Below are 144,179 nucleotides of genomic sequence, written 5' to 3'. Positions count from 1 at the left end.
AATTGAAACAAACTGTGGTATGGCCAGGACTTGGAATACTATTCATCAGGAAAAAGAAATTATGTTGTGTGTGCTGAGTGAACAAAAGATAGTCTCAAAAGGTCATATGCTCTGATTTCATTTATATAATTTTCTCAAACTTGCAAAATTGTAGAGAGGAAAACGTATTGGGGGTTCCCCTAACTGGAGGGTAGCGGAGTTGGAGCGGTACCAGGGATATTTTCGTGGCGCCGAAATGGTCCTGTATCTTGGCTGTGGTAGGGTTACACAAATGACGCATGTAATAAAATAACACGTAACTGTGTACACATTGCAGTAATGTCAGAGTCCTGGTCTGAATGTACCTTAAGGAATCTGCTAGAAAAAACAATGATAGGTTCACAGGACCTTCCTGTGCTATTTTTCAACTTTATGTGAACCTATACTTACTGCAAAAATGAAAAGTTAAAAACAATTAGGATACATATATATATGAGATGAAAATTCTGAGACATTTAAAATGCAAATTGACAACTTTGGGAGAACAGGGACAGGGTACTATGTCTCATACCATCCGCATAACTGTGAAGTCCTATAATGTTTCCTAGCAGAACTTTCTGGCAAAAGCAACAACAGGTTGCTTTTATCCACAAAAGAGGTTCTGGTGGTTTATTTGCATGTAGAGGTGTTGGGGTTTGTATGCATTTATCATTTCACGTGTACTTCATTTTAATGAATTCAGAAGGCCTACGTTTTTCTACCTGATGTTTGATTTCTAATACATACCCTAAAGTGAGTAGTAGTTAATGGGTGATGTTCAATTACACCACCTTGTTAAATTAAAATTTAACATCACAAGACACATTCTAAGTCATTGAGGACTGTGTAATGGTTACCAGGTAGCATGAAATTGTGGTGAAAAAAAGATAATAGAATAGGACAAATTAAGTTATTACCAGACAAGAAAAAAAATCTAATTAAAATATGGTGTACCAGAAAAATACCTTAATGAATACTAACTTATCAACTATTTTTTTTTTTTTACCTCCAAGTAAATTCCCAATGATATGGAACAAATCTTTTAACACACTGTTTTTCTATTTCAGTAACTTTTCCATCGGCATTCAAATTTATTATATATTTTAACAAGCACTCTCTGGACATTTGAAATTTGCGTTTCCCAGTACTTGATACTCAACAATCACTCAGTCTTCAAACTTATATTCATTTACTCATGTAGGACATTATTAGTTACCTGAAAGGGGATTGAACGAATGCTCCTACTCAGCATTAGGAACACAGTAGTAACTAAGAAACACTTGGCCCCTGTCCTCAAGGGGCTGCCAGTGGACTGGGGAAGAAGAGAGATCAAAAGGCAGTTAGGACGCAGTGTGGAAGAGGTGGAGGACATGTGGATACTGCAGGAGCACACACAAGGTCACTTCACAGAGGCGGGCAGCAGGGGAGGAGAGAGAGTGATAACTAGGGCCATGGAAAGAGTTTTCCATATGGAGACATGTGGAGAAAATGTTTCAAGCTGAGAGAAGAGCACCCATGATGTTCCAGAGCCCAAAGCCTGGCCATCAGTGGGGACCTACTGGAGCATTCTAAAGAGAAGGGTGAGAGCTTGTTAACTCTGAGTTTAAAAAGAGCAGCATCTATGGAGTTCTGCATCTTGGAGAAACCAAGGTCAGCATTATGGAATAGATGGAGTTAGAAGGCTCTTGTCGTAACCCCAGCTAGAAATGGTAGCAATGGGAACGGAAAGAATTACATGGTTTGGGGAGATTGTTAGGAAAGAATCAACAGGTTATGTCTGTGTGGAAACAATCAAAGAGGCTTAATGAGTTTCAAGGTGATGTCCAAGTTTGGGTTATGGCACCTGTTGTACCCACTGGTTCAAGGGTCAAACTAAGATAATTCATGAAAAAAGTAACATTAACCTCAGTTGGAAACCAGTTAACAATTGTGTGAGTTTTAATTACACATAAAAATGGACAGAGGGGGTGGGGGGGAGGTGAAGGGAGGGGAGAGAGAGGGAATGAGAATGAGAATGAATGCATTTTGTTGGCAACCTGATAGCAAATGGGTGAAATGTTTGAAGTGCTGATGAGGGTTGTGGAGAGGCCTGTAGAAGAGCAGTTTGCTCTTAGTGCCATACTCTTTCTGCATGCACCTGTCTCCTCAGTCAAAAAGAGCACTGAGACAGAGTTCCCTTTCTGAGAATGTGCACTCAGGATATTAATGTGCAGAGTCTGGACACAGAGCAGGCTGGAATCGCCAGGAAGGACCCTGCAGCAACGAGGGACAGAGTGGGAGGAAAAATAAAGCAGCTGCCCGCAGGCCTCAGCCTGCCGTTCTAAATTAAGCTGTGCCCGGTCTTCCCGAGGGCGCCCAGTGGAGCTGAGCCCTGTTGCTCACGATAGTGACTGGCTCATTAATATCGAACCCTTTATATTATTGTTTATATCATCCCAGCTTTGCCTCATTTTCCCTCTTTTTTTTGTCATCTGTCCTTGAATCATATCTCAAATAAGTTGCTTGCAACTAAATCCTTGCATTCTGTCTCCTCTTGAACTTATATGTTTGTTGTCTGATATTTTTTCTTAATTTTAAAACAACAGATTTTCTTAGCTTAGAAAAAAAATCAAGTAATGTAGCTTGAAAGGAGAGGCTAGGGTAGATCCCTGGGTTTCTTATTTCATAATGCCCTGACCTGTCAGTACTAGGTAGTGACGTGCAGTGTCTTTCGTAGTTGGTATTTCTTTTGCTAGAGAATACTGAGTATGTTGTGTAATGTTGTGGTTCAGTTTTGTTCTGTAGGAACTGTGGTTTCCCCCATTGTTTTGTCCCCTGTACCTCTAAGCTTCTAAGATGTGTCTGGCTCTTTTTCAGGAGTGCTCTTCAAAACGGTCATTTATTGTGCTGATCAGTTTCAAGTCCCTGAGCGCTGATTTCCCTGTGGTCAGCGCTCTGATCCCCCGGGGTCTCGTGTCTGTGCTTAGGATGTCCTCGCTCAGGTGGGGCTGACTTTCTTTTGCGGGGAGTGCTTTCCCGTTTTCTGCCATGGTGTTTGCACTGGAGCGGGCTGTGCAAAGCCTGGGCCTCATCTTCCTGCTGACAAGCAAGTCGAGGATGCTGCAGGAGGACCCTGTGTGTTTCGCATTGTGTGCGCGGGTTTATGTTTTTCTTTTCGTACGGAATCTCTTCCTATGGAGCCATCTGTATGGTTATTGAAAAACAGATTTTAATATAATTAGCTGCTGTTATCCTATGAACCCTAAGCCCACTTTTAGAATTTGAAGCTGAGCTTAAGGAACCTACAAATCCTACAAAACCTACTCATGGCCAACTTGAGACATCAAAGAATGAAATCATTTCCCTGGGAAAGATAGATCAGATACCTCCTTATATCAGAAATGAGGGTAGTAGTAATAAGCTAATTGTCCCAATGTATTGTTCTTTCCTCATTTGATTATTGGAGGGAAAAGTGGCATGGTAGGAGTGTCTGGGAAAAAAATCTTTGTGAACACATTTGAGTAATAACTATCCCCCTTTGACAGAAACCAGATTTCTCCGTTTACTACTAGCTATGTGACTTGGACCAGTTACTTTACTTTGTAAGTTTCAGTTACATGACAAATTACTTACAAATAAAATAGGTAAGTATAGCAGATTCTTAGAACAGTCTCAGTACGTGGTAAGAGTCCAAAGGATAGTAGTTACTCTTGTACAATATGAAAATCAGAGATAGATTATGAAAGTGTATTTGAGTAAGTTGTTCTCTGCTTTATTGGTGTCTCAGGTTTTTCTCATTCCTTTCATCTTACCGTGATTCAGCACCTTCTCTAAGTTCTCTAGGGAAACTTAGTTCTTTGTTGAAGGTATACTGGAAGAAGACCACTTCGCATGTATCAGCAGAACCAAAGTCGTGTACAGGTGCTGAGATGCATATACAAAATTTCACTTGGCTGGGACACAGAATGGAAAAGGAGAGACAACGTGTGTGTTCTGGTTTTTAAAGTTCAGTATGTTTTGTGGCACTGTGAAAATGACTAGCTAGCCTGCCAAGTGAAACCCAATTAGGCCAGATATTGCTAGAGCTCCTCCTAACGGAGGCACCTGAGGAAGGCGGTACACTTTCGATAGTATATTCTCCTACGTCTGAGTAACTAGAAAAACTCACCACTCTTTCTCCTTGCAGTTAGTGGAATGCTCAGACTAAGACAAACATTTCTTTTGTCTGGGATAACAGTTCCAGTTCTCATGATGACGAACACTATTCAGTTATTCCCCTGTATATAGAAACAGTTGCTTTTGATAGAAAGACAGCTGACATAGTTGTATGCTGTCTTAGAGTAATCACAAATATTTTTCTCAACCAAGTCATCCTCTAGTAAGCAAGTCATGCATAAAATATTCCTTTGCAAAGTAAGAAAAAAAATCTGTATTCAGAAAGCAAACACATTCAGTTTAAACTTTAAAAGACGGTCCTGTTAAATTTGATGGAAGGCTCATAATACAATTTCAGGATTTCCTGTAATACCTCAGGTCAATACACATTTATGTTGCCTCCACAGAGGAGCAAACAGTGTCTTAAGTTGATGAACTATTTCTTTTCCAGACAGACGTTGGGAGTATTATTTACAGTTTGTGAGGTGGTGTATCTAGACTTCCATCTTTGGAGATGATTATTTATCCCCCCGATTCGTTCAGATGCTGCTGTGTTTCCCCTTTAGAAAAGACGAGAGAGTCATCTTGAAATACTTTTCTAAAAAATTGCTTAGAGGAGTAAAAAGGGATTAATCACTGCCCGATGAAATACTCTTAAATGGCTGTTTCTGTTAGATGATTGTGAAAGGAAATCCTCCCCCACAAAAGTGACAATAGGTTACATTATACATGGAGGAAAACATAAACATTTTATGCAAAATACCATACTAACTGCTTCTTTTCTTTTCTGTGTACAAGGAAAAAATGTTGGTCTAAGGAACACTACAACTTAGGAGCAAGGACTTGATCTGGGGAATTCCACGGAGCAGGGCTGTGTGTGCATTTAGCTGAACTCCACCTGGGAAAGGACTTGCCTGACTCGTGCTAACTAAGAGTAAGAGTTTCTTCTTAGGGATAAAGCACCTAGCCATACAAAAGTGGAGACACTCGATCCTTTTCCTCTTTAACCGAGAATTATATCAATAATGGGTAATTGTTCTTGATTCTGGGTGTAAGAAAGGCTTTGGTCTTTCTACTGATACCGAGTCTGTAAATGTCTACTTGGTAACTTGAAGGAGAGGTACCCTTCATGAACGAAATGTCAGTAACGTGTCTGAATATGCTCCTCTTTCCTTTCAGGGGAAAATAAATAATACTTACAAACTGACTGATAGGAACCAGTAAATACCTTGACTATTATTGATTAAATAGATATCAAGGCCAAGTATTAGGTTAAGTGATGACTCGGATTTTAGAATTATAAGGTAACAGAAATACAACCGTTCCTTCAGGGCAGGGGCCATTTCTCATGATTCTGTATGCGGTCAGGGTCTACCATGAACCTGATACGTTGTGACCTGACGTGGTGCACTCACTTCGTGTAGGGGATTTTTAAAAATGCCTCACCAACAGTAGATGATCAGGAAATATTTTATAATAAATTACAAATATGTAAAATAAAGGTTTATGAGGTTATAGATTAGCGTAGATAATAAATTACACTGTCATAATATTATAATGTTATAGTGCTGTAAAGGTGATATAAAATTCAGCCATGTTTAATATTTTTTTGTAAGTAATTCACTTTTTTTCCCATTAAGTGTCAGCCAACTTTTCTGTTGTATTTAATTGTTAAAGGAGCCTTAAAATAAAAAAATCAGTCATAGACATGATATTGTTGAAATCAGCAAATGGTTCGGTCACCTTACAGATGATCCTATTCTATTTGGGCGTACTGGCTTCTTTCTGAAAGGAAAGCCAATTCTCTAAAAGGATCAGCAACAGAGACAAGAAATTTCTTTAGTTTTCCCAGTAGGTAAAACTAATATCTGAGTATCTTCAGTCTAAATACCAGTAACAGGCAAAACAAAACATATTTAAAATTAATGATTAACTTAATATTAAAACTACCAATATTCCAGTTGTGCTCTAGAAAGTCACATCATCAATTTGCTCATTTTAGTTGGCCAGTTGTGGTTTTATAGAACAAAGTATTTTCCTTTGAACATACATCTGTGAGATCCTGTGTGATCATGATTATTTCAGGGTCTGTTCTTACGAGGAAGCTCTGTGAAACAATATAGTGATAGATGATTCTTTGAGCATTATCAATCTCTTCTAAAATGTTTTAGAAGTAGTAACTCCTTTATTCCTAGCAACAACTTCATATGGCAGCTATTTTACAACTGACTTTTTTTTATAGCTGAAGAAACTAGTGCATTAGAAAGCTCAGAAATTTCTCCAGAGTGACACAGTTAACAAGCAGTAAATAAGTAGTAGAGTTGTAGTATAAACATTCACAGCCCGACTTCAGAATTTTCAGAGCTACCCTCCTGCAGTGATGGGACACACAAGTTGAGGTATGGTAGAAACACGTTCTGTGCTGGTAATCTTGGACCAGCCTTTGGACTGAGTTCTCAATTTCAAAATGGAGATGCTGCGTAGTTCCTGTGTAGATGCTGTGCTTGAGAGCATGGACTGTGGAGCTAGACTGGGCTTAAAGACAAGTTCTGCTACTTAGCAGCTATGCCACTTGAGCAAGTTATGTAATATCTGTGTGCCTCAGTTTCCCCACTGTACTATGTGGATAATAATACACATACCTCATAGATATTTTGTGGGTTAAATTAATATATACCTCTCTCCCTCGCTTAGAACAGAGCCTGATAAAAATCGATGCTTTACAAGTACTTGTTAAATAGAAGGATGAAATTAATTTAACCAACTAATGGTTGTAAAGCGCCAAGTAGAAACTAAGTAAGAAGTAGACACTGTTATTTTCAATAATTTAATCTCTCTCTTCTTATGTCCCATCAAGTATATCCTTGGATTCTGCACTTTATACTAAACTACTACCTTTCATTTCTGTAAAATTCCATTTTTTTTGTTCTCTCATTCCTGATATCTGGACAACATTTCCTCTCTGTATCTTTTCCCTCCTTCCGTACAGCTCTGTATTATCATCATAATTGTAGTCATTTTTATTGTCATCATTACTTAGATTTTAACTCAGTCTTCACTTTATCTGCGAGGCCGCCTCTGGCTAGTTCACCATCGTCTGCAGCCCTCATGCTGTATTTCACAGCATCTGTGCTGACCGTTACAGCACTTACCTGCCAGTCTGTATGCAGTTGATTTCCTGGTTGCCTGCGTGTTGTTTCTCCTCCGTGAAGCATAGCTTACGAAACAGCCCAGCCCTCTAGCATCTACCGTCGTTCCCGACACAGAGCGTTTTTTCCTGTATGTGTATCGAGTACATGGAATCGTTCTTTTTCAGTTGACCGATAGCAAGGTTTAGATCAGTGATTCCCAAAAGTGTGGAAATATTTTCTCAGCCAGTAGGGAAAAAAGAACACAGTGCGATCATTTATCATACAAGTGAATTTAAATAATGTTTAAAGTTCTGACATGACACAATTCCTATTTTTAAAGATAAATTTTTTTTCTTTAAACAAAAGCAATAATAAATGAATTTGTTTATATGTATCCTCTTTACTTGGAAAATTAAAAAGCTGGCAATTTGTTAATACTGGGATCTCTATTTTTAAAAGTTTAATTCGTGAGATCCAAAATTCTGGTGTAAAGAAAATGAAGCATAGAGATAGGGACCTAAGTGGATGATGCAGAAAAGTAAGATGGTAAAGAGGCTCTTTAAACAAGATGGAGACATGTGGTATCATCTTTACTTTTCATGATATTGCTTAGAATTAGTGAAGATTTTACTGTTAAGCCATTTATTGAAGTGAACATTCTACTTGTTGTCCTGTCCCCAAGCCTAGGTTTAAAGACTTGACGTCATAGTGCTTTTGCACTTATTTTAGGAAGGCATTGGACTGAGTTCCAAGCACTGTCAGTGGGCCAGGCATGGAAACATGTCATCACTAATGACGGAGAGGGTCAGAGCTGCAGCCTGCGGTTGGAGGTGTGTCCGCACCGCCTCGGCACGTTACTGCATTTTCTTTGGCTCCGGCTCATTCAAAGTCGCATTAATGGGTGGGATCAGAATGCTGACAGTTTGCCAGATTTTGAGGTGACAGGTATTACAAAGAAGCTGAAATGATAATTACAGTATCAGATACAAAAATGTCCTCAAGAGTTTGAAACAGTTGTCCGTTTAAGAAGAAAAAAACTAAGTGACAATACAAATGTATGCGTACTTGCCAAAAGGAGACTCACAGACCAAAAATTTAGTTCCTCATTAAAACAGAGGTAGAACAGATGTAGGAATTTTACTGCAAAATGGGCTAATATTAGAAAGTTCCTAATGATAGTTGTGATCTCCTTTTGGGTTAAGGAGTGAAAGATAGGGTCAGCATATGAGAGAAGACAATTCTTTGCTTTTGAGTAGTGGGTAGATACCGCATTCCAAGATGGTTCGATAAAGACAATGTATCTGTAGATGAGCTAACAACTGTTGAAGGGAATTAACCTGAAAGAAGAGAAGATTTAGAAAAGCTTGGCCTGTATCTTCAAATTTTTATTTTATTTCACTTTGCATTCTGGGGAATGTGTGTGCATGTGTGTTTTGTCCAAATACAGAGATTATGGAAACATATCCATGAAAGAAAATGTTTTTCATTTATTTAAAAAATATTTCAGATTATGTAACGTCAAAGTAAAAGATTGCAGAGAGAGTCTATTAAAAACAGAGGAAAATAATAAGGAAGAAATTTTCCTGCAATTGAAGGTCAGAAAAAAATATACTTTATTTCTTCCCATGAGACTGTTAAGAAATGGAATTACTGTTCAAGCTTATTTAAATATTTTAAGCTATAAAATATATATTTACTGCAATAAACTTGCATTTGATATTTGCAAATAATAAATGTCACAAGTGAAGGCATCAGTCATATTGAGAGATCAGTAAGTCAGATTTTAAACATTTCTACCTCTGAAAAAGGAATTTTATTTATGGTACCTGAAGGGAGCAAGTAACAGGGAGGTGAAAAAAAAATGGCTCTATAAAATATGTTTGCATTTGGTTAGTGTTGACTGCAAGTTCAGTCTGGAGACAGAAGGGGACGGGAAGGAGCCTAAAAATCTGTACGTCACTCCAAATGCTTCCTTTACCCCAAATACTGCTCTTCCATCTCATTCCCATCCATTGTAATAGGTCCATGGGGCGAAATAGATAGACTGGTGAATTTGAAGTTACTGTAGTAGAACAATACTCTTTAAATAGAATGAACGGACTTTTTCCTCTCTTTTCTTTCATTATGAGTGCCACGCCTGATGGGTCTAGCCTACAGGTAATGTGTCACTGTGATGAATGCCACCCGCCCCTCTCAGAGAGTGCGCTCCAGTGACATGAGGGCTCCATTATGAGCGACAGTTCATTTCTGATTTTAACACGGATTGGTTGAGCGACCTTGAGGAAATTGGGTCGTGTCAGCATATTGGAGCTTTTTGGCTGAATCCTTGCCTGCCTTGTATATAATGAATGTACCGCATATGGTAGTGTTTCAAAATGAATAATCGGATTTATTCATAAGACAGTAACAATATTTTACTATTTTATGACTGGCATTGCTGATTTCCCAACTTCCTCTCCATAGCTGGTTTCTTTATCAAGATTCTAGGAATGCTTTTCTGTTTATCTGTTGCATATCTTTTATTTTTCTTTACTGAGGCATAATTGGCAAATAAAATTCTAATATTTTAAAGTACGCGTGATGATTTAATGTGTGTAGTGACAGAATTCCCCCTGTTGAGTTCATGAACACGCCCATCAGTCCATCGTCCATCAGTCCATCATAGCACATACTCACTCTGCGTGTGTGTGTGGGGGGGTGATGGATTTTTATCAGAAAGTGTTTTATGACAATCCTATTAAGCAAATGTAATTCTTTGATCAATATTTTCAATAAGGTAGTTTAAGCATGCTCGATACCAGGAATAGTTATTTTCTGTTACATTTTACAATGAAGATTGCTCAATTTACCAAACTTTTGTTTAAGTATTGCTGACTGTAGCTTCTCTACCCAAACCACGGAAGTCCTTTATATTATATATTCCAGAATAAAACTGATAGGGAAATAGTCTCACAAGGAAACAGTCCAGAGAAAAGTAATTTTTTCCAATATGTAAGTTTTGTTGTCAGTAAGAATTATGCCCTGGATGGCATAACTCAGTTGATCAAGCACGGGCCTCTAAACTGAAGGGTCGCTGGTTCGATTCCCAGTCAGGGCACATGCCTGGGTTGCGGGCCAGGTGTCCGATGGGGGCGGGGGTGCAAGAGGCAACCACACATTGGTATTTCTCTCCATCTCTTTCACTTTCCCTTCCCCTCTCTCTAAAGATAAACAAACAAAATATTTTTTAAAAGATTTTTTTTTTTTTGGTGCACGGGACAATGCTCCTACCAACGGAGCCACCCGGTCAGGGCTAAAAGATTTTTTTTAAAAAAGAGTTAATTCTTGTGCCAATTTTAACGAGCAAGAATTTTACCAAGTTGTTTTAGACACTGTAAGGTTTAGTCCCCATTGATTGTTTCTGCAAAATTAGTTTTGACTGTGTCAATTAACTTAAAAGTGGCATTGATATTTTTTTCATTTATATCAAATTTTACTGCCTGCAGTGCTAGCTACTTTCTAATTTATGTTGATATTCTTATGTAGTTTTACGGCCTAGGAGCTGAATAAAAGATTTATGATTTTATTTTATATTCTAGCAAATTTATAAAAATGTTGAGCCAATTATCTCATGGACTTCAGTACTGAACTATGATTCAAGATGGATGGATATTATCACAGTCGTAGTTTTTCTGTATATTGCCAACCACTTTGAATTCTGTACTTGAAACATCCAGGTTGTTTTCAAAATTAAAAGCAAATGAGTGATGTGATCAAAATTCCATCAAAGTAAACATGTGTGTATGACCCAGTTAGTGCAGGCAGAAAGGCAAAGTCTAAACTTGACTTTATAGGGACAATGCACACCGAAGTGTTCAAAGTGATTCACCTTCGTCTGAGTGGTGCTAATACAGGTGATTCTATTTTCATCTTTTTGATAATCTTTCTATCTCTTCTGTAATAAGCATGTATTACTTTAAAAATAAGATGAGGAAATGAAGCAAGGAAGTGAGCAAACGAGCAGAAACAGATGATACATGGCCTCAGAAAAGCCTTCTCTGTGTTTTGTAGATGGTAGTCAATACATCATAATTGCTCAGGCAGAGTCAGGCTTTGAAAGAATCGGTAGCTAGTGTGCGTGCTGTCCACAGAAATGGACCATTCTGCAGTGTGGGTGCCAGTTAAGGGGGCTATCATGCTATTGTGGGTGAAGAATGATGACTCTTTGAACCGAAGAGTACATAGGGACGGTGGAGAGTTAGCAGACCGACAAACAGCTATGGCAGGAAAAAGACTTAACCCAGCAGAGATAAGAAGCAATGACAGTGTAAATGGAATGAGTTCCTGCCTAAGGCTCTCTGTTGGCTCTCAATGTCAAACATAAACAAATGGAAAAACAAAACAAAGTAAAAAATTGGTGAAGTGTTAATAATCCTACAGAAAAAAAAGTTTTTAGGGTCTTTAGATATTTTCACTGAAGCCCCTGAATTCTCTAGAGAAAAGTTTTCTGATCTGCTCCCTGAGGCGGGCTGGAAGTGGGTGTTGAAAATGCCCTCTATGCCTGCATGTCAGCTTTTTGAGAAGTTAGAATGAGAAGGAGGCTGCGGGTAAGGGTCAATATTTTTACTTCTGTGTTATGTACTACATTGTTGTTAGGTGGATTTCTCTAGACAGAGGGTGAATTTCCTGGCTTCGGTCTTCACCTCTCACCAGTTCCATTAACCTGATTGGTGAGTGTGTCAGAGGTAACTTGGTAGGCTCAGCACCTTGGGTTCTTTGTGCCTTCCATTTTCCCGTGGGCGGGTCTGCAGGGGAAGCCTGGAATTTCACAGTTCTGATTTAGACAGAGTAGGTAAATCAGTGTAATCCTTGGGAGGAGAATGATCTAGCCTTTGTTGTTTAAAATCTAAAGGCAGTCTGACCAAGTTAGTCCATGCCACCTCTCTGAAGGATGCCTGTATCTCACTCGGTTCCAAACTCAGATAAGGAGAGTGGGTTGTTATTCATTAGGACTTCTCAGATCCCAAAGCCTCTGTTGTTAAAATGTTGCCACTCCTATTTCTTGGTACTTTAAGATAGAGCTTTCTAGGTTTACTTTAGCCAGAGAATGAAACTGCTGTCTGCCATCTGGCTGGACAGGTGACTTGTAGCTGCATACGTACGCGTATATATGTGAAGGAGACAGGAAGGATGTGAGCAGTGAGATCTGTGGAGGTCTTAAGTTATGTAAGTAGATTTCCAAGCAGTTTGTATTTTTCATACAAACCCATTCATCAACTCCCAGTCATAAGTGTCTGATATCTCCATTCATGAAACTTTGATGGCCTTGTGCATGCTGGCCGGATTGCTTCTTGCTGAGAAAAACTGTGGGCATACACACTCAGCTTTCTCTGCTTGGTAATGTCAGTTACTCCCTGATGATCTGTTTTCTGTCTGCCAGTGTCTGTGACACCTGTAGTCTGTAGTTGTTTTTTTCCCCATTTTTTTTGGTCATTGTAGCCATGCGCCTATATTATGTGTTTACTGGCACTTTAGTGGGGGTGTGCAGAGGGAGCAGTGTTGATAATCCATGTTGACTCTGCCACATTTTCCCTGCAGTTGCAAAGTGTCATCACCAGGTGATTAGCCAGCTAGAATCGAAGAAACCAGAATTCTTCTACAAACTATCAACAATTAATAATAAATCTTAGCAATTATTCAAAATGGTGCGCATACAAATTATCATTTCTCCCTCAACCACATTCTCAGAAGTGAGTTACAATCTGTTCAAAGAGATATAAAGAGAAATAAGAAGTTGTGTGGAAGGAGAGCTGCCCCTGGAGTAGGGCCCATCCTGGCTCTCTTTACTGACTGCTTGTGTGGCTGTGAAAGGTTGAACCATAATTGTGCTGTGAATTATCAAGTGAAGGCTGACTTAGTTTTAGATTTCTGCATTTCCTCCTCCTCTAACATTTCAGTAAATGTGCATAATTAAAAAATTTGAGTGCAAGTTACATACTCATCAATAACAAAAAACTAAATAATACAAGTAACATTTAGTAACTACTTATTTATTTAGTAACTACTTATTGCTTTCTATGTATCCTGTCCTCTTGGGCTACTGCAACCAAATACCACAGGCAAGATGGTTTAAGCAACAGACATTTAGTTTTCGAAGTTCGGGAGGCTGGCAGGTCTGAGGTTAGGGTGCCAGCCCTATAGGGGTCTGTCTGCAGGCCCAGCTCCTGGCGTGCCGATGCCAGCATTCTCCTGGTATCTTTACACGGGGGAGACAACTCTGGCCCCTTCTTCTCCTTTATGAGAACACTCATCTCAATCATGGGGCCCTGGCCTCATGGCATCATTTAAACCTAATTACCTCCCAAAGGCCCTACCTCTAAGTGCCATCACATTGGGGGTTAGGGTTTCAATATGCAAATTTTGGGAGGGCACAAACATACAATCCATAATACTGTGTGCTTTACCTTTATATGCATTAATTTATTAATTCTCATAGCAAACCTATGGGGCTATGAGTTTGTAATATTTCCCTGTAGAATATGAGGAAATTGAAACAGTGAAGAGTAGTAATTCATCCTAGATCACACAGCTAGGAACGTGTGTACTCAGAAATGCAAACTACAAAACCTACATTCATAGCCATTGTGTTGTACCACTGTGATTGATTCTACCTTACAGCTGCTCAGGAAAATAAGTCAAATATCTTTCCGACTAGGATTGCTTGTAATATACTGTTTTATTCGCATCAACAACTGGCTAGTGGTTTCAGGGGCAGGAATGGTCCCAGATGTTGAGTTCACCCTAGCAACACAATCTAATGCTTATTCTAAACTTTGTGCCTTTCTGAGGCGTTCGGGTAAATTTTTAACAATAAAAATTTTCAAAAGTAACACTCTTATATTGTAACAAAAAGCTCAATAATGATAAATCTCTCCTCTAGTACCACATCACCAGAAAAAAAAGATCACTGTAATTGTATGTGAAAAAAATGCTTTAAGGAATTTCCTAATAGCTGAAAACTATTTAATCTGAATTTGTATTTTAGGAAATACCAACAAACATTTTGTCTTAAAACTACTCAACAAATGTTGGCTCTTACTTCTTTTTTTTAATTTTAATTTTTTATTATTATTCAATTACAGTTGTGTGCCTTTTCTCCCCATCCCTCCACCCCACCCCAGCTGAACCCCCCCTCCCCCACCTCTACCCTCCCCCTTGATTTTGTCCATGTGTCCTTTATAGTAGTTCCTGGCTCTCATTTCTTGCTGCCTGCATTGCTGATTTTTTCATTATGGAGTTAAGTGCTGTACACCTCAGCTTCCCACGAGAGAGCCTGTACTAGGTGGGGGCGTCATGAGTAAAACCTTTTCTTCCTAACTAATATTTTATTAGTCGTATTCTTTTCTTGTCTCTCTCACTTGCTCTCTAGCTCTTTCTCGAAGAACAATTTTCAATTTTGTTCTATTAATTCCCAGATCATTCAGTCTGACAACTCAATTTACCTTTAAGGAAAATGTTGAAATTACATGATTTTGTTCATTGATTTCTGGAAAATGCTTCAGAAATGATTTATGATATAATGATAAAACATTTTTTCAAAACACTACAACCAGTAATGGAATCTGGAGCACTAGAACGAGGATGAAAATTTATGGTAACTTGATAATGCAATGGGTAATTTCAAAATCAACATTTAAAGTTGTATAAAAGAAGTAATTTATCTCCAGATGCTTGAGTTCAGGCTCTCTATTTTAAGATCTGGCTAAAGTATAGAGGAATTCAGCAAAACAAGAAAGTCTACAAAAAATAATAAAGGCAAAATTCTGGGGAAATTCATTGATGTTAAGTGTGATTAAAGAACTAAACATTGCATGTTAGTATTTATAACGTAATTTGAGTAATTTTAGTAGTTACAGGTGATAAAACCACATGGGTTTGTATGTATGTGTTGTAACATGACTCTGTACTTGTGAAATGTACTTGAAACCTGTGCTGAAAGTGAATCTCATTTTTAGAGGTAGTAGGATTATACACAGAAGTGCTGCTGGGGCCAGCAGATAAGATGAGAAAATAAATGAGTTTCCTTTCTTTTTACAGAGATATGGTATAAATAATTATACTTGTTAAGGTAAAACTTTAATATATTAAACCATTCAAATGAGTAATATAAATAAGTACCCGTGACTCAACATAACTCAACATATGCTTTACAAAATTTAACATTATTCAATTTACTTCAAATGTTTTTCAAATAAAACAAATATAAAAGTAAATATTAAGAGAATTGAAATTCCCCGTGTCACCTTCTCAAATCAATCAGGCATCGTTCTAGACTTTACACACATTACATATGTTAACTGCCCTTCAATCAGGCATCGTTCTAGACTTTACACACACTACATATATTAACTGCCCTTCAATCAGGCATCGTTCTAGACTTTACACACACTACATATATTAACTGCCCTAATGCTCACAACATTTTTATGAAGCAGCCTTAATCATTATCCTCATTTTACAAAGAAGAGAACCAAGTGATAAGCTGATGATAGTTGGATGAGAAGGATTTAAACCGGGGGAGTCAAACTCGTTTTCACCGGGGGCCACATCAGCCTCGCCGTCGCCTTCAAAAGGCCGAATGTCACTTTAGGACTGTGTAAAGGTAACTGCTCCTTCACAGTTAAGGGAGGGCTCGGCGCTGCCACCGGGTAGAAACAAGGTGCCGGGCCAGACTGGGCCCGCGGGCCTTGTGTTTGCACCTGTGGTTTAAACCCTGCAGGGAGGTTGTGCACACAGCTCGTGGAGCGAGCACATCCGAAACCTGTGAGGGGTCCCCCACAGCTGATGTACCAGTTAACAACCCACAAGTCGAGTTTGAGTTCATGATTCTCCTCATTCTTCTTCACAGTTGGAGTCCTCAGACATTTTAACATTCGAAAATTTGATTATAGTGTATTACTGTATTTCCCTAAACCCTAGGAAATGCCTGCAAGTGGAATTTACGGGTTGTATGTTAGTTCTCCTTTTACTTTTTTGAGGAATCTCCAAACTCTTTTCCACAACGGACACACCATTTCACATTCCCACCAACAAGGCACTTCTGTGAGGATCCCCATTTCTCATCCTTGCCAACACTTGCTATTTTTTGTCTTTCTGACAATAGCCATTCTCACAGGTGTCAGGTGGCATCTCATTGTGGTTTTGATTTGCACTTCCCTGATAATTAGTGATGCTGGGCATCTTTCCGTGTGGTGTCGGTATTTCTTTTCCAGTGTTCTGAAGGTAGTAGCTTCCTGTCCCCTTGTATTTATTTCTGCTGGCATCTTCCTGTCAGTCATATCTTTTCCTTCAGTTTTAAGATGATTTTGTTGACCTCACTGTTCTGTAGATTGACTGAGAGCAGACAGTAGAAAGGTGGTTAGCAGGGGCTGGCAGGTGGGGAAATGGTGGAGATGCTGGGCAAAGGGTGAAAACCTGCAACAAGAAGATGACCATGTTCTGAAGTGGGCAGCGTAGCAAGTACAGACAGCAACACTGGGTTATATTCTTCAAACCTGCTAAGAGAGTAGATCTTACATGTCTCACTGCAAAAATAAAAGAAAAGATAGTTATGTGCCGTCATAGAGGCGTTAACTATGGTGGTAATCATATCACAATATATATACATATCACAAGATGTACCGTCCAGTCAACCATGGTACATCTTAAACTTACACAATACCATGTCAGTGATGTCTTAAGAATAAGAAAAAAAAGAGCCAGAGAGGAGAGGAGAGGCAAAGAGAGGAAGGTCAGGTTTCCTGGAAGATTGATGGATTATATTCTTTCAAATTTGAAGAGTTTGTTTGAATTATAACACTGTGTGTACAACTGATCTTAGAATCATACTTCCTTAATCAAGAGTAAGCTTCAGTTGTGAAAATAGATCTTTGTCTCCCCCCCTTTGAGGTCATCTTGTTGCAGATGGAACAGCACGATACTGTTTATACTGAAATGGGTTTGAGCTGTGCAGAAGCAGAGGTGGTAATACACGGCGTGATTACATTTAATTTATATTTCAATTCTAACTCTCTTGAGCCCTGGCTCTGCTTTCTCATTTTCCTTTTTTGTGACTTCGTTGTGTAGGGTGAGGACTATAGATTTTCATCCATAATTCCCAAATACCTACTTGTATCCACATGAAAGCAACCTTCTTTCTAGAATATTTCCCTTTTGTTTTGCTTTAGAAAAATCATGGTTTTCTTTGTCCCTTGCCCATCTCTCTCTGTTCCAGAAACATGAAATTATCTGAAATTTGGGATGCCATTATATTAATTTAAGAAGTAAAGTTATTTAATTGATTTAAATCAGGTTATATTAAAACTTAGTAACCTCCATATTTTCTAATTAATTGCTGTCAAATTCCAGAAAAATATTTATTTTTATTTTCTCAGAAATTGGTGAAGAATATTGTTATATTTCTGATAGCTGTGGAAGAGACAGAAGCTGAAGTCTGAGCTTTGCAAAAGCCCCCATCATTAACAAAGCTAAATGTTAGGTTATTTATCATACTTCCCTTACATGTCCACTTACTACGGTTTTCTACCTTCTTGCACGTTAACCAATGCCTGCAAGTTTGGAACACTTTTTTTCCTCTCAGATAAAGATTCTCTTTTCTTTTAAATTATAAAATTTACATAGAGTGTACTGAACAGTTTATAAATGTGCATTATGCCTCTATATTTTATGTGATCTTATTTATTGACATTTTTAAAATTTTTAAATTAAATTTATTAAGGTGACATTGGTTAATAAAGTTATATAGATTTCCAGTGTACAATTCTATGATAAAGGGGTTCAAAATACGGTGACAAAAGATTGACTTTGGGTGGCGTACCCACTACAAGGTACCAATGTATCAAGTTACTCTTTCAAACGAAGTAATTTCATTCTTCCTATGAACAAATGTGTACTTTTTTATAATCAGGCAACAAAACTCTGAAACTGGGGAATTAAAGGTAAATACTATTATTTATGTACAAAACCAGCTTAAGTTGGAAACTTTGAGATGTGATGTGTGGAATGTATACAAATGCTAAAATGTACTGAGAACTTTCTAAGAAGGTTCTGCATCTAAGTCGTGAATGGATATTTAGTGAGCTCTGGCCTAGTTCTTGGAAACGTTTTGGCTGCTATGACGTGTGTGTGTGTGTGTGTGTGTGTGTGTGTGTGTGTGGATAGTATCCCCTTGCTTTTTGCATTCTGTAGGATTAATACGTCTTGAATTAATACTCTTCTCTCTGTCCCTCCCACCATGCCCTTCTCCTGCACTACCTGTCCAGTTGGTACTCCACTGCTCTCAGTTTAACGTTCACATTTCTAATCCTGGTATCGTAGGCATCTCTTGAATTTCCTCTTTATCTCTTACAGCTCCTTTCACCAACACAGCACCCCTGCCGTGCATATTTTTGGGGGTGGGTGGGGAATTACCCCTCCCATTTCATGGTGTTCTGTTAGAGCCATCAACCGTGGTGTGTCCCCAAGGAGTGAGCACATGACACAAGCTAGACCAGTCAAACTTTTCCAGGAATTGACTCCAGAGCAGAGTGACGAACCAGACCTAAGGCTGCTGGAGAGGAGTCATTGCAGTGACTGTGTTCTAGAGGAAATCCCACGGATTCCTGCCGCGGAAAAAGGTCCCCCAAGAACCTTTTAGTTCCCATATATCTTGTCATCTAGCGTAGCTTCTCCATCAGTTACGTGGTTTCGTCAGTTCAGTGAATTCCTTCGTTTTCTAAAATGTTATCTGTAAGCTGGCTTTTACTACTTGTAAGGACTTTATTAATAGACTCCTTCATAGAGCTTCAAACTCTTCCCTTACTGTTCCCCATGTTGCAGCTGAGACTTAATTCTCTGTTTTCATTAGTTCACCAGCCATTTTTTCTCATCGCTCTCGCAGTGTGCCCCAGTTGTTTCTCATCTGGCACTAGACATTTGCACCCCATTCCTCTTGTCTGTACATCTCTAATCCCTAAATGTCCTCTGGAGGGCTTCCTTTATATTCCAGATGCTTCTGCTATATGCTTCTATCACTCTTTTATCACGCCTTTCAGTTGTTGCTTACTTGCTGTGAAAGAGGAAGTTCCATAAGTTTAAGAGTCTGTGTCTACCTTATTCATATTTTATTCATAGTGCCTAGTACACAAACACAAGTGAGCAAATATTTGTTGAATAAGGAGTACATGAATTAACAGAAGAGAAACTCATCTAATTCTATGAGGCATTGTATGATCATGCTCCAAATGGAGTATAACCATGGTCCAGGCAGTGAGTCTTCCGGCTACTTAGAAAAAGAAAAAGTAGGGAAGGAGTCAGGAAGAACATGGAGTTTGATTGGTCCATGAAGACAGATAGGATCCAAGGAGATGGGGCTGTGCTAGGCCCCAGCATTGTAAATTTTGTATTTCAAAATGGTGCCCATGAAATCTGTAGCTTTTTTCTAGGGTGGCATTTCATCACTATGTAGATGTGTTGATAAATAAGTTTTATCTCACACGTCAGTTCTGGTTAGTGGTGAGATGATGAAGCCTCATCCAGTACTGACGTAAATGTTATGGTAATTAAATTCTTACAAGAAGCACTCACTTCCCTTCTCTCTCTCCTAGTGATTTTTACACATAGGGTAAGATCCTCCACCATCTCCATTCAAATCAGTGCTGAACAAAAGCCAGAGCCTTAGGAAGCCCTCCAGCCCCACCTCCTGTCCTGGCTGGACAGGCGTGTCCTCCAGGTGCACTGTTTGGCCAGGTTCCTCTCAACTATTTGTGACGCCTTTGCACCTGCTGCTCCTTGTGCTTGGAAGGCCCTTCCTCAGTCTTGTCAGCTCATGACTTCTATATCTCGGAAACATTACCTGACCTCCAAGGCATGAATCAAGTAAACTCCGCATCCCTTCAGCCCCCGGGACGGTTCATTCCACTGTGGGAGACCCAGGGCTTTTGTACTTGCCTTAGTCACATTATGCACGACTAACTTTGAAGCTGGTATTGAAACTGGTATTGAAACTGTGGACTAACTTTCCATTTTCTTCTATAGATAGTGACGTGAGAATAGGAGCTCAATTTTATTCTGCTTCTGTGCCTAGTGCCCAGCACAGTAAATACAACCTGAAGGATACTGCAAAAAACATCGTATGAATGAATCATGAAAGTTAATAATGATGATATAATTTCTGAATAATTCTATGTGCTAGGTATTATACTTAGTTTTTTCATGTGTTACCTCATTCAGTTTTTCCAATCAATCTGGAATCTAAATAACATTACTTCCTCTTTAAATCAGGAAAATCAGACCTAGAAAGGATATGGGACTTACCCTTGTTTACACACATGGAGAGTTAGTGCCAGAGGAAACTTGAAGCTTGGTCTCTCTAAAGTAGACTCCACACTCATGAGCACTGCCTTCCCTTCATGATGGAAACGATGCAGACTTCAAGACACGTGACTTTAGAACCATGATCTCCCCATGTCGACTTCATCTGTTGCTCTCCCATTAAAAAAGAAGAAAGAATGACTTAAATGGCCCATTTCCCCCTTGTTCTCACACTGCCCCAGTTGTTTCTGAATTGCAACCTTTGTCCTTGGGTCGCCCTCCCCTGGCGATCATTACCTCCTGCCTGCTTATTCAGGCCTTACCTGTCCATTTGGGAATAGCTGAAGTAGTGTTCTTCCCTGATTTCCTGAGCTCAAACTCACGCTGTATCTTGTCCCTTCAATTTGCCCTTTCTCTTGTGTTCTTGGTGAAATTATGTTGAAGTTAAGAGTGCAGTTTTTGGAGTCAGAGCTGCGCTTGTAGTTGACGCAACAGTATCCTCGCTTCTCCTTAAGGTTAACACTGATTGTACATGACGGATGTCTCTGTGGTGAGTTACATGGCCAGTAAGGATCTCAGGGTGCACAGATGGATGTGGGAGTGAACAGGTTAGGGCCTGAGGCTGTAGGTGCAGGTCAAGGCAAATGAGGGCTGGATTGCTGGTGAAGAGAGTAAGAATAAGACAAACTTGCAATTAAATGGGAGGAAATAAGAGTGGGAAATTGATGGAAAACCAAAGTTCTGCCTGAAAGGTTGGAGAAGTCTGCAGCGGTTGAGGTGTGTCCCATAAGGCAAATACTCACAGGGACTTGCCCAGTTGCATGCAGGAGACGGTCCTCTCCAAGGCAGTCGGGAACAGGGGACATTGAAAAGTGCCCAGTCTGTGAGACCTGCAGAAGTCCTTGGCTTTGTGGTTATCTCTACCCTTTCTGCTTCTGACAAACAGGCTTTTTTGCTATCTTATTTTTTCTTAGGTTTGTACTTACGATCTTTATGGCTAGAAAGGAGATATCTGGCCTCTCAAAAGCAGGTCCCCTTTGCTCCTGAAGACATTTGCATTGAATGGTGCAGAGCCAAAAGGAACAGGTGGAAAGGGAATATTCACTTATTTCTCCCGCATCACACCAGGATGCCCAGTCTCCGAGCCACCTGCATCATTTAGCGGTCCTGATGACAGAGCACGGGGCCTGGCAATGTGCGCAAGGCTGCTCCCTGGGGCTGCCTGGACTGCCGAGGGCTGCTAGCTGTGCTATGGTCTTTGGACAATCTGTCATTTCTGCTTTGTCCCAATAACCTTTGGCAACAACAAAAGCAAAGAGGTATCTGAAAGCCAGGGATGCCAATATAGAGAATTTGCCCTTTCTTTATTTTAAAAAATACAGGTGTCATTGGCACCACAAGAAGTCATCAGGTCTTGAGGACATTCATTTAGAATCAAGATTACCTATGGGCATGTTACAATTTTAAATCAAAAAAATATGGCACCATCTTTGTTATGCTTTTTATCCTTTTTTTTTTTTTGCCAGGTTCTGCTAATAGGAGGAACTATTCGGGGACATAATAACTACTTATGTATGAGTATGTGTGTGTGTATCTGTGCGTCTCTTTTACTCTATTTATGTATCAAAAGGAAGAAGGGGAGAGGGGTACAAACAGACTCACACACTACGTAACACACACACACACACACACACAGTTATTTCCCCAAATACAAGAAAGGGAAAGAGTTAAATGCCCACTGCACCCGAAGTCTAACAGCTCAGTTTCATTGAGATGCACACATGCTTTAGACTAGGGGCGTCCGAATGCCCACGGAGTTGGGGAAGAGCATATCGCTTGCTGAAGCAGGCCTGTGGCTGGGTGATGGGGACAGCACCATAGAGGGCGACGCGCTTATGAAGATCTGGAAGGCGCCTGCCCGGTCTGAACGGAGAAGCAGCCACTTACCCTCTTTTCTCGTCGCCTTGCAGAGCGCAAGTCCAGTCAGTGTCTCCAGCCTTCCCTATCTCAACGAAACTGGAAAGTATACACATGCAAACACTTTTAAATAAAAAATAAAACCGTGGACATCTAATTTTTCCATCCCAACCACAGCTTCATTTATTGCCCATTATTCAGTTGTTCCTTTTTCATTTGCTGTTGCCAGTCTTTCTGTACATATGTAGGTTACACCCTGGGCAGTCGCCTCATTTCATAGATGAAGTCCCTAAAGCACAGGGACGTGAATTGCCAGTTCGCAGTTTATGGCGGAGGCGGGGTCTCACATGTGCTCTCAACTCCCCAGCCAGTGCTTCCTGTCTAAACAGTGCACCAATATCAGTGTTACTACAACAACTGAACTTTCTTGTAGATATTAGACTAGGGAGAGGAAGCTAGAGAAGATCCTTTGATTGTATCAACAAATGCATATAATCATACTCCCCAGGTTTGCATGTAGTAGCCCAAATTACATTTACCAGTTGTGGTGATTTGGAATTCATTTTGTTGGCTTAGAAATAATGGGATATATCAATAAGAAGTATTTTCTGGTAGATGGCATTAGGGTACTTCTCATTCCCCACTTCGATCCATTTGAAAGCACATAGAAGGGTTTCCAGTCAAAAGCCAGGTCTCATCTCTTCATGCCTGCCAGGCTCTTCTGGAATACTTATTTGAGCTTACATGTCCTTATCGAGTGGAAAGGGGGTTGTGCATCTCATGTGCATTCTGTGAAAAGTAAGAATTACAATGCCGACTTTCCCCTTAATATGTAAAACTTACTAAATTACACATGTTAGAATATAAATATTACACTAATTAATATAAACCACTGGCCCATTTTTCTCATGAAATATTGATTTACAAGAACAGAATTCAGGGTAGGCAGAAAAAATAATTCTTTTCATGTAGAGAAAGGGGTGGTTTGGGTAAGCATTTGAAACAGGCCTTGCGAATAGTCAAGTCTCATGTGAGAGAATGAGAATGAGATAATATGTGAAAATGATATAGTATAATTTCCGACACTAAGAACATAATACATTATCATATTATTAATTAGTGGTTATTATCACTGTTAGATTATACATTGGTTCATTTCCCTGTGGAAAGATTTATTTAAGATCCATGGAATACACAGATAGGATTGAACACCAAGATTGGACTTTTTCCTAGGGCCTCAGCCAAAATTTTTTGAGAAGGCAAGGGCCACTTTCTGCGGGGCACATATTTCATCTCACTTTTGAATAATATGTAACTCGAGAAACTATTTGTTGAATCAAAAATGTTCTGGGTAATATTTCTTTAACCAGTACCACCAAAGGCTTGAATTTAAAAAGACTTTTCGTATATTATTTCTTCCAATTTTTGCATTGGCCGTGCAGGGAAAGAGCTGAACTTACATGGATGACTGCTTCCAGTATGTGGATTCAGCCCCCGCATGTCAGTTCCCCAGCTCCCAGCAGTGGTCCCAGCAGAAATAGGACTGTGGAGGGTCACCAGTGTTAATAAAAACAGTTTTAAATGTTTGTCCTTTAGCACTTGAATAATTTTGTTAAAAGATAAATGCTCTATAGTAATTTGAAGAGAGCCTGTTGTACCCCTCACTCCGAGACAATTGTGAGTCCAGAAATCCGACTCAATATTCAACAATGTAGCTTCACAACCTTCCTCGTTATGCAGATGTGGGCAGTGTTTCATTATGATATTGCACATTGACCACCCTCTAAGGCTAGATCCTTCTGAGGATAAATTATGCTTCATCTTTCAGGATTGTAAACAATTTATAACATCCAGAGACACTTCCCTGCTCTTGGTCAGTTGAAAACTAGCACTAATGGGCAAAGCAGAGGTAGCTACAAACAGCAGGAGCAAATGTTACTGCTTGACCTACAAATAGCTGCTCTGTAATGCAGAGGGGAAAGTATAGTTTCATGTATAATACCTGAAATTGATTTTCCTCTTAAAGGACAGAGCAATTTAATTTTCAAAAATATTTGAGCTTTATTATGTAAGAAAAACCTCTGTTCTAATGGGTTTATTTCTTCATTTTATATTTACTCTTTCCTTTGTGGGGGAAATTTGTTATAGGTACTGGTCTTTTATTAAATAAGATAAAATCTCCAGATTTATTTCAATAAAATTTTTAATTCCTTGTCATTGTCAGTAAAATGTATATACTTTTCCTAGTAAAATCATACTTCATTGTTTAAATCTTTAGTCTCCTCCCACCTTCCTCACACCCAGATACTGTTATTTTAGTTTCTGAAATAAAACCAACACATCAATAAGTATAAATTGTGGGTAATGTTGATACCACATGCAAAAGATAAAATAGCTTCTCAAATATGCTTTTGAACTCCTCAAAACTCATAACTCATTTCATCATTTGAACCTACCAGTTTTACAGCAGTTCCTCTTCGTCCTCGGGGCCTTCGTCCAGGAGCCCCAGTCAGTGGCGTCCGAGGCCGCAGACAGCTTCAAGCCCTAAGTCTGCTATGTTGCTTCCTGTGCATACAGACCTGTGATAAAGCTCAGTTTATAAATTTGGCACAGCGGGAGAGTAACAATACTTAATAATACAGTAGAACAATTGTAAGAATATACTATAAGAACTTAAGTTATGTGAATGTGGTTTCTCCCAGCAAAGTAGCAGAAATGTCTTTGTTCACAATTGTGTGGATAAAAGATTTGGTTCTTCCCATAGATCTTGGCAACCTCAGCATATGTTCCTTTTTCTTTCCTTATTAAGTTGAGGACTGCTACTTTTTCACTTAAGGTAACACTTGGTGGCTGCTCTTTGGCACCTCTGAATTGCCAGCATCACTGTCCTTGTGCTTTGGGGCCACCCTGAAGTGAAATAAGGGTCACGCGAACGTCAGCACTGGCAGCAGTCCGCCACTCACTCTGATAACGCAGGCGGCCCGCAGTGACTGATGGGTGAGGAGCACACAGTGTGGGAACTCTGGATAAAGGGATGATTCACATCCTGGGTGGGTTGGAGCAGGACAGCGTGCGATTTCTTCATGCTGCTCAGAATGGTGCCTGATTTAAAACTTGGGAATTGTTTATTTCTGGAATTTTTCTTTACTGTTTCTGACTGCAGTTGGCAGCGGGTACCTGGTACCACGGAAGGCAGAACCGTGGATAAGGGGAGGCTAGTGTGCTTTTCTCAAGTCAGCCCACTACCAATGCCTTCTCTTCCTCTTCTTCCTGTTAAATTTCCATTTCTGGCTCTTTGAGGGTTTGTTTTGGTTTTTTTTTTTGCGGGGGGGGTCGCTCTCATCAGGACTGTGACTTCTGGTTACCTTTGGTGTTGGCCTTTCTATTCATTTGCCTGTAAGTTTGCTGCTGTTTCCATCAGTTTCCATGGGTATGGAACTTTTTCCTACTTTGCCCCAAATGAAGTAAGAAGTCCTTGGTGATGAAGGTTTTTGCTTACACAGCTCGCCCTTCACTGGTAGCATTATTGCAGGAATGGGGCAGAAGAGGTCACAAGCACCGCTGCAGGTTAAAACACTACATAAAACATTCTTATAGAAGTTTCAATAGTGCTTTTTGAATAAGCCCCTCTTACTTTGTTCAATGGCTTTGGCTGGTTTCTATAAACCTGAAATTACTTCTCCAGGCCTGTCAAGTTCTATCATTGCTTTTGGGGAGTAGATTTGCTCAGGCCCTTATTCTGTCATTCTAGTCAGTCTGCATTATTATTATTCCTCCTTCCTGCACACATGAGGTTCAAAAGGAGCTGCTCAGTGGCCCAAGTCAATATGTGGAGTGAGATCTCTAATTCCAGTGGTCATGCTCTTTCTGCTGCAGTAGCAGAATATCAGCTGTACCAGAGAATGTCAAAGAACACCAACGTAGCCCTTGGCTGGTGTGGCTCAGTGGATCGAGCGCAGGCTGTGAACCAAAGTGTCACCGGTTCGATTCCCAGTCAGGGCACATGACTGCGTTGTGGGCTAGGTCTCCAGTGGAGGCCACGTGAGAGGCAACCACACAGTGATGTTTCTCTCCTTCTCGTTCTCCCTCCCTTCCCCTCTCTCTAAAAATAAATAAATAAAAATAAAATCTTTTAAAAAAGAATACCAATGTGTCCATGATGGGCTGCCCTCATCATCTCTAACTTACTTAGGGCCAGTTTTCCTAATTAGGATGACTCTTCTTATTGTCATGAAATGTCTGTTCTTTTCATATTATATGTAATATGAGATTATTAATTTTTCAAATAAAACACTTATTCAAAGGAATTCAGTATAATTTTTGTAAGGGGTCAGTTTTGAAAATATCAGCTTTATACTGAAGTACATTTTAAAAAAAAATCTAGCAACATCACTTACTTTCAGTGTTTTGGGAAAATCAACAGACTTTTATGAATTTCTTCTTTTGTAACCACAGTGCGTATAATAAGAATCAGAAATGTAATATGCATAATTATGCTTGGATGGATAACTAATGAAGAAATCCTTTCCGTAGTGATGTGTGCTACATGTTATAGTTAGAGGAAGACAGGTGAATTATCAACCCAAAACAAAAAGAACCATAATATTTTACAACACCATGGAAATTTGACCTCCCTTTAGACTATAAGTGTTTTATTGCTAAACAATGTAACTTACGCAAATGTAGATAATTAGCATGGGTTTAAATTCAGTTTTAAAGTTTGCTGATGAGGACAACTACCTTGGCTTTGTGAAATAGTCCTAACATCAAACAAAATATGGCTGCTCTATTAATGACGATCCAGTGAATGTGTGAATTGGTATAGACATTCTGAAAACAGAGATCACTAATTAGTCGAATTAGCTAAGTTCAGCTGGTTCATGTATTATGCCTGACAAACAGCATAATTTCAAAATGGAAACTATGAATTTCAATATCAAGTGTTTTTCTGTGATGTTAGAATACATAACAATACACAGCTTAGCTTCTGTCTCCCCATGGCACCAGACCGCTGGGGCTGAGACCAAAGAGATGGGGCATGTCCTGTTTCCCACAGTCCCCAGTGCTTCCTTTGGTGTCATACTGGGCCTAGTTCACACATGTATGCTAGTTTCCCAGCAGTAGCCTTTGTGACACCGTGAGTTAAGTTTAAATGTATTATTATCTTTGACTGAGAGGTCTGTCCCTTATCACCAGCAGCCATCCCCAACACTAAAGTGCCTGATAAATGTTGAATCATCCTTGAAAAGGTAGCTTAGCTAACACTTCCATTTGAAGACTCCCATCAAGCCACTTGGCAAGTATAATAAATCCCTATTTATTGATAGTTATATATCTTGTGCAATGTGTTGTAATTTTAGGTTCCCTTGGATTCTCTATGAAATCATGAATTTTCCAAGAGCACACTGTCCTCTTTATCTCTGTAGTCTCAATACCCACCACATTACCTAAAGGATCTGCGGGTCTCAAACGTGAGGGATTAAATGGCTAAAATCTCACTGGGCTGAAACTGTATCCCAAGTCCACTGACTTGTGGTCCAGGGCCACCTCACTTGTATTTTGTTTCACCTTAGACATTAGTGGTTCCTACAGTGTCAATCATATAACTGTATAATGAGTGGCAAAGTAGCAGGTCCCATGGTGTGATGGTCAGCACTCTGGACTTTGAAGAGTGGCAAGGTACCCCTAACGAGGTCCCCCTGGTATGTATATCTTCTCGTTTTCTCACAATATTTATATTATCTTCCTTTCTCATTGGAAATGTGATTTTCTTCATGGAAAAGGCCATGAAATGCTTATCTACATTCCTGTCATCTAGCACAATACTTAACACAGGGTAGAGATTCTGCAATGTTAGCAGAATTTAGTTTAAAGTAAAATAACATTTGGACTTAATTTATTTGACTAAATTATGGCCCTAATGTGATCAAGTCAGGTAATCGTTCTTGTTTACAAAAGCTGGAGAGATTTTGGAAAACTCTGACAGAAGGTCCTAACGAACAGGTATAATGAAATTCAAACAGATGGCCAGCAGCAATGCCAAGCTCGTCCTTATTTTGATTCCTTAGATAATTATTATGGTGAGCCTTGGCATGGATCTCGTGTGATTGCCTAAGTGATCAACATTCACTACATTTTAGGAGAGCCAAGAAATCAGTGAATGTGATGGTTTAGTTAGTTTACAAATGGCAGTTTTATTTGGGTTGAATCAGTCAGGTGAGTTGGAAGATTTTTAAATTATTAATTTTGCTAATCCCGAATAGCTTTTTAGGAAAACACATGTTTTATCTGTAGAAGTACAATTCACTTTGCGTTTGCCTGACTACCATTGCCACACAAAGATTTTACCTCATGTGGTTTTTTGCTGTGGAAACAGGTATGGTTTTATGCCTGTCATTTAAGTGATTTTTTGCTTGTATTTCAAGTAATTATAAGTATTCTGTACTTTAATCTGACTTTGTGATTTTAGAAACATTAAGGAATGTAACAGTGCTGGGGGAGCTTTCAAATGAAACGACAAGCTCAGATTCCTCCTCCAAAACAACTAGACCACTCTCTTCCGAGGCGATCAGAAAGTGGATTTGCTGAATTAACAATAACTATGAATGCACTCTACTTTCATTTAAGCATTCTGATTCCGTTCAGTTTACATCTTATAAATTTTAAGTTGAAGAGCTACCAGTATCATTAGATACCAGGCGTTTAATAATTCTTCCTTTTTAAAGTGGTTTATTTAAAATGATCATCTAGGATCATTTTACTGATCCTGATACATCTTCAGAAATCTTCTGTGCAGCTTAGTTCCTGCTAGCAATTGGCACTTCTGGGTGCTCGCACATGGAGATGTTTTAGAACAGGGAAATGGCAGGGCCTACTGATAATATGAAGAAAGAGTCAAGCATTCTGTCTTGTTATTGAATGATGTTAGCTTTATTGTTATAATCGAATACAGTGTGACATGAAATTAAGAGCTTTTGCTAAACTCTGTAAAGCAACACATGCATCTGCCATAAACGACCCCGATTCATATTAGGTTTTATTGCCACTTCAACTGCACTCATGTGCAATGAACATTCAGTGTCATCTTTTAAAAAATATTCCTGGGAGTAAACAGGAACTGTCCTCTATAAGAGTGTGACTTTATTTTCAAGGAAGACTTAACTAGTATTACATGGTTTAGCAAAGCACTGTAGAAAAGCTACATAGAATAATTTGTCTTTGATAAATTATGCAGTCAATTAATACAATAGAATACTATCCACATGTACCAACATACTCAGAAATGATAGAAATGCAGTCACTGCATAGCAGAAGGCAGACTAATAAGAAATATTCACATCTAATGAGCAAAATACAGACCAAATGGTAGCTCCGATGAGTCTGGAAGATAAAATGCTCTTAATAAATACATTAGATTAACATCGAAAAATAACAAGATAAACAGCAACACAGAAGGTAGAGCCATATTGTACTTTATTTTCTATACATGATATCTACATAAAATACCAGAGGATGAACATCCTTGGTTCAGCCTTTATTGGCCTAGCTCATGAAATTTAGGTAGGACCAAATCAAACAATAAAGCACATTTAGAAAGAAAACCAGAGTTTGTTTAGGAAAACACAGTGTATTTTCCTGCATCATTGGATAGCAGCTTTTGGAAAAAAACATTGCTCCAAACTTCTACATGGACCCCAACTGCCTCGCTCGGCGATTATGCTGACGGGTGGATGTTTTGGTATTCTAAATGTGTGTGTTCTAGACCATGACCTGGGGTTCTGGATGCTAATTTTACATATCTCTGAAACTCTATCAGACAAAAGGGGACTTCAAAAATACCTTCTGCATAAATATTTATCTCTAAAACATCTGGGAAGGAATGAGACAGACTAGAATTTTCATAGGGAGTATTAATGGACCTCTTGTAGTTAAAGCCCTTACATAGTATACCTACAAATATATTGCTACAGTATAAATGAAATGTAATAATATTACTCAATAAAAGCTATTTCCTATACATTCTTTCACATATATTTGGTGCTACATAATGGTACAACACTTATTGGAATAGTTGATATCAGCAAAGATAGCAGTAATATACAGTTGACTTTCAAGCTCTCATTAAAGCTTTCCCATTTTCTTTCTATATGACAGGAGCCAAATTTAGGGAAGTGTGGCAGGATGTGAGCAGATAGCAACTGATTTACTGCTGTGCACCAGACAACAGTGGGAAGTTACAAGCTCTCTCTACATATGGGAGCTTATACCCATATATCTGAAGTTCCATCTGATTCCTACAAGCTGTTCTAATCTTAAATGCAGGCTCTAAAAGTATTTCCGTAGCACTTAACATTCTAACAGCTAACAGCGGTGAGTCTTATACAATATTTTAAGAACACAACTTTAAAAAAAGTAAAAAATGTACAATCTCATGCTGTATATTTACATATATAATTTAAATATTCTATTTTTGTTCACTAGTCATAAATTTCAATCTAAAGCTTTTAATGTACTGTTATATAAAAGAATACATTCAACAATTCTAGAGCTTGCAAAATATTTTTGCCCCTCTAAAACACCTTCGTAATGGGAATGAAGTGATTATTGGACTCGTGCTCTCTGGAAATAGGCATGATAAGGAAGGGAATCTTTTGAAATTATTTAATTAATTTATTTTTTTGGTTTCTATTGTGTGTATATCTTTGTTAAAATGATTCCTCATCAAGTCTAGTGATAAAAGCTCAGGTGATAGTGAAGTAGCATATTTAGAGCATTTCTCTCCATTGAATTAAATGTGCTCTACAGCGAGGAAATGCTCCTTTGCTTATGCAATTTCCATGAAGTTTAAAATAGCACTTAGCAACAAAATAACATGTTAGGCATTTGTAACAGGAGAAAAAATGGGGTCTTTAGCTTTGGAAACAAGAACGTTAAAGTTATACATCAGTTTAAAAAACAAAACAAACTGTAAGCACGCCATAGCTTGTGCAATAAAGACATAGATTCTTTGAAAATTTTCTTCATTAAACATCTATAATTAGCTCTTTTAAACACCTTCACATAAAAATATTTTTGACATATACAGTATCTTCTTTTTTGAGAATATTTGGAAATATATATCTACACATAATCTAGAGTTATAGTTAAGTTTGACTTTTCTTCTCCTTTTCCTCCTGTCTTTGGAACTGCACCCCCCTTCTTCCTCCCCCCCCTCTCTCATTCTGTCTCTTCTGTGGTTCCTTTGGCTCCCTCACTCTCGCTCGCTCCCTTAGCATCCTGTCTCTCCACTGCATGCTCCGCTCCGCTCTGCTCTGCTCTGGACTGCCCAGCAGGGGCCTGTTGCTCTCATGTGAATTGTGGAAATAAGAAAACCTTCAAATTCTTAAGACAGAGGCAATAAAGCAGATGGGAATTACTGCATTGAGGACAGAAAGCAATTTCCAGTGCAGAGGACTGAACAACAGAACGTGAACAAAAGGACCTATTGATGTGGGGTGGGGGCTTTCAGCTGAGGCTCTCTGTTTAAATATGTAGCCCAGTAGACCAAGTTAAAGATTCCAAATAGCAGCGGGAAGGCTATTCTTGACAGCCGGTCAATTTTGCTGACACTGTTAAAGGTTTTCTTGGGTTCTGGTGGTTTTGTTTCTGGCTTGACTTCTTTTGGTTCTATGGTTGCACTCTTAGCAATGGTGGCTAAGCCAGGGTCACCCCTGGCCAAATTAGGGGTGTAGCTGGTTGCCGTTGGAGCATACGTGTTGTTTTTCTTAATAAGAGGGTCCTTCACTTTCTTTGGCTGTAGAAAGAAAGAGTAAAAGCATTTTGTTTAGTAAACTGTGAGAAGCAAGTTTATGATTTGCTGAGTAAAGTGACCTTTACTTTGGAACCAAAGTCTGTGCTGTATTTAAAATTTAAGAACTGTAATTTAGGGCTGTATTATTGGGGTAAGGTAAAAATGCAGACAACAATATCCTGTTATAAGATGAACAGTTTGGGAGATCCAAGTGCAGCACGGAGATTATAGCTAACAATACTGTATCCTATACTTGAATGTTGCTAGAGAACAGAAGTTAAATGTTTTCACCACAAAGAGAAGTGGTAACTAACTGAGTGATGGGAGGGAGGTAGTAGCTAATGCTATGGTGGTAATCAATTCACAATATATAAATGTATCAAATCAAACACATCGTACACTTACGTACACTTAAACTTACACAGTGATGTGTGTCGATTATATCTTGATAAAGCTGGAAAAATGCAGGCACAATATTTTCCCAGTTTTCCCAGCAAGAGGTGGGGTCTGTTTCCCCACACACTGAATGTAGAAAGGGCTTGTGACTTTGAACAGAGTGATGCTGTTCCAGTGGAGGAGCCTCCTACCCACAGGAGGGTTTGCAGACTCAGCCTTTACCATCGGAAACACGCCACTGCCGTGTGAAGATGCCCGGACTAGACCACCGAGTGGCACAGACCATGTGAGACGCCCAGCCAGCCTCAGGCCCCAGGCATGTGAGAGGCCACCGTGGGTCTGCTCGCCCTGGTGGGGTCTTCAGTTAACTGCAACCCCATGAGTGAGCCCCTGTTAGACTAATGGAAGTACCACCAGGCTGTCCCCAGCCCCAGCCGCTTGGTGGTTATTTTAGGTTACTAAGTTTTGGTGTGGTTTTTATTTCAGCAATAAATTGCTGAGCCAATTACTATTTGCTCCTTCTCCCTATGTTTCAGGTGGGCAAATGATGAAGCAGAATTATTCAAGAGTATCCTGAATTCCATTCTCAGTCAGTGTTAGCTGCGCATCAGTGCTACCTATGTATCAATTGACAACTGCAGTATGTCTGAGGATTTCTGTCATATAGACATTTAAAAAAAATGAGTAGATCTTGGCTTGTAGTTGTGTGGCCCAACACTGTTGCCAACAGCCACCTGGTGCCACTGAGCAATGAAGCGTTGCTAGTCTGGCTAGTGATGTGCTGCAAGTCTAAAAGACACAGAGGGCTTTGAAGACTTAGTGTGGGTGAAAAAAAGAACGCAATGTATCCCCTTAGTATTTTGTATGGTCGGCACATTGTAAAGATAATACTTTTGATGTACAGGCTAAAGTACATTATGAAACTTAATTTCACTGGTGTATGCTTTAAAAATGAAGCTACTAGGGAATTTCAAATTATATGTCTGGCTGATATTTGCAGTTCATTTATACTTCTGCTGCAAGGCGATAATCCGTAAGAATGGTTCTCGTTCTTTTGTGTCCAGTAAGTTACCACTTAAAAATTTTTCAAGTACAGTGTCTTGGACACAGTCTCACATTTTGATTAGGATTCCGTGGGATTTGAACCTGGTAATTGACATTACGAAAATCTTCCCCAGATAATATTGATGAACAGCCAAACTTGAATCACCAGATGCAATACTCTCTGGATAATTTGTGTTTTTAAGTTATCAGATCAGAATAAATTATTACTTCCAGAAGACCTGGTTCTTTTCACAAGGCACAATAGTCAGGAATTATAACAGGTTAACTTATTTATTTTCCAGCTCTGTGCTCTGTCTGCTGCTTTTTCTCCTCTCCAAATCCTTATGCATACTTTGGGACTTAAAAAAGAAACCATATTGTTCTTTTTTCGAGTATTAATTCATCAAACGAAGGCCACTTACACCAAGTATGCACTCATTTTGCAGTGAAAGCAGAATTGGTCAAGTTTTATGAGGAGTGGCAGAAATTTCCATAATTAAGTAAAAATGATGCTCTCTGTAGTCCAAATGAACATAATGGATCTGGTTTCTTTCAACACAGTTAAACAGCCAGCCTTACCTTCTACTGAGTTCATTTCTTAAAAAATGACAGTTTGATATTAAAGAATGCATTAAAAAGTGTTTTACATCCTTTGATAAAATGTACAGTGTGTTCTGGTGCTGAAGAGACGCAAAGGGTTCCAGTCTAACCACAACGTGTGAGGGACAGACACTCTGTTAGATAAACGAAAATGAATAATCTTCCAAAGAAGAAGTTCGTGGAGATTTCATCTCTCTCTGTGCCAATTTTTCACAATATTCCAATAGTAAAAATTCTCAAGTGCTTTTTTTTTTTTTTTTTTGCAACATCATGTGGAATAAAACATTTGGAAATACCTGTTTGGCTTATCAGGAAATAATAGGTATTAGTTTTTTCACTTTTGAAAATATTGAGCTCCCCCAGGTTCTTTAAAAAGTTGGTATTTCTTTCAGCAATTAGCTAAATAAGGGTGGCTGTAAGCAGACTCCTGTCTGCTCACTTGATGATGTGACAGGCCTATGGGAAATTTCTTTTTATTTTCGAGTTGTGCCTTGTTAGAGATGGAAAACGTAACTATCCTGAAAACACTCACCTCGTGTCAGAAAAAAAATGTATTATTTTTCTTCTCTGAATGTCAACACGAGACCTGTATTACCCTCTCTGATTCATCTGTGTCTGAGGGGTACATCTCAAAGAGCTTCACCTTGGCCGCATAATTTATTTTCAACTGTGTTGGACCCCTGACCGGTATTTTCAGGGACTATCACAAGAGACTGGCGTTCCGTGGAGCGGAACGTTGGGAGAGCGGCTGCAGAGCGATCCCTGCTAGGTTACTTCTGGATGTCTCTCAGTCTCAGTGTCGCTGACTTTGCCCTCCTCCCGGCCACCCCAAGGCTCACTTGCATTTTGACATATGTGTTTTTCCTTCAGTCCTCAGAGTATCCTCTCCGACCGTGCTTTAAAATCCACTCTAAAATAGGTTCTAGTTGAGGAGCACAGCGATATTCTTGACTTGATAATCTTCTACAATGAAGACCTTTTCTGTGATTTCTCTGTGTTATGTTCCTTAAAGCAAACCTCCGTTTTGGAAAGAGACAATATTTCCTGACCTTTGCTTCACTCGTAATTGGAGGTAATGCATTTTGCAAACACAGTTCAACTGAGGCACTACAGTAATGATATTTATGACCAAAGAGACTAGGTTTAAAAAGTAACCAGAAGCCTATGACTTTCAAGTTATAAAATTATGATGGTGTGTGTATGTTTATTTGCTTTTAATGTCAGGCTTATTAAAACTCTTCTCAAATCAATAGAAATCATATTTGAGTAGAAATAATAACTTTTGTATCTCTCCTTCCTGTTCTTCATCTACTCTGCTTGTCTCTCCACCCAAATAACCTCTCATTAGCAACAACAAAAGTATCATAGCACTTAATCATTCTAACACAACAAAAAGAATCCTGATTACCCTCTCTCTGCATTCTTCATCCATTTCCTCAAGTTCAAACATCTCATCTAATACATTTAAGAAGACATCATGCTATGTCACAGGGGGTATTAAGGCACTTACCTTTTCTGGAACCACACTTTTGCCATCCCAGGCATAGCCTCTCTTGGTGAAATAGTTTACGGTGGCAAACTCAATCAGAGCCGAGAACACAAAGGCATAGCACACCGCAATAAACCAATCCATGGCAGTTGCATACGCCACCTTAGGGAGGGAATTTCTGGCACTGATACTCAAAGTTGTCATGGTGAGCACAGTTGTCACTCCTGTAAAGAAAGAAATTAAGTGGATTTGTACATTCTTCCTACAAGATCTCATCACTGGAGGTTAGCCCACTTGCACACAGGGAAGCCAACAGCACCATGGAGAGAGCCCGTATTTTCTTGTTTATCCCATTTTGCTGTGGATTGGACAAGTTTTAATGTAATCCCAGGGCAGTTTGCTGTTGATGGTATGGCAGTGTTGCAGGGCATCTCTTAGAGGGAAAAACCACTTTGCGACTGTTAATAAAATAGTGAACTTCATTAAAAGACGATCTTGAACATTGAGTCCTGGTTAGAAAAGGAAATTACATTCCTCGCTGTCCCCGCCTCTTTGAAACAGAAAGCATAGATCCGCAGTCTCTCTGATCCACGAGAAACCTCCAGATCCTCGGCTCTGTCTGGTGTTCTTCCTGTGTTCCCCAAATGTATTGCGTAAACCACAAAGTAGGTCCTTGATGATTGATAATCAGCAGATGACTGAGTTATCTTGGCATACTACTTTGTTGCATTACTAACTCCTGCTTTTATATGATTTTTTCCTGATTCTGAGGTAGCTACTGTTTTGAAGAAATTTCTGAAATATTTTGCATGTAACTTGCTTGAGGTTACATAGCTTAGAAGTGACAAAAAATTTGAACACATTTGTAATTGAAATGTCCACACTCTCTCTTTCTGCTAATGCTTCCTCATCCTCCTATTCTGTGAACCCATCCCTCCTGGTCAAAATTACCTATACTCAAAGCAGTTTTTTAAGCCAGTTATTTTTAGTTTATTTATGTAATTATATGAGTTGGTATGTAAATGATGATGTTCATTAATGTTCACTTAACAAAGTAACAGTATCAGCCTACTGAATGTAATGCAGTGTCTAGTTTGACTATTGTAAGGCTCCTTTTAAACCATTTGAACTGTATTTAAAAATTCACAATAACCCGGTGTGGATGGCTCCGGCTGCCCGATGTAGGAAAATGTCCTGACCCCTTCCAATGGCTGCTCCCACCCTCCCGCTTTCCTACCACATTTATGCCCTCCCTGAGTGAAGGAATCGCCTTCCAGGGACCTCCGTCTCTGTGTCTGGAAAAGCATGATTTAGACTTCATTCTCTTGACTAGCAGTTCCCGGAAAGTAAAATTGCTGCACATTCGCAAGATTATTTGAGGATAAAATAATAGTATGGAAAAGCATTTTAAAGATGTAAATAAATTACAGCCATAATCATCCACTGGGTCTACAATTAATGTCAGCGATCTGATGAATTTTGGGAGAATGAGTAGGGTTAGCTGGTAGGTGGCTAACTTTTACACGCCGCTTTAAACCGCTCAATGTTCCAAAGTTCTTAATGAGTTTCAAGGTAGGTTATCTTTGTAACTATATTAGAAAGTGATCGGATAAGAAGGAACATTGAGACATTTATAAAATCATAGTTTTGATAAGTGGTCAAAATATGTAGAGAACAGATTTACTGGGAACTTCAGAGGTGTTACAGACGTTCTGGGGCATTATCTAATATTGCGTAACCAACAAACAGTTTAAAGAATATTGCCTGGAAAATAGCCCCCAAATGCACCTAAAAATATCAACCTGAGCAAAGAGCAAGGCAATTAAATATCCGTATTTGGGAAACAGCAACCCAGTTACAAATCACAGTTCTATGGTTGCTGAGTGACCTTGGGAAAATTGAATCACAATTCTGAGCCTCTGTTTCATTTTCTAAATAATTATTTCCTTATTAATTAACTTCAATAAGTAATTCAGAGGGGTGCTGTGAGTATTAAATACAATACAGTAGTTAAGCATTTAGCACTTATCCTGATATTTACTAAGGGCAAAATACTGAGTATTACTAATGACAACTTTAGTCCTTTTGCATAAATTCCTGCTACAGTAAATTCCAGTTTTTTTCCCCAAATTTTGGTTTATGTAAGCAGCTCTCAAAAATAATTTGGGAATATATTGTCTTACATGAAATGTATGCATAAATTAAAACAGTTAACAATAGCATAAAGAGAGGGGTGTGTGTGTGGTGTGGCCCTATAATCCCTGCTATAGGGAAAGGCAAAGGAAAATTGTACTGAGCATCTATTAAGTTCCAAGTACTGAGCCTGACAATTTACATATTTTACTTTAATCTTTTAAACAGCACGATTTTACTTTCATTGCACTCACATTTTATAGGCAAGTGAAGCTTAGAAAAATGAAGATTGAACCTAAAACTTGGACGTGTCTGGCAGCAAAATACCGTGACCACGTTGCGTCCAAACGTGAGCACAGAAGGTCAAGAATGTGATATTTTAAGACATAAAACAGGCTTCAGCTCTGTTGCAGTCTGGATGCCTTTTCGTAAACTGTTGTAAAGGAACAACAACTTTCTTTTTTGTATTTCTTTAAATACCCTTGACCCTCTCAGGCATCTTACACAGCTCAAGGGAATATGCTGAGTTCAGACAAAAAGAGAATAGAAACATGTGTACTAAATAAATGTTAAAGGGCTAAAGGTCTTTAAAAATTGCACTTTTTATTTTACTGAGCTGAAAACATTGGAAATATGTAACTTGACCGACAGAACTACTTGCCACAGCCGAGTTTACAGTTAAATAGCTATGTTTACGTAAAGGGCATGAGTTGCCTGATTGTTGAAAATGTTAAAAAACCAAGATTTTTGATTTATAAAATAGTCCAAAGGGCTTTAGAAAGTTTCCAAACTGGAAGGGTCAGATCTGTTGGGGTGAGAACAGGGAAACAGAGCATTTAGGAAAATCGTTTTCACTGTAGCGCTGAATTCATTCCACATGAAACACAGCGATCTGTATTCGAACTTTAAAAAATTTTCTGGCGAAAAATGGCTCAAAGTACATATACACACAGAAGGAAGCATCTTGACACGGATGCAATCCTCAGTTCTAAAAGTGGTGTCAACTCTAGTTGATATTGACAAATGGGGATCAAGAAAACAATAATTTGAAGTGACCTACTCTTCTGCTCTGGGGCTGGACTCATTCTGGACCTTGATTTCGCCGTGTTCTCAGGTTATTGCCAGAGCAAAGATGTGGTGGCTTCAGCCTGGATGGAAGCACCTTGCTACATTCAGAAGGAAATAACCTTTTCTGGGCACTTTTTCTTGCTTTTGTCTGAGATAACTAATTTTTCTTACCTTGCATAGTATTGAAGAATGATACCATAGGTATCTTTGAATGTGAATAATAATTTAGATTTTAAGGTTCTTAAGGATTTTATTCTGTAGCAAAAGGTCTTACATATAACATTGTGCCTCGCTGATATTTTTGGAATGAACCTTGGTAATTGCACCTCTCACCAATGAATGAATGGTAGTTATTTACAAATGAATGAGGTTGCCCACAAGGGCCCCATTCCATGCCGCATCGCTGTGGCCCAGTAGAACACTGGTAGTGAGTGGTACAGCGTGTCTGGGGTTTAGGCAGACACGCTGCCTTTGCCTAGCAGCTTCTGACCTCGAGCATCTTAGTTTCTCTCTTGTTGCTTAGCTTTCTTGTCTAGAACACAAAGATAATAAGAGTACAGAGGTTTTCTTAGTGTTAAATAATATAGTGTAGGATTATTTTACAGAATGGAGCCTGATATGGAAGCACTCAATAAATAGTATGTATGATTTTACTATTATTCAAAGTTTAGGCTCCAGACTGTCACCTTCATGAGGGGAGTGGTTCGAGGTCACTGCTGCATTCTGGACCTAGCTCACAGTGGGCTTCAAATGAAAATGCGCTGAGCGAAGGAACGAGTGAATAAGTTTATGGTAATGGAACCTTTTGTTTGCATCAGTCTGAAAAGTACAATTAAGATAGTATACCACAATACAGGCAGGAAATGCCCTTTTTATGAGTACAAATTTCTAAAATAATAAATTAGGGGGTGCCTTTTCCTATTAGTAAAAGGTTATTACCCTTTAAGCAATTTCCCACTGGATTGTTTTAACTTGAAGCATCTAAGGCATTTAAACCATTTTAATAGGAAAATAATACATATTTGTAACTCTTCAGAAGCACATGCGTTACAGAAGGGAAGTATTCCTGTCCTGTTCATCGTGTGACACGGTCATTAATGATCTCTCCGTGTATAAGGAAACCCTGCTTTCATGTATGTAAGGAAGTAGTTGTGCTCATACTAGAGTCTCAAAAAATATGCAGATATATGATTATATATTCTGAAAGTATGATTTAAATATTGTTTGTGTGTGTGTTTTAATCCAGTATGATATATTTTATGCCTGCTTCATTCCATTTATCTCCCAAAATATCAGATCAAATGTTCATTAATCCCATCAATTTATATGCACTGAAGCAGCTTGCTATTTAGGGAAATAATTTTTAAAAATCATACCCTTATGAGAATGGTAATTCCTTGAGTCTTTCTATTGTATTAACTTCATATTTTAATGTATGATTATTTTTTCATCCTATTTGCAGTGTCACCCACGTGACTTGCCCTCCAGACCCTCGCATGCATGTCTTGACTGGCACTTACCGAAGACAGTCCTGGCTGGCACAGACTCTCTGTTGAGCCAGAAGGAGACTTGGGACAGGATGACCGTCATTATGCACGGCAGGTATGTTTGAATAACAAAATAGCCAATCTTTCTTTTCAGGTGGAAGTGAGTCGTCATAACAACATATTCTCCTAGAGGGAGAAACAGCAAGGTTGAGCAATCTGACCTTGAAAAAAAGCTAATCTCTGAGGTTTTTTATTTTTTATCAACAGCAAAAACCTGTAGATTAGATACGTCCTTCCTCCATGTGATATCTGGTTCCTGAGAAGCTTTTATCCAGGAAAGAAAAACAACCACCACCCCCCCCTTTCAAATCACACCAAGGTGGCTCTGAGGATGAGCTGGAGGTTCCAAGGATGTCGTGGATAGTCTTACATCCGAATCCTGGTCCATCGTACACTTAAGACAGTTCTGAGCACATATTTACAGACTGTCTTTACTGACCACAGAGGCAATGTACTAGACCCTGATGACGCACACCAGTGGGTTAGAGCAGACCAGATCCTCCGTGTGGACACTGCAGGAAAGATCAGGCTGCCTGATGAAGGAGCTCTGGAGGCCAGGTCAGGAGAGCAGAACTGCAGCTCAGGCACTTCCTTTCGGGAGTGCTCTGACCTGGGGTAAGTCATTCCGCTCAACCTGCTCTTCAAAATGAAAAGACTGGGACAGAGTCTAGTGTTTCTCAAAATACATTTTGAATTCCCCTGGGAAGGTTTTGAGACATACAATTCTTCAGATCCCACCTAGGTACACTAACTGTTCTTTGAGACGGGGCCAGCTTTTGTCCTTGTCCCAGTTCCTAGCCTGGTCCAGGAAACAGCAGACTAGCTGGGCTCTCTATGGTCTTCATATACTCCAAAGTCTGATTTTATGTGGAGGTCCAAAGCAATAGACACGCAACCCAAAGTGCAGGAGGGATTTTTAGAAATTGATACTATGTTTTCTTTCAATTACAAATCTTAGAAGTTTTTTGCTTTATTCACTCTAAATATATGCTTAGCTATCTGTAAATGGGTAAGAGAAAAATAGGTATTTTCTTGCTAAGAAAACTTCAGTCTCTTTGGTATTCACATTTCTCTACCTTCCCCCTTCCCTTCAAATTCAAAATTTTTCCTGCTCAGGCTGAGATTTCTGTCTCTGACCATGGCCGTACAGATTAGACCCTATAACGAGGCCAGAACTGCTCATGACTCCTTCCTTTCCATAGCTGAAGCCACCAGTCCTGAAGAGGGTCTCAGGCTTCCAGCTGGCTGCTTACCTTCTTTGCAGCAGCAAGAATTAAGCCACGCTGACTGCCCCTACCCTTTTCATAACACGCTCTTGATTCGTATTCTCTTTTTCTCTCTCATTTTTAATTTATTTTGATAACTCATTGACTATCTCAATCTGAGAGTAGTTACTGAGGGTTTTGGTTTTGGTTTTTTTTTTCCCTATCAGATAGTAATCTTCATCTTTCTGCAAAGTAAATGTAGATATTCCTTACATAGTTCTAGCTTCAGCTTTCTTCCTCATTCCTTTGGAATCTAATAAGAAAATTTCCCTTTTCCTTCTTCTCCTAGTGTCATTTTTATCTGGATGGGCACCACGTCTACATTAAGTGACATTGCTCTCAAAATCACAACCAATATTCCCAAGTACTTAGGAGATATTGCATAGATACTGATTTTTTACTAATGCCACTCACTCACTATGTTAACTAGCATTAGTTAACCTTTCTCGTAACAAATAATGCCCAGTACTAGGGGTGCTGCTTCCCCAGTTCGTGTCTCCCTCTTAATTAAGGGCACTGTCATCTGTCTGTTCCTCAGGCCCAAAACCTGCAATGAGCCCTTGCGTGTGAAGTAGGACTTTGCAGAGAGAGCAAGAGACCAGTTGGTCCTCACGGTTTTCATCTCACCTGGCAGTCTCTCTCAGTCTGTCTCTTATCTTGTGGTCACTGCTCTGATCTCCTCTGTAGGTTCTTCAGCACTCTGTTCACTGTCCCATCCTACCTCCATTTTTCCCTCAATTTCATTGTCAGAGGGATCTTTTCAGAGCATATGTAAATATCTTAAAATAGGGTTTCCCAACCTCAGCTCTATTGATATTTCATACCAGTTAACTGTTTTTTTTTTGTTTCTGTTTTTTTGTATGGGCACTGTCCCGTGCATTGTAGGATATTTAGCCACATACCTGGTTGGCCTCCCCAGCAAACACTCCCTGCAGTGTGACAGTCGGCAGTGCTGTATGCTAACAATCAATCACCCTAACCCGTGTTCAAGACTCCGCACCTCCTGCCTCTGCACACTGCAGCACCATGCCTCGTGTCTCAGCGCACATACATCTCAGGATCCTCACCTACACAGCTGTCTACTTGACATCTTCTGTTGGTGGATATTTTGTTCATCGATGGGTTCTTAGTTTATACGGGAATAGGAAGGCATGCACTGCAGAAGAGGGTTTATTAGCTTTACAGGCAAATGAAACTGGTTTCAAAACCCAGATGTACTGTTTTCTTACTGTGTGGCCTTGGGCAACTCCTTTTACTCTCTGACCCTCAGTTTCCTCATCTACAAAACAGCGAGGAACATATTTGGGGAGGAATAAAGAATAAGGGTTTTACTTAAGATCCTGCTACATGAGAGTTCTACATAAGGAAGGGGAAAAATACTTTCAAAATAATTTTAGTTCCTTTGTCCATTTTTTCTCTCTTCTCTCCGATTAGAATTGGTAGAAGTATTGGTAGAAGAAATGCATTTACTCTCTATAGTAAGAAATCATCCATACATCCATGTATGCTTTCATTGTTGTTATTAATGATACACCTGCCAGTTAATGATCAGTATTATGTAACTGCATGTTTATTTATAGCTCCTTTTTATATTTAGAGTAATATTTCACACTTTTAATTTTCCCATTCATGTGCTTATAGCCTCAGTGGATGGAAAGTGAACTGTGAGGAAGGATGTTCTTTGGCTGTGGCATGGCCTTATCCACTCTAAGTATTTACACTGGCCCATGGTGCAGAGGGACCCACTGAGGCTTACAGGTGCTCACTGAAATGGACGTCCCTAAGCATCCCTCTTTTGAAGGGTCAGTCAAATGTTAACTACAGTTGACTCTTGAACAAAACGGGTTTGAACTGAGTAGGTCCACTTATATGTGGATACTTTTCAATAAATACTGTAAATTATTTTCTCCTCCTTATGATTCTTTTCATAACATTTTCTTTCCTCTAGCTTACTTTATTGTAAGAATACAGTATCTAACATAGAAAACATACAAAGTATGTGTTTATGGGCTGTTTATGTTACCAGTAAGGCTTCTGGTCAACAGTATGCTATTAGTAGTTAAGTTTGGGGGAAGTCAAAAGTTACATGGGGATTTTCCACTGAGCACAGTGTCGCTGCCCCTAACCCCTGGGTTGTTCAGAGGTCAATTCTAATTTCTTTTCCTTTACCGAAGATAACCTTGGGTGATGTCTCCAAGGTCATCTGAAAAAAAAATAAGTGATTTAAATTTGAGAAAAAATTAATTTTGTCAGGACTCCGCTAAAATGTAGCCTTGTGTGGACACAGCCATGTTCCACTTCACCCTCCCAGGAGTGTGCGATGTCACTCCTAGTCGTTCTCTCAGACAGGGCCTGCGAAGTGCCATCAGCTCCAGGAAAAATTCCGTCTCTCATACAAGGTCGGCAGGATGAGCGTCTACCTATATTCCGTTATCAGCTGTGTTCCCAGTGTGCCGTTTTGGGAAGATTCTTCAAAGGATATGATTTTGGTGGTTTGAAGAGCAATTATTTGACATCATATTTGTTTTATAAACCACTTCCTTACTAAAAATTGTTAGAGAAAAAGTAAGAGAATTTCAAATATTTTTAAATCATCTTCCTGAACTGAACGAAATCTAACTTTTGGCAAAAAAAAGTTTGAATAAAGAAAGAAAAAGGCAGTAAAATCAAAATCATGTTGTAATTTAAAAATGAAAGGAAAGCACAACAAAAAAATTGCTCTGTTAAATTGAAATAAAAGAATATGCCCAGACATTAACTGCTTATGCAATAAGCATGTCAAATTCTTTTCCTCTAATCCAACAGTCTAGGAGAATTGTAATTCAAATATCCTTGCAAATCATGTAACCCTGAGGGAAGCTTCTAAGTTAGATGTGACAATGTTTCTGATACAATACAATACAAAGTTAAGGGGAGTAGAAGAAAAGAAGCAGGGATTTAATTTTGTGAAGCAGAATCGAGCGTTTGTGTAGACCTGGCTTCACCGTCTTTGTCAGAATCTGACAGCGGACTCCAAGGAAGGGATTGGGCCTCCAATGTGTTTTTGTTGAATTAAAAATCCACGTATTGGATTGAGCTTCATATAGTTTGCTCCTATATCATGGAAGTGGGCGTTGTGACCTGCCAGAGGTCACTGGCAGCGTGTGCACGTGCTCACATGTGTGATGATGGCGGCAAGTGGAGCCACACCTTCTGACCTTCTAAGAGGTGATCTGAATTGATCCTCTCCCCACAGAGATTTTGAAGTGGAAGAAGATGTTCTTTATTTAATCATCCTCAATGTGTTTGCCCTTTCCTGCCATCATTCCTTTTCTTCTGGCAGAAACAGGGAGGCAGCAGCACCAAATGTCATTTATCTTGATGTTTTCAGGGCTCCACAAGGAAATGTAAAAGATGGTATTGAAGACCTTACAAAAAAAATCTGTTTCTTCCTTCCCACAAAATCCATCTAGGTGGACTTCTGATGAGCAAAATCAGATCCAGAGGAAGTAAAGTATTGTTGTATTGTGAAGCTGAATCTGTGCACCAAACTAAGCTCTCACATTTGAGAATTTGGTCATTATTCTCCTCCCCCCACCTCAATATTTATTATGGAAATGAGAAGAAAAGCTTTAATTTTGTACAGATAACCTTGCTGGCTGTAGCACAACATAACGATTTTTCATGGACCAAATTTATGAGGTCCAGCCAGCTTGGGGCCGGTGAGTTGGGTCTGTCTCTCACCCATTGCCCCTATTTGTGACTGTGCATCTTCTCTGAGAAACTAGAATGCAGGTAGGCTGAATCCTTTGGAAGCCAGAGTGAAAGAGGTCTCCAAGTTCATTGGACTAAGCCACTCATTTTGCAGACATGAGAACTGGGACATACAGAAGGGATACAATGACACACCAAGGTCACTAGTGCTAGAATTAGAATGCAGGCACTCTCTCCTCTGAGTAACATTTGTGGCTTGTATACACTTCTATTGCATGCGTACTACTGCACTTGAACTACTGTCTCCCCGAGAGGTCCAACCTCCATTCTCTGATAGATGGGGAATTTCTTGACGAAAAGTTCTATGTCTGTTTTTCTGAATGTCCTGGGTCTAGAACAGTGATTATTTGGCTCCCAACAGATACAGATTAACAAGCGAAAGTCAAACCCTGCAGCAACCCTTCCTTGACTATCCTAGGCTGGATTCATTCACTTATCATTCATTTAGTGCCTCCTCTGTTTCAGCTACCAGAGTAAATGATAGGGCCACAAAAAACAGATATGGTGCCTGCCCTCGCAAAAATGTCAACCACAGCACTTACCACCCATTTTGATAATTACAGTGTATGTGTTTGTCTTCCCTGAGACTTCGTGAGAGCAAGGTCTCTGCCTTGTCTATCAGTGACTCTCTGGTGCCTGCCACACCATCCAGCTCGTAATAGCATTGCATTTTTAAACAGTCGACACTGTTCATTTTAATATCTTTTCCGACTAACTTGTGAGGAGAAAGGTTTTCAGTATTTTCTTTATTCTGTGATATTTTCAGGACTCTGACAAGTACTACATACATTTTGAGCATTTATTATGTAACAGTGTGATCAACGTTTTATGTTATCTCCTATGTAATGCAAAATTATAGAATCTGCGTCCTTAGAAGAGGTCAAAGTTTCTAATTGGATAAGTGGCTTTCACAAAGGCACAAGTGGGCGTTGTGACCTGTCAGAGGTCACTGGCAGGACCAGGTCACTTCTCGGGGACAGGACCAGGAATCGGGTCCACATCTTTCTCACTGCAAAGCCTAAGACCTTGCCCTCTGCTGTGTGCATTTTCTTTACATTTATTTTTTAAATTTGTTAAGTTTTTCAATTACTTCTATGTGGATTTCTAATGTTTGCAAAACTGAGAAACAATCTTCTCCATATTTCAAAACAAGGAACGTAAGGGAAAGTAAGCAAAGGTAGATCCTCTTAAACAGGGATTACCCAATAATTGCACTAAGAGACATCGACCCGTTACTTAAACAGGTTGCAATGATCCAGTAAAGAGACTGAAACCTAAGAAAGAAAGTTTTCTGAGGAAAAAAGCACTTCTGTCCTTATTTATTACTAAATTGCCTCTCTTTAAAAATGATAAATCAAAATGAATGAACTAATTAAAAAATTTAAAAACAGCTATGCAAATAATTGTCAAATCTTGCGAACACAGTTAAAAATATTTGGATTGGAAGGGGGTAAGTTTTCCTAATTGTTAGAACCCAAATTTTATTTACAGTTATCTGGCCCTATGATCATGTTTAAGTTAAGTCACAAATAATATTTTCATAATTAAGCTCTTATCTTATTTCTTGAAACAACTTCAAAAGTGTAAAATTTTGGATCCAGCTGCTTAATATTATTTTATTTAGTTCTGAGTGTTTCACTGGTAAGGTAATTATCACTCTAGGAAGGATGGCACCCCATCTACTTGAAATTCCAAAATGAAGCGATCAGTAACGTGATTATGTTTCTGCGGGATTTAGCTGAGGAGGATCCTTGGCTAGAGATGCAAATGGTTTGTAGAAGGAATTGGCTTTTTGGTGACCTGTGGGTGATGATCACTGCTGAAAATTCACCAAGAGTCATTGAGTCATGCAGTTAAATGGGGTGTAGGTGATATGAATAGCGAACATTTATTAAGAGCTTCTTATGTGCCAGGAACTGTCGTAACTATTTTTTATGGATGCAGTTTTTTTTCTTCCAACAACCTGTGAGGTGCCTACGAACAACTGGCAAGGTGGAGGAGCAGGGATTTCACCAGACGTTCCTCGCCCAGAGCCCACACACCTAAACACTGTGCTACACGGACCACATGGAGCCAGTGATGTGTTTTGCAGACAAAGAAACACAGGACAAAGGACGTTAAATGACAAGCCCAAGGTCACAGGTTTATAGAGCTTACACTAGTTTCCAGCTCAACTGTTCACCAGTTTAGTGCAATTGTTTCCTCTCTTTTTATGCTTTTGAAGGACTTACTGAATTGTCACTTTCTCACAAAAATTCTTTATGCTCCCTCCTCCATATCTGGAGTCACCAGATGGCACTTACCTGTGCTCGACTGAACAATTCCTGAGTCTACCGTTTGTCCAAGAAGATCGTACTGGTTCAGACGTGAGCCGTCTTCTGCTACCACCACAGAGCGGGCTGGCTCCCTGGTCCACTCATAAACAACTTCCGCTCTTGTATAAGCATCTAAAAGAAATGGCAAATGGTCCATGTGTCATGCCTCTTTCCTTCTCCTAAGGAGTCGGTGTGTTCTATCAGCTTCATGTTTTCAAGCTCACGGTTCCAGGGAAAGGCTAGGAAGAGAGAGCCTGTGTTCCTTACATTTTCCCGATTCATTCGTTATCTGTTCCCTCTTATTACAAACAGTTATTAAGCGTCTGCAAACGACAAAGTGCTTTTCTGAGAATATAGTAGTGAACATTAATGAGGTTCCCCGATCTTAGGCAATGTGCATTGCATTGGTGGGGATGATACCAGATAAGCTAATCAATATGTAACTTCAAGTAGTGTGACTGAAGTGCAGTAAAGCTGTAGACAACCAGTAAGGAGGTGGAAAACAGGATGTGGGGCCTGTTTTAGGTATGGGACTGAAAGAGGGTCACTGCAGAAGTGCAATTGATATAAATGCTTGAAAGAAATGAGGGAGTGAGCCAGCTAGGTCTTGAGGAAGTGCTCTCTGGATGGGCAGACTAACTGGTTTCCTCCTCCAGGGCAGGAAAAAGTTTGACATGTTTGAGGATAGACAGGAAGACCAATGTGTCTGGGGTGAAGTGCAGGAGAGAGGAAATGAGGTTAGAGGCTATAGCCTGGGTCCAGACTATGTCGGGCAAGGTGAAGGTCATGATAAATGTGACCAGTAACACTGGAAATTTTATCAAGCATCTATTTTTAAATGAATCTGATTTCACCTTCTTTTAAATTAATTATCCTTTTTATAGATATTTGCTATGATGGTGATATGGTGATTTACACCATGCATGTAGTTCTTTATACTTCTCAGTCATTTTCATGTTTGCTGGCCATCCCCCTACAGGAGAGGTTAGGTCATCCTCCTGATCTGTAATCCAGGCAGGCTGCGGGAGGAGGTGTGTAAAGGGAGACGGAAGGAGAACGAATGCCATAGCTGTTCTGACTTCTCGTCACAGAACACCCACTTCACGTAGGCTGTAGTGGGGGCACACATTCTACTCCGTTTAGATGTGGAGTGACACTAAAATTTAAAGATTATCACATTGGAAAAGCAAAACGTTCCCGGGGTTTTTAAGAGAAGGACGTGATAGCAAAAGCCGGCCTTGCGGTGAGACCGTTACCGGCCCTCCTCTGCATCAGGTCGAGGAGGCGCCCTGCCGGGACGCGCCGTGCTTGTGGGTGGCCACAGGAATGCTTTACCCTCTTTTGAAATCAGAAGAAAATGCATATAAATACAAATGTTTAAAATATAAATACGATTTAAAGTAAAATTTTAATGTATATATTTGCAGGAATGTTCCTATGAAAGTCATAAGTCATCCTTGCTTGATGCGCCCCCCCACCCCAAGGTTACCAGGCTTGGGTGTTTTGTCCATTTGTACTTGTCCGAAGTAAAATTAGGAGACGTAAAACAACAGTTGCATTCTTACACACATACGCGTAGCTTCTTTCTTTAGCTGCCTAAAGAAAGATGTGAGTCATGCCCCTCATTCCGTGAACCAAAGCTCCTTAACGTGACCACTTGGGTCTGTGGCTAGGGGTGCAGAAGAATGTGATCAGTGTGCCCGAGACTGCCTGTGGGTATCCCGGCTGCTCCAGCATCATTTCCAGACCAACTTACAATCAGTTACCTGTTTCAGCAAATCATTCCGGAAGTTTGAGAGAATGTACTTGGCCTTAATTTAGTAGTTATTGCTACTTTTGTGAACATGTAAGAGGGACGGACGGAAAATTTTGGAATTTGTTTTCATTGCCTTTGCTTTTCAAATTGTGGTTGTCCCCGCTGACTTTATTTTTAATGCACTACGTGTGAGGCAGGTTTTTGTAGAAGGCAGGAGCACTGAATAATTTCTAAAGATTTTACTCAGAAGTTAGTTAAATGTCTGCTATTTCTTTCTCCTTGTTTGCAAGGCACTGTGCTCGATGATCAGCCAGGATACAATCATTTAGTCAATCCTTCCTAGGTGTAGCACTTGCCTAGATCTTCTTGTCAGAATATAATCTGAACTTTTTCTTTTAGAATCAAAGCCTTATTTTGTATTTTCCTCAAAAAGCAGTTGAAAGGTGTCAGCAGCAGCACGCATATTGACTTTGGTTATCTGGCCTTACGCAGAGGGCTCTGTCAAGGAGCAGAAAGGGCAATTCAGCATGGCAGCCCGAATCTAATCGAGAGTGGGAAGGAAGACATTTGCTTTTCCAAGTTTCGTTCTTATCGACATATGGACGAAATTACTTTGGTTGCTTCATAAACATTTATTATATAGTGTTCTGCTAAATTATTGCAAAATCCTCTTACTCTCTTCTCTGACATGCTGGCAAGATGTTTGTTTCGAACCATGGGTCAGAGCACTTTGGGCCCGCTGCTGCCTCAGTGCCTTCATCTCTGAGACCCGCTGGCCCACCACTCAGAGGAAGGACTGCACAGGAAGCGCACGCCGTCACAGCGGCAGGCAGTGCTGCTGAGTCACGGTGCTCTGTCCCTCCGAGTGTGCTCCACCCGAGCCTGCCTTTCCACGGCAGTCTTGCCTACTTAATCACCACGGGACTTAAACTCTCTTTTCTGAGGCCATCTTTTCTGAGACTCAAACAGTGAAGGTGTATTTAAAACCTGATTATCGTGATCTTTATCCACTCAGTGACCATTTACTGAGTGTCTGCATTTTATTAGGCTCTGCGCTAGGAAATGCTGAACAAAACAGATCCTACCCCCATGGAGTTTACAGGTCTCCAAACAACAAAAAAAAGTGTTAACCAATAACAACTAAAACTAATAATTATTTCACAGAGACACTGGATACAATAAATATGTGTCGTGATCAAGAAGACTGATGCAGATTTTGGCAAGGTTATCAGGGAAGGCTCCAGGAGGTGATATTTATGCTGAGATGTGGAGAGATTTAAACAAAAGTCAGCCATGCTGGGAACCAAGGGAAGAGTGACCCAAGCAGAGAGAAAAGAGCCCCTCAAAGAACGGCTCTGAGGTAGAAAACGGATTACTTATTTTTCTTTAATTTGAGTTTTCTTACATGAGAGACTTGTTTATTTTCTACTCACTACTCATTTCCTCCTTCCTAAAATACATCCAGTTTTCTTCATGATGACAACGTGCCTGGCTAAAAATATTTCTTCCCGGCCTCCTTGTGGTTACCATTGGCAGTGAGACACGGCTCTGATTAATGAGATGTGAGATGTCCGTTAGGATTTTGGGGAAAGCTTTTATCTTTTTGATGCAGGTACTACTACTTTCTTCTGTGCTCACTGTTCCTCTTTATCTTGAAAGCAAGTGCAATAGCTGGAGTTGTAGCAGCCATTTTGTGATCAAAAAGAACATCCAAGGACATCGTAACATATCATCTTTGTTAAGATGCTGAATTAATCAGCAGTCAACAAGCAAACACCTACCTTTATGTATCTTATATGAAAATAAAACCCTGCTTTTCGTCAGCTATACCCACTGCTTGAAAGCATTCCTCAATAATATACTAAACATGTAATTAATTATCTCAAACAATACATTTTTGGGAAAAAAAGGGGCACTATAAATAGTCATACCAGGATATTAGGCATAAATCAGTACTGCCCCAGGCAAACTGTAATGCACAATTCCCCTACCTATAAGGTTAATCCGTGGATTAGATGGGCTGATGCATATACGAATGCCTACTGTACTGCCAGGGTACACCTAACACAAAATGCATCATCATTGTTAAACATGAGACTGGCAATCAGGAGAAAACCTAATAACTCATGACCCAGGACATTCATCAAAATGGAAAGAGAATGGGGAGGAGGGGTTTACCACCAAAGATCTGTTTAGCTGACCACTTTTGAAGTAGTGTGTGGTTGGGTTTCAGTATAGAATTAGATTTTTAAAGAGAGTTGTCTCTCCATGACTAGTGCTGCTAGGAGCCTGAAGGCCCCCTGCTATTTTCTTTGCTTGCTGTCTTCCTACACTACCACTATTTTTTTTTCTATGAATCATATACTTTCACCAAAATAGTTGATTAAGCTGCCTGTCTAGAGGGAACAGAAAGCTGCTTAGGTAGTCCAGGAGTTGACTCAGTCCTGGTGTATAACTGTCCTGCAGAAAACCAGAAATGCGTGATTCCTGCACACTATGCCTGCACACTAGCGGGAAGCAGAAGGGCGAAGGAAACCGGAGAACCTGACTCTGCCGGTCACTGTTCTCTCGGCTCTGCTGACGTGTGCCCACATATTCAGTAGCCAACAAAAAAGAAAGTTATTGTGAAAGGGATCGATCTAAAATACCTTCAAGGGCATTAATGTATACATGAATTTCATGCAATATGGAAACAGGACTATAACATTCCTAAGATATCTATTAGGGTGAATTCTTTCCTGGCTACATCTATTAAGTATAAGCTTCATTATTATGAAACAGCTAATTATTGCCCTTTGCCAGCTACCAATATTTCTATCTGATAAACAAGTTGAATCATTCCTAAGTTAAACAAGTATCAGTAATGATAGAAAATAAACACAATCAGCTCCATTTATTGGAGAGAAAATGTTGTCTGTGAGGTATAAGCATCCATATTCTGGTTGTTTTTCTCTGGATTCACCTTCAACACAAATAGAATTTTCCCTCTACATAGTTAAATACGGGAGATAGGGAATAACCCCTTCCTCAAATAACATTAAAATGTGAAGTCAAAGATTGTTACTTACAGAAAGCTCTTGCAGCAAAATATTTAAATTTTCTTGACATTCTTTATCTTTCTAATAGACATAAATAACTAATTGGAGATCTCTTGCTTAAAGACTCAAGCCTCATAACATTTTTAAAAAGCTAAATAAGTTTACTCACAGCTTCCAAATTTTAGTGGGCAGGCGTGGGCGTCCATGGGGAAGTCCTCCAAGTGCATTGGACACTCAGCCCTCACCGTCAGCCTTGTCATTTCAGGAAAGCGTAAGACACAAAGAAGAGCCTCTAGATTAGACACTTGCTGATACAAATGACTGGGATATTGTTAACCATAGCAAATGTATGAACAAAGCAGGAGAGACTGGCATAAATTATAGCACTATCTCGAGCTGTCAGTAATCGATTATCTAAAAAGAATTATTTACAACAATGACTGGATTCCATACATTTTTGTTTGTTTTGAGAAAGTGACACTTGATTCTGTATAATGGGCAGGAATTGCTAATGTTTTTCAAAACAGTGTCATCAGCTAATCCACCTAGCTGCAGCAGATCCTTTGAGGGTGAAACTGGATGTGAGCAAATACATACTTGCAAACATATGAATTCATCCTTGGTTGAGAAGAAGATGTGGATAGCAGGAAAAGAAGAGACCTCTCCTTTCTAAGGGCAGCCCTCCCTACCTCCTGCCCTGAAACAGGTGAAGCAGGAACTGTGTCCTCAGGCTTTGTGTGATTGAGGTTGACAAAAGTGTCCTTGAGAGAGTGTGTGTGGTCTCACTGCATCCCAGCCATTTGGTTTTATTTGCAGGTCCACTGCCCAGTTGAAGCCAGGACATCGATGTGCTTCCCTTTAGTTCTTATCTTCTGGGAATGTGAATTCTATTCATGTTTTTAAAAGGGTATTTAAGAAAGGAATTCACTGAAGTATTTGATCTTTGGTAGAATTGTGAGGGAATTTATGCCCCAGTTCCTCACATGATAATTGGAAAATATATTCACCAATATTACTAGGTAGCTTAAGAAATGTGGTAAGATAGATTTACAACCAGTAAGATCATTAAATGATTACTGATAAAAACAAATATGAAATGTGTAAATTAACGGTTAAACTTGCATTCTTAAGTCAAACTGTGAAGGAAGGGGTTAACGCATCAGCAAAAGTGGCACGACAGTTAGGAGATGGGTGACATAGGCTAGTTTTTGATGAAGAATTTTGCGTACATTAGAAACCAGCACTTGGTAACCCTTTCAGTGCCTGCAAACCCCTATCCAGAACATTGGCGGCTGCGAGGGGTGAAGACTGGATTTAGGGTAGTTTACAAGGCAGCATATTTCAGATTTCAAATATCAGTGGATACAGCTTGGATGAGCTGGAAAGGTCTCGACACACCTGTCTCCCGATCCTGTATTTTCTCTCTCTCTTTTGGATTTTTCATCTTTTAGGTCCTATTATGCTTTTACTAGTTGAATCCAACATCGAATGTGGTTCTTAAAGGATGTGTTTCTGTCTTTTTCATTTAAATATTTATGTATAAAAAGCTAGGAATTCTGGCAGCTTTCTCCAAAGACAAAATATCACTCTATTCCCATGCTAAACAGAATCCACCAAGTCTAGGATTTTGCCTTCATTACTCTTCATGCCGAAGGAATAGTTGGGTGGTCTGAATTACCACATGCTGGCCAGATCCATAAAAACAACATTTGAACAGGTCAACTGGGTATGAAATAACTGCTTCCCTTAAGAATGAGTCCTGAACAATTCTTAATTTCTCTTAAATATTTTAACTAGCTATTTAAAAAATATTCAAAATTTTGTTTGAGTGTTGTTTCCTTCATTTAGCCATAAATGAGTGATAGGTGCTAGGCTTTCTGAGAATCTCTAATTGTGGGAAATGTGTATAAATCATAAATATATAATCTTCAATTTAAGCAACATTTTGAAGTATCTATATTCTCAACCTAACTAAAAATGTCAATGTGAATTCATATAGCTCTTCACAGTGTATTCTTCCATGTGAAGCTGTCGTATTTAAGAATTTCAAAATTTCCCTTGTGTTTTTCCCTTCCTTTTAATTAGAAACATTTTCAGATATACACTGTGGGGTAGCTTTTAGAAATTTAATCTAGACCTTACTGGAAGGCGGGAATGCATGAGGTTCTTTGTAGGGAAAGGGAGTTCCTCATATTGCATTAGAGCATGTAGGAGAAATACATTGAGTTTCTGAATATACATTGTAAACACTTCTTACATTTTATCTAATCATTTTACCGAACACTTCACAGCTGTGTAATAATATTTACCTAGCTTATTTTCCTTAGTGGAGCAATTGTCAGTTGAGTAAGAGGGAAAAGGGAAACCCGGATGCCCGACCACGTCCCCCCAGCCTGACGGTCAGGGGCACATGGAAGAGAGGGGGCGGGAGACCCGCACACGGGACAGCCGTCCTCACCTCATGGTGTACAGCAAGGTGCCGTCCTCCGTGATCCGCAGCAGCTTGTTGGGCATGGTCATGTTGTGCGCCACGGACTTCTTCCCGTTGTGAAAAAAGGTGTCCGGGGTCCAGATCTTACTCGCCATCAGATTGTTTAATCGGAGAACCGTCATGGGTCCTTTAAATTTTAACCTTTCATCCTTCCAGCTTTGACGGAAAAACACATCTATTGTATATTCCTAGGTCATTTGAGAAAACGGCAGAGTTTACTGTGCTGTGCTTTGCAAACAGCTTACACAGGCAGCGCACAATCTCTGCAACTTTAGAAGCAAAATACGAGCTAGGTGATATTTCTAGGCGTAAACTTGTGGTAGCCCGTACATGTTGATGTCAGGCGCATCACTGGTTGGCATCATCATCTTTTGAAATATTGTAAATGCCTGAAATATTTCTTTGTCTGAAAAATTCTGTTGATTAGTTCTTTAGATAAGGAAAGAAAAATAACACCATACTCCCACCCCACTTTTACTACACCAGCGCTAGAAGAGGTAGAATATTTACAGAGGTTATGACATATAAGAAAAGTTTTAATGAGACAGTTTCAATTATAAAGATAAATCATAGAGTTTGGGGGGGGGCCCTTCATGGTCTCTGACAACCTCACACCCAATCCCAAATCATCCATGGTTCCAGTGTGGGTGGGACAATCCCATCTCCTTTTTAGCTAAATTAAACATTTTTTAAAAATCACAGATAATGTATGTAGACTTTCAACTCTGCACAATGAAGATGAGTATGAAAATAAGGGATCTGTTCCACTGGTAATTTAGATCTTTTTCAAAAAATCAACGAATGGAGAATATGAGAGTATGTGTGAGTGTGTGTGTGTGTGTGTATGTGTGTATAGAACACACGAGAAATGTGTGAAGCTCATCGTCATTCACAGCCAGGGACTCTTTATTTGAATAAACACAGCATTCTTTATGGCAATACCCAGAGACAAACATCTGCTAATCTGAAAACAAGCAGTGTGACTTACCAGCTCCTAAAACTGAAAGGCTAATATCCGTCTTCCTTGCAGGATTTGCTACACTGACACTAAATTCGGAGCTCAGTGGTTTGAAGTAAGATGACTGCATTCTCCGTTAATCTTAGCACGCTTTAAACTAGAAGGAAGACTAACTCGAAAACATCATGCTACGTTTTCTTAATCCCCTAAACCCTGATGCATCAGAAAGCTATTTAAAAAAAGAAGTAGTATACATGCCAGCTTTTGGACATGCAAAAAAAAAAGTCTGTGTTTACAGCACACTGCATGAGCTCTGTTCTCTCCAACCACATTACTTTGCCTGGTCAACAGCAGAGGGAATGGCTATTTGTAAATCAAAGTTCCAGGGGTGTCTAAACTGACCAATTTCCCGTGAATCTAAAAATTGTATCCCTTTGTTTGCTTGCTCCACAGGGATTTTTGAAAATAAATGTTGATGTAGAATAAATTTCAAATTCAGTTATTATCAGATCTTTGACAAGATGTATACCAAAGTCATTGATTTCAAAAATACGTCAAAGTGTGAAAAAATGCTGACATTTACAAGAACAATCATTTACTTCCAGTTTTATTTATCTGTGCTAATTAATAGCAGGCAATGACATTGCCATGTTCATTTAAAATACTCTCTTGAAATATTATACTAGTCACCCAAACACTTGGGGGCTCATACACATGGGGAGCAACAGTAACTGGGTAAGTTTTCACTTCCATTTTCCCCTCTCAGAGGTGGAAATGAAAACTGAAATAAAAGGAGTTGATGATGATCGGCTCTTGCCTGCTCAAGAGTGTAAACATTTGGTCTCCCATGTTCTGGCAGCCGGCCCTGTGGTACTGCCATGGTGGCAGCAGCTGGCTCCCAGCAGCTCCTTGTAGAGCATGACATTGCCCCCATGGTAGCAGTGCACTGGACCAAGGTGGGCCAGAGCCCCTTGTTCAGGGAACCGGGACAAGGTGGGGGCAGGAGAGGGCAGAGCCAGAACCTAATGGTTGTGGATGCAAATTCTAAACTTGCTAACTAGAGCCGAGCTGGCTGTGCCAGCTGAACGGCCTTAGGTCGTTTTCTCACCTTCTCTAAACCTCGGGTCCTAATCGATAAAGGTGGGTGATGGCAATACTTATTTCATTTGCCTGTTTGGGGAAGTGAGTTCATATAAGTAAATAGCTTGCTAGAATGTCTGGACACAGGAAGCTCTCAGTAAGTGTAAGAAGTTATTATATGTCTCCTACTTTACTATTTTTTTATTGAACACACATTTATAATGGATTTTTATGTAGCTGGGAATGAAGTAGTGCTATTTCTTTGGAACAGTGGTAGGACAGAAAACCTGAGGAAAGGGAAAAGATCGTCATGGCCAGGCAAAGTAAAGACAGAAGGCAAAAGACAAGACTCCACAGGAGACTGAACAAATAGGGAGCCGTGGTGAGGGGTCTGCTCGAGGTTCCGAGTTCTAGGCCCCACCTCTCAAGGGACAAGCCTCTGCAAGTTACCCTGTTCTGCAGACTGTGTCCCTTGAGAAGTCGAGGTCTGTTTTGAAGACTGGGACAAAACGTGTTTCGCATTCCTAAGTAAACATTGTATCAAAGGGTCTGCCCTGGCGCCGTTTGTTGCCATCTGCGTGTGCTCTCACTGGCTGCGTTCTACGGTCTGGGGGAGACAGGCCTCTAGGAGTGTGCTGCGGGATATTTCTGTCAGAACCTAGTGTCCTGGGGATGTGCTGTTTGATGGCTAATTAATGGTTTTTAAAACAAAGTTAAGGAGTTGTCCTAATTTTGTTTTCTATTCCGGTTGAAGTCAGATGCTTAGGGAGCTGCGGAGTCTCCAGGGACAGACAGCCTGAGTTCAAGTTGCTGCCTAGCTGGGTCACTTTACTCTTCTAGAAAATGTGGCTAATAAGAATACTTAGCTAAAATGTTTGGCACGAGGGTTAGATGAAATACAGTCTGTAAAACCCTTAGCATGGTGCCCACCATATTGTAAAACATTCAATAATGTTGAATGTTGTACCACTTTAAAAACCACAAAGCTTTTCCTGTCTTAGAAAAATAGCTTCATCCTTCTGCCTTCTAATTTTGATAGCTTCTAAATCATACTGCTCTATCTTATGCATAATTCTACTATAATGTGGTTTACACGATTAATCTCATAGTGGTCAGGCTCGTTTCCACTAGCCACTTAGCAAACCAGTTGCGGACTATGGCACGTTTGATTATAGAACAACTCAGACGGTGTCTGGTTCAGGAGTTTTAAGCAATAGGGAGTATCAGTGGCATAGATACCCTGCCCCTCCTTCCTGTCTGACATTTGACCAAAGGCTGTGTATGAAGTATAATTCATGACAATCACAGAGTTAGTAATATATCAAAAACCCTAGCATGTACCTCTAGTCTAAGACAGAAAAAAAAAGATATCGTTTCCTTAAGTCACTGTTAATCTGGAGCAATAACTCAGAGGCAGGCCAGATATTTTTCAAAATAGAAGTTTTTGATTGCCTAGGACTTTATTTGGCTACTGTTCCTTTACAACTCCTATTGGGCTCCTGTCCCTTGTGAGCCATCGTGCTGGGAGCTGGACAGAGTAGCCATTCATCATCATCATCATCATCATCATCATTATTATCATTATTAATGTAGTTGTCAGTGTGTGATGTCTGTAATGCTCCATTGATTGGAAGAGAGCTTCACCAGTATAAAACGTCTGAACGGTCCCCATTCCCTGATACTTTTTACTTGGGGAGAGGAGAAGAGGGAAGTAACTTAATTTGACAGGTGGATTCGGAAGGAGAAATCAGCCTTGCCTCTCAGCCTTGCCTCTCAGCCTCTTCCACTTGCCTTTTCCATTGTGGGTGCTGGCTGTCCTTAACACTCACTCGTTTTCCTGTTTCTCCGTGCTGGAAGCTTTGCAAGGCCGTCTGTACCTAGCAGAGGGAGGCCAGCACTGTCCGTTGACTGGCCGGGGTAATCTGGCTGAGCCTGATGCTCGCTCTCTGAAAACCCACGTGTCTGCAGGGATAGGCCACCTGCTACAACATCGTCATTATTAGTAATAAAGGTGATGTTGTTGTATTCCATGTCCCTGACTCTGTTGTCTTATTTCCCAAAAGGCTCAGAACTCGGATTGGAAAAAGGTTGTTACTTACTGAGTCCCTAAGACCTTAATTTTTAAAGATGTTATAGACTCTTAAACCTATCACCAGTTCAGTAGTAATTCAACACTACTGTTAGCCAGCATGCACGGCTACTGTGAGGGAGGGGAAGCAAGTGTGTCTTTAATACTTTCTGGCATCACTTTAGGAAAATAAGACATTTATATGAGAAAAATAACATAATAAAACAGTGCTTTTTGTGAGGCCAAATGTTAAATTGTATTTTACAGTCAATAAATGTGATTACAATGCTGGCAGGGGAAAGTTAATTTGATATTGGATTAATTAAAAAAAAAAACATTTTCATCAAGCATTTGGGTCCTGACTGGGGCCTTTGTGGAAGGAAATACAGGACTCAAATGGACAGAGAATAGAGGAAGCTGCCGTGAAGGGCGCATAAGGAGTTCAGAGGCAACAATAATAACTACGATTTATTGAGCGCTGTCAGTAGACACTTTAGTTACACATCTCATTTAAAATTCCTAATAGTGCTGTAAGAGCAGGGAATCAGAATAGCGTGCCCGGCACAGGCTTACGTGATCTGCCCACGTCCTGCTGCTGATGGTGGGAGAGCTGCGTCCAGCCAGCCTGACCCCCAAGCGGTAGTTGTCTCACACAGACGGCTGAAGTCAATGGTCAGTGCCGGGGACAAGTGGGGACAAGTGGTGAAATCATTCAGGAACTGCATGGCACGCAGGCAGAGGAGTTGAAATCTGCCTTGAAGCCTGACTGGGTTCTGTGAAGTGTTCTTACTTAGAAAAGGGGCGTGAGAGAGTAGCATTGTGGGAAGGCGGAGTCCCCACGTGGGAGGTCCTCAGAGCACTCAGCAGAGCCCCAAACGCTGTATCGCACGTGTTACGTAACGTGGCTTACCAGCTGACCACAGTGACCGAATGTGCTGCCAGAGGAGTAAACCCACAGTGGGGGCTAACTTTTAGTGCATTTCTATTTCTTCTGGAGTAATAATGGCTAACATTTGTTGGGTACTTTTATGCCAAGAATTTTTAAGTGTTTTTCATGTATTAGTCAATACTTGTGATCATCCCATGGGTGTTATTATTACCTTCATCTTACAAATGAAGAAACCGAGGTAGAAAGATATTAAGTATCTTACCCAAGGAAACACCCTGATAAATGGAGGAGCTGGAATCAGAAACCCAGACATTCTAGGTCAGAAATCCGTATTGTTACCCACCACGTTGCTGTCTCTCAGGTGCTCTGCTGACCCTAATTTGCATAATTGGTACATTTAATAACCTGTTTTAAGAATTAAAGTATCTAATTATCATGAACCAGCATTTCCCAACATTTGACTCATTGAGTATTAGTTTTACAGAATGTCAACATACTGCATGAAGCAAGAGGATTTTGGACACATACAAAATGCAAATGCACACAAATGCAAATGCACCCGAAAGTAATGAAAGGAACTACTCACGAATATTACAACCATAAACAGTGTTTGTATCTAAATAGTGGATTTATGAGTGATTCTAAGTTCCTTCTTCATTTGGTTCTGTATATTTGAAATATTTTATTATGAGCATGTTCTATTCTTCAAACAATACCACACATACTGTAATAAAATTTGGGTTTGTATTTGCTTTCAATTCTTCCTGAGGGATTGAGAGGAAGTTCAAGAGGGGGAGACAGAGTTGCATAGTTGGTGCATTTAATAACCTGTTTTAAGATCTAAAGTATCTAATTACCCTGGGCCAGCATTTCCCAGCATTTGACTCATAGAGCATTAGTCCCACAGAATGTCAGCAAATACCGCATGAAGAAAAAGGGTTTTGGACGAATACAATTGGAAGACACTAGACGATATGAAAAGCAGGTTTCCTTACCTCATTACTTGTCAGAGCTCTTACTATACACTGTAGATTTCACACGTTGGGAAATGCTGGCCTAAGTTGATATTTTCAATAACTTTTATTCTGAATCATCTGAGCTGCTATGAAATCAGAGGACTCTTATGTTAAGATGGTGTCAACAAAATGGCATTTCAAAAGTAATAGTCAATTAATACATCTTTGAAATGCTAATAATGATGTGTCTCCTTTGTGATTTTTTGCTTATGTAGGAGCTTGGCTGTTATGGCTGCGGAAGTGTATAGAACTTGCAGAACCCCGCTGAGCCCCAGTTCCCATCGGCTGGAAGAGGAGTTCATGTTAATCGTTTGGGTCGGGAAAAGAAAGAACAGGTATGTATTCATTTTGTTCACACTGTTGGTAATAATTTACTGGGTGCCTTTTGCAATGAAGATGGATATTTCCCACCAGGATATTTTAACTATTTCTCTGTCTGATCCTGGCCAAGTATTCCTTCAGATTTTATACCCTTTCCCACTTTTTAGCCAAAAACAATTCAGAAATTACATTATTTATGGCTATCCTATAAGAGTGCTGGCGACCCAGAAACCTAGCATCCCTGAATCAACATGTCAAATGGTAGATAAGTCACACAATTTTGTTTGCAGAACATAAGCCAAGGCAAAGCAGTCATGTCAGGGGTGGAAGAGAGAAGACTGCAGTGATTGACAACCATGAATAGTCTTGGCCTGGGAAGTAACTGGGCGTTTTCTGTTATATAAATGTTATGTAAATATCATGTATGCCACGCACAGAGAAGGACACAAAGATGTAGGACAGCTGTTTCAAGTTGTTCCCTAAACATTTAGTTTATAAATTTAGAAAATGCTCCAAGAAAGCGAAAAATGCAGTGTCACTTACCATGTCATGGTCTGAAACGGGTCCGAAACTGGTGACGAAGATGTCGGTCTTCACTTCAGTTACACGCTCTGGCGAAGCAGGAAATTGGGACAGTGACTGTCTGTCAACAGCTCTTACTAGGTCACACCGCCACACACTTACACCCAAATGGGGAATTTATTGGCTTCGATTAGCTATTTCTAAAATTGGCCCACTGTGCAGTCCTGATAATTTACTGCTTATCCATGAAATTTCACAGTTGATATTTTTTAGTGGAGAACAGAGCCTAAATATGCTACTTTGGGAAGCAGAAACTTTACAAAGAAGTCAGCTACTGCTTAATGAATTCTTCAAGAGTGGACACACTTTCCTGACTCATACCATAGCCATTTCCCATTGTAAGAAAAACACGTTAGCATACGGGCGTGGTTTAAGCTTCGGTATTCTCACACAGCTCGCCCCATCTTCCAGGTGCTTAGGCTGCTCTTCAGAAGCATATACTGTACGGTAGCGAGCTTTATTAACTGTTTCTGCACGCACAGGTATGTTTTATAAATACTGCTTTCCGTCACTAAATCATAACTGAATTACGGAAATTACTCCCTGGAAAACTCTGACAACCCATATAAGTATCCTCAGTTTTGAGGGTAAAAGGAACCTGTTATGGCAGAGAAAAAGTTCATTTAATCGATTCTATTTCAAGTTCAATGTGATTTTATTTTGTTGCTCTCTGAGGCATATATATCAACCAATAAAGCATATTTATTATAGTTTGCTGACAACTCAATGCAGACATTTTCAAGGAATGACATTCACTCAACAAAAAAAATAGAAAAAATGTTTCTTTCATAAAAGGAAACAGTTTGTTGAGTGGTGAGAATGAAAAAGATGACTTTGTAATTTTCAACTTCAGCTCTGAGAAATAACAGCCCAGTATATTTCATTTATCGTAACGCAGTATCCCTGTCACGGGGCACTGGTGATCCAGTACATGCAGTAATGAAGCCGTGTGAGTATCAGTTTTACCCCTCAGCAATTCCCTTGTGAACAGTTAATACTCTCAGAATGAATTTCTCCCGAGGAGGTCACGTTGTACACTACATGTCATGTGTACCTCAAACTAGAAAATAATTTGGAGGTGGAGCTAGGCCCTTCAATAACCAATACAATATTTTTTGGTTTGTTTGTGCAAACAATTTTATCGGCTCTAAAATGCTTAAAGAGGCCCTCAACATAAGAATTATCTGGGGTTTACCCTTTAAAAATTTCAAAACAGAGGGTAGAGTTCAGAAAACAAAGTTGTGTGTTTAGCACTCACTTCCACCCTCAGTGTTAACATTCCCAGCAGCTGGGTAGCTTCAGAGGCACAAGCAGCTGCCAGCAGTAGGTCTTTGCTGTGTTGACCATGTGCCTCCTGTATGTGGGCTTCCACCTGTACCCCTTCCAGCTGTCATTTGTTCCCAAGGCTGATTTTCAGTTCTCGCAGATTATCAACTGTAAGACTTAGGGTGAACATCTTGAAAATCTGAATGACATCTATGGAATTAAATTATATCCACTCCTAATTTTCGTGTTTGTAGCAAGGATCTACCATTAAATAAATGCATGCTCTTTGGGGAAGCTTATGAATCCCTGTCTGTGCCGGAAGTGTTTTGACAGTGTGGGGCAGCTGTCCTGGGCTCCTTTGTCACTGGTACCTATTTCTTGAGTACAGGGAGGGCAAAATTTCTGCACTTCAAGGTATTTCCTCAAGGGAGCTGACTTTACAAAAAAAATTGGCTTACCAGATGTTTTAGGAGCAACCAATCTGTTTTATCTAGCATGATAGAGTGCTCTGAAGAAGTGAGATATCCACTTGCCAAATATATGTGCTATTTTCCCCTGTTGTTTTTAGATTTCTAGTAGATTACTATGCTACATCAGCAACAAATTATAAAGGCCAGAAAGCCTATTTGTAAAGATCACTGTGCCATTCCAATAGAACATAAAACATGGTTAAATGTACATGCACTTTTTTGCCAGACATAATTGTTACTGGGCCATGTAGGGATTAGGTGTAAATGGAAAACACATCAATGGCTGTAGCCACATTTTCAAAGTCTGTTTCTCTATTCTTTTGTCTATCCTTGCCCCAAAGTGCATTTACCATACCAGTTCCTCATCTTCCAGTGATTCATCTTATTTTCTACTTGCCACCTCCCTCTGAGATTTCCCAAAACTCACCATTGTAATATTCCAAGGCACATACCTGACCAAGAGCCCTCCCCTCAGGAGTCTCTCAAATAACCTTCTCACCATGCACTGTAATCATACCAATATCCTTAAAGAGACTGATCTTTGCTGTTTCTCCTCCTCCTCCTCCCAACATACTCACAAACCCCAAAGCTTAAGGTAGCAAAATGTCCAGGTTCCCAAACTGAAGTCTGCCTGTGGGGACCGTTCAGCTACAAAGCGAAGGAGATGCGTGACGGCCTCAGAAGCGAAGAAGCCCACACAGTACAGTGAGAGCTGGGACACCGTCCAGAACCAGGGCTACGAGAACGAGAGAGGGTAACAACGGCTTTCTGCGCTTTCCACTCTACTGTGTTTCCCTTGCCACACACTCAGGGTTGTTTGGCTTGTCATCAGCTGTCAGTGAGTGTCCAGTGGAGCCACACGTCCCCAGTGCTGGAAAACTCTGCTTTTATGTAAGCCCCTGGAAGGTTAGCCATACATGTTAGCGTGCACATGTCTCTAAGAAATCATATCTCAAATAAAATACATAGGGTCGACTTTCTTACCCACGTGTTTTCCCAAACTGCTTTGGTAACGCTACTCTGAAAAGTTACAAAAGCTTTAGGGTAAGCATGAGGTCACTGTAATATGCTATGTTGTTTATTAAAAAATAAAATAAAGATATATCTTCATAGTACAAATTTGGAAATTTCAGAAAAATATGAAAAAATTAACATTCCCTGGAATACCACTATCCACACAAATCCAGTTAATGTCTTGATGTAGTCCATTTTTTTCTATTCAAATATATCCTTAATGATTATCCTCAGACCATATTCTCACTCAGCTGAGTTCTGTGTCAGTGACTAAAACTATGTCCTTCACTGTAGCTCACCAGGAATGCCCTGAGTGGCACGTGAATTGGAGGTTCAAGGTAACCAGAGGATTGTTGTAAATGAACTTCAGCCAAATTATAAACAGTGGTTAACTTGCTTTTTGACAAAGGAATGCTGGTCTGAAATCAAGACCTCTTCAGGTCCAAGATCAGGCCTGAATGGAAGGTGTACTCGTATGCATGCTCTCTGGCTGAGATCTCGGAGAATGGTTGAAGAACATTCTTTTTCCCAGTTCTGGGAAAATTTAGTCATCTCTTCCTCCTCCCTTCAGATAGAAATCCCCAAGGGGTGGGAGGAGGGAATACGTTTATGCAAATTATGCATTGTTTAAGGAACACTAGAACACTAGGATCTAAATCATCTGCTCTAATGCTAGGCTTTACTGGCTTCCTGCTAGACTCTGAAGTGTTATTAGAAATACCTAGAAAGGGCTCAGATGCTTTATGGATTACAGAGGAAAAGACAAGATATTTTTACGCTTCAGTACTCTATTTAAGAGCATACAAACTGAGTCAGGAACTTCTAATGAAGTTCAGCTGGAGTGATTACACACCTAGCCAAAGTTACACTTGAACGAACCCCTTAGGTAGCTAGGAAACAGTCTGAAGATGAAAATCACTTAAAATAATTTAGTTGGAAGATGTGTTGAATGAACAGATTAATCAGCAAGTGTTTTTTCAATCAAATATTATCTTCACAATAATCTTTCCCTGTCCAACGTAAAAAAAAAATCAACAGATTCTTTAAATACATAAACATGTTCAAGCTTTCCAGGGATGAACATGGGACAGAGTATGTAGAATGGGATTATGATGATGAAGGATGTTTGTACAGTGATTGGGTGACGTCTTCCAGTAGGTTATCAGTGTAAGTGGAGTTTTTAATGATAAAGAAAATTAAAATCAGTCTCTGAACAAACACAGCCTTCAAAGATATGTCTTACCTGTCTATACGTAACATAGAGACACACACATGCATACACGTTTATCAGCGCTATCTGTGTACTCGATAACTGCTAGATTGCAGTAGATCTCCTCTCACTGGGGATGTCTCACAGTGTTGGTAACCTGCTGATCAGTATTGAAGTAACAGATGTTTCGCAGTGATAATTCAAAAAGATGATTAGTGCTCGAGGCAGAAATGAGAAAAGCAGTGGAGTATAGTAAGCAGTAAGCACATTGGATTAAGAGTCAAAAAGCTCAGAATTTGACTGTGATTTTCCTGGAGAACAAGCTGCATGGTTTTAGGTCGAATCCTTTAATCTCTCTGAGCCTGTTTTCTCCCTTTTCAGAGAAGAAGTAATACTTGCACAGTTGACTGTACCGCATTGGAATGAGAGTCAAATAAGATTGTGAGGCCGAAAACACTCACTTTGAGACGTGTTTGTTGGGTACAGGCAGATGTTCTAGGTAATAGTGATGATACATTGGTGAATAAAAGTGCAAATGCTCTTGTTCTTCTGTAGAACATTATAGTTTTGGGGAAATATATTTTAGATTAAAGACATAGCTCAGGTAGATAGATAGGTATTAGCTACATTGTTATGTACAAACACATGCCAATTATACTAATCCATTTCAGATTGTTGGGGATTCTCTGGAAGAATGGCTTTTGAAGAGATGACTTTCTTACTGATACCAGAAAGATGGGGAACTGCAGGGATCAGCACACCTAGGGGAGAATGGTTTAAGAAGATGAAAGAACGAGATTCAGGGTGAGTGTGTCATGCTTAAGAAACAGAAAGTTTAATGTGTCTGGAGCCCGGCATTGCCGATGATCCTGGTACTAGATGATGTTATCGCGGCAAGTAGGGCCGCCACTGGAAACCTTTGTGCACTTTGCAAAGAGGTTGGCCTTTCTTCTAATGCAGAAAGAAGCCTTTGGGTGATGAAGTGACATTGTGTCACTTGCAGTTTAAGAAGATAGCTAATGCTGTGTGAATAATGGATTGTAAGAGTGTTTAAAGATGGGGGAGGGTGGAGAGAGAGTAAGCAGTGAAGAATTATAGGTGGTGTTTTATCAGAAATGCCTATCACAACAGCTTGTTTCCTATTGTCATTGGCCATATTTTCCCTGGAAACACTGTCTACTGAGGAGCTCAGGGTAATACTCACTATGCCTGGTTCTGTGGACTTGTAACTTAGGAAGGAGGTTTGCTGCTTCCTGGAAGCTATTTAGTCTGTGATGTCACAGAGGCGCTCAGTAGATGGAGACTAAATGGACTGATGTTAGTCATCGTGATAAAGTACACCTTCAGATTTCATTCTGAAGGGCTTCTGTTTGGAAATTGAAAATACCTTGGGCTGCCTACATAAATATCAACGTGTACCCCTGGCCTGGGACAACGTTTCAGCTCCCTGCCGATCTTTCTCGGAGAACATTTTTGCTCCATCCTCTGTGTCCACCCCTTCATTCTTTAGAATAGTTGGCAACTTTCCCGAGTTGGTATGTAGTGCTGCATGACTTTGTACATGGTTAGCTGCTAAAGATGCAGAGAGGGCAGAGCTCACACCTCAAGGTGTCTGAATAGTTCCTGATCCTTCATTGGTTTCGCACTTCAAGAACTCAGATGATACATGCAACTGCCAGGGAAAAAGCGCATTTTACTGTGGCAGACGGTTATCTCAGTGCCACTGAGAAATTTCCTCCTTCCCCCCTTACTTTATGGGAGCTTCTCCTGGGAGAGGGCTGACGTTTGGAGAAGAGTACGACTGCTGTGCTGGAGGGATTAGTTTCTTTCCTCAGTGTAGGTCTTGCTCAGTGTGTATGACCTACAGTCGCTTGGAGGTAAGAAACTTCTTGTTCTCATTCTAGTTATATGAGAACAGTAACGTGACGGAACAGTCTTGGAGGCAGATGGCATCCACTGAGGACTCTGTCCTCTCTTAAGTTTTCCAAAGTGGCAGCATCCGTGACAATTAGTAATGAGATTCTCACCTCAAAAACACTTCAACATTATTTTTCAAATAAAGAATTCAGATTTTACCTGAAAAAGGAATCATCTGCAGAAAATATTTTTTAAAAAACACTGAACATTCCCATCTAGAGAGAAGATGGGAAATGGAAACTATATGAAAGGTCAAAAGTAACTGCACAGAAGGAAACCTCAACTGCAGCCATTTATTAAGCAGTCATTTGGCCTCTGTAAGGTGAGCATAGTCTCAATGGCTACACTGTATCTGAGGAAATTCTGGGCACTGGACTGGTAGGTGATTTATACACACCAGGAGAGGATGAGAGTAGAAAGCTTCTGCACACGCTAGAACGTCCCTTTGGCTGGATTCACCAGACACGCGGACTTCACGCGCCGACTGGCCGTCAGCCCGTAAAGGTCGAGGGGTGCTCTCTGCTCATTTTTACAGTTCCTCCTGGGTTTCTGGTAACCGCTTTCTCACTGGGTTATAGAATGTCTAGATACACTATTTCTGTGGAAACAGATTGCATTAAGCCAAAGTCTGAACACCTGGTACACACCTTGCATTAAAAGCTCCAGGTAAAACTACAGCGAATTCAAAAAGAAGGGCTCCAGAGTAGTTTCAAAAGATACCACTAAAAGCCTTTATCTGGGCAGGTAAATATAACAACAACAGCAGCAAAAGTTGGATAAACCTAACTTCTTAAAATTTGATTTTTATATTGTCAGTATTTTAGAATCTTTTTATTTTATCAAAAATGATTGCACTAAGTTTTGAAATTCTAGCTGCTTAATATAAATACAAAATAGGCGCTTTAACTTTAGTTGGACAAGAACAACAATGTCAATCTCAACATCACACAGGTTACAAAAAATAGAAGATCACGTGAATATCAGATATCTTATATTCTGAGATAGAACAAAACTGAATTTTGAAAAGTATGAAACTATACTGTTTTCTCTATCCCTTAGTAATCTGAACTTTACAGAGTTGCATACAATTTCACAAGGACTAATCCAGTTTTTTCCCAGAGTGCTTAGCGTTCCACCCTCACATGTTTTCACATAGAGACATGTAAGCCAAGATCCCAAGCTAATTAATTCCCCAGGAGCCAACACCCCCTGAGCAGCTGCATGCATCTTCTGCCGGCCAGCTCACTTAGTTGGGGACGTTTAAATCTTAAAGCCGAGATCTCTTGTTAATAATTGGGCTAAAGGAAGTTTCGAAGGTCTTATACGGACATAAAAAAATCCAAAACTAGGAAAATTAGGAAAATAAGGAGAAAGTCTGCTTTGAGGCAGAAACTGTTTGTTACATAACATGTTAGTGCTAAAATACCTTGAGAGAAAACTCCAGTTACATTCCAGTTTCAAATGCTTAATTGAACTGATACCTCCAATTAAGTAAAACCTAAAGCAAAGCCCCAAATCTCTAACACTTACAGGAAAAAGAAAAACACATTTAACTACATATCTGTTAAGTAGGGGTAAGTACAGTCCATTCTTCTATGCCGTGCTACTTAATTTTGAGTAATGCCTATATTCCTACCTACGAGCTTACTTATATGTCTACTTCTCTCATCCACTGGGCTTGTCACACGATGGCTCACATTTATCTCTTTCTTTGCCTTCTTTATCTATCTGGCTTTATGAGAACTTTGAGAGGTATCCATCATCCTATATACTATTTGATGAAATTCAACTTAAAGGCAGAATTTAGAAATTATAACAATATTTTTAGGAAAGCCATTAGCAAAGAGGGAGAGGGTGAAAATTCTGTAATTCCTTTAAAATGTGACTCAACCAAGATCTCACTTCTTTGGCACTGTCTGGGTTGAATTCCATTTTCAAATGGTTTTTGCCCTAATCTGTTTCCAGGGAGTGAAATAACATTGTTTATAGAAGAGAAGGTCTTATGTGAACTAAATGCGAGCATGAACCTGTGAGTAGGAAGAAGGTAATCCCTTAGCCTGGTGGCTTGTCCAAGACACTAAACTGTGTGTCATTAACCCGGCTCACTCTGGAATGTTGTCCTCTCATCAATAAAGTGTAGCCTGGTATATATGGAGGGAAAAAGGGGATGGTAAATATGTCAGTGGGAAAGCATTACTTTCATTAAAACCCCAAAACCTTCCTTCAGAATTAAATTTTGGGTCTAAGTTTATGGGTTGTTTTTGCCCCCCTCCCAGAGTGCAAGGGAGGCCACTGTGGCTGAACTGCGGCCCGGTGAGTGCAGCTCAAGGGGAGCATCATTTAATGCTCCAGAAGGTTGGAGAAAATTCAGGTTTCCTTAGTTTATTATAATCACAGTCAGTAGGGAGAAACTTGGGGAAATGCATCTCAGATACAGGTTTGCTTTGGCCCTGGTTTAAAATGAAAAGAGGAACTCTGATTCATGAAGGAATACCTCGTAACACCAGTCCTTCCCCTTGACCGTTTCCGCATCTTCCTCTCCTTCACCTTCTCTGCCCCTCTAGCCTCTCTCTGTCCTCTCTCCTTTGTTCAGTGCCTCTTTTGCTGTCTTTTCTTCTCTAACCTTTCCTTTCTTGTTTTGCCCTTCTTTCTGGCTTTTACCTTCACCCTTTCCCCAGCCAATACAGTATTTTTCTGTATTGACCATGCTTTAGTGCCTTTCAAAACCATTCTTTGGCCCCTTGTTGCGAGAAAGGAGCCAACGACCTCACATCTTCCCCTCAAAGAAAGAGATTTTAAATGAGAACAAAATCCACAATCACTGACAATATTTATTTCTGTTTTCTGGTTACTGATTTTGTCAGTTCAGTTCATGTAAAGGTTTATTTACTGACTCTGTACTTAAAAGATGAACAAAGTCAACTTATTTTTTTCTCTTTACATTTCTGAATAGAGTATGTTAAATGATTAGAATTCCAAACATTCTATTCCTTTTTATCTCTTCTATCTCAAACACAATGTCCCTTCCAGGATATCTCTTTTATATGTTATACTTTTATTTCCATTTTCTCAGCATGGTTCTTGGCCCTGTAAAGGTAGCCTTTTAAAATAGTGTTATAATATCTGTAAATTGATTCCTATCATCTGGATACACCAAGTTATATATTTTGTTACTGGACTCGGGCTATATATCTCCAAAGAGTAATGCTGAACCTCCTGATGCAGTGTGTGTCTGAGAACCAGGTCCCGATGAGTTTGCACATACAAGGGTTTCTTACACTAGTCTCAAATCTCAGCTTATCGCATTTTTATATTTTCTGAGGGCATTTGGAACAAAATATCCCTGCCTTCTGCACAGCGCTGTTATTTTTATAAAATCAGACTTTTACCATAATAAATTTAGTGGGCCCCTTTCTCTTGCAAGAGTAGATTACCCCAGCTGTGATTGTAAATCCACTGAGGGAACTTTTACCCCCTTATAAGCTAATGACAGCCTTTCAAGTTATTTCCTCTATGGAGTCTTTTCATCGGAAAGCAAATGGATAATTTTTTTTTAAAAGGTCCATTTTTGAAATGGAGATCTACTGGAATGCTTGTCGTATTTAACCAACCAGAAATCTATGGTAAGGAAATGAAGTTAAATAATTCTACAGAGAAACATATACTAGATCATTTCAGTTTATAGCATCCAGAAATAATGGTGTTAACATTTTTCTCTAATTCTTTAACTGACTATGTTTTTGTCAAAATCTACAACCTATATTTAATATTTTAAAGGGTGCTTTTCAAAGGACAGACATTCTCAAAATGTACTCAAACATTTTAATGACTCTGGAGATACGTGTAATAAGCATATACCATTACATGCCTTAAGGCTAAAAAATGTACTCCAAAAAATTACAGAGTTTAAGTTAGTCATTATTGAAGTTTTTTTCCAAAATCTCATGTCCATCAGATTGAATTGCAATACAGTACAGGATGATACATAAAATGGAAAGAGAGGAAAATATTTGACCTACTTTTTAAGTTGTTAATGTTTATTATATCCTTAAAATCACTGTTTATATGAATCATAAATATAAGAAAAATCATCAGCAAAGATGAGACTAAATTCATTCTTTGCAGTATCCCCAAGTCCTCGAATTCGTTATTACTGCAGCATATTTTATCCACTTCAATTAAAGACCATATACCTTGTGGCTATATGTGGCCAGCCACCTATTTTTCTTCTTTAATACATGTTTATTTTTTGTTATTTTGGGGGATTACATAGATGATAAAAGTAAATTCTACCAAAGTAGTAATGTTGCATTATGAAATACAGTTATCTGCGCTAATAGAAGGGGTGTGAGTGTGTGTGTGTGTGTGTAAAAAACTAAATATGTTGCACAGAGCTCAGAATACTCATATTCACATGTAAAAATATTAAATGGGATTTCTTAAACTAGAATAAAGATAAAGGTTTTTAGATGTGTTATAAAATTCTGCTGCTTTTGCAAGGCTGTATCACAGAGCAGGAAGGAGAACAAGAAATCAGATGCTTGCCCATCAGCACGTTAGCAAGTCTGGCTTTCCAAAAGTTATGTCACCGTCCTGATTATTCCTCTTTTTTTTTGGTACATTCCTCCCCTATCTGCCATCTTTCTCATTTATTTCAGATTTTATGGAACAGGAACCGTCTTCCTGGAACCGGTTCAGATGCTTACACACAGATATCATATTAATACATTGCATACACTATTACGCACACCATTGTGTGTGATCCTTACATTTCTGTTCCTTAAGATTTTTTTTCTAAGAATGTAGTAAAGAAACACTAGGTGGAATATAAAACCCCAAGGGATTTGTATGGCTTGTCCTAGAAGGAATGTTGGGAAGTGGTAAGAAAGGACACCTGGTAAGACCTTAGACGCATATTTGACTTGTGTCTCTGACGAAGCAGTTTCCCTTCAACCTGGAGACACGACAGCATTTGACAGCCTCAGAGCTGACCGTGCTCCTCACCCAGGTGATGACGCTGCCCCGAGTATGAAAAAAATTAACTCTAAGTCCATGTGACCATGGAATGTTTTAAACTCAAATTGTGAATTCTTATTGTTTGCATATCTTAGCTCTCTAAGTGGGGAAGCGATGACTTTCTTAATATTGCCATTTAATTGTAATTTAAATGTTGTTATGCAATAGTTTCTATAAATTCACTTCGGAGAATATGCAGCATCAGTTATAATTGGCAATTCTGGATTCTAACTTTGGTTTCCTGTGTGACTTTGAACGTTGATTTATTTCCTTGCTTCGTTTGTTTTACTCTGAGATCAATATTTTGTTTTGGCTTCATTAGTCTTTGTTTAACTAAATAAGATAGGCTGATCATCTTATTCAAGAGTTATTCAAGTGTAATGTCTAACACTGTTTACTTCTACTGTTACAAATTTTGTATTATTAAGTACTGTTTTCTTTCTAAGCAAAAATTTATTAGTATAAGCAATTAATTATAATTAACCATAATTAAAATTTATTAGTATAACCAATTAACCATTCCAACACAAAGAAAAATACATTTTTACTTCAGAAAATGAGTTTCAGTTTGAATGCATGCTTTATAAAACAACACTACCATCTATCTTATTCACCTTTTGTCTCAGAGGTGGTGGTGATCTAATGCAAGACGGTGGGCCAGGAAGTAATATTCCAAAGTGAATGTGTAGAGCAATAGATTCGGGGCATTCTGCTTGCATTCAGTATGCCGGATGAAGTAGGTGGGCTCTTTAGGCTGGAAGAAAGATTATTACCCCCATTTCTCCCTGTCAGGTAAACGTAACATATCTTTCAGGTTATTATAATTTTGTATCTGCCTTTTACTGCATAAGGGTGTGTACCTGGAGCTACCATGTAAATTCAGTGAATATTGATCAATCTATTAAAAAATAGGATTAGTCATTTAACTACAGGCTGCCCTTTTCATTACTTTATCACTTAGCTGGACAGCCAAGCTCTCATAGGAAGGGTTTGATATCATTCTCTGAAGTAACAAGAGTGACCCACCTCCCAGTCCTGGTCTCAGGCGGTTGTCATAACCGTCCAGGAGTCGGTCCAAAATCCTGGTGAAGACGGTGGTATTGTCTTTAAGTTCATCTTGTAACGAGGGTTGTCCGTTACAGCTGAAAAAAGTGCAAGGGGAGGAGATATCTAAATCATACATTTCGGCTAAAGCCTTTTCCCAAATAAAGCCTTCCCCAGATTCTTCTACCTTCCTTCTATTGAATCTTAATTTGAAAATTCCATCTGGTAAAGTAAAAAAAATATGTCATATCTTAATTCCTACTATTTTCTCACACTTGTTCTCATGGATGATAAGTTCTTTATTATAGTATTTCCAACTCTGGAAGGGAAATTGCCAGGAAATGAGTTCTGTCTCTTTACATTCATAATTCTCAGCATGTACACAGTGCTCTAATGCATTTTCCTGGGCAAGCGAGACTGTGAATGCGTGCTGGGATAAAAACCTGGGAGACTTCTCCCCAAATAAAAGTATGCATATATTGATGAACTACCAAAATAATTAAGTTTTATTTTCATTTAACTTAACGTATAGCATAAGCCTAAGATTTCACCTCCTAACATCCCATTCTTTATCTGCTTCATATTCGTATGTGTGTTTCGTGTTTTTGATGTTCTTTCAAGATATTAAGATGAGAAAAATAGATAAAACTTCTGTCTTAGTATAATTGTATTTTCCATGAGTGTGACATTTCCACTCACCTTCAGATTTATGAGCCTGTTTTGAAAATTTTATAATTTGTTTATTCAAATGTCTACTTAATTGAATTTTTGTCATTTCTTGTCTTAGAAGTAAAAAACCCCTTGAAGAACGACATGGCCCAATATTCTTCATTTACGGTTCACTGAAGTGTGGTTCCGGATGGGGACCTGAGATAACACAGCCATTTATGAGCAGAGCTTGGGCTAGAACCCAGTTCTTTTCAAATTTTAGTCTAAAACTTTATTTCCATTCCTCTGTATTGGAGCAATTATTTCTACTTAAATATTTATAGTTGGAAGTGTAGTTATTATTCTTGGCCATTACTGATCTTTGAGTTTCAAAGACATAGTGACTGCAGTTCAAATATTGGGGATTTCTTGCATCGATCACAGTGTTATCTGTGCTCCTTGAATCCTGTTTTATGTAATGATTAGGATGACACCTCCAAAGTCCTGTGAGAGAAGAGACTTCTATTTTAGGATGGATCACACTCACTGTTATATTTCAGTGATAGCTCTGACCTTGAGTAGAAGAACGTGGAATAGAGTATAAACTAAGAACCTGTCATGAAAATATCACTTTCATGCTTTATATTTAATATACTTTGACTCCACTCTTGTGTGTTTATATTATTGAGCAATCTAAGAAAAACTAATAGCATATGAAACCAGGATTCACTTATTTGATAGGGGCAAGATATATAACTGAAATCCACTTTAAAACCAAACACTGTTATTTAGGTAATTAATTTTATAGTAGCAAAATGTAATGACCCTTTTTTCTGGTAACTTTAATTTGATAAACATATTATAACTAAAAGCTATTAATGATATTAAATATATGAAATGTACCTCTATTAAACAATTTATTGTTCTCCTCAATTCAACATCAATATCATGCAGATTGAGGGTTTACTGTGCTTTGGCAAAATTAACCATCTCACTAGTTTTTGAAATCAAATTTCCAGGGAGCTCTGTGTCTTCCAGAATGTCTCATTAATAGATGGCAGCAGTACAGCAAAAAAACCCAGTTTTCGGAGTGCAATTATTTACAAAAACTCTGTCAGAAAACCAACTGCCATGCATGCATCTTTCAAGGATATTGGAAGGTCATCTTGATAAAGACAGGGAAGAAATGTTAGCACACCTTAAGTTGTGAGCAGGGCCAGATCAAGTAGTTTACGGGAGAAAGCAGCGAAATAAGAAGGGGGGAGATAAGATGGGTGACGTGACAGAGCACAGCCAGATTATTAATATGCTGCTTAGACTATGGGATTCTCTACAGCTTTTACCTCTATTCCCTTTGTTTTTTTACAGCTTCTCAAATTCAGGAAGTGCTTCCCGCTCCCCACCTCCTGCAATTTTATCCTATAAATGATTTTTTCATCTTTTTTTTTTTGCATTGGAATACAAATGCCAAATGACATATATGCCCCCACTCCCAAAAAACCAGTTCTGCTATCCTGGTTGGAATGGTAATTCTTTTTTAAAATGTGATTTTATAATCAGGTATTCTTTATCTTTACTTCTAATTTATTATGCCCAATTGTAATTGTCAGAGAATAGCCTTAGGATAAAGATTATTTATTTGCTATTAAACACACATGCCAGTGTAATGTCTCTTAAACTAAATATATAATTTGAAGGGAAATGTCAGTTACAGTACCTGATTTTTATTCCATGTGAACCACTCTATAATAAAACACTGTGCACTACCTCCATCTACAGGTCATTACGGTAATAACACTTCATATAATTTTTCCACAGCAGTGAAGAGCGTTTACCTCCCCAGATTAAGACTATAAGGCAATAAAACATTTCCTGCTCATCTGGCAGTCATTATTTACCACACACAGAAGCAAAAAATAAGAACAGCTTCTCCATTTAAAGAATCCTCCTAAATTCATATTTCCCCAGACTATTCTATCTCTCTGCCTTGCTCATAAGGGTTCACTTGCCATTACATTTTGAAGAATCTTAGATTTTTGTAATGTGTCCAAGACTGTCTTATGGGCCACAGGAGTAGAGTACACAAGAAATATAAAAGCAAATAAAGAACAACCTGAAATATTTGGTCATCTCTATCATTGCTACGATAATATCTGCTTGATTGGGTCATTAGCAAATATTTTGAATACAGGTAAGCATATTATTACATTTTTCTCATAACTTGTCTCCATAGTAGTTATGCTTAATTTAAGATGTTCAATTTCATCTAACATTCTTAAATATATTTCGTTATGTCTTACCTCTACTGGTTATATAAATAATGTTTTCAAACATAATATGTACATGCTTTTAATAGAGACACGACTTTTCAGATGACAAATACTGTTTTAAACTTCACTTCCATATAGTCACAAGTTTCTCCATGATTTTGTAATTGGCTAAAAATCTTCTGGTTGAAAAATCAACTCACATAGTATGCAGACATTAATTGGGGAAACTTTTCTATGAATTGGGAAACTGCAGATTCTGTTCAGTTACAATTGAACAGTGAAAAGAAGTTCAATTTAAGACGTAAATGTTGAATTAATACATTCCTGAATAAAGCAAGTTCAGTGTATTCAAACTAGCATACAAATAAGGTGATTATTTTTTCACATTGCTCTCCTTTGTTCTTAGCTGGGATTTTATAGCAGTTAAGTTTTTTAAATTCCCTTAGTCATGAATTCATCCAAGGGCAATTTTCTTCCTCCTGAAAGAATAAGTGAAAAGTTATGGAAATTCTCATGCAGATTTAAAGCAAAGTTTCCCCACCTTCTCCCAGGCAGTGTGCTCAGAAGCAGGGTCCAGGCCCAGAGACAGTCAGAGAGGCCCAGGCTTTTCCTCCTCATCGCGGGCTTGTGCAGCTACAAAGTAGAACAAGTAGAGATCAATGTCTCTTATAAGAAACATCAGGTTATAGCCACTAGGGCTGACTGAGGCAGTTCAGCTGAATGCTTTGAAGTCAGGAAATGACCTCACTGGGATATGACACCTCATTGGAAGCAATGGAAGCCTGGACCATCCATTCTCCACGTTCCCTTCCACATCTCCATTCAGAAATATACCAGTATCTTAATTTCTCCTGTAAAAGAATACAAGTTGAAATGCTTTCAGGTGACAATATTGCTCAACATAAAAACTGAGTTTTTTCCCCCTAGGTTTTGTATTTCCAATATAGTTTGCACTACTCTCTTCTTGGTTTTTTTTTGTTGGTTTTTTTTTTAATCGTCTGAAAAATTTGACCTTTCTGATTCCAGTTCCCGCAACTAAACTGTGCACTGAAATTTTGAAGCTGGTGTCTGTCCCTGAGACGGCATGTTTCGGGGCTGGAATGGGGTAGGTTAACATGCTTTGATGACTGAATTCATCTTAGCATTCTGAATGTATCTTGATTTCAGAAGCAACTGTACTTATCTTTTTTAAAAAACACCATAGGAAACACACTGTTGAATGTCAAAGTCGTGCTTACATTTTCTGCCTGTGATTGCCCTGTTAAATCGTTCACTAATGCTTCTGTGGGGCTACAGGACACCCTTTAGAGTCCAGCCCTGTGCTGACCTCTCTCGCACACACATGCCACACTCACACCAACACACACACACATACCCACACATACCTTTGAAGCCCTCTCAAATTTTGCCAGGTTGCTGCTAGAAAATCTCAAACAGATGGAAGCTGGGTGCTTTGCTTTGCATAAATAAGGGACTCTTTTTTTTCCCCTCTTAGGTAAAGTGTAATCAATCATCATCTGATTGTTGAATTTAGACTTGGTAGTGGGATGCTTGAGAAATGAAGTATGGAAAGCTTAGAGAATTTTTTTAAATTAGAATCTATTTGTAGAGTCAATTTTTAAAAACCTGTGCACTACCTGCTTAAAGAGCAGACATGGTAGCACTTTATTTAATGTGCTGTAATTCATTCCGTTCATAACGTGAGAAATATGCAAGGCATTTGTTAGCACTTTCCTCAGTCTAGAGCAAGTCTCTTAAAGCATGTTTTTCATTAAACACTCTATAGTTTAATGCGGTATGCCTTTAAATACATCTACCCAAAGGCTTTCCACACTCTCTGGGATCATTTATATCAGTGAAAACCATTACAAACAGGCATGTAAGCAATGAAACATAATGTGTTCAGAGTGAAATGATCTAGAGATAAGAGCCGTGAGCTTCATAGTTTTTACTTAATTTAGTGTCTGCCTCTGACACAGATGAGTTGCATATGACAGGAAGTATTAGATACATAATGTCATGTTAAAATATTGCATTTAAATTGCATGATTATAATTCACCCTTTTATTAATCTTCGACATCTGCTATGAAGGAAAAACAACTTATGTTACCCTATTAATATTTGTTTGTTTTTATTTTTAAAAGGTAACTCCTGAAAGGGTATATGAAACAAAATAAAACATAACCCCAAGTCAAGGTACCATAGCTTTTTGTCCTCCTCTGACATTTTACAAAGAGAAAAACAAGCCCATCATGGCACTTGAGTTGTCGAGTGAGAAACTTTCTTGCAAATACAAACATAATAGTTTAAAAGAAACGGTGAGCTTCCTCCTCACCCCTTTGCACCTTCAACCTCCCTCTACCAAACACACACTCCAAAAACCCATATCCCACGCCACCCATATCAAATGATAAGTTGAGTTTTTGGTGTTCAGAATAGGAGAGCCCCCTACACCAGAGGGCATTTCAACAGCATCCACTGACAAGGAGGAAAGAGGCATTTTTGCAGCCAGAACGGGAGCATGCCTTCCCTAGGATGGAACACGGGGACAGGTTTTCTGTCCCCGTGTTCTTAACTTTAGACTATGCCCACCAACACCCCTCCCCACCGCATCCCAGCTCCGTCTTGCAAAAAAGAAAATAAAAGATAGACCAAAACAACAGGTCACCACCCACCCCGTGGAATAAATTCAGATCTGCTTAAGAAAGGGGGAAAGAAAAGCAGAGAGAGAGACAGAGTAGAAAAATAATGCTCCTCAATCGCTGCGGCTCGCAGCCTGAAAGAAAAACATTCGTTGTTTCTACCTGCTGTGGGATCGGGCTCCTGTCCTGTCCCCTCTTTCTCCTTAGCGTTCCAGCCCCTCTGGTGAGGAAAAGCCACCCTCAGAGATCAGTGCGTGGCGGTCCGAAGCCGCACTTACCTCGGGCCCCCTCTGGGCACGGGATCGCTCCAGACCCGGGAAAAGTCTGCGAGAGGAAATCGCAGCGAGCCTGGAGCCGGCGCGAGTCCGCGAGTCCGGGCGCGCCGAGCGAGGGGCGTCCTCGCCCTGCCTGGCACTCACTCCCTCTGAGCCATCATGGACTCTGCGTGCTCCCTCGCCGAGGGTTTCGCACCCCAATTTGCTACCCGATATCCAGTCTGCGGCTGTACAACAAAAGATTTCTCTTTACCAAGACAGTAGTAATACGTCCCAGGGCAAACCGGATGTGAAATAGGCGGTGACTTCATGCCAGAGAGATTTTATTTTAGAAAGGAAGGTGGTACCAGCCTCTGGATCTGGAGACCAATCCGCCCATTTTTTATATGCAGCACAATTTAACTTGCACCGCTCCGGCCCTAATCCCCTTCCCTCTAGCTGCAGACCCAAATCCTTCTACAATCTGCTGCAAGCTGTCCCTTTCTGAGGGGAGTCCAAATGGGGGAGGAAAGGGGACGAGACCCAGGACCAACACGCAGGGTTTTTTGCACACTTTCAATTTAGGAGCACACTGTTTTAAGGTGTGCCCATTAAAAATAAGGCTGATCAGTGCATCTGTTCCGCCTTTTATCAAATATTTAACCGCTGCATGCATGTGAATGAACGCGAGCTCCGGAACAGGGACGTTGCCCATGTGGACAGCGCGCTCCCTCTCGTGCATCTCCCTCGCTTGCACTCCCACATGCATGTCTGAGTCCCCGTGCCTTGCACAGTCACGAATGATGAGGAATGGCAGGGGAGAGTTCTGGCCAGCAGGGAATTGGCTACCAGGTTTAGAGTCTTTCACACTTGCACAGGTTGTGAACGCTTCCACCCACCTTCGTCTGTAGCTTAGAGACCAGGAGAAACGCGCTCCAAACCCGGTTTTTAACCTTTGGATGCGAGTGTTTCTCTGTTTACTTTGTGATGAAGAAACCACGGGCTCTTTAAATATGAACTGTACTGGGTTCCTAGGGCACAGTTCATTTTTAACTTTAAATAAATTGCCCAGATCATTTCTAGGTTTGAGAGTCGTATCTCCATTTCTGGAATCATTCCTTTGCCTTGTACTCCATCATTCTCCGAATTAGGAAAATGGGAGACGGGGAGGAGAGAGGGAACAAAAAGATTTTTAGAAGTAGGACCAAACCCTCTTCTGCTTTTTACCCTGTTACCCTCCCTGGTGGCTCTCCACCCACGGACAGTTACATCTTTAGGGAAGGGGGGGGTGTTTCAATACCACTATAAGTAAATTTCCAAAGAATCGGGGTCGGCCATCGTCTCCTTGGGTTTTGTGAATGGGTGTTTGTAGCAGGGAGGGGATGGGGGCTGTGCTGTTCCTGGGATCGCTTTCTGAAATGACCTCCAGGACTAGGTCGGAGGAGCTGAACAGATGGGATGTCTCCAGGTACCGCTTCTGATAAATAAGGTCCGAACTTCTAACTTTGGTGAGAGCTCCCTGGCCATTTTTCCACAAGGGGACTTAGAGCAGAGGAGATATTTCTGATGGGGCGGAGCTTGGCTAAGCAGAGGACAAACCTCAGTGGCCAGCCCATACCACTTACAGGCTTTGATCCTACAAGTGTTCCTTGATCTCGTGCTGAAATGCACTCGTCTTACACGACCGGTGAGAGAAATGATACGGAATGCAGCACTGAAGACCACACTCACAGTAGGGTTTGGTTATCTTCTGGGTTTCGAAAGGGAAATGTTATTGGGAAATTGTTTCAGAAAGGACATCTTCAAGGAAGGGAAGTTTGAAGGGCCAGTTTGTGATCCCCCTCCCTGTTTCTGGGCAGGAGTTGCCTACTCTGTTCAGACTTGACAAATGTTAATGTATCCTTAAAGCTATCCATTGAAGAAACATCTGAGCTTCCCTTTGTGACCTGACCCAATTTTTATTTATTCATATGCTTACCCATTAATTCAGTTATGTATTGAGTAGTTCTCAGAATAAAACTCACTGTAGTAAGGTTTAAAAACCCTCAGTTAACAGTTAGAAAACATTGTTTTCTTACATGAAAATAGGTATAATGCATTCCATCATTTTGTTTTGATTCAACGAAGACCGATAGTCCGACCCATGTGATCTTTAGTCAGTGTTTTTCTCTTGGTTGAGTTATCGCAGTTTCTCTTGCTCTCCTCCACAAACTGAGGATAGCTTTACTTGCTGAGCCTAATGAGCCCCACCAAGCCACTCTACCGACTGTTTTCTGAGCTCAGACACTTAGCAAACGTCATCGAACGTTGTCGTCTGAGCAGGGATCTCCGAGGACAGACCCAATCACATCTTGCTTCAGACTTACGAAGTCATGTAACTGTCCAGCAGAAACCACTTGCAAAGTGTGTCCATACATTTTCAAACAAATATTTATAAATAACTACTGGGTATATCGTAAAACTGTAGCACAGATATGGAAATGAAAATATCCATACTTAGTTAGATCTTCATTTCAAATATTCTCACAGGCTAATTTTTACCAGATGGTGCATACATGGTTTGTTTTGGGATATGTATGTTTGTAGTAAATACATTTAATAACTCACGGGCATTGAAAATATTGATAAATTGATCACTCCAAAAACAGCCATTGCAACTATAAATTGTATGGTGTTATCTAAGGTATTAACATATGCACATAACACCAAAGAATGATATATTAAAAATTAATGTTAAGGAAATAATTTATATTGTCTTGTTAACAGAAGCTTTTAGAAAATTGTTACCATTCTCTCCCCCACCCCCAGGGAAATAAATGTTTTCAAAGTGTGTGTGAATCTGATCGAAGTTTTGAAATAATAATAACCATCATGTTTAATAGTCTTAAACTGTTTACTTGGTGCCAAGTAATGTGCTAATCAATTTGCATAAAAACGTGCAATTTAATTCTCAAAACATGAATGTGAGAGATAGTTTTAATATCCCGATTTTACAAATCATTCAATAAATGATGAATTAGAGAGAGCGAGAGGCATTCCCAAGTTCGCCCAGCTCGTGAGTGCTGACGTTGGAACGCAAACCTGGCTGGGTCTTCTGACTTCAAGGCTTGTTCTCTCAGCTGCACCTTTAGCTACTTTATTTCCTTACTGCGTGGTAGTGAGTTCAGGTTAAAATTTGTTTGTTCATCTTATGTCTGTGCTTGACCATCTCCATGTCAGTCACGTGAAATCTTCCTCTGAACATGTTCAAAAGTATTCACACCGAGATTCTTTATTGTGACGATCTAGTACATCCAACTGTGGTGCAGAGACTAGCTCCCGTTAGCATTGCAGAGGGTTCTGTCCTTTCCCTTCTGCCTTATGAGGCCAGTCGCAAGGGCCTCCCAGTCACTCGTTCTGGGCAGAAGGGATTTGAGGTCAAACCTAGGGCCAGGGATCCTGGGGAGGCCTAATAGCTCTATTTCTAGTGTTGCAGTCTGGTACATTTTGCTTTTTCTGTCAATTTTAAATGGCAGGAAGCCCTGACCTAATTGAAAAAGTGTACTGATCCTTTTCAACAGAAATGTTTTTACTTTCCCCAACTAACTGTGAACCAAATGAGAAAAAAATAGTAAGGGTGTTCTCATTAATTCAATGTGGTTTTTCTCATTTACAAGAAAAAATCGGGGTAAAAATGATAAAATATCCAACAAGCTTCAGCTGAAATCTAGACGAATAAAGCAGCCATTTTCGATGTATTTACATGGCTCAGATATATACACTGAAAGTATATTTTAAAGTTAATGTATCGTGAAACATCGTTGTCAGTTTGTAACAATAAACATGCAGGCTGTAACTAAACATGTTATATGCATGTATGTATGTATACTTACATATATATATAGAAGATCGACACTCACTAAACTAGTCCTTTATTTTTCATTTTCCTGTGTAAAGTGTAGACTGTCTTGTTAATGAACTGTGCGAGCCCATCCAGAGAGCTAGCCCTTCTTTTATATTTGGTGTTGAAATAATAGCTTCGTTTGGAGAAAGGAAAGAACTGTGATGTAAGCAGTAGAGTAATTTTGTACCTCGACCTAGACACATTTTCCATCTGGATGGCCTAGACAACCTCTTCTGCCCAGGCTGAAAGGCCGGTCTAGCATCTCAGTGTAGTGGAAGGTCCCATGACAAGCATGGTAAAGCAAAATCAAATTTCTCCCCAGGTGTTTGAGTCATAAACGTTTGGCACTCTAAAGGGACTTGGAGTTTGTTTGCTGCAAGCACTTTGACAGATCGCACGTGTTCTGTAATTTTTCCTGTGCTCTTTGCAGAAGTAGAAGCAGACGTTGAACCGAGGTTAGCACGGTGCGGCGAGTGCTCATGCACGGGTACCTGTCCGAAGTCCCTGATGCCTAAGAGCTGTGTGACCATTGGCACGTTACTGAACTTTGCTTAACTTCATCTTCTCAAGTTTTAAAGTGATGGAAACGGTTATGCATGAGGTAACGGTACCTCTTTAGCTGGTTGTGGCATCATAGGGAAAACACGGACCTCTTGCATAACACCTAGGAGGTATCCAGTGAATGCCATTTCCTATTGTCTCTCTTATCTGAACACAGATTCATTGTTTTTGAGAATTTTACTGCATCTTTTACAGCATATTCATGTAACTTGTAATACTGATTATATTATGCACACTTTGCCTAAGATTTAACTTATACGGCAGATTTTCAGTTAGGCTGGACTCTACGACAGGCCAGCTTCCATACTACCTTAAATCCTAGGCCTGTATTTTTGTTTATAAGGTATTCAGAGAAAAAGAACGCCTTTCTTTACCCCTGCCTTAGGCATAGAATATTTTACATCTATCCCAAACCAGGGCGATTTGAAAAGAGTATTCCTCGAGGTAGATCCAACCACAGCATGCGTTCAAACCACAGCTACTGCGGTCAGCCACAGACTCTCTCAGAGGTGTGTTTTGCAGCATTTTCCCACAAGATCTGAGAAGGACCCAGCCAACACCCTGCAGGAATAAAACATACAGGTGACAGGCAGACTCTATATAGTAGTCAGATAAGTAGGACACTGTCTGGTTTTCTTCTGTGGCACTTTTCATGTAGCAGCAACTCACATGTCCCCCAGATTCACCCACTTTCCTTCACAGTCCTTTCAGATTTGTCAAACCCATCGACCCCAACAGGAAAAGGCAGATTTTTTTCCACGTTAAAGGGAATGATACTGTGCTGAGAATTGAAAGAAATTGTTAGTTTTAGAATGTCAAATAAAATATCAGTAATTTCTGAAACTTGGAAGAACGGTTTTGTGCTCTACTATTGGCGACTTGAAGACTATAATGTAAGTTAGGAGGGAGATGAAAAAACAACACTGTTTATCAAAATGCCGCAATTCCGTGTCAGATATTTTGCAATGTTGTATCCTATGTGAGCTGACTGAGGAAGCATGTATTCTCTCTTTCTATGGGGAAATTAACTAAGACACGCAGGGTGTGTATGTGCCTCCTTTGGCAAACTTTAAGTATGTGTGTGTGTGCGTGGTCTTTCCGCGTGTACACACAGTCTCGTGTAAACTCTTTTAGACCATTAGAATCCTTATTTACTGCTGTTTGCCTTCGTTAAGGTGAACATAATAGACATTTAATCAGTATCACTTATTAACTGTTTAGCATGAAGAATGAAAAATAAAGATCTGAGTTGGGGAATCAACTTAAAGAGATTACTTGTGGAAATAATTAAAAAATAATAGGCATGTTGGTACCAAGAAATTGCATTTAGTTCATGCAGAGTCTTCTGGCATGATTAGGATATTCCCTGTTTAGAATATTTGAGGATTTTAACGTGGCTTCATTATCCTGTTGGGCAGCTGTGTTTCCATATTTGTTTGAAATTGTAAAACACGAAAAGTAACACAAACATTAAAGGAGCATTTAAAAACTCACTCACCCTGCCCTGAATGGCTGTAGTATTTGTGGAAAGGAGATGAACAGGAAGGATTTACTAGAACAAAGATCAAGAATTAAGACATTAATGCCCCATCTGTTCAGGAGCCCCAGTTCTGGTGTGTGCACTAACTGTGCTTTGTGGAGAGGAATAGAAATGGGTTTGTGGGTGTGAATGCATTTTTATTATGATCGTTCTTAAGTATATTCAAACATAACTAATGTCCTCGTGGTAAATAGAACTAATTCAACTGTTTTACTAAAATTTACAACGGAAACATCTTTCAACCTAATGCATTTCCAATTTTCATGATAACACTCACCAAGATTTTCATTAGAGAAAATTTTACAGCTTCTATTTTAATTACGTCTATAAGCTTGGTCAGAGATAGGGAATCTTAAAGATGAATAATGATCACTTTTGAAGAACTTTATTTATGAAACTGTAAGCCCATACGAATCTTCAAAATGTTAGACTTTCTCCCATGAGAACTCAAGGTTCGGCCCAGAAAGCAGTGCTCTGGACTCGTAAAAAGACACAACATCAGAAACGAGATAGTCCCAAACCAATTTAGCATAAAGAATCAAGATGACAGGCAGAGATATATTTACTTGTCCGGCACTTCAGCTGCTCATAGAGATGATGGTGCGTAATTGCCTTCGAAAGATGTGAAGTGTGATTCCGAAAGCGATTGAGAGGGCTTGCTTTTCATCGCTACTCACATTCAGTGTTAGGATTTAAACATAAAGTAGACCGTTTTTAAATTCCATTTACGGAGATGAGGGAATGAACTCCAAAAGACCACTTCTTCCCCCTACAGAAGAGAGTAGCTCTTGTTTGGCACCCGCAGCATACCAGACACCATAGCGTTATTTTCCGGATAACTTCACACTTGCAGTCTCACAGCGATGCCCTTTCAGAGAGAGAACCTAGGCTCAGAATGAATGGGAGCTTTTCTCAGAGACTCAGGGCTTATAAATCAGCCTTGATTTGAACCCGTGTATAGATTTTGTGGCTTCAAAAAACTTGTGGTCATAAGGCAGTGATAAATCCTTCCCATGTGGCCTGGGAGAAAAACTGTCTTAAGGGACTGATGAAAATATTTCTGATCCCACATACTTGCACAATGAAATGTCATTCTTATGAATTAATTTTTTTAAATGTTTAGTGTACGGAATTAAAGTAATGTATTTAGGAAAGTAGGATTGGAAGTCAGCTGTTTTCTTTTTCTGGCAAGTATTTACTGTTTGGGCACCTTCCTTTCCTGAACTTCAGTTTCATTATTTGTAATAGGGGATTGATCATTTAATTTTACATAGAATATTAAGGAGATAATACTTGCAAAGTAGATAAAGCATTAAAATATATTCATCAATTGATAACTGGTAACAGTACAGTCTTTACAATGTAACAGCCTATGAAAGAAAGCATGTAACTTTTTCTAGGATATTTTTTAGCTTTTCAAATTTTGAAATTAAGTTTTTTGTACATGACAACCAGTGAAGTTGAGGCTTGGCAGTTGAACCAGCTCAGTCAAAATTTATCAAGTACCAGACTGACCTTTTTTTTTTTTTTTATCATATAGTGATAGCTTGAAGCAAGAAAGCTTTGGCCTTTGTACAGAAAGTGAATTTATTACTTCAGAGAAATTCGACTCAGCAGGTGGTAGGACATTACACATAACATTCTTAAGGCTGAAGCTATTGCAAGACTCAACCATAACCCCACAACAGGAGGCAAAAAATTCTGTCTCCAACATCTGCTCAACTATTCTGCCAATAAGACAATATATGTTTAGTGAAAATATAGGGCAGCTTAACTTTGAAATCAGACAAAATGGAGTATAAAATAACTGGGATGAGATTAATGAATAAAGGAAAGTTACCTACTCTTGCTTACCTACTCTTGCTGTGTCTTACTCTTTTCTGGCAACTGGAGTAGATATTGCTAAAGGAGGAAGAAATCCAAAAACTCTAGGAGGAAACATTGAAAGATAAGCCACTTATTATGGCTTAGGAAAATTTTGAAATTGAAAAGCAACTTCTACTGGACAAAGAAAGGATCAGGGAACACTTCTGGAGACCCACTCTTCCACCTGCTTTTCCTTTATTTGCCTGTGTGGGAGTATTTTAGCAGGGAAGTTCACTCCATGATGAACTGAATGAATCATCGATGTTCTGAAATTCAAGTTAAACACAAATGTCAACTTATATGACACTGAAAGTCATACAAAACGTTCTGTTTTGTTTTACGATTCTTTGGTAGACCAGTCTGAGTGTGCTTATATTTCTTCTAAACTGTCAAAGTGGAATAAGCCAGAATTTAGAAACAATGTCAGAAAGCAGCTTGACTAGGCTAATGTTCTGTTCTTATCCTTCATGTTGAGCTCTGTGAACCATGTTAAAACACTATAGTTCCTCTTTAGGTGACCTTGAGAGACTCCATACCTCTAGGAAAACTAGCTATTTCAGGAACCGAACTGTCCTAAGTTAGTCTGACAGCCATATGTTTAAATCATGATTTCAGTGCCTAAAGAAATCTTTGTCAGGCTCCCAAGGAAGTCAGCGAATTCAGAACTGCCCTCTGGCTTTGGAAGAATGTGTTTGGGGAAGGTCAGTCAAGGTTCAGAAAGCCTTTGTCAAGGTTTAAGGAGGGCACAAACACAAGCCCTGTTCTTAGAACAGCATCTATCTTCCAGTTATATATATATGCTTATGGAAGGCCCCATAAATTATGGAAAAAATCCATTACAGAACGTGACCTCCTCACATTTCCTAAAATCAATGTATAATTTGGCTCTGAGCTACATATAAAAACGAAAGAAAATAAAAATAAAAATAGAAGATGGGCTAACACCTTTCTTGGTAACAGCTTATGAGGCACCAAGAAAATGTTAGAAGAAAAAAAAACACTTTAGTACTAAATTTGTTTCAGCTTTACTGTAGCTTCTGAACTACAATGCATGGGACAAGTAGGAGAAAGTATAAGATTTGAAATCATAGTCCTCAGCATTTTTTAATCATTCTTCACTTTGAAATATCACTTATGCTAATGTGCTAAAATCCCTTATGTTTTGAAGCACACTGGCTCAGACACAGAGAAGTATAGGCTTCAGAGCTCAGCACATCAAATATCGTGGAAAAATGAAAAAAAAACTATGAAATCTAAAAAAATGACTCAGACAATATTAAGTAGTTTATTTGAAGAAGCCCCAGCAACCAGCCTTGGTTCAGATCATCATTTCTGCCTAGTCTCCAAATCAAAATCCAAATGCGTGGTGTCCGCCTGCCACGGAACTCATTGTGCTCAAGCCTCTGGGTTCCTCTGCCCACCTGCAGGACTCGCTTCTGTGTCTGTCACTGCCCTGGGCTTTCAGAATTTATTTCATACAAAATCTGTACAAGTGTGGTGAATAGTCTGCTCAGATTATTTTCGGAACTGGTTAAATCAATTCAGAAGACCCTCTGAAGGAGTAAATCCGAACAGAAACATAAAAAATAATTGGAGGTGGACCTAGGCATAGGAATCGTTCTACCAGATGTAAAAATATACATGAAGAAACTGTAATAAATAAGCTCAGTAGTTCCGGCCCAGAAATACCTGCACAGATACAAAAACACTGAAGAACCCAGAAACGGATCCATGCGTATATGAGAAATTGTATATGAAAAGGTAGTATTCCCAGTCATTGTGAAGGAATTTATTATTTAATACATGGAACAGGATTATGAATCATACATTAAAAGAGAACAAAACAAACAAAAAAACTTAAAATTAGATTTGAACCTCCAACTGTAAATAAAAATGTATTACTGGTAAAGAAAGACATCTTTAAAAAATCCTATATATCAACTACATTAATACTAAAGGACAACTCACAGTAAATGATGCATTTATAAGGAGAGTCTGCTGATGGAAACATAAGAGCAGATAGTCGCCTGTAATTGTGAGCAAGTAAACACTAGCCAAAACAATGAAATGTCATGGTATCAGCTTGAAAAATTTTTAAAGAATGTCATGTTCTTATTTAATAGTCATCAAAGTTGCTCATAGTGAAATTGATAGCGATCTGTTAGTATGTGTCAAATGATGAATATATACAAAATTTCAATTCATAATTCTATTTCTAGAAATCCACTCTATAGATATTTTAATGCAAGTAGAAAAAGGTGTGCGTAGGCGGAGTTTAAATGTAGGGTCATCTATCTGTAAAATGTCTATAAAACTAGAGGCATGTTAAGCGTTCAAAAACCGAGGAATAACTGAACAAATTCTGGTATACTCACATCGTGTAATTATATGCAGTGTTTTTAAAAAATGAAATTTTTCATTTACTGAAATTTAGCCATTGACACAAAAAGGTCCTTACAATGGATGCTGAATCAAAAAACAACCATTTAAATAGCATGACCCCTCTGGTAACCACCAAATGTCTGTGTCTGTGAGTTTTTGTTTGTTTTTCTTGTTTGTTCATTTGGGGGTAAGGGAGGTAGCAAAGGGTAAAGGGGGGGTCAAAATATATAGTGACGGATAAGGATTTGACTTTGTGTGGTGGGCCCACAGTGTAAGATACAGATGCTACATCATAGAAATGTACACTTGAAATCTGTATGATTTTATTAACCAATGTCCCCCCAATAAATTTAATTTAAAAATCAATAGTATGATCCCTGTTTTGCAAATACATGTAAGATAAAATATAGATCTGAAATGGTGTACATGTTACATACAACTGTCAACAGGGACCACACCTTTTTATGTTGTCCTTTCCATATAGTATGACTTTTTTAGTGAGTATGCACCTCTTTTGTAAAAATTTTTATAGAATGGTAACGAAAAGAAAAAAAAATTTTGAATTAGATTCCTGGATACAGAAGAAATGAATCGGTGACACTGAAGTTCACTTAAAATCCCAGAAGTCTGACTCTACATTTGCAGAGACAGGTTTGTTATTATAATTATCACCCGAGAAGAGCTGGATTCTCAGAATTGCTGAGATTTCACTCACTTTTCTCAGAACTTGAGGAAGTGGAGCGTGGTGCTAGAAGCTGATACTCACTTTCCCATCTTCCTAATTACATAGTCCTCCAGGAGTAACACTTCCCTTCAGCAACAAGACACTCTCTTCAGAATCTTAGGCGCTGCTCCAAATCGTGGGCTTACAGGTTTGCTGTAAACTCAATAACAAATGACTGAAAAATAGAGGCTGTCCATCAGCTGAACAGACAAGGTTGAGTATGAAAGACTCCCTGGTGCATTGTGCTATAAATACCAGGTTGTTTTTTACAGTATTATTCAGTGTGGAGACTCGCAGCCTCTCTCTCTCTTTTTTTTTTTTTCTTCAATTTTTTGTTTGTTTGTTTCAAGCAGAATTCCTTTTGTGCCTGCTAAAAACCCTAGGGAGCATATGTTTAAGTGTGTTGGCACTGCATTGGTGGGAGCGAGAGTACTTCGCCTGGTTCCCGGTCTGTAGACTTTGGAACTCTTCCCCTGTCCTGTGGTTCTCATAGTCTTTTGTTAGGTGAATCATCTCTTATCCCTTCTGCTGAAGGATGTTTAAGTTTTGCTTTGCACAACAGTTGCATAAGTGAACAGCTACAGGTCCCTGTCACACATAGCCTTTACTCTCATTCGGAACCTGGTGTTTGTCTGGGTGCGTGTTTTCCCCCCGACATAGCCTCAGCTAGGAGACTTTTAAAACAAGGAGTAAATTTAAGTGTCTCTCAAGTTTCTCTGTTTTCACCTGTAAAAAAAAGTTACCATCATATATTCACTGTTTATGGAGGCATCAAAAAAAACAAAAAGCAACTCTTAACCTATCGGTCAAGAGAAAAGTATAATTTGCTTCTTTTCACAAAGAAAGACAACAGTTCTTCCATACATTGCAACCTGGGTGTCTGTTCTCCATGGGTTGAGAGCACAGCTTTCCGTCTGAAGGGTGAAAAAGTAGGCTCCATCTTCGATAAACCTATCTGCAGGATTTGATTGAAACACTTTTTAAGTTGAAAAACTCAGAACATGCATTTTACTACTGAATTGTGGTAGGTGAGGTTAGCATTCTTATTTCTCACTACCTTAAATAGTTTGCATTTCAGGAGAGTAGGTCAGTGAAGATTAACTTGATAGGAAGTCACAGGATGTAGGGCATGCATGGGTCTCTGGACTGGTTCTAAAGAGGAGGATTTCCCTTCTGCTCTTGGGAGCAGGTGAGAGGAGAGGTTAAAGGTAGGGGCTACATGTCCAGTTTGGGATGGCTGTAAAGATGGCAGAGCTGAGGATTTGTCCAGAACAAACCCGATGAGATAAATGTCCGAGTGGAGGTCCAGCAGAGCCGTTTCAGGGAAGTGTGGGTCAGGGCCTAGCTCTGCTGATTGCCGAACTGAGACAAGTTACTTGACATTTCTATATCTCTGATTATTCACCTGAAAATTAGGAATAAGAGCCACTTCACTTTTTTCCTTGTGAAACCTGAAATAGAGAAAGTGCCTAGCACAAGATAAATGCTCAATGAACGTGTAAAAAATGTTATTGATGTTATTTCTGTTCATCATAATATTATTGTCAGTGTTCTGAGGCCCAGTTTCTAACTATGGATTGAAATTAGCATTTCTTTCTTACAAGGAGGTTCGAAATCAGTAACACAAGGGACATTTCACTGTAGGTACCATTCCTTAAGACACTGATATTAAAACATTTTTATTTAAGGAGTACCACTTGAGAATTTACAGAATAGCCATGTAAATGTCACGCACCCAGTGCATGATTTAGGATTTAATGGGTGAGTTCAGGTTCCCTAGAAGAAGCAAAGCCAAAACATGAGCAGTCATTACAGGCTTTCGAGAATCCCATCTCAAAGACCGCGCACGCACGACGGTCGTAAACGGTTAGAGAGATCTGGGTCATCGGAAGCCTGCCGTTAGATCAGTCAGAAGCCACAGTGGGTTACATCTCTGTGGCGTCACGGTTCCATTCACAGGTGAAAATGCTCATGTTGCGTTCTGCAAACTATGTATGTCCCTACGCCCTTCTCTGTTTCTCTTTGAATACTCAAAGCTATGTCCCTTATTGCAGTAATTAAGCAAGAAAGTTATTTCTCTATCTAGCAGCCCACATGTCCCTTCTATATAAGGCAAAAGGTCTTACTGAACATTTTCAAAAACTTGACAGCTCATGTGCTGGCGCCTAGGCTTCTACTCGATTAATCACTTTTCTCCCCTAATCTTGACTTTACAGATAAAGATATTGCATTTCAAACTATGACAGGCATATTTCCAACTCCAAAGTATTGGAGCCATGCCGATTAGGGATATTCTGATTATTACCAATACCAATAATAGTGATTCACATGAGGGAATTTTCTCAGTGCAATTATGCTTTAACTTCTCCTGCTGAGCTTAATATTTCTAAGTGCTTCAGAGGATACCCAGCCCTGTAGTCTCATTGGAAAGCCTACTTAACTACTTCCTCTCTGCTGGGTTTAGGGAGGTAGCCCCAATGGACAGGGGCAGGCACCGCAGCTACGGAGGAGGCTGTGCTCAAGGAGTGGGCAGGGTAGCAAATACTGGCTTTGGAGCTGGAAAACCTGGATTTCCTTACTCAATAAGATTAGACTGTAAGCTCCCTGAGATCCAGGAGCATGCAAAGCAAGCAAATGGGTTGACCAGGTCTTCCAGAGGGTAGAATGTAGAAGAACAAAATAGATAATGGGGGTGAAGCGGAGGAGTTAGAAGAACTTATTGATTGGGAGATGATTCACTGCTGTTTTCTAGCATCCCTGCCCATTTGGGAGCAGAGACAGTGGGTGCTTTATTCTAGATTGTTTTTTTCAAGGATGTTTCTGTAGTAAACAGCCTTAAAAGGTGGAGATAGCATCTCTCTTCAGACAAAGAGCAGGTTTTCTTATAGTTTTGGGAGGTAGAGATAGCGCTTTCCCCTGGAGCGAAGTAGGGGCATGCCTCTCATAATACGGGACATGGGTTTCCTAAGTTCAGACTTCCTCGCTGATGCACCCCACTGCATATGTAGGTATCATCTGGCCTCCCGAACATCACCCTGTGGAAACTGGGGTGCGCAGCCCTGATGCAAATGATGCTTATGCTGCTTGGTATGCCTCGAATAACAGAGTCCTTTGTCTTTGAGCTGGGAGTCTTATGTCTGCCAGCATCCATGAAACTGCAACAGAATAAAGTGTTAGCTTGCACATAGGGTAAAGTATTGGGTACTTCATAGATTTTGACAGAACATTGCGAAACAAAAAGATACAGCATATGAAAGAACTCTAGAGGGGCAAAAGAGTAAATAATAGCCTGTGATTCCCTTCCTTCATGTTTCACAAATGTTTACTTAGCATTAATTTCTTTATTCATACATTGAGCCCCCCCTGTGTGGCAGGTGGTATTCTAAGCACCAGGAATACAGTGCTGACTGTGACTGACAACTTCCCTCCTAGCTGCATGCCTACTCCTGAGCAGAGACAAATATAAATAGGTGAATACATACATTTAAAAATCTGAGATGGTTATAAATGTTACAAAACGAAGAGAAAAGGATGTTATGAGGGGCAGTTTCTTTAATTAGAGTGGTCAGGAAAGGCCTCCCTAGAGTGATGACGTGTGGTTTGGGATCCGCCGTATAGAGTTTGGGGAAAGAACATTTTAGGACGGGGGTGGGAGGAAAGGGAGAGAGAATGAGTAGAGACACCGAGGCTTGAGCAAGAGAATCGAAAGCAGTGTTGCTGGAATACAGTGAGTGAGAGGCAACACGGTACTGGAGAAATTCAGCAGTTCGGGCAGGAGCCAGATCACACTGGAGAGTACAGACTACAGAGAGTAGCTGGAAAGTAGATGGGACAAATGCGCTCTCTCTTTCTTCATGAACTTAAATAGGCTCACTTGTCTCATTTTTTGAAAAGATGTAAAGTTTATTGATGCTATGAGTATTCTGAAAATAAGAAATACATATCCATTGTGGAATCAGGTGTGTGGATTTCTAGAAAAAATGAGAAAAAATTTCTTAGCAACTTTTGGAGAACAGAAGTAGTTATATTTGCAATTAACTAGCACTATTACTACTAAGACATGAACACTAAAAATAATAATAAAAGGGTGAGAATGGAAGGAAGGAGGTGAAGACAAGAAGGAAATCAAATTATGGAGAGATTCCTGTCTCAAGGATTATGTTCGATACCTTACATTCTTTTTCTAAACTTCAAAATTATTCTGCAAAACGTGTGGATGCTCCTTTCAGAGATGGAAACCTAGGCTCAGAAAGGGAGAGTTCTGTCCCGAGGTTTTCCACCTAGCCCGTGCCTGAGCCAGGATTCTAACCTTGCCACATGGCCTAGGGTTTTTGTAGAACATGCGCTCTGTATTCTAGTGCAGTATCTTCACATTGCAGGTGTTTTTCTCCTTATAAAGCAGGCGGCTCTGTCATCAGCTGGTAGAGAATTGTAGTATCCTAACAGAGATTGTTAGGTTCCCTCACGACACCAAAGGACTGGTGTTTTTATCTGCATTGTTTGCAAAGCCCGGGTCTGTCCAGCAGCTGAAATACAGCACATGCCACTTTCTCTTCCAGTGGACGCCACAGCAGACAACAGATGCACTACGTCTACGCGAGAAGATGGGCGGCAGTGCCTAAGTCCATCATCCATCACGAGAGCAAGGCTGACCTATGTTTTACTCCACATGCTTCTGGGCATAGTCTTTTGAAAGAAAAGATGAGTTCCTGGAAAATATCTCTAACGAGAAGAGATTATCATCATCCTGGAGGAAATGCTTCAGAAACGCACAAAGTCAAAGGGAAAGGAACACAAAAAATTATCTGAACCAAAAGGGGTACATTTTAACACTCTAGAAAAATAGAATATCAAACCCAAAAGGACCTGAAATTCAGTCCTTGGGTAATTGGTAACGAAGGACATCTTATCCTGGCGGGGAGGGGAATGTCTAAAAGAGATTGTCCAGACCAGTGTTTTCCAAGCTGTGTTACAAAGAATGCATGTTCCTAGAAATGCTAATGTTTTATAAAATTAATATTTTATAGCTTGAAAAACCTCTAGCAGAATTTATTTATCCATACCATTTTTTCTTAGTAACAGAAGAACCTTGTTTAGTTTTATTTGGGCAAGGAATATAACCACATTAACATATATATTATCACCAGGAATATATAAACAAATACATAATTTTATTTCCCAGCCTGCATTGCATTGGGAAGCCAGTGGCACGTAGGTCAAATTTCTGACTGTGGAATGGCCCAGAGCGGATATAAGAGTGTGCAAACCACTATACTAGTAACTTCTTTGGCTGACTAGTAAAAGACCACTAATATTTATTTGGGGAACGATGTCAATTCCGTGAACTGAACCAACATTCGTACAAGATAAAGGAAAGCGGACTCCTATACCAATAGAAAGCCCCTGTTTGAGGAAGCTGATTCAATGAGTTAAAATTAAAAATAAAACCCCCACTCCCCATTTTTTTAAAAGCACAAAAATTACAACCATCTTCAGATTGCACCATGCTGAAGATGGCTGTGATTCAACTACCACTGAGCAGACCCCTTGCCAGGCCAGGGGAAGAGCACAGAGCCCACTCCTGTCTTTTTACTGGTATTCAAGGAGGCTTCCACTTTCCCAGGGTGCACCATTCCATTCCTGGCAGCGGGAAGAGGCTGTGGCCTTCAGCACTGTGCGTACTTGGAGCATTGTGACCGAAGCTGGCGTCATTTTCATGGAAGGTAGTACCATTTACACTAAAGAACCAGTGGCTGAAGCATCGATGACAACATGCATAGTCTCTATTTTAGAAGAAATCATCATTTCCTTGGGAAAGAATGGTACCCTTTGGCTCCCCTATCATCTCTAACATCAAAACAAAACAAAAGTATCTGTCCAGTTCTTGTACCAAGCTCCTACCACACCAAATTCTGAGGAGGTCCTGAGCTTTTCAGCAATCCCACCTCTGAAGTATAGAGTGTTTACTTTGCAGCCTTTTTGAAAGAGCTGTGAAATATTTCTGAATGAGACTTCTGGTTGAGGAGTTAATATTTCTATCAAGGGCTTCCCCTTGAAGAGATAAACTATAGTCTTTATTGTAATGGTGGTTTTTGCTCTCAGTTATGTCTCAACCACAACTCTCTTCATCTCCACCCACCAATGACGTTTCTGGGAGAAATCAGGCAGCGTGTGGAGAATAAGAACTCAAGTTGTCGCATACTGCTTTTGCCCACCACCTTTATTTCCTTTGCAAAGACTCCTGCCTGATTAAAAAAGAAAAAAGAGAAGAAAAGCCTGAAAGTTCCCTCTGTTTAGAAACTAAATGTCTAAATGTGACATAATCAAATCAAGCAACTAGGTAGAACACTTTATGTAATTACTTCTCTTAGAGAAGAGAAATGTGAAAACAAATCATTTCAAATAATAAAAAAGGCCTTTTTATTTCATTGAGAATCCACTAGTTAAGCGATTAAAGACTCTCCCTTAGGTTTCTAGAAATGCTTAGTAACCCAGGTTCCTAAGGTCTTGCTGTATCTATCACCACAGGGGTTGTGCTTGGGAGCTCTTGAATATAAAATTTTAGCTTTAAGGAAAAAGAAGAGCCTGTGTACTGGAGGGAAAGTGTTCTCTTTGGGGGAATTTCACCTTTAGTAATTAAATTAATCAAATAGCTATTTTTCACTTTCCTTCCATAAAATACATATTTAGAGACCATTCAAATATAAATTGCTCTCAGAATCAGGCTAATTAGTTCTCTGGTAATTCAAGAGCTAACTTCTTGATGAAGATAACGATAAGCTCTCAAGGATCTATAAGGAAATTCAATTTTTAAGAGCAGTTTCATTCCTGTTTTTTTCAAGCTGTAAACAAGAAGAAACACTTCAGAGTGGAAGTAGGAGAAGGGTTCCTTAAAGGGACAGCAATGCTGATGCTCCTCATTTCTACTCCGCGGGGTAAATGGGGGAAACCTTCGAGTTATGACCTCGTCAAGAGCGCAGGAATCACAAACTCTCAGATAATAGGATGAAACTGTGTGTTCCACTTAGCTCCACAGTTACGGTTTTACCAAAATGTAAAGATGTTATAATTGGTCATGTTCCATTTTTCCATGTGGAAGAGAAAGACCGTTTTCCACTTCTGTGCTACAACAGAAATGTTTAAAAGTTTCTAGAGCAGAGTAGTAGAAATGTCCTTAGAATCCATGAGCCTGGCAGTCTCTGTTGGTAGCCCTGTCTTTCTAAATCTTGGCTGCAGAATGGCTGTTTGTTTGGATGGTCACAGTCAGATTCCCCATAAAAGGAAAAACGGGGGGAGAATTGGGATAGATCCCATACCCCTGGGCAGTCATTGGTTAGGCACGAACACGTGACCCAGTCCTGACCAAACAAATGAGCAGGCAGGTAGATCTGTCCTTCACCAATAAGAGAGACGCAAGAGGAGAAGCATCCCTCTTTTTCGCTGGATGTGGCCGTACGGCAATATAGTACCAGAAAACTGCTGCAGACGTATTGGCCACTTAAATTTGAGCTGAGTGTTCAGTATATCACTCATTAGTCCAAAAGATATCGAGAGATTACCACGTTTATCCTGCTGCATCAGGGGCAGGATTTATAGGTGGAAACCAGAAACAAATATCCTGCCCATACGTATTTAGACACAAGTGGGGTCATATTACCATGTAAGGGCTGTGATTCTTTGTTCTGAAGTAATTAATTCATTTGAACATTATTTTCACTTATGTTCTTTTTTAGATACCCCAGTGGCCTTGGTAAAACAGGGGAGGAAATCGGAGGAGGAAATGGTAACATTCAACCGAATAATAAATACATCCACAAAAGCCTCTTCTTTATGGCGAACGTACTCTACCTCCGAATTTCTAGCATCTTCAGTCTACAAGGTATTTTACATTACATTATTATCACCGAGTTTATGAATAGAGTTGGTTTGTTTGAAAAATTTTCCAAGTATCTTCACAAGTACGATCTCACTGGTCAGAGCTCTAGGCAGGCCCATGGCGCACCCCCTCTTCAGGTGATAAATGCCCTGTTCCCTCACTTCCAGCTCCTAGTGCCTTGGATTTCCAAGGTCAACACCATTCTGAATAAAAAAATAAAGGCCAAAAATCCCTTATAAATTGCAGTGGAGGCTCTCAGTGGGAACGCTATTTTTAAAGTGCTTAAATCGAAATAATGAAGAAGGTGGTAAACACAGTATATTGACACATTTCTTCCAAGTTCAGTTTTTTAAACAACAAAGTTTTCTATTAGCTTTAATGTATTCTTGATTATGTAGTATATCTGTCATAAGTATAGAATGTTAAAACTACGAAGAAAAAATATTAAAATTCTTAAGAATATTTGCAATCTCATTAAGGATCTATGCTTTGTTTTGTCAAGTTGCAATACTTTTTGCAGTTGGGACTTGACAAATGACTAATAATAAATTATCCTGATTTCACTTTTATTGCATAATGTGAATTTATTTTATTTCCACTTGTAGAGTAGTTATTTAGAATATCAGCATATATGAAAAGTAGAATTCAACGTAAAACATATTTGTTGAATGGTTAAACTCTCTCAAGGCCAATGCTATTACGCACAAGAAGCATAAAATGAGAAGTAAACCTTCAACCGGAAATTCACTTTGGTAACAAAAAATAACAATTTAATAAAAATCAACATCTTCATTTTTAAGGGGTAGAAAAAATTTAGAGAAAAATCTGACTGCCTCCAATTAAGGAAGTACCAGGGATGGCTTTGGGGGAAGATGGCAAAAACTGAGGTTTTAAGATTGACTAGAAGTTTGTCGGACTTAAAAAATAAAAGTCTCAAAAGATATAAAAGCATGGAAAAACCAAAGAATGTGATGAAAACATTCATCACTGCCTCAGCACAAAGTGTGTGTGCACATTTATATGCGTGTGGATGAGTGGGGACTGTTTGTGAAGGCGAGAGTGGAGAGGGATGTAGGGAGAAGATCATGAGGCACTTAGAACTTTATCCTACAAAATAAAGAAAAGATAGAGGATGAAAAACATTAGATGGAAGAATCACATGGTCATGGAGAAATATTAAAGCAAACCATGGGTAGCAAATGAACAGTGTACAGGAATAAAATGCATCTTAGCAATAAAATATGTATATAAATTGTCATTACATACTGAATATGTTGCCTGTGGAACTGTATCTCGTTTAGCAGACCATTCAGATTGAGTCACTGGCTGTAGAGTGGGCCCCATCCTGTGTGCCATCGCTCATGCTACTGCAGAGGGCAGGCGGCAGAGTGGAGAGGGAGGGAGACGATCATCTGGTGTGCGGAGACTTGGGATGCCAGCATAAATTTCTCTGTCATTATGTGCCCAGTGCCTTGCAAAATACTGTCTCCCCTTATCCTACACACCCCTTTGCCGGGTGCAGCCTGTGGGGCATGAAGGTGTATGTGCAAGCATGTATATCTTTCCCGTTCCTAGTTCATTCTCCACACCATTCAAAAGCTCACATCAGGTCATGTCACTCTTCTAACTTAAAACTGTCAGTGGCTTCCTACTGCGCTTAGAAGAAAACCCGAGTCCTTCACCCAATGAACAGGGTCTTGTAAGATCTGGAGCCTGCCTATTTCTCCAGTCTCATTTCAGACACTCACATGGTCAGTCACTCACCAACTTCCAACCACATTGGCCTTCGGTCAGCTTCACACTCTTCTCTGAATATCGGCCTTCGAACTTGCTGATTCTTCTGGATAAGGCGTCCTTTCTATTAGCAGAGTGGCTCCTTTATGTACCTCATGTTAAAGATTAAATGCCACTGAGCTCAGAAAGGCAATTCCATGTGGTTCAGAGGCCTGTTACATTACACTGCTCCCTGCGGCCGTGGTGACGTTAACTGTTAGAAGCAAGGTAGAAACAGTTGGCACAACAGGGTGCCCACAGGTTTTGGCCTGAAAACTGTAGTTAAATTTCCAGTTGTAACACTTACAAGCTGTGAATGTTTGGATAAGTTCCTTAAAAATCTTTTAGCCTTATTCATTTTATTATGCATTTATAGATTCATTCCTTCATCCGGGCACTGGTCTAGACTCTGAGGATGAAGCAGCGACCAAGGAAATACCTTCGCCATTTGTGAGGCTTCCACTGATAGTGGAGCACACAGATTATAGTCGTACGTTACAGTGTCAGCGAGTGCCGACTGGGGTGGGGCCTCCTTTCCACAGTTTGATCAAGAAAAGTCTTTCTTGGGAAATGGCATTTTATTTAATGGTAAAGTAGTGACAGAATATCCGTACCAAATCAGAAACGATACTGGAGTGCTTCTGAATTTAAGTTTATAGATACCGAAACCATTTTACTGGGCTGCTGTTCTGGGAATTAAGTGAAGTATAAAGTACGCAGCGTAGTCCATGGAACCTAATCAGTATTCAATAAATGCTAGTTTCTTTTCCTACTGTTTCCATCTCCCATTGCACTCCCTGAGATTAAGGAGGACTGGGAAGGAGATAAAAGTGCACTGATGTCGGCCAGCTCTGTTATTTCTTGCGAACTCACATTCTTTCACACTCTGTGTGCATCCAAATGTGGCGAGTTCTAAGTCTCACTACAATGCAATATACTAAGGAAAAAAGTTATTTGTTTTCAAATTCTTGCCCCTGTCTAACAGCATCTTTGTTGGTATTTCTGCAGTTTGAATTTCCCAGTACATGTAATGTGGAAAAAGGGGTAGGGAATTTAATTCAAACCAATGTTAGTGTGAGTCTGTGATCCATTATTTGCTAGCTGTGTGACCTGTTTAAATCACCTTATCTTTTTGAGACTTAATTTTCTCATCTATCAGATGACAATAGAATTTTAATGATAAAATTAATGTTTACTGTGCCTACAATGTCATAATCACTATTTTAAGCATGTTACATATGCTAGTATATATTCTTCACAGTCATCTCCTAGTACATTTTTGTTATCATTATTCCCATTTTACAGATGAGGAATCTGAAGTGCAGACAAGTTACTTGCCCAAAGTTACATCACTGGTGAGTGCTGGAAACATTATTTGAAACTTGTTTACATATGAGTGAAATATTAAAATTTGTTGTTATAAGCTATTGAGATTTTGTGGTTCATTACCACACACACTAGTTGTGGTGTTGGAGCTGTTATGTACCCATGTATTGTGACACTAATTAGGGAGCTATTGCATCAGCATCTCTGAAATGCATTTTATTTAACATATTTAATGCAACTAATACTATGTGTACAGGCAATGTTGGAAGACCTTTATAACTGTCCATTTAATTTCTGCGTCAGCACTCTCAACGCCACTGTGGTATAGTGCTCATGCATCATGGTGCCGTGGTGCTCATGCACCGTGGTGCCACGGCGCTCACGCATCATGGTGCTTACGCACCATGGTGCTGTGTGGTAGCATTTACACTTAACAGCTAAGGGAACTTAGGCACACAGAGAGTTACCAACTTGCCCAAGGTTACGTAGCTATCATGTGACACACCAGGCTTTTGAACTAAGCAACTTGAGCGTGTGCTCCTATGACAATGCTCTCATATCTGTGGTGAAGTTGGTACTGTGCTCCATAAATCTTGGACCAATTCCTTGGGGAATTCATGTGGCTAATTCCTGAAAGGTGTAAATGTGGTTTTCTTCGGTAGAGAAGGCCATCAGACAAAGCGACAGTCTCGGGGGGATGGCCGGGAGCTACGTAGGCGTACTCTCTGCTATGTCTTTCCCTGAGAAGGGCATTGCTGACTGTTTCTCTTATTCTTCAGCCACGGTCTTTACTATGTCTTTTTGTCATAATGTAAACACAGTTCTCCACTCCTGTTCTTGGGAAACACACCTGTTTGTTCCCTTCATGGGCGGCTGTGCATACGTATCTGAGATCAGAAATGGGAATTTTCTTGCCTGGAGTCATGGATAATCTCTGAATAAGAACCATTACAATCGTGTGGCCCTGGACTCCACACTATATCTATGTGAAAAAAAAAGAGAGACAACAAAAATGCCTTTGCAGAATGGACACGGGCTATTATTAAGGGGTGAGCTGAAACTATTATAGATTTAGAGACAAGTGGATGAAAAAGAAGGAAGGTTGCAAGGTGCATATGGTAAAGAACGCCCTACACATACCCCATTGCGCGCTCTGTACGCGGGTGCTCAAGAATATTTGTTCAAGGAGTCAGTGAGTCAGGGTTGTCATTTACGTGATGGCTAGGAAGAAAAACTGGCAGCACCAATGGGTAGTACTTGCCCTGAGCTGGTGAAATTTTACCCCGACATTCCTGTGCCTGCAGACTATGAGTACTCTCCACTCCACAGACAGAGGAACATGAAAATTCAGGATTCAGGGGCTTCAGGACATGGGCCTCCTTCAAAGTTTAATTTTAACGACGGTTTCAATGGTATTTAATTTTATGATTATTTTTTTCATTTTAAGTAAATAGCATCTATATAATTTATTTTTTCCCAAGAGAGCCACCAAGTGGGGAGGAAAGCTGGAGTAAAATCAGAAGTGGAACCCAAATCGAGAACGTACACTTTCTAATTTATGCGCACCTGAGAAAAGCTTTTCTAACCTTTTTCCAATTCTTTATGTCACTGCAGACTTAGAGGATATAAAGAAGTTCCTAGTTTTTGGTCTATTTCCTGCTTTAGATAGTTTTCAGTTAATTTTTGTAATTAGGTAAACTCTATTTTGATTTCTTTTATACCCTTTAAAAGGTAAGGAAAAAATTTGCTCTTTTGTTACTGGGAAAATGTTTTGAAAGCAATATTCTGTAAGATAAAATATACTTCAAAAACTGAAACTGTGAAAGATTTTAGGAACTGTTGCCTAAATTAATGATAAAATGTTTAGTTTAAAATTAATGTAGCATACTTAATGTTTAAACAATTGTCTAAATATGGAATTATAGTAGTATAAGAATTTAGACAAGTATTCTTGGTTATTGCTTTAAATCCCTGATTTTATATAGTTTACTAAAATAAATTTTAAGTTGTATGTAGCTATCTTCATCTATTGTTAAAATTTTCTGGTATTAATAGCATTCACTCACTATGTTTGTATATATTCCTATCGTGTGTAAGGCGGTGTTCTAGGAGCTGGTTTTAAAGAGTAAAAAAAAAAAAAAACAGCTGAAAGTTTCTGCAACGAAGAACGTTCATCCTGGTGGAAGGGGGGCAAATTGACAATATAAAAATTATATACTTTGTTTTAAGTTAAGTGCTAGAGAGAAAACTAAAGTGAGGAGGAGGGGTAGCAAGCGTATATAGAGAGGTGACATTTTAAATAGAGTGACCACAGAAGGCCTGGCTGAGCAAATCTGAGCAACATTTGAAAGTCGTCGGAGGAAGTCTTCCAGACAGAAGAAACAGCAGCGGCAGAGCTCCAACGCACGATGCCTCCTGCGTTCAAAGACGCCAGTCTGGCTTGTGGGAAATACGTAACTTGAAATATAACTTTAAAGGTATATACAAATAAAAAATCTTTATCTTAAAACTCTCACACAGTGCATACATATAAAATCAATAAGGCATATGTTTATCACCAAATTTTAAATCTGAGTATGACAGGAACAGAGAACAGTTACTTTCTAATTATAACCACTAATTAAGAAGCAGAGCTGGAATTAAGCCACAGAACCTACATTCAAGTCAAAGACTTATAAGTGAGATCAAGGACCAACAAGTGTCTTTGCCTCAACTCTTCTCTCCCTCCATCTCTACTGCAAAAAAAATAATGTGTCTCCATATTAAACCACATAGAAACCAGCCACAGAAATCATATTTGATCCCATATTTCTTCTTGACACTGCACCAAAGATAGCATCCCTGCTTGAAAAATAAAGCAGACCATTGAGATGCTGTCCATATAATACAATCAAGCAAAACCCCCTGTGTCTGAGTTGCCCAGATAACAGCCAGTTCATTGCCTCAGCGGTTTCCTTTGCTCACCCTTAAACCGAACAAAGCTAGATCTTCATGTCTTCTCTCAGCTTCTTCTCCTTGTAACGACTGTGTAAACAATACCAAACACTTCTAAAGAGATCACCAGATCACCTGTTCTGTTTAGACCAAAGCTCGAGTCTCCTGGCCACCCCTCAGTAGAACCCCTTTCTGTTGATTCCGGACTGCCCACCCCTCCAACTTTTCTTATTCCCTTCCAGCTCGGACTTCAGGCAGGCATCTAAACTGATTACCTGGAAATTTATTCACAATGAAATGATGAAGAAGAGCTTCAAATAATGTCTCTCCTAAGGATTTAAATTTTAACAAGAGGTCCAGAGCTCAAGGTACTAAGATCCAAAATTCTTTGGTTATTAAAGAACAGTTTGGGAAGATGTTTGCAGGGTAGAAACTATTTCATAGTCAGATGTGAAGCAGGCTGCCTTACCCACCTGGCTGTTATTTTCTGTCACCTGGGCATACTCTAAAGTAAGCCTGGTCCTTGGATAAAAGGGACAAAACTTATTAACTCGATCCCGTGCTCTTCCACATGCCTCATATCCCAGACACCCATAACTGTGTGTCTGCCTCTCCTAGGGAAGACACAGACACACAGTATGTTTATCTATAAGTAGGTGTTTGAATCTATCGTGTGATACAATAGAGGGAAAACATTAGATGTTTGCAAATGACATATCCAATAAGGGGTTAATATACAAAATGTATAAAGAATTCAATAGAACTCAACATCAAAGAATGATCTTATTAAAAAACAGGCAGGGGACCTCAAAAGACATTTCTTCAAAAACATTCAGATGGCAAAAGACACATGAAAAGATGCTCAACATCATTAACCATCAGGAAAATGCAAGTCAAACCTATTAGGATGTTGATTATCCAAAAAAAAAAAAAAAAAAAAAAGGGGCGGGGGGGGGACAAGAGTGGGTGAGGATATGGAAAAAAGCTAACCCGCGTACACTCCTGGTAGAAATGTAAATTGGTCCAACCAATGTGGAAAACAATATAGACATTCCTCAAAAAATTAAAAATAGAATTACCTTTTGATCCAGCAATTCCCCTTCTGGCATATATTCAAATAAATTAAAATCCGGACCTTAAAACATACCAGTAACCCCTTGTGGCACTGTTCCCTATAGCGAGATATGGAAGCAGCCTAAATGTGCATCACTGGATAGATGGATAAAAATGCGGTATATACACGTAATGAACTCTCATTCAGCCTTTAACTAAAGGAAGAAATCCTGTCATTTGACACAACATGGATGGGCCTGGATGACATTTTGCTAAGTGAAGTAAGCCAGAAAAAGGACAAATACTGCATGACCTCACTTGTATCTGTGTGGAATCTAAAATAGTCAAACACACGGAAGCAGAGAATAGAATGGTGCTCGGCCCTAACAGGAGGAAGAGAGAAAAAGAAAGGTGTTGCTCACAGCGTACAGTTTTAGTGATGCAAAATGAGTAAGTTCTGGAGGTCCACCGCGCAACATGGGGCCCGCCATTCACAATTCGCTGACGTATTCCAGCGGGGGCAGGTCTTACGTTCAGTGATCTTAGCACAAAAGGAAACACGCAACAAAAACAGAGGTGTGGCGAGGGCAATCTTTGGGAAGTGACGGCTAAGTTTATGGCACTGATAGCGATGCTGGTTTCATGGGTGTGTACTGATCTTCAAACACATCAGCTTGTGTAAATTAAACATTTACAGCTTTGCGTGTGCTAATCACATCCTAATGAAGTTAAAGGTGTATCATTTACAATTTAAAGTTCACCGGCATGGAACATGATCTGTTTAAATATGTTGTATTATCCATATTATTGTTTTGCTTTTGCCCTCAATAGAGAACAACATGTGTGCATTGAATAGGAACATCTCTTAGAAGTATAAACACCTCAAAAGGAAAATAATCTTACCATCAAACAGTTCCTCTCCGGCCTCTATGGCAACACCCAGAGAGACGCATAGTTGCTACAGGCATGAAGCATGTGTGTGCTACTGTGTGTGGACTTGTCCCCCGAAGGGCGATTCAGAGGCCACTCAGCGTGGTGGACACAGCACACACATGTGGGTTTCCTCAGACCGTTGCAAATGTAACTGTTTGGCAGTCCGAGCACATAGTTTCCTTCGGAAGGAGGTTTTCTGCTGAAGGTTATGCTGCGCTTCCCACTAAAGCATAAATCCGTTGGCTCTTTGTTAAGCATCCTGTACAATCAAATCAAAGCAGTTGTCAATGGATAAGGTTCGCTGGAAAATGTAAACTGGCTCCTCCGCCCCAAGTGAAATGGATTAAGCAACGCGGGAGGTTTTGCACATAGTCTCCACACACAACATCTCTCTTTGTAGGGGAAATTTTTACCGCAACGTCTCTTGTTGCACCTGCCAACTTTCTCCTCTCCTGAAAACACAAATTCCCATTCCACCCTGAAGAATGAGTAATGCCTCTAAGTGCCCAGAAGATGTTTATAATAATTGATATTTCATCCTCCAGTGCCAGGGCTGCACGAATGGAGTGCTTTATGTGGAAGGCTCAGGAATGTGCTTCGGTCCCTTTGGTACCCTGCCCAGATTTAGGATGCCCACAGTCAGCGCAGTGCTAATGCGATCCACGCGCATAGAGACGACGTCTCAGAAAACAGAGGAGTGCCAGAGGCTTGCATAATGCATCGGAGATATCAAAGCCTTCTTTGGGGAGATAAAAATATGATACAGAAAATACCTGCTGGGAAGAATCACCTTGGTTTTTCTAAGGAGTGAGATGTGTATTAACAGGGATAATGGGGCATGAATTTAGACTCCAAAGCTTCTCCCACCTCCCAACTTCCTTTGCCGAAGTTAAGTATTGTTATTTATTTTATGAACTGTTTCTGCTCTTTGCTGAAGCTATGTCCATCACTGTATCTTACATGAGAATGGTGTGTGTCACTCATGTTTTATAAAATGCTACATATGTACTTTCTACGAATCTCAGCTATTATTTTACAAATGTACCTTTATTAATTTGAATAATTTTTAATCAATTATTTAAAACTTATCTTGGATATTCTTGATTGCAAACTATAAATTGTAAGCATTTTAGAATAGAAACTAGTATCTACATCTGGGTAACTCTAAAAAATGCACATTTGATGCTCCATGAACTAGTGGGCATTATTGATTGGTTGGAAAATTGTTAGCATTTTTCTACTCCCTGTGCTTTTTTACCTTATGCCTCTTCCCATCCTCACATGTTCACCATGTAATATTTTTGCTAAATCAGGGAAAGAATAACCTACAGAAAGAAGCCTTACCCCAAAATGTCATCAATTGAAAATCAAAGTGCCCGTTTCTCGTCCCTTGCAGTCACTGCCAGTTGTCATCCCTGGAGAGTTAGAAAGCACCCATTGGCGAAGGGAGAGGGCAAACAGGAGCAATGACGGGCGTGGCCTGGTGGATTTGGATGTGTGTGCCACAGTGAGACGTGCGCATGTTCTTATCTGGCCACCCCTGGGGCTCGTCCGAGCCTCCCGAGCTCAAGGGCTCACATCTTCACCGGGACCCAGTTTTCAAGTGGAGCCTCTTAAAAATAAAGCCGTGCAGGCATATGGATGATTTAACTTTAAAAAGACAGAGACTAACAGTGAAATATCTGAAAAATGTAATCCTACTTATAATGACACCAGAAAATAAAGTAAAACACTTCGGAATGAATTTAACCAAAAAGATAAAAGATTTGTTCACTGAAAACTCTGAGACTTTGGTGAAATTAAAGAAGACACTCATGGAAAGATAACCCATGATCATAGATTAGAATAATTAATGTTGTAAAAATGTCCATAATACATTGAACTTTCCATAGGTTCAATACACCCCTTTTAAAGTTCCAATGGCATTTTTCACAGAAATAGGAAAAAAAAAACAATTCAAAAACTCATATGAAACTGCAGAAGTCCCCTGGGAGCCGAAGCAATCCTGAGAAACAACAACAAAGCTGGAGGCATTACACTCTCTAATTTCAAACTTTATTACAAAGTCATAGTAATCAGAGCAACATGAAAATACACACATAGACCAGTGGAGCAGAATAGAGCGCCCAAAACAAACTTACATACAGTCAACTAACATTTGACAAGGGAGCCAAAAACTGTAACGTGGGAAGGAGAGTCTCTTTGTAAATAATATTGGGAAAACCACATGAATACCTGTAAGAGAGTGAAATTAGACCCCTAACACCACTCACAAAAGTTAACTTGAAATGGATTGAAGACTTGAACGTAAGGCCTGAAATTGTACATCTCCTGTGGAAGGAGACTGGAAAGAGCTCCTGGATATGAGTCTCCACAGGGACTTTCTGAATGTGGCACAAAAAGCACAAGCAACAAAAACAGAAAGGAGTGAGTGAGCCTACATCAAATTAAAAAGCTTCTGCACAACAAAAGGAACAATTTGATATAATGAATTGTTTTCTACCTACAATATGGGAGAAAACATTTGCAAGTTGTCTATCAGATGATTGGTCAATATCCAAAATATATAAGGAATACATACAACTCAAAAGCAAAATAACAAATAAATTAAAAGTGGGCAGAGGACCTGAGTACACATTTTTCCAAAGAAGTCCTACCAGTGGCCAATGGGTGTATTAAAAGGTGCTCAACACCACTAATAACCGGATGTGGAAATCAAAACCATAATGAGATGTTACCTTACATCTGGCAGAATGACAATTATCAGAAAGTTAAGAAATAAGTATTGGCAAGGGTGTGGAGAAAGGGCATACACTTGTGCTAGGAATGTCAATTGGGACAGCCACTGTGGAAAACAGTATGGAAGTTCTTCAAAAACTTAAAAATAAAATTTCTGTATGATTTAGCAATCTTATTTCTGCATATATGTCCAGAGGAAATGACATCAGTGTCTCAAGGAGCTACCGGCCCTCCCATGTCCATTGCGGCATTATTCACAACACCACAGATGTGAAAATAGCCTAAGTGACCATCTACGGATGGTGGACGGAAAACAATTTGTTACTTCCTCTCTTCCTCTATCACCTGCATGGTTCAAGTTCTCCCCAGTGACAGGAATCCTTCTGCATTCCCATCTTATCCTTCCTGTGAGCTAAAAAGGGAGCTGCCAGTCTCACGGCAAGTTCCTCCGGAGGCCCCTTGCCCTTCGTGGTGAGGAGTGCAGCGCAGCAGGGGATGGTAGCAGTGTTAGACGGGGGATCTGTGCAAATTACTTCTGAGCAGAGCATTCAATTTGGAAAGGATGCAGCACGCGCTTCAGATGTTTTCTGCAGAAATAAATGCCACTGCCTCATCGTCATGGCAACCGTTTTGACATTCCAATGTGAACTCGGGTCTGCAGAAGGCATTCCATGGAGATTTGTGCCATCTCCAAAAGGGTGTGCCGTGTGCCTATCTTCCTGCTATGGTAATTTAGGGCCATTTAATGTCTCTTCAGCTGCCACCATCAACTTCCAAATGCCAGTCAATTAAGAGGAAGCCAAACAGAAGAAAAGCACCCACAATATGTTTCACTAGTTTGGGACCTGGAAAAAGCTATATTAGTCGATGATTTTATTTGCTACAGAGAGCACATTGTACACGTTGGGGTAATAGCAGGTTTTCTATAATTGCGAAGCATCAAAATTCTAAATTTCACTCCACGTTAAGTGATATGAGCTCCACTGTGTTCGTTCACCTTCCCAGCCACCATTCAGAACACCAGCATCCTTCCATTTTGTGAAACTACTGTCCTGTCTGGCCTTGAAGTTCCCTCATTCAACTACTAGATGAGGAAAAAGCACAGAGGAACTCCTGGTGGAAGCAAGTGTGGAAGGGGAGCTTCTGCTCACGCTCCAAGCTCGAGGAGTTCCAACTCAGCCATATGGCCCCACAGAGCTAATGGAGCAGCTGGGAACTAAAGTACAGCTGTAAGTGCAGGAAACAGCAGAAGCAGATCTGGAGAATGGCTAAGTAGCCTCTGCCATAATCGTACAATTTGGGGATAAAATGGTAAATTTTATGTAATGTATATTTTAACGCAACAAGAACAACAAAATATTAGGGGAATAGGACCTTTAGAAACAGTGAATTTCTGATTTATTGAAATTTACTAAAAATATGTTTGATGCTCCTATTGTCATTGCTGAAAGTGACATTCAGTTCATTGATTTTCCTGTCTTATTTATCTTAACAGGCTTGCGACTTCTAAAATCCAGATTGACATTTCAGAGGCTGATTAAAACTTTAGTCATAAAACAAAAAGTAATCATTATCCAATATTAAAACGGTAAAGTAAAATGTTTAATTTGGGGAACTTATACTAGATTATATAATGCTACATGAACAAAACCTGCAATTGTGTTACGTTAAGTAAAGATGGGTGCCAATATTTTTTTGAGTTAAAATTAGTTCTTTAACATTGAACATTAAAAGATCATTAACTTGGAAACATTGAGAGTTTAAGGTAGTTAGGATACAGGCCATCAAAATTTCACTTTCTTGCCATTTATACCACTGTATTGAACATCAGACTTACATGTGGGGGGAAAGCAGAAAATCGAGAAAGAATTGGATTTTCTTCTCTGCCACACAACCCCAGATACTTTTCCTTCAAAATCACTTAAAGTTATACTAATTATACACGGTTGTTATATGACTTTTCTCAATATCTATCATTTCATTTGTTTATTTTTTCCAACAAATATTTATCAAGTGCCAATTATATTCAGGCACTGTATCAGGGAATGGGGACACAGAGATAAACAAATAGATAAATCCCTGACCTTGTGGAGTTTATATTCCATACAGGCAGAATTAGTATTAAACCAGGGGAAAAACAGTTTATTAACAACTACATGATATTGATCGCAAAGAACGCAGCCTGTCGTGAACCACCCAGTTCTTGAGACAGCAGGTCTGTATTCGCACTGTCTACTTCTTCGTCCCATTCTTTAGTTTGGCTTTCGCAAGATGGTTTACACATTTCAGCACCACTAGAATGGCTCAGGCCAACAGAGACCCCCATTGCAAAGGGTAACCTTTATTGTACTGATTTTTTTTTTCTGTACTTGACAAATGTGAACACACTCTCTTTTTTGAGCTTCTGAAACATTTATTCTCTTTTTCAGTGACACTGAGACATTAGAAACTTTCAGTCTCCTTTGTAGCTCCTCTCTCCTGTACAATTCTTAAAATATCCATCTTTCTTAGGATTCCATTTTACACGCTATGTTCTTCTGATCCTTTATACGCTCTCCATCCTATATTTTCACATGTAATTTATGATCTATTTATGCTTTTTCGACTCTCAACTTTTTATCATCAGTTTTCACTTCTCTACTGAGTTCCAAATTTGTGCACACAAATTCATTCCCTTCACTCTCTTTACTTAAGCCCAAACTCACACTAAGTGATTCTGCATTATATCCACAGTTCCACCATCGACTAAAAAACCCACTAAAAAATGCAGCTCCCATTTCTCCAAAATTCGAATCCTCTTTGCTGATAAACATCACTGATTTTATCTCTTAAATATCACTGAGACTCTCCACTGCTCTTCAGGATCTCACAGTCATCAGTATCTCTTCATCTTTCCGGGATCATTCCAACAACCTCTCAATTGCCCTAGCCCCCAGGGGTTAGTTTTGCTTTCAAGATAAATGCCAAACTATTTGAAACAGTAGACACACTTGACAATTTGGCCAAAACTTGTCTTTTTTTTCCCCCCCAGGTATAAGCTGAACCAGTTTATGTTTGCCTTGTAATAAGAATGTTAGTATTAATATTAGAGTGAAGCCATTTTCCCCATGAAGGCTTCCTTGCTTGTCTCTTGTAGCAGAGCTGGCCCTGTCTTGCTCTTGAGACCCGTAGCTTTGTGTGCATTCCCCTTTCATATCACTTGAAACATTGCATTACAACAGGTTTGTCCATGTGTGTCTGCCACCTTGTGATTTGGGGTGTGGAAAGGTATTTCATTCATATTTCTTGTCCCTAGTACCCAGTATGACCTAGGCTCACAATAGGTGGCTAATATTTAATGAGGATGAAAAAGCCTAGATGAACAAATAAATTAAATATGTGGGTAGTTGTTTTGATGATCTGTGGTCTAATGAACAAAATAAGCTAACAAACAAAGTAGGAATAGACTCATTGATACAGAGAACAGACTGACGATTGTCAGAAGGGAGGGGGTTTGGGCGACTGGGTGAAAAAGGTGAAGGGATTAAGCAAAACAGAACAAAACCAAAGCCTCATAGACACAGACTACAGTGTGGTGATTGCTGCAGGGGAGGGGTTTGGGGGAAGTAGCAGAGCACAAAAGGAGGATGAATGCTAATGGAGGAGGACTTGACTTGGGCTGGTGACCATGCATGGAAAAAGCAGGTGATGTGTTACAGAATTGTACACCTGACACCTCGATCACTTAATTAAACAATGTCACCCCAGTACATTCAATAGATATTTTTTAATTTAAAATAATTTTGATTATGTCGTTGATCTAGACTTAAATTTGAAAGCAACTCCAACATGAAGAATATATTCTCAATTAATTCTAGATTTTAATATTTCAAACCTTAAAAAACCACTCTTCTATTATTTAGAAATACTATCTTAGCACATTATAGAAACATTCTGTTAGATAAAGTCGTTAGCCCCATGCTAGGGATAATTAATGAGAATAAAATGATAGCTTATCAGACAATTGCTGAGAGTAAAAGCAAACACGAACTTTTATAAAAAGCAGTATGTCCATATAGTTCAACAGCCTTTAAAAAGTTCGTGCCAATTTATCCAGTAACTTTATATCAGGGAACCTATCCTAAGGGACCCCAGGCTGCATAAAGATACTTAGGTAAAAGAATATTTGCCATGGCATTGCCATGTCTACATGGTAATATCCAGATGACATTATGTACTCATTTAAATTAATATTTTAAGGGGAGTAAGTAATATACATAAGTAACCAGGAATGTGAGATCTTTAAAAATACACAGAGTGAGATCCTATGTCTGTTCCTAAAAATGTATATAGTACATTGTGTTGAAAATATATGCGTGAAAATAGGCTGCAGGAATGTATACCAGAATATATAGGGGTGGGCAAAAGTAGGTTAACAGGTGTGAGTATGTGAAACAGAGAGTTTATTCTTGTGTTATTATTTATTAATTGTTATATTATTTTCCATATGAACTACTATAAACCTACTTTTGTCTATCCTGTATATAATGATTCAGTGTTATTAGATAATCATGTGTTATCTTCAACACTATATTGATTTTATAATCTGAAGAAGTTGCCCGTAAGTAAACGTTTGTACCCTGAGCCACAATTTGCCCTACATGTAGCCTGTGTACTAGGAGGCTAGTTACTTGTCTGAACAGAAACCAGGAGCTTGGCCAACAAGATACTTCACTCAGCACTTTAAAAATAGGAGATCAAAGGTGTTAATTAGTCAGTATTTGGAACCAAAGTACAAGTGTTAAAGAAAAGAGGCAACGGAACCCAAGGAGGTAGAAAGAAACTAGAGCTGTAATATAGTAAGAGCACAAAGAAGCAGAAACAATGATTTGGCATTGAGAGAGAACTTGACTGGGCAAGACTAACAAGACTGAATGACCCACCATTTAGCTCCCAAGGAAGATAGAGTGAGCTTGGGCTGTTTGTCATGGTTTCTTCGATTTCCACTGCATAGTGGTCTCTGGCACCTCAATCCCCATGACATATATCTCTCATTATAATAAATTCCTTTTCCCTTCCTGGAGATCACTCGTGTCACTGTTACTCACAACCAACATAATCCTAAATAAAATGAGGCTTTTCCAGTTCATACAGGCAGGATCTAGGCCTACTGGTTGTTATAAGATACAATGATTCCTTATTTTTGTTGACTTCACCCATTGTTATTAATTTCACTTGTCACGTAGGACCCATTATCTGTATAGCAATTAGGATGTTTGTGCAATACAACTGCTTCTGTATCATGATCCTTGACAAAGGGCATGGCCCGTGCCATTCTTTACTGCTCTCTTTCATTCATGCACTAATTCATCCAACAAATACTCGTCCAGTGCCTGTTTCCCAGCGTGGTGTAGGCTCTAGGGATACAGTAATCAACCGGACAAGCCTTGTTTCTAATCTTGTGGGACTCAGAGTCCACCGCAGGGAAGTACTTTTGAGGAGTCACACTGAGTGGAGGCCGTATTAAACACCACTCGGTCCGTTGGAAAAGTGAGAGATTCTTTGAATGTTTCAAAGACAATTTATTGTTATATTTTTACCTTAAGTGAATTACTGGGAAGCAATTCCAGTCTCAGTTCAGTCTTTATGACTTTTGAATAAAGTGTTTTGCCACTCTTAGCATGCTTGTCACTGCGGAAGAATTTCCATTTTGTTGTTCACGGAACCAGAGAAACACGGTGTGTAAACTAGAACTGCCATCCGGATGCTCCACGCAGAGCTCACAGGGCCAGGCATAGTGTGGTGCTCCCTGCAGTAGTTCCGCGTGAATGTTTTAAAATGTAGATAAGTCCAGGATTGTGTTGTTTGTTTGTTTGTTTGTTTGTTGGGTTGGTTGGTTGGTTGGTTGATTTTAGGTTTTGTGATAAGGATTATTTAAAAATTTCTCATCAGATCTCATCCAAATTTTGGAAACACAGTCAATTTAAAAAGTGATTTATATCACTAGGGTACTGGTTAACCATTGTGGTACATTTGTGCCATGACCTATTGTGAGGCAATTAAACAATTAAGAATAAGAGAGCCGTGTGATGGCATGAAGGATGTTCAACAAGATATGTTTATCTGTCTACAGCTAGATTTAGGTTGGTCTGGATCCGGAGAGAGGACTGCTTATGCTGCATGTCTACAGTGCACATTGTCAGCTGTCTACTTAGCACCCGTATCTTCCTTTCTTCTCCTTGCCAGAATCCACAGGAATCCTCAGGAATTCGTGCTTCTTCCATGAATCCCCTGTGTCTCCATGGATGGTGTCCCCGCTCAAGACTCTCCAAACTCTCTGTCCTCATCAGTGATTGGCTCAGGAATGTGACCCAGCCCAGCCCTCTGTGCTGTGGGAAGTTTGCTGGAGGCCTTCTAGGAGCATTGCTTTTTCCCTTCTGAAGCAAGCAGTTATGACTTCATTAGGATGTTGCTATATCTGGATGTAAGACCCAGAACTGCTGAAGCGGTCACACTAAGCTCAATGCACAGAGGAGGCAGAGTTCAGCATGGAATCACAGGAGACAGAACCAGAGGCTCTGAATTAAGTCAGCCTCCAAGCCTATGATTGTCCCGACTTTCAGTAAGGTAAGCTGAAAAATGGCCTTGGTGCTCAAGCTAGCATCTTTTGAAAATACAGTAGGCCTCCCCACCTTGTATGCGGTTACCTTCCTGTGGTTTCAGTTACCTGCTGTCAACTGTGGGCTGAACATATTAAACGGAAAATACCAGCAATAAACAATTGGTAAGTTTTAAATTGCATGCTATTCTGAGTAGTGTGATGAAATCTTGGTCATCCAGCTCCATCTTGCCTGGGACATGAAGCATCCCTCTGTCCAGTGTACGCACACTGTAGACTCTCCCTGCCCAGGAATCACTTAGCAGCCACCTTGGTTATCAGACTGGCGGTCGAGGTATCACAGTTCAGGTCACCCCAAAGCACAAGAGTAATGATGCTGGCATTTTGGATATGCCAAAGAGGAGCGATGAAGTGCTTCCTTTAAGTGAAATCGCATATACGATCAGGCTAAAAAAGGGTATATATAGGGTTTGGTATTATCCACTGGGGGTCCTGGAATGAATCCCTTGTGGATAAGAAGAGACTACTGTGTTAGCTCGTTGCAAACCAAATCATCCTAAGGGTTGCATGTCTGTGTTGGTGTTTATCAGTGCACCATTTCAGTGGAGAAAGATCGGAAGAGCACACATCAGTATAAAATAATACAAAAGTGGGTTTGAGCGAAGAGAAAGGAGTCCTCCGCTTTTTATTCCACGTACTTCTGTATGGATACATAATGGATATTTAACAGTACTGTATTTAAAACATAAAATAGAAATATTAAAAATATTCCCGATAGTATGCTCTTTCATTGTTCCCTAGTTTCTGCTGATTTCCAGTAAAATCACTATTGAATTTATCAGAGAAGTCACAGATGAATGTTTCAAATTTTGAACGTTGGCAGTAGGGTTTATTGTAAAGGAGACAAGAGCTAGTGTTGGGAGTTGTGGGTTTCTTTCCTGCTTCTGGCACTCGTTTAGGTACCTGGCCTCAGGTAAAGCGTAGAACCACCCTGGGCCTGGTTTCCCTCATCAGTATAGAGAGAAGAGAAATCCAAACGTCTATTTTAAAGATTTTGTACCCTTCTCTGATATTTTATTCTTAACTTATATCCACAAATAAACTAGTTTAGACTGAATACTAGCTAAAGGCAAGGAGAGGGGCCAGGTGAATTCGCAATGTTTATTTTCAGCGACTCCAGAATTGCTGCTGTACCTTGTGGCAGGTGAGGGATGGTGAGAAAGAAAAAGCACAAAGAAACATCATTTATTTCATCAAGTCACTTATTCTCAGGGTAATGTGTCACTGTAGTCATTAAAATCAAAACTGCAAAAGCCTTGGATGCTTATTAATTTATTTTTCTGTTCTGTAGTTTTATAATTTCATCTTAATGATGCTTCCTTTCACCAGGTCAAAAATGCGTTCACTTTATTTTTAAGTATTAACCCATTTTTTTTCTTTTATTTGTCTTTTTTCCTCTTTTATTCCAGGTTTTGAGTAAAACAGAGAGTGGGACTTGGGAATATCAATTAATCTTTTGGCAATCAACAAAGTTTTTTAGTTAGTTATCATGGTCTTGCTCAGGACAAATTTAGTTTTTCTTATATAAATGTGTACATTTATATTTTATTAATTACCCCCAAAATAATTTACTATGATGTAATTTCCTTCTTTGTTGGCTATTTATTCTTTAAAAAATATTTGGTGCTAAAGATTTCTTACAAGATATTTTATAATCATTGAATGTGGCTTAATATAAATTTTCGTAGGAAAATTCTCAGGAATTTTTGAGAAAATTCTTGAGAAACAGTTACAGGGAATAAAGTCCCCCACGAACAGATGATGAGTGAGAGTCTAAGGTGCTAATTATTCTCCCTAATTAGTTAGCTAATTATATGGCCGGCCAGCCCAGATTTTATTAAAAAAAGGAGACTCACTCTATCCTTTCCCCTCCCCCTTTTTGACCTTTTCAGCATCATTCAGTTTATTTCCTGGCAGAAAAATTATGAAGTTAAAATACAGCCACATAATTGCAAGCAGAATTAAAATGTGGTTCAGGTGAGACAATCTAACTATTTCAGTTTACAACATTTTTTTTTTTCAATCTTCACTCAAGGACATTTTTTTCATCGCTTTTAGAAAGAGAGGAAGAGATAATATAATCTATTGATAATAGATTAGATAGATAGGTAGATAGATAGATAAGAGCATTGATGTGAGAGAGAAACATTGATTGGTTGTCTTCTTGTATGCACCCCAATCGGGGATCATACCTGCAACCTGGATATGTGTCCTAACTGGGAATCAAACCCACCACGACCTTTCTATCTGTGGGACGACAGTCCAACCAATCGAGCCACACAGGCCAGGGATACAATATTTCTGTGTTCACAATGAACACTTGTCTCTTCTAGTAGTGGGGCTGCGGGGCCAGGGAGATGATAGGAATCTACTCTAGTATCTGGACTCCAACAGAGTTGCCAGATAATGTAGTGTTGTGACATGAACTGGTGAAAGTGACTGATGGAAACACACCACAAGCAAGGGAATGCTCTGAGGTCCTTTCACAGCCTGCCTCAAACAGAGCACATAGAGGGCAGGGGAGTGCTGTGCCCTAAAGAAAGGCAAATTGCCCGTATCCTCAGGTGTCCATTATGGTGCCCTGCCGATTGTACCACGAGATCACTGTCAATAACCGTGTCGAGAAGCTTGGTCTTGTTATCAAGGTAACAGGCACGGGTTGAAGAAGGGTTACATTTTCCTGGGTATTCCCAATTGATTTTTGAGATACTTATAAGAAGGCCCATTGGGTCATATAATAAAGAATCACAAGTATCGCTGTGAATCCTGAGTATCTAAAGCATTTCATCCTCAGCAAGCTCTGAGACTTAGTGTATCTGTGGTCCTTCTAATGCAAATTAGCCAGATTGACATCTCGTGATTTTCATTGCTCCTAGAAGCAACTAGGAATGCAATCGGGACTCACGAAGTCGTTGTGGAACTTAAGGACCGTTCTGTATGCTACTTTACTTTCTAAGCCAGCAAAAATAGTCATCTGACTTTTGTGACAATTAACTAAGGTTTGCCCTAGACCCTGTTAAGTGGAAACTTCCTTTAAGCAGATGCCCATTCTTAGCATGGCTCAGGCATGTGTGTCTCCACCCGCACCGCACTGTGGTCACTTGTCAGGACCCCTCAAAACACAAAGTTTCAGTCTTTGTTTGCTCTCTCTCTCTTTTGATGAGTCTCCGTGAGGACTGGCTTGTAACCACCACGTTCTGTCTGAAGGCAATGCTTACACAGTAATGCTGTGTGCAATGCTAATTCTTTGGAAAGGTTAAAAAAACCTCGATGCGCCTTACATAACATGATCTATTTATACTCTGTCACTAAGGAGAGTCAGCTGCATTCATGTTTGGGTGAACAGAACAACGTATTGTACCTTTCCGTGCAGTCGATCGCTACCGCTTTACCCAGCTCATTGAGAGCGCCGGGTTCGGTCGTGAGAATTGTCCAGATGCGTGAAGATGTGTGGAACTGAACTGTTTAACCTAAAAATACTGAAAATACTGAACACAAGAATTCCACGAACAGACCGATTTAAGCATCAGAGTTTCTGTACCTTCCTCTGTTATCAATTATAGTATTAAGTTCCATCAGAGGATATTATACATGACAACAGTTACTAAGAGACTGTTGCAGTTTCAGCCCCAAATTGGATGCTTTCAAGCCGCCTTCAGTATTTCCAGCACCTGGTAATGACTAGTAACGCCATGTAAGTTTTTTAACCAATGAGAGGCTCTTTGACCGGGTATAAAGTAAACTCTCAAATTGTTACCGTAATATAAAATTCAGGATGGTGGGGGAGGCATACTCTGGATTACATGGCTTCTGAAAAGTCTGGCTATGATTTCACAAAACTGTTGTCTCCTTCATTTATGCATGGATATCCCCGTGAGACAACAAATGCTAATACCTCATGTATTTACATCTCTTTCTTCTCTTGGCCTCTTTTAATTCTTGTATCTGCATTTATCACTTATTTGATGTTTAGCACATACTTTCTTCTGCTTTAACTTTCCTCTGAAGAGAGAGCTCATTGTATGCTGTGCTGCATGGCACACATTATACGGCATATTTTAGTAAGTCTTTATCACAACCTAATGTGGCAGGGACTATTGTGATACCCATCCGTGGATGTGGACAGTGAGGTTTGGAAAGTTGAGTGACCTGCCTGAAGTGACGCAGCACGTAAGTGATGGAGCGATGGCTTGAGACCTGACTTCTGCTTCCACGTCATCACTATCCATCCTCCTTCCCTCATTTTTTGTCTCTTCCTCCCCTATTTGACAGAAGAACCCAGGTGCTGGGAGTTGGAGATGAGAATAAAGAGAAGCTAGTGTCTAGTAGAAGTAACTGACAAAATTAAAAATTATTTTAGAATCAGACTTTATTTAACACTTCCTGATTTTTATCTCCTCTAAATCCATGTAGATACAAGGGAGCTGCTATTAAATACGTATGGAAAGCATGGTTCTCCACCGTCTAGCCGCAGAGACAATAGAAAACCAGGCACACTAAAGAAGCTTCCCACCTTAGTCAAACATTTATAACAAAAAGGAACATTCTTTGAAGATGTGCTATTAATTCTTTTGAGTCCCTTTTTATATTGTTTCATATCTCACTAATGGGCTTAGTTTAATTCAGTTTTATTTATTCTTTGTTTATTTTATTACAGTAAAAAGATGCCATTTGTAACCTCACAAATTACATTCCCTTTTATGTTTGTGGTGTGTGGGAGTTTTGTTTTATTTTATTTTTTTTGTAAACCTTACAAAGGAAGGTATAATAAAAAACAGCCTGCAATTCAAGAAACTAATATAGAGAAAAAAGTGCTTTGAAGAATGGCAATGCAAACAAATGCAGAATAAATCAGCAAAATGTACTGTCATAAACACACATTTTAAAGCTGTTAAATTATACATTTTGTGAAATCTTCAAATTAGTATCTTGGGAATGGCAGATGATTTTAAATTTACTGTATTTTCCAAGGTAAAATGACATTTCGGGTTTATGTTTTTTTTACTGTTTTCCTTTCATATTTTTCTCCAGATATGATAATATTTCTGTCTTTTGTAATAATACTTTTATCTCCATCAAACTAAGAAATAAAATAAATTCGACATGGACTAAATACTGAGAAATTATTTAAGTCATACAACTTAAGTATAACCCAAAGATTCTATCGGACTAAAATAATATATTTGCTAAAATAAGTATATTTACCTTTTCAAAACAATCTGAAAAAGTGACAGATTTATAAGTTGCAAAGACAAAAAACCTGGCTCTAAATGTTCTTACCATTTCAAAGTTCGTGCACTCATAAGAGTTCCTCTATAGTATAAACATTATTTTTTGCAGTGAGCCCAGTATGGAAATTATACAAAAAGGGGTGTGAGGAGTCAGGATATAAAGTATCTGCATAAATTTGCATCACTTACACATCCAGAAAAATTTCACTCACCAGCCAAATTTAGTTTAACAGAGGAAAGCATTCTGGTTCAACATCCAAATTCTAACTGCAGCATGTGCCTGGGAGAGCCCTGTCTCATCCACTCTTGCCAGCGCTTTTGCTTCTGTGCACGTACCACAATGCATTGCACAAATTTGGGGGAAGTGTTTGCTTAGCGCCTATTTTCTTCCCGTACTCTGGTGAATTTCACGAGGGCAAAACCGCTGGTGTCCCCCCTGTATCTCCCAGTGCCCTGTCCAGTGCTAAGCCTTTAGTAGATATCCGATACGTATTTTTAAATAATAAGGTGAATACATTGAATGTCTCCTTAAACTTATTAAGAGAAACCAAAAGCAGATCCTCCACTAGCCTAATGTAAATGCTTTTATTCCAATGTTCTTCTGGTTCCTTGAGTCTGGCCCATTTTGATCACCGGGAAAATAAATAACACGGTTCAAAGTAATCTGAACTGAGCCAGGGTATTAGAGCTAGGGACTCAGAGTGGGTAGTTTTGGTTTGGAATAGATTCTGAAAGTGTTTAGAGATTGTTTTTGTTTTGGCAAATGGATATTGGATTAGCATTTTTGGATGGTCCTAGAAAAATGTTTTGAACTGTGATATGGTTTGGGATTTAGTTCTGAGGATGATTTAGTTCAGTTTTTAGTTAGTTCACATAAAGTTCCTTAGTAATAATAGCCTGCTTTTCACCATGCTTCTTAGAACAAACTTATAGGTGTGTATATATAAGAATACATGAAGAGATAGATTTAAAAAATGGATATATATCTCCTGTGTCTTATGTAAGATATGTATCAAATGCACTATTCCGGGGCTTTATGCCTTTCTCTTTTGAAGTGTGATATTGTCAAAATAATGTAGGAGGCAGAATTAGGAGAATTCTTGGTACACATGGATTTAGTGCTACCTGTGAATGTATTTAAGCTTTAAAATCCTGAAAAGAGCTTGTGCAGCCTCTACTCACACTTTAGAAAAGCGCACATGTACATGAAGGTCTGTGAAATTATATCTGCACACATTAATTTCTAGACATAAACAACATGGCAAATCCCGCACTGTTTAGAAAATACTTCATAGATCTCGGGAACTAGTTTTCTATTTCTCTGCAAGGTATTTTGTTAACTAAATTACCTTCTGATTTATAGAATCAGAGAACTGTTTCTGTATTAATTTCTGATGCCTGATTTCCCTTGGAAACCCTGAGCCAAACCCTGGAATTGCCTCACTGGTTAATGTCTACTTCTTATCCCAACCTTCGGCCGTATCTAAATGCAAACATATTTGTGTGTCTTTTTCTTTAGAAGTGAGCAAAGGTAATGAACAATAATTAAATGATATATGTTCAGTTAATTCATGCATGTGTTTTAGTCCCTCGTTCTATTTGTTTTACTGTTTTCCTCCAAAGTCCTTTTCTTGAAGCTCCCAGAGTGGCCATTTTTCTAACTTCTTTTTTTCTTCCTTTCTTGCCAGCTAGGGTCTTTTCTAATTTAAAAATGCAAATGTGTTATTGTGCTTGCTTGCTTTCAAGCATTCTGCCATTTTTCAAACTGTGCCTCGACTCAGCTGTGAATATCTGCTTCACAGGTGAATCTCGGACCCCACCGCCACCTTAGGTCACTGCCCACAGTGACTTGACTCTTGCCGAACTCCCAGCAGGTGACCTACCTGGGACTCTCCCTCAGCAATTAATCAAGTCTGCCTTGTGACATTTTTGGTGATGTATATTTAACATCCCATAATTACATAATTTCTGTGTCTCTGTGCCCAACCACGCAATTGAATTGCAAACTCTTTGAGGCAGATTCAAAGTCTGTCCTGCAGAATGCATTGTAAACAAGGAAATGTATGCTGATTGATTACTTAATTGATTGGCTATATCCATTTAGCTATGAAGGAAGTCAAGCAGCATGAATAATAGAAAGTTAAAAATATCTTCCCTAATCAGATTTTCTTGAATATATTATTGCCTGGGAAGCAATTGTGAGAGTTTTTAATAAAGCGTCCACAGCCTTTTTTGCCTTTGTCTGAAAATTCAAGAACAAGAATAAGGTACGAAATGACATAAGGTGAACATTATGTTTTATTTCTTTCACTGACTTGTTACACTTGCAGTTCTAATCTTCCTACATTTAAGAAGATGCCATTTCCGAAAACAGTGCCCAACGGAGTTTATAGCGCGACTTCAATAGGGCCCCAAGGGTCAATGAATTTAAGAATAATTGACATAAACAACACTAAACAGATTTCTTCCTTGTAGAAAATCCGCAGAGCCTGTTAATATCCTCACACTTCCGAAGCGCTGGGACAAAGAATACAGTACACTACTTTACCCACGCTTGCGGAAGCGTGATTTTCTTTAACGCATCCTACAAGACTGTGTGCCTTGGTGGTCTCTTTGGGGAACCCCGAAGTAGAAATTTCAGGTACATCTTATATAATGCATGGTGTTTAGAAAAGGACTATCAATTGCAGAGGATCATTTCTTGTTTTTCGGACAGATGTCCAATATTGACTTATGTTTATTCATCTGTTTAGGTCGTTGTTCTAACAGTATATAGCAGGGCCTTCAACCCTTTCCTGTAGGGCCACATCCTCCCCATTGTGTTAATGAGGTTTATGTATTGTGGTATTATGTTACTGCTTTTCTAAAATGTATCTTGTTTAATCAGTGGCTTTTAAGAATCTGTATCATCTTCGTCGTAGTTTCCCACTGCACAGTGAGGCCCCCTGCAGATTGTGTAAGCAAGCCTGCCTGTGTCGGACGTGTTCGCAAAGATGGAACATCTGTACCTAAAGTCCTGCCTCAGGCCTGCGCTGTGTGACCTCATTTGTCACTTTACTTCCTAAGTCTCAGTTTCATCCTCTGTACAAGGTTACGTAGAGATGAAAAAATTATATGAGAGTTATTCGAACATAAGGTATTTTTGTCACCTTACAATTAATTTCTTGGTTTTTTTCATATTTTGGTTAATAGGGAGCTATTGATAGTTAGCTCTGGGAAGTGAAACAGGTTGCTAAAAGCACAAGGGAAACTTGTACATTATACCTCTCTGTGCTCTTAGAAATTTTATTATTTTATTCTAAAAACATTTTCCAAAATATATTAACAAAGTAATCTCAAGTTGAGCATAATGACAATATCTGGGTATTTCAAGTGACATGAGCCTAAAAAATAACTTAAACAAATGTGTGACTTGCAAGGACACGACCAAATATTGGTTAAAATGTTAGGGGCCTATTCAGTTGTTCACAACTCAAGACGAAAACGAGCGAGCTAGTGCCCCGCCTGAAGGGAGTGCACAAATGTTCTACCAAGGCGCCGTTCTCATGCTTGTTCATCTCTGATGGGCAAAGGGAGTGTCTCTCCATTTTCTCTTACGGATTTGACAAAAACATTAATCATGGCTTTTGTTTGTACTGTGAGACCGTCATTTTTTAAAGGAACCTCTCTAGCGTTTCCTACATTCAGATGCTAATCAATTAAGTCCTTTTTTGCCTTTGGCTTAAATTCAAACAAAACATCCATTAACAAATTATCTTCGTTAGACTCTGGGGACACTTTTAATAACACTTGCAGAGACACTTAGAGGCCCCAGGGGAGGAAGTTGCTAAAGGAGCCGATCATGAAATTAATATTAGTAAGAATTTACTGTTACTCCTGAGACATAGTTTTCTCTTCTTGGATTAAAAATAGATTTTTCTACATTGAAAAATACTTCTAGAGAACTGTAGAAATAAGTCTGTCTTACTGCTTATGTCAAAAAATCAGGTTACATTTTATCAATATTTATAAAAAGAAAATTACCGAATTGATTTTCCCAAAAACGTAAGTGCATATACACACATACGTGTGTGTGTTCTGTGCATGTTCTTTTGCAGCATTAGAATCACGTCTATCCAGAAGTCCTTGTACTTACTGTGTGTTAATAACAGTTTGCTTCTTCAGCTGCCTTTAACCAACGTCATATTCTTCTTTTCTGTGAGTTCAGAAGACTTTGGGTATTAATGAGATGCAAGCTTTATTAGAATTTGAGATTTTTTTCAGTATAAATGAAGTTACACTCTAGATGTGTTTCTCTAAGCTGGGGCTTTCAGAGACCTTGACCTTTCAAAGAAGAGCTATAGATTTCTTACCATTTAAAGAAAGTCATTCCAAAAAATATGTGCAAATACCCTACATTTGATAACTAGTTAGATTACAATTTTAGCCAGCTACCACAGAAATTTTTTAGGGTTCTTTTTTATAATTGTATCAATGACAACAGCAAAAAAGGCCTATGTTGCAAATACAGTAAAATGCATCAAGTAGGTATAAATTTAGACCTAATAATTCTATTAGATTACTTGCATTTTATTGTTGCTTTATTATACAAATAGCAATTGAGAAACTATGTCATATGAATTGTATAATTTTAAGCTTTTTTGTCTGACTGCATAGATTATTACTTGTATAAACCAAAGGCAGAAAGTCTGATCTCAAAATCTGATCGACTCTATTCTAAAGTTTTATAGTAATAAACTCTGCTTTAGACTCACTACCAATATAGACCCATCTCTTCTTTTTCTTCCCAACGAAAAGAGAAAATTTGCAAAAGATGACTGTGGAGAGGTAATTATGAACCAAGTCATACAGGGTATTGTAAACAATGGCAAAGAGACTAAATTTCATATTTAGAACAATGGGGAGCCACTGTACATGGATGAAACTTGTATTTGACCAAGATCAAGTCCAGCTGCGGGTTGGGAATGGGTTATAGAAGAGCAAGACTGAGTCAGTTAGACCACCTTGCACAGGTTTGCAGCAGTTCTAGACAGTATGGTTTGAGGAGGGGACTGGAGAAGGTGGCAGGAATTGGAGTTGGTGACCGAATTGTGTGTCACAGGGCACAGGGAATGGAGAAAGTAAGTCCAGGGTGACACCTGTGCTTGGTCAGCCAACTCTATGGAAAGAGGTGCCAATCACTCTAGGTTATTAGAAGAAGGAACAATTAGTAATGCCTCCGTCATCTTGAGCAGCTTATGAATTGTGGATACAGTCTGTTACACGGCACCCCTTCTGCTATTATCCTTCATGTTGTATCATTGATGTCACAGAAACCATATGCAAAAGAGTATTTAAGATACTTAAAAATGTGTTCAAATGCCACTAATAGATCTTACACACTGAAATAAAACTCCATTTTATCTTGTCATGAAATCCATGTGTTTTTCCACATAAGAACTTGTCAAGTTCACAGTTGTATTGCTACTAATGAAATGCACCATAATTCTTTATTTTCTTGTTGAGCCCAGTTTGTATGGATTCACTGTAGACTCTTCAAGTTTTCTGTTCTTTTTTCTGAAGTGTCCAAACTGCTTTTAATTCCATCAAATAAATTTCATCCTTGCCATATTGAATATTTCAGTTAGAAATCACCTCTTCACATATAATTTCACAAGAGATGATGGCAGGTTTGAATATTACATTGTGGAGAACCCCTTGTTTTTTTCTCATTCTGTCTGGCAGTAAGTCACTTGCAGAACATCTGCATCCCTTTAATGCTTGTTCCGATGCCTTGTTAGAGCAGATCTGTTGGAGCCGTTACACTGTGGCTGCTCTGGCCTTCTTACAAAGTCATGGTCTTCTGTGCTCTTTGCTTAACGGCCTGAACGTCCAACAAAGAGTTCCTCTCTGGGTGCTTAGAACTTAAATTCTTCCAGCCCTGAGTCCAGTACGAGAATGTTTTTGTTTGCGGCACTGCAGTTACATTTTTCCCTGCCTAGCAGAGGTTCGTTCAAGGTAAGCACGGTTCAGTATTCAAGAACAGACACTCAGGGACCCCTTTGTAGATTAATGATGCTTTTTCTCTGAATAGCTCTCTCTTCTCTGGTGCTCCAGCCACAAATATCAGCTGCCTCAGGCTCCTCAAACTTCAGTCTCCATCTCCTCAGCTGAGTAATTGGCTTGTTCTACTTGGTTTCCTTATTCCTAAGCTGTTGTCCAGAAAGTGCTCTCAGAAAGTCAAGGTGATTATTGGGCTCACCGTACTTTTTTTCTCTCTCCTAAGGGTTCATAGTCCTACCTAGTGTATTGATAAATGCCTGTGAGTAGTTGATTCATACATTTATCCACTTTTTATTTCCTATTAGGAGACACCAAGTCTGGTTCCAGTGACTTCATCATGGCTGGAAATGCCACACCTATCTTTAAATAGCACCGAGACTCTTAAGTACATGTTTGGTTTGGGAAGATGATATAATTCTCTAATTCTTATCTTATTTACTGACTAATGTGAATCTGGCAGAGACTATTATGTGTTTAAAATCAACTTTCACTTTCCTCCCACTATACTTGCAGTAAGAAGTGGCCATGGGACTACCTTCTGTCCAACAGACGATGAATGAACGGGATGATAACTACATCAGGGCTCTTCCCATTACATACCATCCAACAGCCTTCTACCCGTTCTCTGTTCCTGTTTGTCGGATGAATGTGGAAGGATCCAAGGACTTGGAAGATGGATCCCCAAAGTGGAAGACCGACTGTGAAGAACATCCACACTGAGTGAATGCAAGTAAACATTTACCGTGTGAGTCTCTGAACTCTTACAGTTGTCTGTTTCAGCAGTTAGCCTATCTCGACTGAATGAATGAATAATAACTACACCTATACAACACATTATTCCATGCCATGACATAGAATTAGAAGCATTTAAATAGATACACTAGGTAAGGGTCTGTCAGTGACAAATCTTATAGCTGTTCTTAGTTATTCTACTATATATCTTACTATTGTCAGTAAAAATAATGACAGGCATTTTAAATACACATTAACATGCCAGCTAATATTTTATAGAGTAAATACATAAAAATTGCACTCGATTTTATATCATCACATGCACAAGAAATGTATATAAGTTTTAAGGTCTTGAGTTATCTTGTAACATTTTGAACTGCTTTTGAATGGGAAGTTTATGTTCATCAAAACTACCTATCTCTTGCCCTACCTAATGTAAGATATATTTTGGCTTTAGCTGCTTGGGTCTGAATGGCCTCTAGACTTACCATCGTGTAGCCAATATGGCCAGCACAGTCATCCAGAAACCAAAGTTGAGAAGTTCGTTCTGATAAAGAAACTGTCGAACTAGGAATCAATTCTGATGGTTTGTGAGCGGAGAGGAATAATTATTTCTTCTCATAACTTCAGGCTTTCTCCTGGGGGTGTATTTCCTGTTATTAGTAGACTACAGACTGTCACTTGGACTCTCCAGTGCAGTGCTGCAGGTGGATGATGAAGCAGCCAGAAGAGTCAATAAAGATCTGAAGTTGCTTTTAACGACAGTTGTGTTTAAGTCAAATCAGGGTGAGGTGGGTGCTGCAGAAGCTGGCAGTACCTTTACCTGCAGAGTAAACAGGCTCCCAAACGTGATCTTCAGTGCAAGGTGAGGGGTGCCATCGCACACCGTGTTATGTTTCCGAGTTCGGTCTGGTTCCTTACGGTCCCTGCAGCAAGTGAGCATCTGGAGCGAACTGTCAAAAGCCCAGCTGATAAAATCACCTGCTGTTTGTAATGTGGTAAAAATCATGCATTTACCAGCCAGATTATGAAGGTGATTAGTTGTTAATGATGTTTTCAGCGTTGGCACTTTATTTATTTAGTGGTTTCGTGTATGTAGTTTAAGCAAAAAAAAAAAGTTTTCATTGTCAGAAAAGTATGTCTTAGAAAAATCTGTTTATGTTAACCAGCTTGGGTAACAAGTTTTTATTCTTCACATCTGAGGGAAAACAAACATTTTTCTATGTCTAAACAGATAGTTTTCCAACCTTGGTGCCCCCTGGAAAACAGGTGGACGATCATCACGTCTAAGAGTCATTGCAGTGGAAATGCACGAAGAGCAGCTGATGGCCTGACCATCTGAGATAACCGCGAAACACTATTTCACCGGGCGCTTAGCGGTACAGGTACCAGCAATGACGCGTGGATGGCAATGTGTCTCTGCACAGCACAGTGGAGTAGAAACGTGCATGTACTACATGGGTGGGCAAAGTAGGTTTACAGTTGCAATGCAAAAATGCAATAATTAATACAGTGTAATATGAGAATAAACTCTGTTTTGCATACACTCAATCTACTTTGCCCACTGCTGTACGTATATTTTTATATGTATGTGATATATGATAGGTATATATGTATAGTTGTATATATGCATAATAATAAAATATTGATCTCATTTTAAGGGCCCAACAAAATTATCTAGTCTAAAATGTCTTGCAGTTGTCCTGAGTCCGTCTGTCTGTCTGTCTTTGTGTCTCTAGATGCATCTCTCTTTCTCTTTCTCATTAACTCTGTAAAAGATGAGCAAATCAGTGGCCTAGCAACTTGAAGGCCATGGTCGCACCAGTATTAAGTGCTAGTCTTCTTTACCACAGACCTATGGCTTTTTTCCCTCTTAGATTCAAGTAGCTTTCCATGTGGTAACATTTTGTTATTCTGTAATAAAGAACTAGCAACTTTCTGCCACATGCAGTCATTCTTCTAGGTGCTGGGAAAACAGTGGTAAAGAAAAGCAGCCCTGGATCTCATGGAAGATGCAGGTCACTGGAAGATGCCAGGCTGAAAACCACACAAGTATATAGAATTGCATCTGTGACAAGTATATAGAATTACATGCTGTGAGGGCTGCTACTTGGTCACGTGGGAACATATACTAGGCAGATCTGCTGGAATAAGAACTGTCAGCAAACACTTTTCCAAGAAATTAATAATTGACTTGAAATCTACATAAAATAATGAATTAGGCAAAGAACAGACAAGGATTTTTCCCTGTCCAGGGAACAGGCACATGCAGGTTATTTTAATGAGCTGGAAATTGCTACCCTTCACATGAATTGAAGGTTGTCAATACAAAGAGCTACATCTCTGTGGCTCTCATTTTTACAGAGCTTAAATAAATCTAACTAGCAAAATTTAGGAAAGCAAAATGAAAACTAATTCTTCATTTAGCTCCAAAGTATAATTTTTTTTTGAAAAGTCAGTGTTTCAAGGATGAGGCTAAAATTTTTGGGCCATGTTTCTTCCGACAGTGTGTGTGTGTATATGTGTGTGTGTGTGTGTGTGTGTGTGTGTATATATATATATATATATATTTACATGCATTTAGCTGCAGGTGCTCTTTTTGTTGACAACAGTGATAAAATCACTAGTTCACAAAGGTAGCAAGTAAAATACAAATTGGAAAACTTTCATCATTGGACATCGATATTCATGTATATGAATGACCAACAGACTCATTGATGGAACTGGTCTTGAAGCATTTCCTTCAGTCACAAGGTTTTTTTTTTTTGGCAAATTTCAGGTCATTCATAATCTGAGATGTAATAATGGAAGAGAAATCCACAAATCAGCTTTCAAGTCATTTAAGAATAATTATCCTTTAAAAAAGATCGCCCCTGCTCCTGTATGCCACTTTTTACCCGTGGAAAAGCCAGGAGGACTTTTGCCACTAAGAAGCACTTCCTCCAGCACAGGTAAGCCCAGTGATTTGTTGCCATTAGTACTTCATTGTGTTGGTTTAATAACCACCTTAAACAGCACTCTGAGGTGACTGAATGGTGACATTGAATAATGAAATGAATTTTATTCGTATGGGTCGAGTGACTTCCTCATTCATCCAAGCAATTTATAAACTATTGTCCAACTATTTGAGTAAAATGTTTTTCTTCTTTGCTCAAAAAAGTGAAGTTTATGCCTGAATTTCATTCAAATATCTCTAAGATTTTTTCGCTACTAAGCCATAGATGGTCTGTATAGTAGAAAATTCTTTCGACAAAACTTTCATTGGTGACTTTTAAGCCAGTGGGCAAGAATTATTTGAGGATTGCTGACCAGCATTTTTTATACCAGCCAAGTGCCCATGAGTTAAAATGGCAGAATTTTTTACTCCAAGAGTAGAAAACCAGGGTTGTTGCCCGGATCCCAGATGGCCCATGCTTGTCTTACAGGCAAAACTTTGCTTGGCAAAGAACTTTTTATCATTTCAAAGATCTCAAGTGCCTTTGCAGTTTCCTGAAGGAACTTAAAAAGAACAGGGATTTTTTTTTATGTTGTTAGCATGCATACAATAAAGAGAAGTCCAAAGTTGGTCACAAGGAGCAAAGTCAGTAGTTTCTTTGTTAATGATGAAAGAAAATGGTATTATTGCAATTGCACTATGTCCCGGGTCCAAGTCAGAATGTCAGCAGACGTGTAAAGGATGTCATCATTTATTAAAGATTTGCTTTAATTTTCTTTCTTTGCTCTAAGCCCCAAGCTCGAATAATTCATACATCTTAGTTCGTTAAGGTTCCACCTGTCAGAGGTCCTACTTTGACAAAGAAATAAGCAGTGCAGTGTAATTAAAGCCAAAGCTCTTTTGTTGGGGCAAACCCAGACTTGAGTAAATCTCCAGCAATTCAGACTAAGACTTTGTCTCTTCAGAAGTGATTCACATTATGTAACGTGTTTCTCAGCATGGGAAAAGGTAAAGTGGTCCTTCAGCTCGTAGTGGATTGCAGTAGACAGGCAGTGGAGTAGACTCCATATTGCATGCATTCGTACTAGTTAGGGTTCTCCAGAGAAACAGACCCACAGGAGACACAAGGCACAGCTCATGTGACCGTGGAGGCTGAGAAGCCCCAGATCTGTCCTCTGGGAGCTGGGTGTCCAGGAAAGCCAGTGGTGCAGCTGGAGGGCCTGGGAGCTGATGATGCCCATTCCGGGCCAATCCAGAGTCCGGGAACTGGGCTTGCTAGGGAAGGAGAAGATGGCTGTCCCAGCCCAGCAGTCAGGCAGACAGCAAATTCAGTCTTCCTCCACTTTTTTTCTAGTCAGGCCCTCAACAGATGGGATGATGCCCCCCCATATTGGGGAGAGCACCTCACTCTATGCAGCCTACCTGCTCAAATGCTAATCCCACAGGTAAACCCTCAAACACTATTTAACCAGATATCTGGGCTTCCTGTGATTCAGTCTAGTTGACACATAAAATTAACTATCGCAGTGTTTCTCTCCATTCAGAAAGCAAAGTAAAATCCAAGCACATTCAATTTATCGTACTTTGTTTTCTGTCATTTCCTACTTTAAGAAGACCCAAAGGAAAATAATAATAATAAAGATATTATCATAATGGTAAAGTGTCTTTAAAATCCCCATCCAAGTGTGATGGTGCCAGCCCTTCTGTTGTGTAAATCGTGACAATTGTGCATTCTGTGACTATGCCTCCATGTTGCTTGGCACGTGTTTGGCAAAAAATCATCATAATGATGTGAGTCCACATAATGATTCGTTTTTCACAAAGAAAATTCCCTAACAGAAGGGGAAAGGGGGCTGGAGAGAATTGCTCCTGTAGCAGTACTCTTTAAAATGCATTTCTGTTGACATAATTGAGAAGATGCAAAGTCTAACCCCCATTCTGGCACAGAAACAAAAGATGAATTAATACAATAAATGACATTTCCTGAATGCAGCGGTTGTTTCCCTGTGGTATTTGTAACGGTGTCTCCTCCGGACACTTTGCTGACTTTTTTAGCCTTAATTGGCTAAACACATTTGCGAAGTGCCATATTATCAGACTCGTTGTTATTGTTGCCAGCGATGTGCCAAGTATTGTTCTAATTACTGTGTCAATCTCTTTATGTGTATGTGTTCTATGGCTACATATTTTTTCTGAGAGATGGAGAGAGAGAAAGCAGATATTATTGTCTTCACTTAGAGTTATAAAAACTAAGGTTCCACCACTCAAAACCTTAGGGTGTCTTACCCTGAAATACATATTCTCTATCAGATAAATGTGTATATTATGGTTCGTAAATGAATTTCTATTTCCCCATTAACATTATGAATTCAGGGATTATAAATTTTTATTTTCAAATAATCTGTTATTTCTTATAACATCTAATATTTCAAACCTTATTTCCTTTTTATACTGGGCCCCTTTACATTAATTAATCAATGCTTTGTGGCTAAATTACTAAAATATTTATTAAAGTGAGCCATATAATTTAATTCAACAGAAAATTCACTGACTTTTTTTTATGAACTGAGAATTTTAAAACTCTTGAAGACCAGGAAGCTCAGAGAGTCCCAAAGAAGTTGGACCCAAGGAAGCACACACCAAGGCACATCATAATTACATTACCCAATAGTAAAAATAAGGAGAGAAAGTTATAAACAGCAAGAGAAAAGCAGAGAGTTACCTACAAAGGAGTTCCCATAAGACTACCAGTTGATTTTTCAAAAGAAACCTTGTAGGCAAGAAGGGGCAGGAAAGAAATATTCCAAGTCATGAAAGGCAAGGACCTACATCCAAGATTGCTGTATCCAGCAAAGCTGTCATTTAGAATGGAAGGGCAGATAAAGTGCTTTCCAGATAAGGTCAAGTTAAAGTTCATCATTACCAAGCCCTTATAATATGAATGTTAAAGGGACTTATCTAAGAAAAAGAAGATGATCAAAAGTATGAACAGTAAAATGACAACAAACTCACAACTTCCAACAACTGAACCTAAAACAAAACAAAAACAAAAACAAACCAAGGAAACAATTAGAACAGGAACAGAATCACAGAAATGGAGATCATGTGGAGGGTTATCATTGTGGAGGGGTGGGGGGGGAATGGGGGAAAGGGTACAGGGAATAAGCATGAATGGCAGGTACAAAATAGACAGGAGAGGCTAAGAATAGTATAGGAAATGGAGAAGCCAGAGAACTTACATGTACGACCCACAGTCATGGACTAAGGTGGGAGGGTGAGGAATGATGGTGGGAGGGGGTGGTGCAGGGTGGAGGAGGATAAAGGGGAGAAAAAAATGGGACAACTGTAATAGCATAATCAATAAAATATATTTTAAAAATAAATAAAACTCTTATTTACTAGCACAATAAAACAACTTTAGCCTTTAAGTTTTCAATAAAATTTCCAGTAGACCTATTAGTAAATCGAAATTTCATATCACATTAATCATGGCTATCCTCTGTTGTTTACCATGTTCTAACTACTATGAATTACATTTTATATATAATTTAATTTTCTCAACTGTTCTAGGCGGTAGACACTTGTTTCCATTTTACAGAGAAGAGAATGAAAAAATGGAGGCTTGCAGTGATGATGTAACTTGCCCAGGGTTAGAGAAGGAGTGAGCAAGTGGGTGTTTACAGCCATATGAGCTGGTTTAGTGTTAAGGATTTTAATCATAATGCTACACTGTACTTTGTTCCCCGAGAAATAGCTCCATTAATTTAAGTTCATATTTCTATCCTAAAAAAAGTATAACCTAATGATCCTATAATGATCACTTTCTTTAAAATTTAAGGATTTTATGGTGTCTCATTCTCAACAAACATAAAGATTAATGTTAACAAAAGTGGTCATTATAGCAACTTCATAGATCAAAAGTAATTTGAAAATGAAATAAAATAAAAGTGAAAATATGAATGCAGGAAGCATAGTAAAGGTATTGTAAATATGTACACCCATCTGGAAAATATGCGAATTTCACAGTGCATCACAATGAAACATGTTTGAAAACCACTGATTTGACTGATTTGTTTGACTAATTTTGCGTGTCTCTCTTGCTTCTAAGTTTTGATTGTCCATGTAGGGACCTAGATTGTCCTCTGCAGCTTCAGAGTTAGGTATATTGGGAGATCAAGGGGCAGGATGCTGAGATGATCAGCAAACAGCTGGGGATGCTGTTTAGAATATTCTGGAGTAGATGCCACTCAGGAAAAGTTAAATTCCACAACCCCCTTCCTCTTATTTTCTGCTCTGAGGGGAAGCATTTTCTGGAGACTCTTATAAACCTGATTCAAAACGTACTTTCATGAGATCAGTATAAGATACTACATTGGTCACTTCTGAGCAGAATTGACTTAAGGAGAATGCCTTTGTCCAAATTCCCAAGAAACTGTTTAGTTTTGTTTCTTCAACCTCACTTGGGGATCTTCCAGAGACCACTGCTCGAAGAAGGGGCCTTCGAACGTGATAGTTTCACTTAAGAATGGGAATATCAAGTTCATTTGGAAACAACAACAAAAACCCTAATCATGGCCATAGGCTACTGTTTGGCACTTTGAATTTGCCCTTTTGTCACATTTACTTTTAAGTAGAATCTATGTGTAAATTCAGTACAAAGTGCTTGAAGAGGTAATGACATCCTCCCACATCAACGACATGAGAGTGGAATTCGGTTCCCGGTATCCTGGTCTACCGGCCGGTGGACTTCACGTGTCATCATTTTTCAGAATGTGACAGTTTAACACAACACCCCAGACCAGAGCAGTTTCTTCAGGAAGTGGCTAGTGAGGGACAAAGAGCAAAACTGAGACCCTTTTTTACTGAGAGACTATGTACTAGATTTTCAAGTGAAAATTGATAATGGTGGTTGCCTGTTCATGTTAGGAGAGATGGTTAATTTCCCTGTGGAGTATGAATTTGACATAAAATGGAACAATTGCTCTAGAGTCCTTGGTATTTGGTAGTCATTTCTCTTGCAAAATCTGAAATCCTGGGGAAGTACACTCCATTTGGAAATTTAGATCCAAAGTCCCTGCTTTTCAGAGTATTAAACATCTCATTTTTAGCAAGAGAGGCTAATCTGTGTGATTATCTCCACACTCCCTTCTTCCCTCCTTCCCTCCCTCCTCCCCATTCCCAACCTGGAATCTCTCTTTTTCTCTCACTCCCCAGTGTGTTAAGATGCCTCTCACACTTGAGGAGCTGTTAGGAGCTGCAGAAAGGAAAGAAATAGCTGTGTAGACTGGGAGGGGCAGTGCAAAGATTCTGCAGAGAAGACGGTGCTCACAGGCAACTCAGTAATGAAGCTGATAAACCCCCACCCACATCTGGGTTTCTCTTGACAAAGGTAAGTCAGTATTAGGAGAAGTCCAGTACAGAAAAATCTCATAAAACCCACATTGTGATACCATGAGCTTCCAATGGCTTACAGGCCAAAATCAGCCCCCTCTAAGTATCTGTTGACTGTGTCGGAGAGACCAGACCCTGTGCTGATGCTCACCGGTCTTCAGGGACAAGCCATTCTCTCTGACCTCCTCACCCCACCCCCATGCCACCCCTGCAGCAGTGACGGCCCCCAGGAAGCCAGGCTGTGCTGCCCTTAGTGCCACCCCGCCCTGCCCCTCCGTGGGCTTGTCCCGCTTTTCAGCTCCATCCCAACTGTCGGAAAAGTTCTCGCGTTCCATTCACCATATTGCTAAAAACCAAGACTCTCTTTCCCCGTGAGAATTTACAGAAAGCTTGTGATGATGGGAGGGGAGTGGGGCACACAGCCTGAGGTACCGCTTCTCCCCACCAGGGCTGCATGACTGCGTTGCCCCTCTGCCACCCCGGGCTGTCTCCACACACCCAGAGAGGGTCGCCCCCACTGTCTCCACAGGCAGCCCTTGAAGACTCTCTCTGCTCTGGGAAGACTCGCCTCTCCCTGGAGAGAGAAGACAGTTTCTCTCCTGCGGCCTGAGGCTTGTCTCCTGGATTGTCATTTTTCTGCCACAAGCTTGACCCCTTAGCAAGATATTTAACCGTGAAGCGTTTCATTCCTTTTAGAAAACTCATTTCTATTCATTCGCGTAAACATTCAGACATTAGTACTTCTATTGGACATGTTATTTAATCAGGCTTAAATAAAATTACTTACGGCATGTGCAGAGTACAGGTTAAGTGACCAAAACAAACTACTCCCAGTTTCTTCAAAGTGTCTGCACCAACCCTGCACGCGTCCGGGGGACCTTGACTTACGCAGTTCACCCAGCAGGAGTCTACTAATAAGAAACATAGGGGCTGTGCAGGGTAGTGAGCCGGATATTTTCCTGTTATCAAGCCACTAAGGAGAGGATTTTCATCCAAATAGGAGAAATGAGTTGTAGGAGAAGGATAGTCTGAAAATTTTCAAATCAGCCCTTGTTCACGTAACATTTTTATCTAGTTACTCAGGCAGATTGTTAAGCAGTGGCCTTTTACCAACATTTTAAAGTGACTGTACTAACTGAAAAAACATAAAAATCTTACTGTGAAATAGTTTTAAATTGAAATGGTGGAAAGGCAATGTTTTTAAAATGAAATACCCTGGAATCTCATCTGGATTTTTCTCAAACCTATAAATCATTACGATAACTCCTAGGATTTACGAAGTTGTGGATTCTATTTAACTATGAATCATCTGTGTTGTGAAGAATCAGAGAGATGGCGTGGGTTAATGGAGTCCCAGAGAAATCGGACAGCCACGTTTTAGCCAATAAATTCATATGAACTACTAGGAAGTAGCTGCAGTGATTGATTTAATATGAGTTCCTTTTTCCTACTCTAAAAAAAAGTATGGAAAATGCTTGAGAATATCTAAAAGAAAACAACATAAGAAACTTTTATTGACCATATGTGCATGGAAATGAATACACAAAATACACACTCTGAGCATGAAAATTTTAGCAATAGAATTTAAATGTTAGGATGTTTCGCACTTTTTTCAACCAGGAAATCTATGTCTAGAATATATCTTAGGGAAATCATCATGGTTGTGGGCAAAGATCTTGCAACAAGAATTACAGATCTTCAGTTTCCATGAGAGAAGAACATGTATCAGTTTTGTTTACCATCATATTACGTGGTACCTAACACACACTCAGCTGACAATCAACATTTGTTTAGTATAAGGGGTGGGCAACAGTAGGTTTACAGTTGTTCATATGGACAATAATACAATAATTAATGAATAATAATGCAAGAATAAACTGTTTCGTGTACTCACAACTATAAATGTACTTTTGCCAAGCCTGTACATATAAATGGATAAATAAGTTCATGTCCTCAAAGAAATAATATTTATCCAGAATCAATGGTGTTGAATGTTGAGAATATTAGTGAATAAAGGAGCTGAAGTAAAAAATGAGCAAAATATAACATTCTTGCAAACATAAATGAGATCTTGTAACATAAGTCTAATAGAATTTCTAAAATGAAAGAATAGAGATAATAAGCTAAAGCCTATTCAAAGACACAATAGGTAAAAATTATTCAAAATTGATGAAAAAAAATAGTTAATAAAAATAGATCATCATAAAGACAAGGTAGTAAAACTTTATACCAATAAAAACAAATAGCAAGATGTAAAAGCATTAGAAAGAGAAAAAAGAATAATTTCTTTAGAGTGCTAAAAGAACAATGGAGAAAAAAAGACATATAAAGTGATATACGTACTAACACCAAGATACTTCAGCCAGAAGGAGTCTGGTTCTCTTCTGATCTCAAAACCACTTCACTGAAACTGTCAGATGCCTTGCTTTATATTTAGTCCCATATATGGATATAGAGGGGGGAGGTGGAAAAGAATTTTCCAAGCTACAACCTTAGAATCAGGAGGAAAAATTAAATAGTTTTCTTTAAAAAAATTATGATGATGGGGATCCAGGGAAAAAATTAATAAAACCCTCCATCTTACCAAACCATAAAAAGATATACACTTTTACATATAACACATTAAAAAAACTTAAAAGAAAAATGCCAAAACTCACCAAAGAATAGGAAAAAAACTGAGTAAGTATCTAACCATTAAACAATATGAATCCTTGCTGAAAGTCAACCCATAGTATTAATAATACCAGATATAGATTTACAGAAAGTGCTTCCAAACTTCAAAAGAAAAGATAATTTATATCTCAAAGAAAATAGCCCCGGCTGGCGTGGCTCAGGGGATTGAGTGCCGGCCTGAGAACCAAAGGGTCATTAGTTTGATTCCCAGTCAGGGCACATGTCTGGGTTGTGGGCCAGGTCTCCAGTTGTGGGGCGTACAAGAAGCAACCACACATTGATGTTTCTCTCCCTCTCTTTCTCCCTCCCTTCCCCTCTCTCTAAAAATAAATAAATAAAATCTTTTTTTTAAAAAGGAAAATATTAGGAAAAATACCCAAATGGGAAATATGCCCCAGCTATCTTCTGAAGCAAGTATGAAATTGATACCAAAGCAAGGCAAGAATGGCATAAAAAGTATAGTCCACTGGTACCTGCAAAGACCCAAAGTTCTTAAAATTAAAAACAAAAATTAGAAAATAATACAGACAGCATAAGAGGGAAGGAGGGAGGGGGCACTGATTGAAAGAAGGGAAAGGGGTTAGTTGAAGAACATACATGAAGGACCCATGGACATGGGCAACTGTGGGGATTGACCAAGGAAGTGGGGGGAGGGCTGGGTGGAGGGAGGTGAAGGGGGAAAATGGGCCATCTGTAATAGCACAAACAATAAAATGTCAAAATGAAAAAAGAAAATAATAGTTATCTCAATAGATGCAGAAAAATCATTGTATAGAATTTGTGTAGAAGAATTCAAAGAATTCTTATAAAACTAGAACCCGAGGGCTTTTTTGATCTGATAAAGGTGTATCAGATCCTCCTTATTTCTACCCCACAACCTCTCGGTCTCTGGTCTCCTTAAATTCTGTCCATTTTTGTGCCACCTAGATTTCTGAAGATGGAACCAGAAATGACTCTCCTCATCTTCAATAAATATCCCTCATTTTATGCCCCAGTCTTCCTTGACGTCATGGGTTAAGTATCTGCAGGAACAAACCTGGCACTAACATGCATGCATCCTGGGGCTGCTGAATCACATGGGAGTTCAATTTTTAGTGTTTTGAAAGACCACTGTACTATTTTTCATAGTGGCTGCACCAGTTTACATTCCCTACAGTCATTGATGCAAGACGAATATTTTTACCCTCTAGTCACTTATGGTCAGTTTTCTTGAGCTAAAACGTGAATCCTTCAGAGTAGGGACAGTATCTTTAAACTCTCTTTAATCAGTCCTACCACAGGGCATGGTGTTTAGCAGATGTTCACTAAATGAAACAAACAAAAACGCGTGCCAAAGGGAGACTTTAAAGAACTCAAATTGTTTAAATGGCCAGAGGAGAGATTTATGCATCTCGTGCAAAAAAAAAAAATTTTTAAAAAAGTGATTTTGGATTGGATTAATATTCCCAGAACAGAGGTTTAGACTCTTTAAAAGCATCTTAATTAGAAATCCCTGAAAATATCTAAAGTGAGTTTTGTTTTGTTTTTTTAATAAACAGGCCTCACGTAACCTCAATGAGCATACCATCTGTTAAGCATTTTAGTAACATCACTTAGAGTGAATTGCATTTTCTAAGTTTGGCCCATCATTCATCTGTTCCGTGTGGTAAATGGCATGGCATTTTTAGCATGTTCAAATTGCAAGTAATTTAGCATTTCTGAAAGTCCCTTGGTGATTTGAGTCATATTCAGACAGTAATTATGATTTGTTTGAAAATGGACCATAATGCGTGATTAATGTATCCTATACATTGAAATGCATTTATTGACTTTCCAAGTTTTGAGTACAGTAATTACTCTGAAACGAGGCAAAGCCAATTTTACTTGTTTTTATCAACTTCAAAATGTGCAAGTTAATGAGATTTATATACTGACAACTTTTATTGTTTTACTTTCTTTGTGAACGTTAGCATCCAAAATCAATACAGAACCCTTTGATCTGATGATTATCAGAGGACTAGGTTAGGTTTTTTAAAATTAAATTTATTGGGGTGACGTTGGATCGCAAAACCATACAGGCTGCAAGGGTACGACTCAGTAAAACAGTATCTGCACACTGCATCGTGCGCCCATCGCCCCGAACAAAGTCTCTTTCCCTTTACGTTTTCCCCTTTTGCCCACCTCCGCCTATGCCTACCCCCCCTTTCCTTCTGCCTATCACCATGCTGTTGTCTGTGCCTGTGTTCTGTGTGTGTTTATTGGTTCATCCCTTCACCTTTCATCCAGTCTCCCAAACCCTTCTGACTACCGTTTGTTCCGTGTGCTGTGCCTCTGTTTCTGCTTTGTTCCGTGGTTTATTTTGGTCATTAGATTCCACACGTCATTGAGATTATATGGTAACGGGAAACAAAGGGAAAAAGAAGCAAATAGAGGTACATCAAACTAAAAAGCGTTTGCCCAGAAAAACAAACCATCAACAAAATGAATAGGTTACGTTTTGCTGTCTCATTTTTTTTTTACCTAGGTGATTGTTTAGATCTTGAAAAGGTTAACCCCCTTCATAACATCTTTTATGATTTTTATGATTGCTCAGGAATAATACTCTCCAGATGCCCACCTCCCCATCAGCCCCACGTGAATTAATGGCAAACCTAGAATCAATGGCGAGATGAACCCAGGATATTTGCATTCCTAATATTTCACTAAGAATATCCTTGGTAAGTCTTCAATTCGTTCACTTGTTCTTTCACTTATATGCATTTAGTAATTACTTGTTATACAGTAGATACTAGCACAGGCAGGGAACAATTCTCAAAAGAGATGAAAGATGCTCGCTGCCCTCACAGAGCTTATGATGTGGTGTAGAAGATATGCAAGTAAATAGGTAAGGTAATGCAGCATTTCCCCCTTATCTGGCTCAGTTACCTGCAGTCAATTTTGGTCTGAAAATATTAAATGAAAAATTCCAGAAAGAAGCAATTGATAAGTTTTACATAACACGCTATTCTGAGTGGTGTGATGGAATCCCAAGAGGCCCTCTCTGTCCTGCCCAGAACGCAAATCACTCCTTTGTCCAGGTTCCCCCACTGTAGACACTTCCGACCACAGTTATTTAGTAGCCGTCTTGGTTGTCAGACCCACTGTCATGGTATCTCAGTGCCTGTGTTCAAGTCACACTTGCTGTGGCCCAAGGCAGTGTCACAGTGCCTGCGTCACTCACATGTCCAGTTGGCACTGCGTCCTCTCACATCATGACAAGTGAAGGGTGAGTACAGTCCAATAAGATATTTTGAGAGAGAGACCATAATCACCTACCTGTATTACAGTGTATTGTTATACTTATTCTACTTTATTATTAGTTTTTGTTGTTAATCTCTAACGGTGCCCAATTTATAAACTAAACTTTATCATAGGTGTGTTTGTATAGGAAAAAACAGTGCACATAGGGTCCAGGACTCCCCTGGGTTTTAGGCATCTGCTGAGGGTCTTGGAACCCACGCCCCTTGGGTAAGGAGGGACTTGCTGCACACCGGTGTTCTCTCACCTGAAAAAAAAAGAACCCAAGCCAACGTTAGGGAAAGACGCAAGGTCAGTTTGGGAAATAGCAAAAACTGATTCAATGAAGTCACAACTCTGCTGAGAGCTAAAGGACAGATAGGAGGCACCTCCTCACTTAAGAGATGCAAGTCGAGATTGATATTTAGAGACGTACGTGTTGGATCAGCTCTGAATCCTGAGAGGAAAAGCCTTCAGGACCACGTAGCCCACAGAATGCAAAAGCGGTCATAATTGCTCCTAAACGTCACTGCCCACCTTCGTTGGGAATGTCTGTATTGGTTGTTAAGGAAGTCAGTAAGTAGCAGGTCTCAGCCTAGAAAGGGCAACGTTGTACCTTTTCTCCTTTAAGAAAAATGCAGAGTTCTGCCAGCTTTTCCCTGATTGATCATGTGTTGACTCTCAAGAGCTCCTTTTAGGACACTTTTTCTTTAAATGAGTCCCTTAGACAATCTAGCTGTTAAAATCACACATCCTCACCTGAATACACTTCAGAAGGCTTGGTGCTGTGCACGAGTCTTCATTAGGAAAGTGACAGAACCTTGATTGTTATTTAATTTAGAGAGGATGATACCTCGTGTCTGGGAGTGCTAGTTTGTGGATTTAAAAATAAATGTGAGATCTCAGAGTCAGGTGGACTTAGCTCAGGCTGTGGAATTCTGAATAGAGAAAATGATTCCATGATTAGGACAACTTGGGAGGACTATTTTTATCCATTCTTTAATTTTGCCTTTTTAAAGGATTCTCATGTTATTTGCAAATTCACCACAAGGTGCATTTAATATATGAGTGAGACTTTTTAAGACATACGTTTTTTTCTACGCTGAATTAGAAGTGAATATTTGAACTCTATATGACGTCAGGCAATAAACCTCTTCCTTTCGAAGGACTTCCATTTTGCCATCTACAAAGTGAGCGAGCTTATTTAGGTAACAGATGTCGAACTGCTGACAGATCCCGTAATTTCTGCGTTCTGCACCCGTGGCAGGCAGCGCCAGCCAGCCGCAGTCCTCTTTCCTACTGAAGTCAAGTGCAGCCTCAGAGTCATTCTTAGCACGGTGCTCTGGTACCTGTGAATCAGAGCTGGAAGAGAAAATAAAAGACATTCACCATCCTCCAGTCATCTCTCATAGGCCTCTTGAGCCCCTCACTTCCAGGGCTTTGTCTCTCAAATATTGTACATTGATTATCTTTCCTTTGGAAAGCCTTTACCCTCACAGATTAAACTGGGTGACTCTTGTTTGTTCTCCTAAGTGAATTCATTAACAATTACAACCAGTATACAGTGTAGGAGACACTGTAGGTGCTTGGGATTCACCTGAAGAACAAGAGGATTCTTACTGTGAGAATCATTCTCCACCTGAAGGCTTTTGGGGTAGGACACAGAGGCAAGGAACCCACGCATCGGCCAAGCCAGAAATGCAGGCGAGTGAGTGTCCTGGGCATTCATTTTCTGCCAACGGCAGCCTATGAGTTGGATAAACACCCTTAGCTGCCTTGCCGCATGGACTGT

The 144,179-nt window shown here is 39.4% G+C and overlaps 1 protein-coding gene across 1 annotated transcript; it reads right to left on the bottom strand.

Moving 5' to 3' along the window:
- Positions 1-29,437: 29,437 nt before the first annotated feature.
- GABRA1 (gamma-aminobutyric acid type A receptor subunit alpha1) lies at positions 29,438-80,369 on the bottom strand. Its single transcript, XM_024576886.4, has 10 exons — positions 79,905-80,369; positions 77,525-77,616; positions 74,048-74,163; positions 62,090-62,157; positions 55,182-55,402; positions 52,893-52,975; positions 47,918-48,061; positions 40,570-40,722; positions 35,870-36,072; positions 29,438-32,322 (listed from the first exon to the last, which is right to left on the bottom strand). Exons 2-10 carry the CDS (start codon positions 77,599-77,601, stop codon positions 32,011-32,013), a joined length of 1,377 nt encoding a protein of 458 aa, XP_024432654.2. The 5' UTR covers positions 77,602-77,616; positions 79,905-80,369; the 3' UTR covers positions 29,438-32,010.
- Positions 80,370-144,179: the final 63,810 nt, after the last annotated feature.

Source organism: Desmodus rotundus, chromosome 6 (genome assembly GCF_022682495.2).
Source record: "Desmodus rotundus isolate HL8 chromosome 6, HLdesRot8A.1, whole genome shotgun sequence".
Classification (NCBI taxonomy): Eukaryota; Metazoa; Chordata; class Mammalia; order Chiroptera; family Phyllostomidae; genus Desmodus; species Desmodus rotundus.
Note: the sequence above shows the minus strand (reverse complement) of the source record. Positions and strands in the feature narration are given on the sequence as shown.

Coding starts and splice junctions, on each gene's coding strand:
- GABRA1 (XM_024576886.4), bottom strand. CDS start 77,601: ATGAGGAGGAAAAGCCTGGGCCTCTCTGACTGTCTCTGGGCCTGGACC. Junction 74,164..77,524: donor AGCACACTGCCTGGGAGAAG/GTGGGGAAACTT, acceptor CACTTTTTTCAG/CTGTAACGGACAACCCTCGT. Junction 62,158..74,047: donor CCTGAGACCAGGACTGGGAG/GTGGGTCACTCT, acceptor CTGCTTCGCCAG/AGCGTGTAACTGAAGTGAAG.